The sequence below is a fragment of the Hippopotamus amphibius genome, chromosome 3 (genome assembly GCF_030028045.1).
Source record: "Hippopotamus amphibius kiboko isolate mHipAmp2 chromosome 3, mHipAmp2.hap2, whole genome shotgun sequence".
Taxonomy (NCBI): Eukaryota; Metazoa; Chordata; class Mammalia; order Artiodactyla; family Hippopotamidae; genus Hippopotamus; species Hippopotamus amphibius.
Genome location: NC_080188.1, coordinates 112,869,307 through 113,012,184, shown reverse-complemented (window position 1 = coordinate 113,012,184; position 142,878 = coordinate 112,869,307). Strand labels below are relative to the sequence as shown.

The window sequence follows — 142,878 nt, the reverse complement described above, 5'->3', positions numbered from 1 at the left end:
ATGGACTAGGAGGACATTATGCTAAGTGAAATAAGTAAGACAGAGAAAAACAAATATTGTATAATATCACTTATATGTGGACTCTAAAAATATAACAAATTAGTGAATATAACAAAAAAGTAGCAGACTCACGGATATAGAGGACAAGGTAGTGATTACCAGAGAGGATAGGGGAGCAAAGGGTAATATAGAGTGGAGGAGTGGGAGGTACAAACTATTAGGTATAAAATAGGCTCAAAGATGTATTGTACAACATGAAGAATTACAATATTTTGTAATAACTGTAAATGGAAAGTAACCTTTAAAACTGTATTAAAATTTTTATAAAAATTTTTAAACAGGCAAAATTAAACAATCATATTATTTAGAAATGCATTCATAAACAGTAAAGCTATTTAAAATTAAGCAAAGAGGGGCTTCCCTGGTGACACAGTGGTTAAGAATCCGCCTGCCAATGCAGGGGACATGGGTTCAAGCTCTGGTCCGGGAAGATTCCACATGCCACAGAGCAACTAAGCCCGTGTGCCACAACTGAGCCTGTGCTCTAGAGCCCACAAGCCACAACTATTGAGCCCACGTTCCACAACTACTGAAGGCTGCGCACCTAGAGCCCTTGCTCCACAACAAGAGAAGCCACCGTGCACTAGCCTCCACTCGCCGCAACTGGAGAAAAGCCTGCGCGCAGCAACAAAAATCCAACGCAGCTAAAAATAAATAAATAAATAAATAAATAAATAAATTTATAGAAAAATAATATAATATAAAATAAAATAAAATAAAATAAAATAAAATAAAATAAAATAAAGCAAGAAGTGACTGACACAAAAATTGGGATAGTGCTTATCTCTTGTTGGGGAGAAAAAGGGGGTGCAATTAGGGAGACATACATAGCAGTATTCTTAGGTCAGGCTACTCAAGATGTAATCTGTGGACCACCAACATCTGTGTCACTTGGGAGCTTGTTAAAAACACAGAATCTCAGGCTCTTCCCCAAACCTACTGAATCAGAATCTGCATTTTAACATGATCCCCAGGTGATTCATAAGCACATTAAAGATACGACTAAAGTTCTATCTTTAAGGTAGATAGTGCATACACAGGTGTTTATTTTAGCAATATTCTTTAAATGTGTAGATTTTAAACACTTTTGCATGTGTATTTTGCAATTAATAACATTTTTAAATATACAGTTTGAATGAAGTTTTTAACTATTTTTAAGTTTACATATAAAAAAGACAGAAAGGAAGAGCACAAAGATGGCAAAGAATTGAAACCAAACCCAGATATTTAGACGCAAATTCCAATGCTATTTCCACTCTTCCATGCCTTTGCCCCAAGGCAGTAAATGAAGGGACTCTCAGGAATTGATCCATTTCCAATTCATGTTGCAACTCCATGGGCCAAAGGCCACGATAAAAATAGAAAACACTTGGAAGCTTTGGTGACTTGATCATTTTTATTTAGTTATTCTGGGATGGGAAAGGAAAGTTATTTTTCTGTTCGGATAATCCCTGCCTCTCCTGGAAATACTTTCCTGAAAAATGTTTTGTAAAGTGGAATGCCTGAAATTTGAACTTTGTACTTATATGTTTTATGTGTTTGGAAGAAAAGGAGGGAGGGAAGGGGTAAAATTCAGAGAGTTAAAAAGAATTATAAAGTTACAAATAGGATATAAACTCTTAATTTGATTTTGTACCTGAATGTTATACACTGTATACATGAATATTTAAATTATTAACAATATATTATAGTTGAAATACTGACAATCACATTTAATATTTTTTCTTTCTCTTGCTTTTTTTTTTTTTTTGGCCAGCCCGATCAGCTTGCAGGATCTTAGTTCCCTAACCAGGGATCAAACCTAGGACCCCAGCAGTGAAAGCACCAGGTCGTAACCACTGGACCACCAGGAAGTCCCTCAAATTTAATTTTCTGCTATAACCTTGCAATTCAAAAATCCTTATTCATTTGGTTTATTTGAAATGATGTTTGAAAGAAGAATTAATTTTAATGTTGGATATGAAGACCTGCTAATAGTAATTATGTAAATGATGGAGTTGGAGATTGTGTGACTAGGAAAATGACTTTTCAATGTTCTTTTGAAATTTGTAGAGAAAATGTAGCACTGATCGTCTTTCTCCCTTCATAAAGGAGACTGCAACAAGCGAAATCACAGTCCGCAGCTTGGTGGACTGTGAAGTTTCCTTTGTGAAGCGTCAGCTGATGCTGATTCTCAGCTGCTTTAGAATAGGTGCTTATCCAATGCTCCAAACTCACCTGTACCAAAAGCATGACTTTATTTTTTCCTGGCAAGGTCTTTGAGTTCCTCTTCTGCCAGATGGCAAAAACATTCTCTCTGTCAATTCTGGGCAATCACAGTCAAGTTTAACAGGACCCTCCCCACCCCCCGACCCTTCCCCAACACCCACCCACACACACAAGCCTTCCCTTTCTCAAGTCTTGGAGAACCGAGGAATAAGGATGGAATAGATAAGGACATTGCCTAGTCCTCTGTCATGGTGATCTGTCCATGCTGGTGTTTACTGTGACATCCTATTCCCATCTGGTTTCCCATTGCCAGACCATGAAATCATGGTCATGACTCCAAATCCAAAAGGAAAGTCACTCTAGACTCTCCACTACTCCTTGTACCCTCTCAGAGGGGGTTGGACACATTCACCCTCTCCCACACCACTCCGGGTCTCTGCCCAGCCCTGCCACACACCCATTTCTTTCCATTGCTCCTACACCTCAAGAGGTACAGAAGCTCTGGAGATTGGCCCACTGGATTCCTTCCCAATTCACCAGCCTCTAAGTTCACTTCTGCTCTTTCTTCAGCTTACAAACCTAGGGAATTTTTATTTGGCCTCGGAGAAAAAGAAAGGCACTGGGAAAAGCTGGCTCTGACTGAGCACCTATTCTTGTATGCCTGTGGTTAAGGCATGATTTTATGCCCTGGGTTATTGATGACTCTAGCTTTTGAAGTTCAAAAGCTTCTTATCACAAAAGTTTTATCTCTGCCTGGAGTTTCCAAAACATATCTTAAACCTCAAAGGCCAAGGGTTGACATTTTTGGTATGTGCACTGTGCTGCACCAACCCTACCCCAAGGTGTGGCTGCCAAGAGGTCTAATTTGAAGGGGGAAGGATCACTGAGTTTTAAAAACTCAGTGCATCAAAATAAGATTCTATTACATATAATTGTAAAGATCCACACATTTGCTCCACCACTACACCTTACCTTTTAGCCACAAACTTTGGAAACGTATGTACAGCATTTTGTACATGTGTTTTAAATGTTGTTGTTCTCTGTTATAATTGAGCGCAGCTGTCAGACTCGCTTAAATTCAATAAGCATCCAATTTACTGGTTTTGGCATGCCAAATGATATCTTCCTTTGTCTCATTTGTAAAATCATTAACATCAGCACTTCATTTTTCCATTTTCCACTATACTTTTATAAATAAGGGCAAATATGCAATAAAATGTTCACGTAGTTATACAAACATTGCCATATTTAGATGGCAACAGCTAAAATGAAACTATTGGCTGACAGACAGCAGTACTCTGAAGTAACATAAAATGGTTGTCTACTGAAATAGAAAAGTCACATTTGATATAAGAAGGGAGTTTAGAGGTGTGGCTGTATAATACACAGAAGGGCCAGTTGTACAAAAGTTGATGAATTTTGATTCGTTAATGTTTTGTTCACCCTTACCTATCTTCACATCTCTACACGAAAACAATGAAAATAATTTGACTTGTAAGGGCTTCATCAAGATATAACTCCCATACCCTACAATTCATCTAAGTATGAAAAAACCCTTATATGTTGTTTGTTGCTTTTCTCTTGCTGCTTTTAATATTTTTTCTTTGTGTTTAATTGTGGTTAGTTTGATTAATATGTGTCTTGGTGTATTTCTCCTTGGGTTTATTCTGTATGGAACTCTCTGTGCTTCTTGGACTTGGTTAATTATTTCCTTTCCCATGTTGGGGAAGTTTTCCACTATAATCTCTTCAAATATTTTCTCAGACCCTTTCTTGTTTTCTTCTTCTTCTGGGATGCCTATAATTCGAATGTTGGTACGCTTAAAGTTATCACTGAGGTCTCTGAGACTGTCTTCTATTCTTTTTATTCTTTTTTTCTGTTTCCTGCTCTGTGGCGTTTATTTCCCCCATTCTGTCTTCCAACTCACTTATTTGTTCTCCTGCCTCAGTCATTCTGCTGGTTACAGCATCTAGAATATTTTTAATTTCAGTTATTTTGTTATCCATTGCTGTTTGTTTTTCTGAGTTCTTATGAACTGTTTCTTGTACTTTCTCTATTTTGTTATCGAGATTTTGTATCATTTTTACTATCGTTACTCTAAATTCTTTTTCAGGCATTTTTCCTATTTCCTCCTCATTTATTTGGTCTTGTGGGTTTTTTTCCTGCTCCTTTGCCTGCATGGTGTTTCTTTGTTTCCTCATGGTTGTCCAAACTTTTGGGGTTGCTTGTCCTGGTGATAGAGGTGTTTATAGAAGACTGTCCAAGCCTCAGACTAATGTCCAAGTATTGGATTAAATGAATATTAAGCCCTGAACCAGCTCTCTGGTTCCCACGCTCCCACTCCTGGACCCTCCGTTAAGCCGCGGATCCATGTCTCAGTCCAGGAACGCTGAGCTGCGCTGCGGACCCTCCATATGTTTCTCACTCCCTCCTGTCTCTGGTTTATATATCATAGCCTAGAAGTTCAGTTTGTGTGGATTTATCTACTCTCGAAGCAAAAGCCTTCTGTAAATGCTGGACTTTTTCCAGTTCTTCCTGAAGTTGGGAAATTAGTTCATCCTTCTCTTTCAGCTGCAGCTTCAACACTGAGCATTCATCTTTCATTATATCCTGACAAATCCTCTACCAGCTAAACGAGGAGCTCCAGTGCCAAGACTACTTGTGAGAGGAATCCCCTCTCACATATAAGGGAAAACCCATAACGATAACAGCTGACCTTTCTACAGAAACTCTGCAGGCCAGAAGGGAATGGCAGGATATACTGAAAGTCCTGAAAGAGAGAAATCTACAGCCAAGAATACTCTACCCAGCAAGAATCTCATTCAGATTTGAGGGAGAAATCAAAAGCTTTCCAGACAAGCAAAAGTTAAGAGAATTCAGCACCACCAAACCAGCCTTACAACAAGTGCTAAAGGAATTTCTCTAAGTAGGAAACACAAGAAAAGGAAAACACCTACAAATACAAACCCAAAACAATTAAGAAAATGGTAATTGGAACACACATGTCAATAATCACTTTAAATGTAAATGGATTAAATGCTCCAACCAAAAGACACAGACTGGCTGAATGGATACAAAAACAAGACCCTTCTATATGCTGCCTACAAGAAACCCACTTCAGACCAAGGGATACATATAGACTGAAAGGAAAGGGATGGAAAAAGAGATTCCATGCAAATGGAAGTCCAAAGAAAGCTGGAGTAGCAATACTCATATCAGACAAATTAGACTTGAAAGTAAAGACTATTAAAAGAGACAAGGAAGGACACCACATAATGATCAAGGGATCCATTCAAGAAGAACATATCACAATGGTAAATATCTATGCCCCCAATATAGGAGCACCTCAATACATAAGGCAAATGCTAACAGCTATAAAAGGGGACATCGACAGGAACACAATAATAGTGGGAGACTTGAACACCCCACTTACATCAATGGACAGATCATCCAAACAGAAAATCAATAAAGACACACAAGCTTTAAATCACACATTAGACCATCTCGACTTTATTGATATTTATAGGACATTCCATCCAAAAACGACAGAATACACTTTCTTCTCAAGTGCACACGGAACATCTTCCAGGATAGATCACATCTTGGGTCACAAATCAAACCTCAGCAAATTCAAGAAAATTGAAATCATATCAAGCATCTTCTCAGACCACAACGCCATGAGACTACATATCAATTACAGGAAAAAAACTGCAAAAAATACAAACATATGGAAGCTAAACAATTCACTCTTAAACAACCAAGGAACCACTAAAGAAATCAAAGAGGAAATCAAAAAATATCTAGAAATAAATGACAACAAAAACACAACAACCCAAAACCTATGGGATGCAGCAAAAGCAGTTCTAAGAGGGAAGTTTATAGCAATACAGTCCTACCTTAAGAAGCAAGAAAATGATTGAATAAACAACCTAACCTTACACCTCAAACAACTAGAGAAAGAAGAACAAAGAAACCCCAAAGAGAGCAGAAGGAAAGAAATCATAAAGATCAGAGCAGAAATAAATGAAAAAGAAAGGAAAGAAACCATAAGAAAAATAAATAAAACTAAAAGCTGGTTCTTTGAGAAGATTAACAAAATTGATAAACCATTAGCCAGACTCATCAAGAAAAAAAGGGAGAAGATGCAAATCAACACAATTAGAAATGAAAAAGAAGTAACAATGGACACCTCAGAAATACAAAACATCATGAGAGACTACTACAAGCAACTATATGCCAATCAATTGGATAACCTGGAAGAAATGGATACATTCTTAGAAAAATACAATCTTCCAAGACTGAACCAGGAAGAAATAGAAACCATGAACAGACCAATCACAAGTACGGAAATTGAGGCAGTGATTAAAAATCTCCCAACACACAAAAGCCCAGGACCAGATGGGTTCACGGGCGAATTCTATCAAACATTTCGAGAAGAGTTAACACCTATCCTTCTCAAACTCTTCCAAAATATTGCAGAAGGAGGAACACTCCCAAACTCATTCTACGAGGCTACCATCACCCTGATACCAAAACCAGGCAAAGATGTCACAAAAAAAGAAAACTACAGACCAATATCACTGATGAATATAGATGCAAAAATCCTCAACAAAATACTAGCTAACAGATTTCAACAGCACATTAAAAAAATCATACACCATGATCAAGTGGGGTTTATCCCTGGGATGCAAGGATTCTTCAATATATGCAAATCAATCAATGTGATACATCCTATCAACAAATTGAAGGATAAAAACCATATGATCATCTCAATAGATTCAGAAAAAGCTTTTGACAAAGTTCAACATCCATTTATGATAAAAGCTCTCCAGAAAATGGGCATAGAAGGAAATTTCCTCAATATAATAAAAGCCATATATGAAAAACCAAAAGCCAACATCGTTCTCAATGGGGAAAAACTGGAAGAATTCCCTCTAAGAACAGGAACAAGACAAGGGTGTCCACTCTCACCATTCTTATTCAACATAGTTTTGGAAGTTTTAGCCACAGCAATCAGAGAAGAAAAAGAAATAAAAGGAATCCAAATTGGAAAAGAAGAAGTAAAATTGTCACTCTTTGCAGATGACATGATATTATATATAGAAAACCCTAAAGACTCTACCAGAAAACTGCTAGCACTCATTGATGAGTTTAGTAACGTAGCAGGATACAAAATTAATGCACAGAAATCTCTTGCATTCCTATACACTAACAACGGAAGAGCAGAAAGAGAAATTAAGGAAACTCTCCCATTCACCATTGCAACCAAAAGAATAAAATACCTAGGAATAAACCTGCCTAAGGAGGCAAAAGAGCTGTATGCAGAAAACTTTAAGACATGGATGAAAGAAATCAAAGATGACACAAACAGATGGAGGGACATACCATGTTCCTGGATTGGAAGAATCAACATCGTGAAAATGACTGTACTACCCAAAGCAATTTACAGATTCGATGCAATCCCGATCAAATTACCAATGGCATTTTCCAGAGAACTAGAGTAAGAAATCTTACGATTTGTATGGAAACGCAAAAGGCCCCGAATAGCCAAAGCAATCTTGAGAAGGAAAAATGGAGTTGGTGGAATCAGGCTTCCTGACTTCAAACTATACTACAAGGCCATAGTGATCAAGACAGTATGGCACTGGCACAAAAATAGAAAGGAAGATCAATGGAATAGAATAGAGAACTCAGAAGTAAGCCCAAACACATATGGGCACCTTATCTTTGACAAAGGAGGCACGAGTATACAATGGAAAAAAGACAGCCTCTTCAGTAAGTGGTGCTGGGAAAAATTGGACAGCAACATGTCAAAGAATGAAATTAGAACACTTCCTAACACCATACACAAAAATAAACTCCAAATGGATTAAAGACCTACATGTAAGGCCAGACACTATCAAACTCCTAGAGGAAAACATAGGCAGAACACTCTATGACATCCATCAAAGCAAGATCCTTTTAGACCCACCTCCTAGAATCATGGAAATAAAATCAAGAATAAACAAATGGGACCTCATGAAACTTAAAAGCTTTTGCACAGCAAAAGAAACCATAAACAAGACTAAAAGGCAACCCTCAGAATGGGAAAAAATAATTGCCTATGAAACAACGGACAAAGGATTAACCTCCAAAATATACAAGCAGCTCATGCAGCTTAATACCAAAAAAGCAAATAACCCAATCCACAAATGGGCAGAAGACCTAAATAGACATTTCTCCAAAGAAGACCTACAGATGGCCAACAAACACATGAAAAGATGCTCAACATCACTCATCATCAGAGAAATGCAAGTCAAAGCCACAGTGAGGTATCACCTCACACCAGTCAGAATGGCCATCATCACAAAGTCTGGAAACCACAAATGTTGGAGAGAGTGTGGAGAAAAGGGAACTCTCCTGCACTGTTGGTGGGACTGTAAGTTGGTACAGCCACTATGGAAAACAATTTGGAGGTTCCTTAAAAAACTACAAATAGAACTACCATATGATCCAGTCATCCCACTCCTGGGCATATACCCAAAGAAAACCATAATCCCAAAAGAAACTTGTACCATAATGTTTATTGCAGCACTATGTACAATAGCCAGGACATGGAAGCAACCTAAATGCCCATCAACAAATGAGTGGATACAGAAGATGTGGCATATATATACAATGGAATATTACTCAGCTATAAAAAGGGATGAGATGGAGCTATATGTAATGAGGTGGATAGAACTACAATCTGTCATACAGAGTGAAGTAAGTCAGAAAGAGAAGGACAAATATTGTATGCTAACTCACATATACGGAATCAAAAAATGGTACTGATGAACTCAGTGACAAGAATAAGGATGCAGATACAGAGAATGGACTGGAGAACTCGAGGTATGGGAGGGGGCAGGGGGTGAAGGGGAAACTGAGACGAAGCGAGAGAGTAGCACAGACATATATATACTACCAACTGTAAAATAGATAGTCAGTGGGAAGTTGTTGTATAACAAAGGGAGTTCAACTCGAGGATGGAAGATGCCTTAGAGGACTGGGGCGGGGAGGGTGGGGGGGACTCGAGACAGGGGGAGTCAAGGAAGGGAGGGAATATGGGGATATATGTATAAAAACAGATGATTGAACTTGGTGTACCCCCCAAAAACATAATAATTAAAAAAAAAAAAAAAAAAGATGATCGAACCTGGTGTACCCCAAAAAAAATAAAAAAAAAAAAACATATGGGGATATATGTACACATGCAGCTGATTCACTTTGTTGTACAACATAAACTGGCACAAAAGTGTAAAGCAATTATACTCTAATAAAGATCCAAAAACAAAAAACAAAAAACAAAAAAATTAAAAAATTAAATAAATAAATAAATAAATCCTATCACATAAAATTCATGCTTAAATTTCCAAATATTAAACAATTTCTAAAATTCCAAAAAAAAAAAAAAGATATAAACCAAAGTTTTGAATTCCAACAGAAACTGTATTCAGATATTTATGTATGTTATTTTTTAATTAAAAAAATATTGAAAGCTATGCTTTTTTGGGGGGTTATTCTCTTACATTCATTTAATGTTTATTCTAGATACCTAAATATTCTGGGTATCAATATGCTGACTGCAGTACTTCTTGAATACCAGTGCTATATATTTAAATTATGTTAATGTTTCATAGTTTTAAAAATAAATGGTTTTTATTAAGTTAAAAAAAAAGAAAAAGAAAGAGAAAAAACCCACACCTCTCCTTTTCCTTTGTCTCTCCTTTACCCTCACACCACTATCACACTCACAAAACTTCTGGTACCAGGTCTTTGGGGTTTCCCACACACGCGCCAAGCAATTCTCTGTGATACCAGCTAGGTGTTCTACAATTCAGCTCAATCTGACACTAACCAAAGTTAGCACAGACCCCACAGGTAAGGACTCAGTCCCACAAGACTCCCCACTTCAGACCCCAAACCAAGCAGTACGTCACTAGGTTATCCACAACTTCAGTCTGACTTGGCTGCAAATGGAAGGTTCCCACGACCACCATCACCCCACCCTTGGATTCGACTATTTGCTAGAACAGCTCATAGAACTCAGGGAAACACCTACATTTATCAGTTTGTCATAAAATAAAAGGTATGATAAAGGATATAGATGAACAGTCAAAGGAAGAGCTACATTAGGCAAAATCCTGCAGGGTTCCAAGCACAGGATCTTCTGGCCCCGTAGAGTTGGGGTGCACCACCCTCCCAGAATGTAGATGTGTTTACCAACCCAGAAGCTGTCCAAACCCAATATCATTGAAATGTTTATGGAGGCTTCATCATGTAGGCATAATCAGTTATTCATTCCATTTCCAGCCCCTCTCCCCTCTCTGGAGTATGGGCAGTGGAGTACAGGCATGCCTTTTCATGGCTAAATAATGTTCCATTGGATCGAGGACATTTTATTTACCCATTAATCAGTTAATAGACATTTGGATTGTTTCCAACTTTTAACTATTATGAATAATACTGCTAGGAACATTCAGGTACAAGTTTTTGTTTGAACACATATTTGCAATTCTCTAGGAATAGAATTGCTGGGTCCTGTAGAATCTCCATGTTTAACCTCTTGAGGAACCAACAGACTGTTTTCCAAAGTGTCTGCATCATTTTACATCCCCACCAGCAATATGTGAGGATTCCCATTTCCTCTCATCCTTACTAATAGTTGCAAATATCCATCTTTTATCATTAAAAACATCCTAGTGAGTGTGAAGTGGTGTATCTCACTGTGGTTTTGATTTGCATTTTCCTGACGGCCAAAAATGTCCAACAGCTTTTCATGTACTTTTGACCATTTGTATATCTTTTTTGGAGAAAACATATATTCAGATTGAGTGCCATTACTAATTGGGTTATTTTTGTTTTTATAATTGAGTTTATCTGTTCTTTATATATTCTAGATACAAGTCCTTTAGTAGATGTCCTTTATCAATCTGAGGAAATTTCCTCTTCTATTCCTAATTTGTTGAGTGTTTTTATAAAGAAAGTGTGTTGGATTTTTCTCAACTGTGTCTCTTCTACTGTCTCTTTTCTTGACCACCCGAGCTCTTGGACTCCACATTGCCAGCTTACTATGATATTGTTTGTGGTAATGCCCTGGGATATAAATTGCTCTACAATCTAATCCAATTGAATTTGTACTCCTTTGCAGGGGCAGAATTTGAGGTGTGTTCTGTCCCCAGGGGGACTCTTCTTAGATGTCTCTTTCCCTGGTTCTCTCTGATAAACTAGTTTGTCCATGCTTAGTTTGTATCATTCATGAAGGTACCTGTCCCTTCTGAATTGCTTTCCAAAAAAAACCTCCATTGTTTTTTGAGAACACCCTTAGATTTGAACTTCCTTACATTGTTTCAAATAGTTGATTCCTTAAGGGAGAAGTTTAGAGCTTTCCATCTTAGAGCCAGCCTCTTCCCCTGAGCAAAATCTTGGAGCCAGGGTTCTGAGCTGGGGGTAGGGACAGTGGTGTACTTCTCTCTGAATGGCACCATTGCTTTAGGAGTAAGGTGCTGGGTGGGACAGTAGCCTCTAGCCTTCTCAGTTTGCTTCTCCCATCCTGTTATCTCTGCCCTACAAACAATCTGGGATCGGGGTCTGTGTCCTCAGCATGCAGGACCTGAAATAGAGCCTCTGCCCCCCAATGTCTCAGCTGCACTTGCCTGGAATTGAGCCTTTGCAACAAATAGCCAGTGTGGATGAGAAATGCCAGTGGTCTTTTCCTCCTGGGAAGATATCATTGCTCTGGACAGGGGACTGGGGGAAGAGGGAGGATTGTGTTCTTTGCTGCATCTGCCTGGGGTGGAGTTTCCTTCAGGCTGAACTGGGACACAAAAGGAAGGGAGCAGGTCATGGCTGAAAGGCCACAGACTCTTGGTATTCTTACCAAGTAGACGTTCTTGAATAAATTATTCTTAATTTGTTATACGCCCTAAGAGCCATTACAATACCTTAAATGGTTATTGTTGTTTATAATGTTGAGCAATTATGCTTGTTTCTCTGGGAAGCAGGTCCATGGAATTCTTGGCAAAGACTCTCCTTGACCAAATTCTACACAGGCTCTTCTGAACCCTCTTTGACTATGTCTTGTCCTTGGGCCCTGTCCTTGGGCTGCTGAAGACAGTCTTAGAAGAAAAGAATCCTGCCACGTCAATCCCCCCAGATTTGAGATCTGATCACCCTTGATATCTGATCAAGTTCTTCATCTCCAACCTTGATGTTTTATTACATTGGCCTCTTAAGTATTCTGTTAAGTCAGTTTACCAAGAATACCCCTACCGTCGATGTCTCCTCTTAGTAATATTCCATTCATTGACCTCCTCACTCTGCATCTTGGGTGTACATTCCCGCTTGTCCTTATTGTATTTGGAGTCAAACTCAGTTCTGTACTGAAGTCTCTTTCCTCTATAACAGTAGTACTGAATAAAATCTGTCTTTATCACCTTTAACTAGCGTCCAACTCTGCTTCTCTTTGACACGCCTTACACTGACATTCCAGAAATGAGTCCCTACATAACAATTTTTTAAACACAGCATGTTATATGTAGTTTCTAAGTCCACAAATCATGGAATAAAAGAGTTAGAAGTTGCCAAATGTGTTATTAGATTATTACGTGTATTACTAAACTATTACATAAACTATGACATATAATTTCATTTCCTTCCAAACCTCCATTCCTGATGCCCATCTCTCACAAAGGCCTGTGATTTTAAGGTCTCCAAAACTGCACATGCCTACTGCTCTTGTCTCTATAACTTCCCTACTAGTCTCTTACCACTGTTCTCAGCACGTTGTCTGTCAGCTGCCAGAGGCTTAGACATGCAGCTCAATCCTTGTTTGTGGTTGGGTCAGCAGCACAATGTGTCAAGTGAATAAAAATATAGCAAGTGTCTGAGAGTTACTAATACATATGGAACAATCCTGCTGCAAGGCTCCAGGTTATATCCCCAAGCTAGCTCTGCATCCTCCAATGCATGCTAATAATCCAAGTTAGCCATAGAGGATAAAAGCAGAAGCATGACTCCATAGAACTCTATCACAACTCCTTGCCATTTCATTGACAAGATGTAAGTAGGAAGCTTAAAAGAACAACTCAGAGTGGCATTCATTCTAAGAGGTTAATGGAGATGACCAAGTAGTAATACCTTCCTCTGGCTCCCTAATTCATGAAAGAACTCCTCTTTCTTCTCTGCCTTTGGAATAGGCCCAGGTTTGCCAGAATATAGCAGAATGAGGATGAAAGTTGGAGAGAATAAGCCTAGGGCTATTGTTAGACGTTTTCTGGTAAGAATCACAAATGTTAACCATGTTTCCTTCACATCACTGCCATGTAATCCAAGCAGGATCAAAATCCAACATGATATAACGTAAGGAGATGTGCTTGACCAAATTCCAAATTCCAATTTTGGAAATCTTTATTACAAAGCTTCCCCCACATATATACAAAGATAGGCAAAAAGATATTCAATGAAGCATTATTTGTCCACCAATAGGAAAAAAATGTATATCAACAGGAAAAAGATTAAATCAATTTATTGGGGCCATATAGCAAAATACTGTGCATAGGGATTGATATGGGCAGATATATTGTAAATTATATTGTTAGGTTTCAGAACAATACACGCAGAATCATCACAGTTTGTTTAAAGAAGAATGATGTGAAGGAAGGAAGGGAGGGAGCAAAGAAGAAAACTGTATATAGAGGTACATGTCTTCAGGCTGCATAAACACATAGGAAAGTTTCTGGATGAAATTATTTAACAGTGGATTTTTTATCCTGTGGGAAATGAAAATGGGACTGAGGGTGGAGAGGGAAAATGGAAGACTTTGATGTTTTATTAACTTCTGTGCTGTTTGAATTTTCTACACATTAAAAGTAACTAAATAGGAAAGAAAGAGCATTGGCATCAGACAGAACTGAGTTGGAAATTCACTCTGCCATTTACTGTGTGACCTTGGGTGAGTGTCCTTTACGGCTCAGTTTTATTATCTTTACAGTAAAGACAATGAATCAGCTTCCTGGGATGTTGTATCATTAAATGAGATAAGGTATGAAAAGGCTTCTACCACAGTTTCTGGCAAACAGTTGGCACTCAATAAATCTTAGTAAGAAAAGTTTTTTTCCCTTCTGGGTAAATGACTGTGTATTGGGGCTCTTAAGAGCACTGGGAAAATTTCATATCGATGACACTAAAACACAAATGTTGGGGACTTCCCTTTTGGTCCAGTGGTTAAGACTTTGCCTTCCAATGTAGGGGGTGCAGGTTCGATCCCTGGTGGAGGAGCTAAGATCCCACATGCCTGGTGGCCAGTAAAACCAAAACATAAAACAGAAGCAATATTTAACAAACTCAATAAAAACTTTAAAAAACACACACACACAAATGATACTACTACTAATAATGAAACCTAGTATTTATTGAGCTCCCACCATGTGTTACTCTTCCAAGTGCTTTACAAGTATCCTCTCATTTGGACCTCATAACTACCCTATGAGATAGAGAGCATTATTATTCCAATATTAAGGATAAGGGCAGAGGCAGAATTTATGACCAATTTTTTTTTCTTTTTCTTTTTTTGGCCGTGCTGCGCAGCTCGTGGGATCTTAGTTCCCCCACCAGGGACTGAACCCGCGCCTAGCAGCGGGAGCACAGAGTCCAAGCCACTGGACCGCCAGGGAATTCCCAATGACCAAGTTTTCATGACTCCAAAGTTTGCATTCTTAACAACTATGCTTCGTTCATTGACATTTTGAAACACTTTGATATATTAATGAATTGCTTGACCAATTTAGACATCTCTCAGCAATGTACGAACATCTTTCAATGCACTATTAGTTATTAGCGTTGGGAATTTTTGGCTACTTTGATAAGCCCCCAAAGTGGGAGTCCCTTATTATCATTTTCATTTGCATTTATTTTATTGCTGGCAAGAGTAAACAGTTTTCCATACATTTATTAATTCTATAACTTTTTTATGGTTAATTTTTTCAAGTCTTCTGACTGTATATTGTTTGAACTTTTTGTATAATAAACACATTAACCATTTGTCATCTTTGCTGCATTTTTGCCATTTTGTGTGCATCTCATTTTATCTTGGTTACTTATGTAGAGAACTTTTAAATGTCTGTCTAGTCTAGTACACCGTTTCCTTTTTTAATTTATTTTATCACTTAAAAGTTTGTAAGTTAAAAAAAAAATTAAGACAGGCCACAGACTGAAAGAAAATATTTGTAAGACACTTACCTAAAGAAAGATTATTATCCAAAATATATGAAGAAATCTTAAACCTCAACAGCAAGAAAACAAACAACACAATTTAAAAATGGGCAGAAGATCTGATTGGACACCTCACAAAAGAAGATATACAGGTGGCAAATAAGGATATGAAAAGATAAGCATTTAAGGAATTGCAACTTTAAAACAACAATGAGATACTATTACACAGCTATTAGAATGAGTAAAATCCAAAACAGTGATAACATCAAATGCTGGTGAGGATGAGGAGCAAAAGGAGCTCTCTCACTCATTGCTGATAGGAATGCAAAATGGTACAGACACTTTGGAAGGCAGTTTCACAGTTTTTTACAAAACTAAACACACTCTTACCATATGATTCAATAAACACACTCTTTGGAATTTACCCAAATGACTTGAAAACTTATGTCCATACAAAGCTTGTGTGAATGTTTACAGCAGCTTTATTTGCAATTGTTAAAACTTGGAAGCAGCTAAAACAAATAATTCTAAAATTTGTATGGAAACACAAAAGACCCCAAATAGCCAAAGCAATCTTGAGAAAGAACAAACCTGGAGGCATCATGATTTCTGGCTTCAACTATACAACAAAGCTACAGTAATCAAAACAGTATGGTACTGGCACAAAAGCAGACACATAGATCAATGGATCAGAATAGAGAACCCAGAAATAAACCATACATAAAAATAAACTCAAAATGCATTAAAGACTTAAATGCAAAACCTGAAACCATAAAACTCCTAGAAGAAAACATAGGCAGTACACTCTTTGACAATGGTCTTAGCAATTGGCGGGGGGAGGGAGGGCAGGATCTGTCTTCTCAGGAAGAGAAGCAAAAGTGAAAATAAATAAATGGAACTACATCAAACTAAAAAGCTTTTTCACAGCAAAGGAAACTATCAAAACGAAAAGGCAGGCTACTGAATGGGAGAAGAAATTTGCAAATGATATATCCAATAAGGGGTTAAAATCCAAAATATAAAAAGAATCCATAAAACTCAACATCAGGGAATTCCCTGGTGGTCCAGTGGTTAGGACTTGTGCTTTCACTGCTGAGGACCTGGGTTCGACTCCTGGTCAGGAAACTAAGATCCCACAAACTGCATGGCGTGGCCAGAAAAAAAAAAAAAGAAAGAAAGAAAGAAAGAAAAAAGAAAAAGAAACCTCAACATCATTAAAAAAATAAAATGAAACCCACAAACAAAAAACCTGATTTTAAAACGGGCAGAGGACCTGAATAGTCACTTTTCCAAAGAAGACATAGAGATGGCCAAAGACACATGAAAAGATGCTCAACATCACTAATCATCAGGGAAATGAAAATCAAAACTACAATGAGATACCATCTCACACCTGTCAGAATGGCTATCATCAAAAGGACAACAGCTAGCAAGTGTTGGGGAGGATGTAGAGAAAAGGGAAGCCTCATGCACTGTTGGTGGGATGGTAAATTGGTACAGCCACTATGGAAAACAATTTGGAGGTTCCTCAAAAAATTAAAAATAGAGCTGCCATTTGATCCAGCAATTTCACTTCTGGATATTTACCCAAGAAAAGCAAAAAACTAATTTGAAAAAATATATGCACACCAATATTCATTGCAGCATTATTTACAATAGCCAAGATATGGAAGCAACGTAAGCGTCCACAGATGGATGAATAGATAAAGAAGATGTGGTATATGTATACAGTGAAACATTACTCAGCCACCAAAAAAAAAAAAATCTTGCCATTTGCAACAACATGAATGGATCTAGAGGGCATTATGCTAAGTGAAATAAGTCAGAGAAAGAAAAATACTGCATGATATCACTTATATGTGGAATCTAGAAAACAAAATAAGCAAAAGGAAATAAAAACAGACTCACAGATACAAAGAAGAAATGGATAGTTGCCAGAGGGGAAGGGGATAGGGGTGGGGCAAAACAGGTGACGGGGACTAAGAGGTATGAACCTCTAGTTATAAAATAAGCCACAGGGATGTAATATACAGCATAAGACATACAGTCAGTAATATTTTAATAACTTTTTATGGGGACAGATGGCTTACCACACTGACCATTTCATTATGTATGCAAACATCAAATCACTATGAAGTCACCTGAAACTAACATATTGTGTGTCAACCATATTTCAATTTTTTAAAAAAGCTTATAGTCTATTTGTACTTTTAAAAATTAATTTATTAATTTATCTGTTGGCTGCATTGGGTCTTCATTGCAGTGTGCAGGCTTCTCATTGTGGTAGCTTCTCTTGTTGTGGAGCATGGGCTTTAGGTGGGGGCTCAGTAGTTGTGGTGGCGCACACGCTTAGTTGCTTCACGGCATGTGGGATCTTCCCGGACCAGGGATCAAACCCATGTCCCCTGCATTGGCAGGTAGATTCTTAACCACTGTACCACCAGGGAAGTCCCCATTTGTAATTTTTAAACATGTAAAATAATTAGAGACTAATATGAAAGTACAATTGACCCTTGAACAACATGGGTTTGAATTGTGCTGGTCCACTTCTCTGAGAATTTTTTCCAGTAAATAACATACCACAGTACAATACAATCCACGGTTGGTTGAATCTGCAGATGTGGAATTGCAGATACAGAGAGCCAACTGTAAAGTTATATAGGGATTTTTTTTTTTACTGTGTGGAGGGTCAGAGCACCTAACCCCCACCTTGTTCAAGGGTCAGCTGTACACAGGTAAATTGCTTGGTTGAAATAGATATTAGAGGAATTGAGGGCTGGGAATGCATTGACTGAATCTGACATTTCAGGGAAGGTTCCCGAGACATTAGGGTTGATTAAAAAAACAAACAGAAAAATGTCCTTTAGTAGGTGAATAGATAAACTGTAGTCTATCCATACAATGAAATCTTATTCAGTAATCAAAAAAAAAAAAAGAGCTATCAAGCCATTAAAAGACATGAAGGAACCTGAAATGCATATTGCTGTGACATAAGACAATCTGAAAAAGTTACATAATATATGATTCCAACTATAGACATTCTGAAATAGGTAAAACTATGGAGACAGTAAAACAACAACAACAACAAAAGCAAAGATAAAAGAACATAAGAAAAATAAATAAGTAAAAAGAAAACAAAAAAACAGCAGTCATTGCCAGGGATTAGGGAGGAAGGGATTAATCAGAGGAAGACAGAGGATATTTAAAGTAGTGAAACCATCCCTATGACTCTATAATGGTGGAAACATTATACATTTGTCAAAACCCACAGAAAGAGAAACTCACACAAAGAGTGATCCCTAATGTAAACTATGGACTTCAGTTAATAACAATGTATCAACCAATGTCCGCTCATGAACACATGATGTCAATAATACAGGCAACTGGTTGGGGGGGCGACGGCGGGGCGGGGGGGGGGGGGGGGGGTGCGAGGGGGGGTAGGGAGACACTAAGTGAGGGGATATATGGAAACTCTCTGTACTTTCCAGTTATTTTGAAACTGCTCCAAAAAACATATTATAACTTTTTTCAAAGAGTTTGCAAGCTCTTCTCCCCAAAATTTAATAGTCACTTGTCCCCCCCCCCTTTTTAAACATAACACTTAATATTTAAATAAACGTAGTACGTAGTATAGGAGGAAAAAAATCTTTTTAGGTTTTTTTCTTTCCTAATTGTTAACTCCATCATCCCAACACCATCTACTGACTTTTCTTCCCTCTTTGATTTGTGATGCTTTATCCTAGTCTTATGTATGGAAGGACCTATTTCTGTGCTAATCCATTTAACATTGTGAAGTACAAATGATCTACACATCACCCAATAATTTAATCTTTATTCTTGGCTTTCTATGCCCCTGATTTCTGCAGTGAACTTTAAAAACAACTCTATTTCCTTTCAGATCATAGACTATCAGAGTTGACAGGAACCTAAATATGACAATAACCAAATAACTCATTTTATAGATGAGGAAATTGGGGCCCAGAGAGTACATAGACTAAACTGTGGTCATGCAACTGGTTAAAGGAAGAAATAGGACTAGTACCCAAGTGTTTTTGCCCTATGTCAGAAGATAATCTAGGGATCTGCCCAGTGGTGCAGTGGTTAAGAATCCACCTGCCAATGCAGGAGACACGGGTTCAATCCCTGGTTCAGGAAGATCGAAACTAAGCCCCTGTGCCACAACTACTGAGCCCACGCACCGCAACTACTGAAGCCCACGTGCCTAGAGCCCGTCCTTCACAACAAGAGAAGGCACCACAACGAGAAGCCCGCACATCGCAACGAAGAGAAGCCCCTGTTCACCACAACTAGAGAAAGCCCGTGCGCAGCAACAAAGACGCAATGCAGCCAAAAAAAAAAAAAAGATAATCTAAATCTAATCTTCCAATTTTTCAAACAGTTTAACCTTAGAAAACTTCAGAGATGTGTTCATTTATTAATTGGGATGTAGCAGGTCCCTATGTGCACTGAATCTTAGGAAATCTAGAATAAGACAGAACACTGGAGCTCTATTTGTATGAGATGCTTCCCCAGCCCAGTCTCAGAGGAACATGTTTCAAGTTCTTGAATGGAGGGAAGTATAAGCAATTGAAAGAATGGGTAAAGCTATTCTTGCTCAGGGGTGGGAGGGTGGGGAGTGATCACTAGAGCTGAGGATCCAGAGTTGGCCAACAAGGACTTCTCCTGACCAAAGGAAGAAAGTTTTATTCCAATATCAAGGCAGGAAAATCACAGGAAAAAGATAGCAGGAGTCCTACCAGAGGCGCCAAATGGGAAGTAACAGCGGCCACAGCAGCAAGAACGAGAACAAAGGAGGCAAGTCCCCTGAGAGTTTAGAATACCAGTGGCAACCTGGGTTGTGGTTCATAGTCCAAAACTCTGTCAAAATGTTTACTCAGTCTTCACAGATGTAGAGAACAAACATATGGACACCAAGTGGGGAAAGTGGAGGGGGTTGGGGGGGGAGGATGAATGGGGAGATTGGGATTGCCATATATACATTACTAATAAGAAAAAAATATCAAATCGTACACTTTAAATATATGCAGTTTATTGTATGTCAATTGTATCTCAATAAAATTCTTAAAAAAATAAAAATAAAAAAATAATATTTACTCAGTCCTGAAGTCTCTGAGAGGATGTGGTGCAGGATTTTGTTCTAGTACTAACAAAATAGACCTCCTCCTCCTCAGGGGAGGAAAAGGGTTGCTTCCATCGACCCTCTCCTCTTGACCCTATTCACCCACACTTCATTGTAAATCTTGCTTGTGTACAAACACTTTGAAGTATTTTTGTTATGTAGTGCAACTTCTACGTGTGGTAAGATGTTCCCATTGAGCTAACCTTTCTCGAAAATACTTCGGTACGGTATATCAAGAGCCTCAAAAATGTTCTTAAATTTTTGACCCAGAAATTCCTCTTCTAAGGAAATAATCCAGATGACAAAGATTTATGCACAAAGATGTTTATTACAGCATATTTATAATACCATACATAAGTAGTATACCTAAGTATTCAACAACTGAGCAAAAGTTAAATAAATAATGGTATATCCATTTGATTAAACATCATGCAGCCATGAAAAGAAATTATGGTCATAAAGAATTAACTGGGAAATGTTATAAACCAATGTTAGACAAGAGAAGCAGGTAACTATGTTGTTTGTATTGTATAAGCTCTATTATGTTTTTCTTTTTTTAAATAGAAAATACTAGATGGAAGGATGCCAAAATGTTACTAGTGGTTGCCTCTGGATGACAGAACCCAGGATTATAACTAACTTATCTTCTGCTTTAAGAAAAAAAAAAGAAAGGGGAAAAAACCAAAAAACAACTTTCTGTACTTTCTAAATTGTTTTCAATTATTACATTAAAAAATGTTTATAGACAGTAAGAAGAATCAATTAAAAGGAAGTTACTCAATGACCTTCTCTACTCTGTCATCAGTTTTGAACCTCAAGGATGTACCTGGACCTGCTAGCATTTAGGTTTAACCCCACAAACCTGTTTACTGTATCCTCTACCTCCAATTACAAGGCCCTCTAACTCTGAACCACTGGCTATCCACAGGAATGATACACCTGAGATGAGACAAACATGCAGAAGCACAAGACATCTTGCTTGGGTGGGAATCCACATTTCCAGAACAGAGGAGTTTCCACTCTGGATTGGAGAAGGTGAATGGATGAAAGATTGATCAAAGGAAGGGAAAATGTGGTTCTCTTGGACATGACCTGGCTCTCTAAATATAGAACTATGCCTGGAAATGAAAGAGACCTAATCCCATTGTCAGACTCTAGAGTATCTCCAACAGAGGGCTTCACTATAGCCCTAGAGGACCAGGACTCCGGAGTTTGAACCCCTGTAGCCATGGTTAAGTGGCTGGGAGGGGAAGATGAGATAGACTGTGAAGATAAACTGAGTCTTTAGAGCACACTTTCAAATTTTAGTGTACTTAAGAATTAACCAGGGAGATTGTTTGCATTGCTGACTCCTAGACTCTATTGCCCAGAAATTCTAATTTAATAGGTCTGGGGTAGAGCCAAAGAACACCGCATTTTTACCAGGCAATCCCACTGCCACCACCAAAAGGTTTCCTGATGCACTGAGCACAGCGTCAAAAATCTAGAGACTTTGAAATTATAGGCAAAATACTGTGTGTGCACTTTTCTGGAGAAAGTCCATTACTATCATCAGATTCTCAAGAAGGCTAAGAACTGTCTTGATGAGCACAAAGAGAACTAGGGAAGCTTCACTCAAACATCAAGTCAGCCCTCTGAGGGCGAGCTTTTCAAAAAAGAACAAAAACCTACAAACTCTTAGAAACCAAGCAAAACCAAGTGAGAGTGAAGTAAAAGCCAATGAGGTGGGAAACCCTGAGGATGTACCTAAATCATTTTCACCTGTAAGTCTGGAATGTTAATAGCTTATTTTTATTAGCCGCAGGAACTTGATGGATGGATGTGTGGCTTAAAGGCACAGGGGTCAGGGAGACATGAGCTCCAGGGGAGAGTAATAGGAGGGAAGATCAGTGGGTTTTCCTAGGCAGACTCCAAGGTTGTGGAGATAAGGGAAGAAAAGGTGGTTAACTGTTGGGTTTTACAGTCTGGAGTTAGCTGCTGTAAGAAGCTAGAGTACTGTCAGGTTGATGTGGTGGGCATACCTGAGGCAGCTGTAGTTGAGATGGGGCAGCAATGATAAAAGTGGTCACCATTCCCTACCTCCCTACACGATCAGTCATGGTGCACAGGAGGACCACACTAGAGACCGTGACCAAAGATGCTGAGACTGCAGCAAAGAGGATGAGTTCTCCTGGTGCTCTCCTACAAATGGGATAGGAGAGGGAGCTGGGTTCCAGCCTGTACTCTCTGAGTACCGGTAGGTGCTCAGAGAGACTGACTTTGTTAGAAGAGTGAGCATATTTCCATGCCCTATTTTTTGTCCTTTGTGGACTGGGAAACAACTATTACAAATATTATCATAAAAGATTTACCTCCTGGACCAAAGCTTCATTAGCTAAATTCCCCTCAAAACAAACTTCTCATTCATTTGTGATATCAAAATAGTCTCTTAACTGATTTCCCTACCTCCAACCTTCTGCACTACAGCTCGAAGGATAGTCTTTAAAATATTCAATTGTTCCCCTAATAGTTAGAGAAAATTTTTAAAGCTTCATAATCCTGTTTTTAAATGAAATATCTTCAAGAAGGCCAATTTAATAAAAGTTAGAAGCAAAGTGTTCCTTAAAATGTGTAGGTGAGCTACACAGCAGCTGTCCCCTCTGTTCAGCACCACTCTCACATCCTTGTGGCTACTCTGGAGGCAATACCACAGAACCCTAGGTGTCCTCGGTGGTCTGAAACCCAAAGATTACAGCTGCTGCCACCACCTCCCCTTCCTAGTCCCATTTCCTGCTACTATCTCTGTGCCCCTGTGCCTCAATGACCTGGAACAATTAGTTCCCAAATTGTTTTTCACCATTTTTCAAAACTTTTGATTACAGGGAATTCCAAATATACATAAAAATCAAATGAAATATTATAATAAACCTCCATACACCCATAACCCAGCTTTAATGATTATTAAAAGGCAACCTTGTTTCATTTACCTCCTTAACCACACTTAATCCACACAATTTAGAAGCAAATTTCCTCTTAACATTCCATCCACTAGAATTTTATCACATTTCTCACTTTGACAAGGAATTAGTTATAACCAACAATACCAGTGTCAGATCTAAAAAACAATAATCCCTTAGTAAAATCAAGTATCTAGTGTTCAGGCTTCCAATTTCCTCATGTTATTTTATATCAGGATCCAAATAAGACTCATGCATTGTGATTGGCTGATGTCTTTTAATCTATAGAGATTGATAGATATCTTTCAGTCTACAGGTATCCTTCCATTTTTTTTTCTTCTTGCAATTAATTTATTTAAAAAATTGGGTCATTTGTTTTGTAATTCTTCCTCCTTTTTGCTAATTGTATCCCCATGGTGTAGTTTAACATTTCCTATAAAATAGTCATTGGATAACGAGGTTTGATCAGACTCAGGCTTGATTTATTTTTTTTTAAAAACCACTTTGCAGATGGTATCTGATTATCTCCCTTTGTGATATTATCAGCTGTTGATGCTCAATGCCTAAGATCTATTTATTAAGGATGGCAAAATGGTAATATTTAAATCACTCCATTTATTAGAGTAAATGTTTTTATTAAATAAACTTCCCCTCACCTATGAGGATACACACACCTCAATACTTTTGCACATTATTCTATCTGTCCTGAATGACACATCTCCAATTGATGAAATGCTAGCCATCCTTTCAAACCAACCTAAATATCATCTCTTAATGAAGCCTTGCCCTCCTTCCGAGCAAACTTCACCCTTCTTCTAATGGTAGAAATGTATCATTATAATAATGCTTATCTCATTGATTCATAAATTTAATGCCTCTAGCCCTGGGACTCAAAAACAGAAATGGCCTTTGGTCCTAGCATCTGTATAAAATATTTATGGAACAAATATGTGCAGGATTTCACTTTAGAAAAGTCAGTATCACTTAAGTGACATTATACAAAATACAAATCACAAAGCAACTTGCAATGAGATAACCATCACTAGGATAAGAGTTACCAGAAGACACTTCACAAGTAAAGATGGAGTAGAGCTGAGTTACCAAATGTCCACCATCAGACTTGAAGCAGACTGAGAAGAGAGCTTGGAGCCTTACTTTTTCAAAAATACAGAGAAGACATGGTGAGAATCAGGTTGAACCAGGGTCCTTCCTAGGAAATCCATCAGTAACAAGTCAGAAGCAGGCTAGATTTGAACACTGGTGGTATATCAATATTTAAGAAGGGAAAGGAGGTCCTGAAAAAGAGGACTAAAAGGACTAGAGAATTTGTTTCCTAGAATGCTGCTGATGTCACTTGGGGCATGAAACTAGAGAATGCTCTGGCTTGGGAGCAGTTTTTTTGTTTGTTTGCTTTTTGTTTTTTTTGTTTGTTTGTTTTAAGAAGCTGCATGGTTTCCTAGTGCAGAGAAGTAACTAGCAGCAAAGAGAGTAGGGTTTGCTTTCATGTTTCATTTTTGGATTTTTTTTTCTTATGTTCCTATAGTTTTTATTTGGATCTTGCTCTGGGCTCTGGGGTCTGGAAACATAGAGGGCATGGATTCAGTTTTCTCTTAACTCTTCTTCCTCTGATGTAAAACTAAGGTTCGATATCCTGAAGGACTCCAGGAGTCAGCAATTCAGTCAGCAAGATATGAAAATATTCTGGGGACTTCCCTGGTGGTCCAGTGGTTAAGAATCTACCTTCCAATGCAGGGGACATGGGTTTGATCTCTGGTCGGGGAATTAAGATCCCGCATGCCAAGAGGCTGCTAAACCCTTGCGCTGCAACTACTGAGCTCAAGCACTCTGAAGCCCGCGCTGCAACAAAAGATCTCACGCGCGGCAACTAAGACCCGACGCAGCCAAATAAATTTTTTTTTAAAAAGAAAATATTCTATCCTGACCTTCTATCTTTAAGTTAGGCTGACCAATTCACGCATAAGCCAGTAAATAATTTTTATTTAAATTTTAACTTTGCCTTAATGTAAATTATCTTGGACTTGTTCTCTTTGCCCTGTCTTACACTTCACTCGCTGTTCTTTTTCTGCACACACTATGTCCCAGTACTGTGATATACAGATAGGCTCCTCACCACTTCCTATAACTGGCACTCTACTGTTCTATCAGAGGTAGTACCAGATCTGACCCCCCCATCCTCCTCTTGCCTTCTTCCCTCTCTTACTTGTTTGAAGGTGATATGCTCTATTCTTCAGTGGTTATTCTAGCTAATATGTACAGATTCACAAAAGTCTTAAGTTGATCAATACCTTTGCTTTCCTCCTGAATATAAGAACATGAAAATTAGTGTTCTAGTCACCCCAAGTTACATGCTATTGTTGTCCAGTATTTTAATTCTAGCTCATATTTCCCTCCCACAAACTACAGTTAATGCTTACCTACTCTTACCAACGTGATTTACCAGTATCTTTTGTTCAGTGTTCCTTCTTGCATCTGATTTTCCATTTAAGATCATTTTCCTTCTGCCTCAGGAATCCTGTATTACCTGTAGCAAACTCTGCTTTTGTCTGAAAATGTTTTTAATTAGCCCTCTTCCTTAGTTTTAATACGCATCAATTTCCATGATAGCTTCTTTTGTTAACCGGATGCAGAATTCCACTGTTTTCTGGCTTTCACTGTTGATGCTGACAAGTCAGCCATCTGGCCTGTTTTCTAATATTTGCCTGCATTTTAACTCTAGCTGCTCAAGATAGAGAGCATCTTACCTCAATGTCTCTAGGTATGAGCTGCTTTTTATCTTGCTTGGAACTCACTGGGATTCCTAAATCTGAGGTTTAGTGCCTTTCATCAAATCTGAAAATTTTATCTATGATTACCTCCTCAGATAGTGCCTCTTCCTATTGTCTCCTCCTGGGACTCCAGATAACGGACATTAGATCTCATTCTCTTGTCCTCTGTTGTCTGCTTATCGACATCTTTGCTATTTTCCATTCTTTCTTTCCTTATGTTTGAGCTGCATTCTGTATAATTTCTTGAGATTTTCCAATTCACTAGAACCCCTTCAATTTCTCCACTCAATGTTTTTAATTTCAAATTTGTATTTTTTTTAATCTTTTTTTTATTATTTTTTTGGGGGGTACACCAAGTTCAATCATCTATTTAAATTTGTATTTTTCATTTCAATTCGAAGTCTTTTTTTCCCAAAAAAAATTTGCTGGGTTGTTTATCATCTCTTAGCTTCGAACTTGTATTAGTTCACTAATTAAAAAAAGTTATTAGTCTGTGTGACAATGCTATCATCTGAAGTAAGGATCAGCTTCTGTGTCTTTTTGGCCCCTTTTCCACTTGTGCTGTCTTATTTCTTTGTGCATCTTATAATTTTTAAGCAGGGCTGTTCATCTGCCTTGGGAGTTTATATATAGGAATTGAGGCCTTTGAGGGATTGCATTTGTTTCTGGAAATCACCTGAAGGCATGACCAACTGTAAGCAGATAGAGTAGGCGGCCCAGAAAAGAGGCAGATAGAGCTTTTTGATCTAAGAGAAGCCATTTTAGGCCTAAGCCGTTTTGCGATCTAAGCCTGGCTACAGTGCTTGCCCTTGAACAGGTCTCAGTAATGATGATCTTAAGGGAACAAAAGAACAAAAGTGTCATCAGGCAAGGGAAGTTACAATAGCAAAGATAATAAATCAGTTGTAGAGACTCCCAGTTGTTTTAATGGTAAAGATTTGTCTGAAGCACTTTCTTGAGCTGTTTTTCAGAATTTAAATCCCTCCTCGGGGCACTCAACCACCAGATCAACTGGAACCTAAGGAATGATGATGTTGACTGTTTCTGGCTTCAATCAACTAAAGCTTGGACTCTGTGACCTTAGCCCCAATTCTATGCTGAATTCTCCTCAGCCCAAGCCTCTTCATGAATATGCATATACCCTTAGCTTAAAACTTACCCAATTGGCGTCAAGGAAGGGAGGGAATATGGGGATATGTGTATAAAAACAGTTGATTGAACCTGGTGTACCCCCCCAAAAAAATAAAAAAAAAAAAAAAAAAAAAACTTACCCAATTTTTGAAATATCTATTTGGTTGCGCCAGGTCTGTTGGGGCTCACGGCTCCTTAGTTGCAGCAGGCATGTGGGATCTAGTTCCCTGACTAGGGATCAAACCAGGGCCCCCTGCATTGGGAACTTGGAGTTTTAACCACTGTGCAACCAGGGAAGTCCCAAAACTTCCCCAATTTTGCTGTTTGGAGAGACACTGCTTTCGGAAAGATCCCTGGTGTTCTCCTTACTTGCTACAATAAAACTTTCCTTCTCCTGATCTCTGGCTTGGTTGTGTCTTTTGGCTCGACACTCACCAACAGGAGAGCCTAGTTCTTGGATAATACAACCAGGGTTGAGAGAAACAGGCTCCTTGCTGCCCCCTTCTATAGAGTTTATTTTTTGTTCACCATAACACTGAAGATTATCCAGGCTTTACCTGGAGTCACCTTCTAGACTCTTCATTTCCTGTTTCCCATACGCTGCACAGTCACTAAAATAGATGCTGAAAGCCTGCTGAGTTTGGCAAAAGCTGAGTAAATGCTAGTCCTAGCAGTTGCTTACTTCCTACAATTCCAGTTTTCACTTCATTTTGAAGATCTGTGGGTTCCTTACTTTTGTGCTTCTTCAGCAATGTGTTTATAACTATTTTTTAAACACATTTTACCCAGCATCTTGTTTCTGCTAGAAGTACTTTTTAAGAGTATCCAACCCACAACAATGCCAAAAAAACAGAAGCCTGAATTAGTTCCAACTATATACACTACACTCCCCCCATCCTTGATTCTGACAATAAAGTGGACTGTAAAAAGGCCCAGAGCCCAAAGTTTGCAAGACCAATGCTAACTTTGCCTTAAAGATGAAGCAAAAAAGGACTGACGTGAAGACAAAAGCAGAGTAAGTGCCTGGCACGTTACCATGGATATCTCATATTTCTTTTTCTCAGGCACAAATGCCTTACAGCATTCAGACTATTTGTCCGTTAGTATTAGAAATACCTGGGGAAAGACAGCAAGATAGTAATCCCTTCTGTATCCTAAATAAAAGTGGAAGAAGCTGTCCTTTTCAACAATATAGAAATGTACATGGTGAGAAGCTTAGCAGTGTTTCCTCAGCTAGAAATAAAACAAAATAGCTAGCTGCCACATGCTTACAATATTTACCTACGGCTCCTACAGTTATAGTAACAGGTATAAAGCTCTTGACTCAATCTTAACTCAATCCGCTCGCTGGCCCTGATCATTTCACACTATGTAAAAAGGGAAAAGATATTAAGTCAGGATATAATAATACAGACATACCAAGATGACTTTTTTTCTTTTTGGCATGTGGGATCATCGTTCCCTGAGCAGAGACTGAACCCACACCCCTTGCAGTAGAAGTGGGATCCTAACCACTGAACACCTGGGAAGTCCCCGAAATGATTATTTTCATCGATGCCTTCCCTACCCCACTTCCTCCAGCTTCCTCTCCATCCATGTCTACTTCTAAATTCTGGGTGGATCAGCTGAAGAACTAATGCTTTAAGTAATAGAGACAACCAGGAAAATCAATGGGTCATAAGGTTATATGAAAAAGAAATTCAAGGGAGTTCCCTGGGGGCCTAGTGGTTAGGATTCTGAGCTTTCATTGCCATGGCCCGGGTTCAATCTCTGGGCGGGTAAATGAGATCTCACAAGCCATGCGGTGCCAACAAAAAAAAAATAAATCACTCCTACAACGTGCGTGCACACACAGTTTCTTGAGATAGACTCTCTCAGGAGTGATTTAAGTTTCCAGACACACCCTCTTGGTTTTGGCCAATGGGGCCACTTGCTCCCCAGTTGAGGTAACCTTCGTAGACAGAAATGACACTTTAAAAAGTTTCTCCTACCTGCATGCTACATATCAGCCTGTCATTTTTATCTCAAATTCTACAGTCATCAATTCACTTTTGAGATAAACACTGTTTCCTCCATGAACTCTCCTTTGCTGCGGTTATCACCACACCCACCATGAAACTAGTATTACTGCCAGTGGAGTTGAAGCCAGGTATCCTGGATTCTGGTTTGCGGCTGACATCTTACGCAAGTCTTTAGATCTGCGTCTCAAGTTCCAATTAACTCACCACAGGCATTTGAATAACCCGGGTTACTTAAGATTTCAGATTCCTGAGTCCTACCTATTGAAGCAATTTTTGGAAATCTGCATTTTTAAGAAGTTTCCCAGGTAATTTCTGTGTACTTGCTCAGATCTGTAAGGCTAGGTGTAGTTGGTCTATAATTCTATGTATGAAAATATCAAGATGAACCTTCACTATCCTGTATTTCAGATACAGAGATAGACAAAATGAAAAATAACAATCTAGAATGACTGGTCCTTAGTACTTCCTGGGTGAGATATTTCTAGTTTGTAACAAAGTGCGTTAGTTCAGCAAGAAAGAACAAGTGGCTAAGTGAGGTCATAGCTCTGAGCTCTGTCAGAAAGTATGTCACAGCAAGACTCACTGCAGCTATTTCACAAATATGTTCAAAAAAAAGCCTCACTGAAGCAGAAGAGTGGTTGAGCATAATATATAACCACCTCCAGGAAAAACAGAAAACTCAGGTTCTAAAAGATCAGGGAACAAACGGGCAAATCTTGACAAAATACACAGGATTCCTAAAGTTGGTGTTAAGAGGTATCAAGAGGTTTCAACAGCATTACTAAATCAGTGTCAAGAAACAAGAGCTATAGGGACTTGACAGATCATTCTTTTTAACACCTTGTTTTGGTTATGGGCAGAGAAATGTTTTTAAAAGGTCACAGATCTCAGTTGCATAGAATTCTTATGGGGTACAATCTACATGAGAAAGGGTCCATCTATTTCATTCTCTAATCTGAACCTGATGTACACAACAATGCCTGGCATATGGAAGATGCTGAGGAAGTATTTATTGAATGAGATAAACGGACCAATCCAGGGAGAGAATAAGGTTTGTATACAGCTCAATGCCAGCAGCTACAAAGAATATAACAGAAATAAAGGCTATTCACCAGTAGCCAGGATTTTCTACAGTAAAAAAAAAACACAAAAAACACTCAAGCAGGGCTACCACACCTCTTTGTAAAGCAAACTGTAACAGCTTTTTGGCTCTGTGCTCCAGCTTCTAAAACTACAACTGTCAGACACAAATCAAGCTTTAAAAGGTATCAGCTACAATGCTTAAATTTCCTGATCTTAATAGCCCAAGAGTTTTCATACCCAAGACCTAGTTCAACAAAACTGAGACATGAGCATCACCAGAAGCAGCTATATATTTTTAATCTAAAGACTGGGCATACAGAAAGCATTTTACATAAATTCTCGAGTCTTAAAAATGTAACAAGAAATATGCGCCCCAGAGAAATAAGCCCCTTTCCATAGGTCTTAATCCTTGGCCTCTATAGTAAAGACAACCCCTGGTAATCCAAGGAGTATTTGCTGCTCACCCACATATTACCTGGAAGGATAGAGGAAGCTATAGGCCTGCCCCTTATTATCTTACTAAAAGATTGCAGATAGCCTGAGAAGCAACATTATGGCCCAGTAAGCCTTTTAATTCTACATTTTCATACTTATTAGGATGACAGCTGGAGTTGGTAGCTTCTAATCTTCTACCCATAAATGATCAAGAGGGTCATGTATTGCAATGAGCTTTATTCAACGTTAATTTTGTCAAATGTCGCAAAAGAATTCCAGTGACTAAGAAAGTTATTAACTCTTTATACTTCAGTTTCCTATCTCTAAGTTAGCAATAAGCTTCCCGTGCTCTACTTAGCCACATTTAATTCTTAAGAATCTTTAGAGGAAAAATGTTTCATATATAACTAAAAAGAATGTTCGTTGTTAAGAGTTGGGATTGAGCTCAAAATAAATCCATCCTGGTACAATCCCCTTCTGGTTGCTCTGGAGAGAAAAAGGACACTGATATGTAAGGAATTAACCAAGATGAAAAGGAAAGAAGAGATACAGCTTAAAGTGAAGAAATGACACAGACCCCCCACATACACACTTTAAAAACTTTATTTATATAAAAAAACTCATTTGTTTTTAAAAGCATTAACAAGAGAGAAAGAAAAACAGAAAAGGTATGGAGCAGAAGACATACCCCTTAGTAGTGTTCGGTGGGAAGGTGGGATTTTTGGTTCTCTGAATGTTTAGTGTTTTTATAAATGAAAAGGAAAAAACAAAACAGTTAAAGGTCCCCCAAAGCCCATGGCTGTTCTATTACCCACAACCCACCGACAAAAAGAGCACCAGGAAAAGAGCAGAAGAAGACAAAAGAAACCAAGAGTGGAGACAGGTCCAGAAGGGGGTGATTTCCCCTGTGCAGTACGCTCTTAGGGTCACAGAGAGGAAAAGGCTCCTTTTTGCCAGAAAAGGAGTGGGAAGAAATGTGAGGGGGGGAAAGGGGTAAATAAGGAATTTTAATGCATAGGGCAAGGGGAAGGGGGGGGGGTGGGTTGTGCACTTTTCTCCTACCCCAAAGCCTCAATATATAAGGGAAGGGGAGAGAGGAGGATAAAGATTTCCAGTTGCGTTGAACAGAGCTTTTAGATTAAGGGGAGTAGTGACTGACAAATAAGGGAAAGGGTTTAAAAAAAAAAATTAAAAATCAACCGCATAGCAGCTGATTCCCCTAGCCCAACCTGATAATATACAATAAACAAAAAGGAGGAGGTATTTGGGGGGGGGGGAGACACAGACACATGACTTCCCTATAAACCCCTTCAGAGACGACAATAAGGAGTAAGAGTCACACCACTCACTCCTCCCACCAACCTCATTTGGAGATTCATCAGAACAGGATTTTTGCAAAATCCCAACATATAGAGTTGAGCAAAACCTTTTATGGCTAAAATTAGAGCCTATTCCAAATCCCAGTGGGGAGACTGAGGTTCTCTAGGTCACCTCTCCTCTTCTTTCTGCTATTTAGGGCCAACAGTAGGTAAGAAAGCAACAAAATATAATTTGCAAAATCATGAGAAATGAGACTGCAGAGGCAAAGAAAGGCACATGGAAGGGAAGGAGGAGATGCACCCCAGGCCAAAGGCACAAAGAAGAGGCAAAGCCAGGGGCAAACCCCACCTTTTAAGGGTAAAGGGGGCAGGAGTATGTACATCAAGTCCTTTAGTCAGCCAACCAATCCAGGGAGGAGGCAGGGGAGGATGGGGCTATAAGGGTGAGAAAAGGAGAAATAAGGGCGGGGGAAGCCGGCTTTGAAGCTTCCTGCCAGTTTCAGACTAAATGATTCATGTACATTCCTACTAGCTCCTCTTAGAGGCTCTTCTCCCCAGAAGACATCTTTCTGCTCCTTCTCACCCAAAAAGTCTTCCTTGACATATTCTCCTCTTTCTACAGCCTCTTGCAAATGGCCAGGCTGAGTCAGCAGACACTATCACAGGATGGGAAAGGAGGGCTAAGAACAGCCTCAGTAAGGGGCAGCAGCAGCAGCCCAGGGTTGGCATGAGGCTTGGAGAAGAGATGGAGTCTGTAGGTCCTTGGTGGTTCCTGCCCTGAAGATAAGGAGGGCCAGGTTTCTTAATCTCAGCTCTAGGAAACATTCACTTACTCAAGGGCCCTTGCCAAGTGGTACGTGCCAATGTTGCTGGCCTTCTTTGCTTCAAAAATAGTCATTAGGAGTAAAGGAAGAGCTCACACTTTCCATTCTCCAAAAAAAAAAATAAAAGGTCCTTCCCCACCAGGGGAAAAAAAAAATCTTGATTAAGAATCATCGGTTTCTCAGATTGCTGGACACTGCATATATAGCACGTGACTTCCAATTCTTCCCACGGTTTCCAGTGAAGATTCCCACTCTCTCCCTCCCTCCACACAAGGCCAAGAGTTCCAGGGAGAGCTGGCAAAAAGAGCTAATCTGCAGCAGTTTCTCAAGATATGCATATAACTGAGTCAGGCTTCTTGGGAGTAACTGGAGGGGATCTGGAGGGGGGAGGAGGGACAATTACGCTTCACTGGAAGAAGTTAGGGAGTTGATGGAAAGAAGTCAGCCACTTAGGGCTATAAGGGCAGGAGGCAGCCTGGCAGTTGGCACAACAGTCCAGCGAAGAAAGGGAAAAATCATCAGTCCATTTCACCACCAAAAAATAAAAGTACATATATTATAAGCCCAGATGTAGCGGAGAGAGTGGTGCTAAATCTTCTGCTGTAGGGAAAAAAGAGAGAGATGTTAATAGGGTTGGGAATAAGGAGAACGTTTAAAAGACAGTTGAGCAAATCTGAAGGGAAGAAAGCAGCACATAATGGAGAATCAGATCACCAGTGGCATGTCCCAGCCTCTTAAGAGATAAGAATCACACAAGCAGCACCCCCAAGCCCCATGTGGCTGAGACTGATCAGATCAGCATGATTGGCAAACTGCTGGCACACAGAGACCTCCTTCCTCAAGGATGATCTTGGGGGTGGCTAGAGGACATACCATGGGGGGGTAAGACATTTGGTCGCCCTTATCATCCAAAACCAACACATCCAACTCTTCCTCCAGAGATTCCTGCCCCTCGTCCTGCTGTGAACACATGCAATTTGTTAGTATGAGAGTAAGAAAATAGGAACCTCGTGAATGCATGCCAGATCTAGGGAAAAATCCCACAATTCATAAACTCAAACAAAAAGAGATAATAGTAAGTGAACGGCAAGGTATTTAATAAAAGGCAGGAACAGAAAGAGTACTGAGAGAATAGATCAGTTGGTGTTAGTCATATAAACAACACATTTATAGCCTTCCTTCTCCCATCTTGACCATCACAGAATAATGGCCCAAGAAATCCCAACATGAATCAAAACTCCTTCTTTTCCCCTGAAAATCCCTACAAGAAAAGGATGCTGTCTTTCACTAGGTACTCTTTTCCTATTTCACAGAACACACAGGCTTCAAAACAGAACTAGCCTCAGAAGGACAACAGTATATAAAGAGAATTTACCATGAGGGGCGTTCCCTTCAATGGCTCCATTTCACCTAGATCCCCGGATCGATCCAGTGCTCTATTGTGGTCCCCTCTCTCATTCAGTGTGGAATAGTTGTTATCTAGTTAAAAAAAAAAAAAAAAAAAAAGTACACAGAGACATGATATTCCCCTCTAGTGTAAAATATGTATTAAGAAGATAAATGTGAATTAGGCACCTCTGTTGGACACTGAGCTTTACCAAATGCTCCAGAAAGGCATTAAGGTCTGGTGGTCCTTGACATAAAAAAAACTTAAATCTAACTGGGAAGGCAATATATATCACATATGATAATAAAGCTAAACTGAAGAGATCTGTCTATGAAGGGTACTGGAATTAGAAGAGAGAGTGAGGTGAGCTGCAATAGTTAGGAAGGACTTAACTAAGTAGACAGGACCTTCAGCCAAGCCTTTGGGGATGAAGACAATTTAGAAAGCAATTGAGAAGGAGATTCCAACAGGAGGTATTACTAGAGCAAAATAAAAAAAGTGTAGAGTGAAGAGACAGGATAGCAAGTAGACTAGGTGGGCTGAAACAGAGTATATGGAGAGTAAGACAGCGTGAACCTGGCATCAGACTATGAAAGGCTGTGAGTAAGTTTAGGGACACAAACTCGGTTCTGTATTAATGGGGGAGGCATATGAAGATTCTTTTTTTTTTTACCGTTGAGCATTTGGTAATGTGGAAAAAAGGTAGATAGATCAGGTTTTACTAAATTTCCTCACATCCTTCCAAATGGAATGTCCAGCCAGTGCTCTTCCAGGATGGTAAATGGTGAGGGTGCTAAAAAGAACTGCAGAGCCAGACAGTTCTCCTCATCCCAATGAACTATTACTCCATATCTTTAGGCAGGAAATAATCACCTACCTAATGATTTTGTGTTTGATCCCATACTGCTCATCTGAATTTCTTCCCGATCAGCTTTCTTATCTATAGGGAGTCAGAAAATTTCCCAGGTCAAAAACCAACTCTTCAAAATCTACACTCATCATAAAAATTGCTCTCTAGTCTGTCCTCTCTTCCCCCTCCCTCCGATCAAAGTTTTACTGAGCACCCACCACAAGTGCCAGGCTCTAGATAAAGTCCTCATGAGACTTAAAGAGATACCTTTCCTATGGACACTAATATAAGAAACCATTCACTCTAAGCCACCAGGTTTCAAATTATTTGGTCTCAAGACCCCTTTATATTCTTAGAAATTATGAGGATCCAAAGAATGTTCATTGGTATAGGTTACAGGTATTAATAGCTATGGTACTGAGAAATTTTAAATATTTATTTCATTTAAAATTAACAATAAACTTATTCCATGTTAACGTAAATAATACTTTTTTTTAAAAAAAGCATTCTTTTACACTTTTGCACATCTTTTTTTTTTTTTTTTTTTTTAATATTTATTTATTCGGCTGCACTGGGTCATAGTTGCAACATGTGGGATCTAGTTCCCTGACCAGGGATTAAACCCAGGCCCCCTGCATCGGGAGCACGGAGTCTTAACCACTGGACCACCAGGGAAGTCCCACGTTTTTGCACATCCTAAGAGAAGTTTGGCTTAAGAGAAGATAGCTAGATTCCCATATCTGCCTCTGTATTCAACCTGTTGTGGTATTATTTTGGATGAATTCTATGAGAAAAACCCAGCCTCACACAGATAAGAAGCTGGAAAAGGGGGGAGAATTTTGATAGTCTTTTCAGATAACTGTGGATATTCTTTGATAGTATACTAATACTTGACAAGTAGAGTTTCTTTCAGCACAATGTGGAATCTGAATCCCAACTAACGCTCTCTTCGTATTTGGTTAAATTAAAACCCATTGGTCTGTCTTGCACTTTGAACGGATCAATTATACATGCATGATTTTCAAAATCATGCATTGGTCACTTGGAAAATACTGGTTCACAGAGTTATGCAGACCTTCTAAACGTTAACACATTTCATGACATAATATCAAAAAATAACATTCATTAATATCACCACTGATTTCACTTAAAAATATATTAAGTATTGGGATGTTACTAGGCTCACAGTGAGAAATATAAGTCTTCCAAAATTAAAATTTTCACTTGAAAATTCAGGCAGCAAGTACTGTCAGTTATTTTTCCTCAAACTGACAAGCTCACTGCATTCATTTTCAAGAAAATGTCTGTTAGTTTTTAAGTAAAAATGGTGTTTCAAAAAAAATAAGGTGGTAGGGCTTCCCTGGTGGGGCAATGGTACAAGAGTGTAATGCAATTATACTCCAATAAAAAAAAAATTACTCTTGTTTGTAAGCCAAAAATTAAAAATTAAAAAAAAAAAAGAATCCACCTCTCACTGCTCGGGACACAGCTTTGAGCCCTGATCCAGGAAGATCCCACATGCCTCGGAGCAACTAAGCCCATGCACCACAACTATTGAGCTTGCACTCTAGCACCCGCGAGCCACAACTATTGAGCCCACGTGCCGCAACTACTGAAGCCTGCACACCTAGAGACCGTGCTCTGCAACAAGAGAAGCCAGCACAATGAGAAGCCCGTGTACCACAATGAAGAGTAGCCCCTGCTCACCGCAACTAGAAAAAGCCCACATGCAGCAACAAAGACCCAATGCAGCCAATAAATAAATAAATTTATTAAAAAAAAAACAAACAGAAAAAGAAAAGTATCTTTTAATTAAAAAAAAAAAAAAGTGGTTAGTGCACCTAGTAACTCAAACAATAAACACAAGTGCTTTTCTGCAAGATAACCACCATGCTTTGCTGGTGTGCTGCAGGGTGCTTTATGAGTACTCCCTACATCATCAACACAGGATATTCAAAAGCTGTGTATTCAAGAGTAGAAACAATAAAAATTAATAATTGTCACAGCTCCATCAAGTACATTCTAAACTGGCTCTTCTGTTTTCCCCACCCTCCTGAAACTGGCTCTTCTTATAACTGTAAGTACATGGCAACCGAGATGACAGCAACTACTTTGGTTTGGTGTCGCTGCCCTGGTTTATGCTCATCACCCAGCAATAAAGCACCACTGCTGCTTTTGCACCATTAGCACAAATGCCAACAGACTTGGTGATCCTCAGACCACATTTCAAGAACCCCAACTGAGGCAAAACCCAAGTGTCACTAAGATAATAAGGGTTACAATAAACACTTAAGTGAAAATCATTTTACAAAACAAAATATATGATTCGTCTTTTGAAGAAAAATATGTTTGCTCACATGGCAGTGTTTAAAAGATACAATCCAAGAATAGCAGTGGTTAATTATCTCTGGATAACAGAAGTAAGTTGATTTTGTTGCTGTCATTTTTCTGGTTTGTCTGTATTTTCTAATTTTTCAACAGTAAACATATACTACTTGGTATTACATGAAATTTTAAAAGGAAAAAATAATCATTTTGCAATATACAGTTCTCCCTTGAACTTACAATGGGGTTATGTCCTGATAACCATCGTAAGTTGAAAATATAAGTTGAAAATGCATTTAATACACCTAACTCACCAAACATTCTAGCTTAGCCCAGCCTACCTTAAACGTGCTCATAATACTTATAACAGCCTACAGTTGGGAAAAAAATCAGCTAACACAAAGCCTACTTTAAAATCAAGTACCAAATATCTCACAATATAATTTATTGAATATTGTACTAAAGGTGAAAAACGGAATGGTTGTAAGTGTATCAGCTATTCACCCTCATGACTGTGTGGCAACTGTGAGCTGTGGCCGATTCCACTGCTGCCCACTGTGAGAGAGTGTCCACTGTGTATCGCTAGCCAGGGGAAAGATGAAAACTCAGAACCTGAAGCATAGTTTCTACCGAATGCGTATTACTTCTGCACCACCACAAAGTCAAAAAATCATAAGCCAAGCCATTGTTAAGTCAGGGACTATCTATATACATACGTCAAACCATTATGCTGTACATCTTAAATTTATACACTGTTACCTGTCAATTATACCTTAAATAGAGAAAACAGAGTAGGGTTCACTCTCCAGTCATTTTAAGTCTACAAGCAAAGATGAGGAATCACACCCAGGCTAACTGCCTGTCTTATTTTCTAATGTTCAGGTCTACCAGCTTCTGTGTTATAATCCCGAGGTGAAGTATTACTCTCCTCCACCAAAAGACTAGCTCATTCAGAAATAAATTTATATCCTATTTTGTTAGACAGCAAGCCCACTAAAGAATAGCAGAAGTGGAATAAAAGCAGAGGGGTATGTCCCCTGGATGCTGTACCTGATTTCTGGTTCCGGTCAATGAGAGGGAGAGTGCTGTCATCATATGAATGACTGCTCTGGTTTCGAGAAGCATTGTTTAGATTCACCTAGAGGCAAACATAAAACGCAATAATGTCACAGAGTACTGAATTCACCCATATCTTAATCCTTAATAGGCTCAGACTTTTAGGCCCTTATTTCCAAATACAATTCTTACCACAAGGGTTACAAACTAGGATATAGTGAAACAAACTAGGATATTATGGCTTCTATTTGTGTTTCTGAACATACTACCAAGGTACCAGACACTCACACTATCAAAAGGAGACAGTCTCAGAAAATGGCAAACTCCTTCAAAGGGCTAAGGCAGATTTGGAGAAAAGTCAAAAAGGCCATCATCTGTCATTGCCACTGGCATTTACACTATGCTACGACACAGAGGAAGACCAGAGCTATTTCAGCAGCAAATGAACTATTTAGGCACCATTTTGAGGGGAAAAGTAAATAATTTCTTTACACGCACAGAGACTTGGGTCAAAAGTAGACTCAGTGTGACAGTGAAATAGAAGAACCAAAGTCAGAAGCATTACTTGAGACCAAGGGAAAAAAGGATGAAAATCTCAGTCCCAAGAGTTATTCTACCTGAAAGTCCGATTTCTTCCATCCTTCTTTTTCCAGTGGCTTCCGCAGTTCCTTATATCCCCAGATTGTCTGTAATACAAGCGCTGCTGCTCGAACTTCTTTTTCTGAGCGGTTCCTTTTGAGGAAAGTAACACCAGATGGAATTTGTATGTAAGACCAGGGAAGAAGCTGAGCACTTGTACCCTCTAATATAATGTAACATAACAATATAAATCCCAAAAGGGGCAAGATCAAGTATTCACCAAGTCCCATATTTCAACTCAAACAGTGATACAAAAAAATGTTTGATGTGAGAGTCTTATCAATTTATGGATCAACATTAAAAGAGAAAAAAGAGCAATACCTCTTCATTCTTTACACGTAAGCAAGGGAAAATAACCTTCAAAAGCAAAAAGGGAAAGCCCCTTTCCGGCAACCTCTCTGTCATATTCAAATTTTTCCAATTGTAATTTTAAGTATTAATCTCACCCTGATTTGTTGATCAAAACCAGCTTCTCAATACCCTGCGTCTCTCGAAGCTTTTTGGCAGCCTCCAAGTTCTCAGCAATAACTTCATTGATGGTATTCAAAATAGAGACCACAGTGTCCTCAGAGAAATTCTGGGAAGAGCTCTGTTGCCCTCCTGGCAGATTCTTTACCAAGTTAGGAATGGCATGTTTACCTATAGCAGTAAGACAGGAGAAATGTGTGCAGGGATAACAAGCTGAGTCAGGTTCTGAGGAGCCTAACGCTAAACTTAATTGCACTGATCACATCAAGTATAGGTACTGTCCATATGAATCAACTCCATTCTCCTGTAGGATTATCATTTCAAAAGGGCAAAGGACCTGGAATAGCCATGAATGTATTGTCCTTCCTATTCTTTTATTTATTCTCTCCTTCAGTCACATTAAAACAATCTGAATACTTTATATCAAATATGCCACATAGTCCATTCAGATATTCTAATGAAAACAGTATACTGAATACGATAATAGCATAATCATTGTGAATTTAAAAAAACAAAAACTGGACTCTGTCACTTATGAGCTATATTAACTCTGGACAAATTACTTAACTTCCCTGACCCCCCGTTACCTTGTTCTATTTAAAAAAAAAAAAGACCCTTGTAAAGTGGTGACATTTAAGAACATACAGAACATGCTTAACAATCCTTAGTAACAAAGTACATGCTGAATAAATAATAGATATTGTTATTCTGTTTTTGAAGAGTCACTACCTCTTGTCTTTCCAAGAACCATTAAACTATAACCCTCTCCAACCCCCAGAATCACAAACTATGGAAAACTAGGATTCTTCCTCAGCCGTTTCAACAGTTACTTAGCACCTGCTGGATGAAAGGTGCTGTACTAGATGCTGAGGTAATGGTTAATATTCAACTCCTTACCAATTAATTCTTTGTTGCGAGCATCCACAGCCAGATTTCTCAGTGCTCCAGATGCAGCTTTCACAACCCGCTCCTGGTCGCTGGTCAGGAGGTCAGCAATGGCAGAAAGAGCCTTCTCTTGACGCAGAGCTGAGCGGATGTATCGACCATACTACAAGTAGCACATGGAAAGAAAGAGAACAGATTATAAATGGCAGCAAACTAGTTAGCTATGTCTTCCAATCTCCAAACCCATTTTGTAAAAGGTACTCACCGTCCAGCGCCCAGCACACAAGTTCTGGATGGCCCCGGCTGAAGCTTCTAGGATGGCAGGATTCTTGCTCTCCTTGAGGAGTGAGATGTATATCCGAACCACCTCTGGCTGAAATAAAAGTTCATAGCCTGCACAAGAGAGGGAAAGAAAGCAGAGGATGCTCATCAGTACCTGTCAGGCTCTGCCTGGGTGAAGTCCAGCGTTAGTATGCTGGACTGATGGGTTTATGGTCCTCTACCAGTAGACTCTAAATTTCCCACCCACCCAACAGCAAACCCAGAGATCCGACTACATGCCTTCTTAAGAATAATTCATCCACGGCAAGAGCAGAACAGGTATCAACTCATATGCAACTCCTCCTTCTCCTGCCTCCTAGCTGCTTCTCTCCCACAGTTTACTCTGGCCTTGCTTGGCACTCAAGGGATTCAACTCATCGACAGTATTCAGAGTTAAATAGTTCCCATCTCAAATGAATTAGTTCTAACTTAACTGACTCATTCTGCCCACCTTAACTATGATTAAGTAAAAGGGCCTCTCATAGATTTAACAACATCTAAATTTTTATATCCATGGAGAGCTATGAATTTTAGACTTACCATACTGATGAATATAAAGACCCAAACTGTGATAAAGAGACTTCTTATAACATGAAGGTAAAGTTTGAGTCCCAAGAGCTAGTGGCTACTTAGGCTACTTAAGTTCCTGGTCTAGACTACCATAAGGTTCTTATTGTCAAGTAATCTGAACAGTTGCCACAACAAGAAGTCCTTTGAAAGTTACTGTTACCATATTACAGTTTCCAAATACTCCCGTTGTCATCACTTCAAATCCTTAAGTCAGAGAAGACAGAACAGTGAACATACTGTGTAGCCTACTGTTAGGCTGCCAGATACTTATTTGTGGACTATGTTTGTGAGACCCATAGAGCCTGAGAAGAAAAAGATAACTTACCTCGAGCAGGACTAGTTCTTTTAGGGAAATCCACTGTATCATTTGTTAGATCCTCTGTGGGTTTTTTCCCTTTGGAAATTAAAAAAAAAGAGGGAGAAGGGGTAAAAAGTTTAAGAAAGGGAAGTGTCCACCCAGTAAATTTTTTTATTCTTCAGTCAAAATCTTTTGATCAGAGATGCATCAAGAAGGGCATAAAACAAGACAAAACAAACAACAACAACAACAACAAACACCAGGATCCCCAGCTTGTCCCAGAAACAAGAACAGAAAACAGGCAACAGATGGGTAAGATAAGGACAACCACTATTGTTGCTACTGTCCTGAGTTCTGATAACTGGGGCTGCTGCCCAGAAATAGCATGCCATGAGCCATTAGCTCAGAAGAGCTAAACTTGTTTCAGTGGCCTTCCTCAACTGAATTTTCCTACATGCATCCACAGGGAAGGGTTAGGCAAAGAAACACCAAGGAAGCTAAAACCAAACCATGCAAATTAGAAGTAGGTAAGCGCCTTAAAAGATTCCACTCACCTCTGGAGAACCACTCATCTTCCAGTGCATCACCCAAGGTGGAAAGCAGAGGGGAGAAATGAAGGAAGAAAATTGCAGGAGAGAGATGTCAAAAGGATCATGGGAAAATAAGCAGGAGAGCAGAGAGGAAAAGCAAAACACAGGAAACAAAGGAGGAATGGGGGAGAAGGCCCCAGATTAATTGAGTTCTCAGCCTTCACTGCCCAACTACCAATACCAATACCACCACCACCGCCACCACCACCATCATCACCACTGCCGCCACCACCGTCACTACCATGAAGCACATGACACAGGGAAAGCAGCAGCAGCAGAGCAAAAAGACATCCTTGAATAGGCAGATTCCTGTACTGCTCAGCAAGTTATTTTGGACCTAAAGCTAAAAGTATTCCTTCCTCTCCCCATCCTACATTAAAGAGCAAGGAAGAAGGAACCAAGTCTCACCTTTGCCCTTCTTGGCCCCAAAGCAACTGGCAGCATGTGGCCCAGTACTGTTGGCAACAGTGGGAGGTGCCTCTTGGTAACGTTCTGCTTGTGGGATTTCCCTGTGAACTTGATATGACAAATTCCGAAGGAGGCAAACACAGTTCTCCACAAGCTTGGGATCACAAAATAAAAGGTTCCATGAGAGAAGAGAATGACTATAGTGATTTTCTAGCAAGTACAGGTTTCCATGATTCAGGAATTAAAATATTGATCCTCAAAAGCCAAGACCAATTCATCATCTCTCACAATACCCCTCAAGTGCCCCAAGCTTCTCAAAATTCTTGAAGCTTCAGGCTAAGAGAAGGTTTCTGCTACCATTTGGTGTGTAACACAAAACTCAGGGTCACTCTTTTTCCTAATTAGAAAAAAATGGAAGTATGGCTAAACAGCTTTAAAATATGTAGGTGAAGGAAATTCTAAAGAAAACAGTTTTCTTCTAAGGTGACCATCCTTTTTAAGAAGTAGGAGCTGGTATAGGTATTTAATGTTATTTGAAAGCCTAAGATGATAGGTCTGTACCACGGGTACCTCAAGGTTGCTATGAATGGAATTCTCACCCATTAACCTACCTTGCTGTCTGAATCTTTCTGTCCAATCTCTGCCTGGACAATGAAAATGAGAGCATCCACCAAACCATCACATTCCCGAAGTTTCCGGCGAGCTTCACTCCTCTCTGAGCTGACGTTCCTGAGGGGAAAAGGAGAGACTTCAAGATGACTAAAATCCAGAAATCCTCTCAATATCCTTAATATCTACAAGCCTCCTTAATGCCTTTTCTTTTCACTGTAACGAATAATGAATACTTGTTATAAGGAAGGCACTGAAGTTGAGAGAAAGTTGAATAAAATAGTTTCTGCTTTTAGGACATTTACAACCAGGCCAGGGAGGGAGATATGTAAATAAAGTATACCAACAACAATAATTTAAGACAGACGTGATCCTTCTTGTATGGAAGTACTAATGAAGAATGGGGGCAGAGCACATAGAGAATATATTGCACATTTATAGGGTATAAGAAAAAGAAATCAGGAAAATTTTCATGAAATAAAAGCACTTGAGTTTAGCCTCAAAAGACAAAGAAGCAAAGAAAAAGCACTGCAGACAGAGGAAGAGCTCTTCCTCACTCTATCCTTCTAGTACTCTGTACTCCATTTGTTGCATTTATTGCAGCCTGACTTGAAATACAAGTAAGTGAAAGCAGGGACACAGACACACACATGCCTAGGACGAGACCACTGCCTTACACACAGTAGGTAGTGAACAAATGCTTACCAAATTAGAAGAACCAAGTCAAAGAGGCACAGAGGTGAGGAAGATGTGTGGGGAACGGCAAGTAAACCACATAAGGCATACATAGCATGCAAGAGAAAGTGACAAAAGTAGGAAAACAGGTTGGAGTCATAGCATGCAATACAAATAGGAATGGAGGCTGAATGACAGGCTAAGAAATTTAAATTTTCTTTTTTTTTTTTTTTAAGCAAGTTAAGTTAGTCTTCAAAAATTCAGTCTTCATACTCTCAAAACCCTTATGTTACCTAAGGCAGCCAGCTGTGTTGGTAAGCACAGACTCCCACTCAATGTGGCGTGGCTTACAATCTTCATTAGGTTCCCGCTCCCAACCAGAGCGCGGGATGATCACTTCATCTGTCAAGGCATGCAGCGCATGGTCCACGATCTCCATTTTGATTGAGTCATGGGATGAGAGATTCCACAGGGTTCCTGGCAGAGACAACTCATCAGCTAGCTCTCCAGCACCCAAGACAGTATGTTTGAAGAATGACCGAGAATCCCCTATGCCAGCATTTCTGTCCTCCCCAATGACCAAATACCTTGTAATGACATGCAAGCTTTAGTCTGTGACCCACAATAAGAAATACATTGTACACCGTGGCTCAATACAAACATACATATCATGAAGTAAGGGTTCATAAAACAATACTTATTATCAGCAATACTCTCTGGGCTATCTACACCCATGTCTCAATCTCAGCACCACTGGCATTTTGGGCCAGATAATTCTCTGTTGTGGAGAGCTGTCCTGTCCATCCATCATTCAATGTTTAGTGTATCACTGGCGTTTACTCATTTGATGCTAATAGCACTCCCTCCCAACCTCCCCAAGTTATGACAACCAGAAATACCTCCAGACACAGCAAATGTCCTCTGGGGGGCAAGATCACCCCCAATTGAGAACTAATGATCTATGCTATTTTTCTTTCTTTCTCTTGGAACACTGACTGTGATCCACAAAGTTGTGTTCAATACACACTAATGGAGCATAACCCACAATCTGAAAAACCACTCTTCTAAAGCAAGGACCACAAGCACAAATGTCTATACGTGCCAGGCAGGTGAGTCAGGACAAACAGATATTTAAGAGAAATTACAAGAATATGGGTTAAATGGCAATTGACACTCAGCTTCGACTTCTGTAAGACAACTTCCTAGATGGTGGCAGCTGTTCAGAGATAACGTGTTGGAAATTATTGCAAACTGGAGAGCACATGCCCCCATCAGCTCAGATCAACTACTGCCAGGTAGCAAAAGAGAGCCATTGTTACCAGTTCCTGCATGTTTAACACAGGCAAGAATCTGGAATTTTAAATGAAATCGCCTACATTTAAAATATTAGCAAACAATGCTTTAAAATTTGGAAAACCTTGCATGATCCAAATCTGTGAGATGGATTTGACCCAAAGGCCACCAGTTCACAACCTTTAATCAAACGTCAAAGGACTAGAAATCCTTCTAACTCTCAATATATCTAAGGGATAACAGCCACCCTAACCTAGCGGTTTCCCTTGGGCCTAGAACTCACCAGTAATAACTTCAGTGAGGTCCATATCACGAGCCTTTCGGAGTAATCGCACCAGAGCAGGAACACCATCACAGTTTTTTATAGCAATCTTGTTATCCTGGTCACGCCCAAAAGAGATATTCTTGAGAGCTCCACAGGCTCCAAGGTGCACTTCCTTTTTGGGGTGGTCTAACAATCCCACCAGTACAGGGATACCCTTGAGCTTCCGAACGTCAGTCTTCACCTTGTCATTGCGGTAGCACAAGTGTTGCAGGTATGCAGCTGCATTGGACTTGACAGCATCCAAACGGAATCCTAGCATGGCTATCACCTCTGGAAGCTCTGGCTGCCTCCAATTGGGGGGTGGAGGCCCTCCCTTGCGCAGGCTATCCAAGCTTGCTAAACTTCCCCGTTCATGCTGGGCCAAAGGAGCCCAATAGTACTGGTCTGATGGCACCTCCTCACCAATCATGTCCTCATAGCTCCTGCAATGTTGGAATAACCAAGAGGGAAAAAGGAATTCATTAAATTGTCAAGTCTGGTTTCTTGGAGGGCTACCATTACCCCCTCATCTTCAAGGAAGGAGTAACCTTAGCTCTAGTACACTAGATCTTATCTCTCCTTTGCATAAAGAATATACTGATCAATTTTTCTTAATGAGATAAGATAATAATTTTAAAGGAATCTGCAATTAGATTAAAACTACCAATTTTTTTTTCTGTGAAGTTTACTGGCTTGGAGGAGCAACAAGCATTCAAACAGTTAATTACAAAAAAGAACTAGGACTTCCTAAGTGGCGCAGTGGTAAAGAATCCGCCTGCCAATGCAGGGGACACGGGTTCGAGCCCTGCCCTGGAAAGATTCCACATGCCACGGAGAAACTAAGCCCATGCGCCACAACTATTGAGCCTGTGCTCTAGGGCCCATGCTCCACAAGAGAAGCCACTACAATGAGAAGCCTGAGCACCACAATGAAGAGTAGCCCCTGCTCTCAGCAACTAGAGAAAGCCCGTGTGTAGCAAGAAGACCCAACGCAGCCAATAAATTAATTAATTAATTTTAAAAAAAAAGAACCAAATCCTTACTGCTTAGCGTTTGAATGATACCTGACATCTATTAACTTCTCCAGATAGAGACTGAAATAAACCTTCAGACAGCAGAGTTAATGAAACCGACCGACTTGGCACCACAGAAATTACTGAACGATGTCTGAGAACAGCTCTCATAAGGCCTTAGCTAAAGGGAAAATAAGGCATTTACACACAGGAAACAGCTGGTGGGATCAACACCCTTAAGCACATTTCACTTTTAAGCCTCTCCTTACCTCCCTATTTTGGAAATTATAAAAAAAGAGATGATAGAGTAAAAGCAGTATAGGAAGTCTTAATACCTCATATGAGGACTTCACTTTGGTACTGATGCGGTATAAGCTTGAACATTAGTTTACACAATTCATCCCAAGGTCATCTCTGCTACTCAACAAATATGTTCTGGAGAAACTGGAGACTAGACATAATTTCTAGTCTCCAATTTCTAAAGACAATATTTACGATTCTGTCAAGATAGACACTACTGACCACCATCACATTTGGGATACCCAGTCACTAAGAAAAGGAATAGAGACAGAGCAACTGAAAGTAAAGACAAACATCTACCCGGAGATATTGCTTCCTATTTCACTACTACCAACAACCACTAGAGGGTGAGTCTGTCACACTATTATTTATTCATAACCACCAGGAAGGAAGAGACCCATTATCTGTGAGCTCATCTCACTCTGTGGCTCCCACAGGAGAGGAGAATCCATTGTGTGGAACTCTCCAAATAAGCCCGTTGTTTGTTCCAAAAAACCACTCCCACTGTCACCAAACCCTCAAGATTAGCCTGAGCAGACGGCCTGCCTCATAGCTGTCAACATCAACCATTCAAAAGTGATTCAAATGGACAAAGCAGTTAGTAAAAATCACTATTTTTTAATATCAGTGAAACAAAATAAACAGGTTATATAGCTAAGTTTTTTAAGTAGGCTACTAAACAGTATAGTAAGATTCCATTTCAGTAGGGAAAATAAAGTCAGAGTGTGTTTACATGTTTAAGAAAAAGAAGTCAAAAGAAAAGTATCAAAATGTTAACAGTATTTCTTTGTTAATGGATGGTGTGCTTTTCTAGTTTTGCAGTGATGATGTTTCTACTTTTATTATTATTTTAATATGACCAATTACAAAACAATTATCATAACGAAGAAGATTTTGGTCACTCAAGATATTTTTACAAGTGGATCATGACATTCTTTCCTTTGTCTTACAAATAACAAAGCTGTGCCCAGAAAGATTAAATGATTTGCTTAAGGCTACACAGCTAGCAGCAAAGGCACAACTAGAACCAAGGTCTTCTGGTTCAGGCTTTTTCTACTAATCATTCTGCTTTACTGTTTTCATTTGACCTTGTATTACTCTCCTAAGCCCAGAACAGGAAGCAGCAAATGTTCTTGCTAGTCAAGCAGGTTTCCAAGTCCAGTACCACCCTGGAACAAACCCAAGAACCAAGCCCAAACCCTCTTTCTTTATGTCAATTGCCACAGCAAGGGACAACAGAGAATGACCTGGCCACCAGCACCCATCTAGATCCAATCACTCTACTAATGAGGAAATCAGAAAAATCAGACTTGTCAACAAAGAGAAGAAGCCAACACCCTAGGCAGACTCCTTTGGTGATAGCTGTTATCTACCACTGCTCCAAGCTGCACCAACTGAGGCCTGGTGTGCCCCCTCACCCCCACCCCAGGAATAAAAGATGAGTCACATGGGAGTTGGATGTGCTGTCCAAAAGATACCTGAAAGGTGAGTGACTCAGGCTTAGATAATGGGGCCTCTACCCCTGGGCCCAGCCCTGTCTGCTGTTAACCAAAGCTACCTAATATGAGTAAAATAAGCACCAAGGCATTTGCTTTAGAAAGTCATGACCTCATACAGAAATTCACCAACAGCTGTTAGGATATCCTTACCATTAAGACATCCGTAAATCTTCTCCCTTAATTCTTATCATTTCTCTTTGCCTGGAAAACACCATCTCTGATTTATTCTAAAGCAGGGTTGGCAGCCCATGAGCCAAACCTGTTTTTTGTACAGCCCCAAAACTAAGAAGGGTTTTATATTTTTAAAAGGTTGTAAAAAGAACAACATACAACAAAAATGATATATTGTTTGCAAAGCCTAAGTTAGTTCACTTGGTCCTTTACAGAAAAGGTTTGCCAACTCCCATTCTAAAGTATTTTCTCAAGGCAAACCATCTACCAGTCCAAACGTCAACCACTACCATTTTCACATCACCAAAGAATCCCCAAGGATAAGCAGTAAAGTTAGAATTAGTGACCTTTCAGAGTGTCAATAATGTTCCTCCCTCTAAGGAAGCCCCCCCATCACACTTTACAATCAAATATAAGAACCTAAGCACAAAGTGTCAGGATTTTCATGAGATCAAGGTTTGTTTTTAACTTGAGATTAAAACCACCACAGGGAGCGTTCTTACATATACCCTTAACTGTCTATTCTGGCCCTGAAAGCCTAAAACCCTCAACCAAACCTGAAGCTGAAGGAAATTCACAGGAACAAATATTCCATAGCTTCAGACACCAGGCTCCCAAAGGGGATCAACTCTTAGGCAGAAAATACAGAAACTCTGGGCATAGAAATAAAAGCCCCCTTCAGGAGACTAACCAATTACCATGGCAAATTGTCTCCTATAATTAGAATATATGATTTTTATAATGAAAAGGAGACAAGAAAGCAAGTTATTACTTAGTAAAATCAGAAAAGGGAAGAAAAGGGTGGTCGTCCACAAAAACAGGCAGCAGGGGAGGGGGCCACAACTACCTCTGATCCCAAAAAGCACTTAGAAGGAGAAGGAAGAGCTACCCCTTTTTGCTTGCTTTGAAAGACCTTTCTCTTCGCCTTTTCTTGCCTACCTGAGGCGTCGCCGAGGGTCAGAGGGTGTCCCAGTCCGACGGCCGGTGCCATAATCAGACATCATGCCGTAATCCACGTCATCATAGCCTATGCTACGCTGGTCATCCTCGAGCCCATAAGGCTCTGGATGAAAACGATGCAGATCCACGCTGCTCCCACCTACCCGAACCTGGGGCTGGGGCCCATAGACATCCTGTCTACTAGGTGCCCGGTAACCCTCCATACTGGGCCTATACCGCTCCTCAATGCGGGTCACCCGGGACAGACTGCCATAGTTGTCACTGCTACTTGGATAACCATCTTCATAGTGGCGGCTATATCCATCAGGAGGATAGTGGAAGTTCCTGGGAAGGGTAGCAGTGCCTGCTTGCCCCACATAGGGACCAGGTCCCCCATTGCCATTCTTGCGGAAATCACGACCCAGAGTCTGGATATAGTTGTTGGAAACTGATGAGGCATCCACAGGCAGCCCATCTGGCCCCATAGGGACTGGCTGGACTGTCCGTGTTGTCACAGTCTTCACTACTTTCTTGACCTTCAAGTAAGGAAAAAGAAAAATTAATGAAGTGAACAAATTAAGCTTAAATTCTAAGACCACTCTAAGAAAAGAAACAAACCTCTACCCCCAGCTAGCTTTGCCTAGAAATGCCGTGCAACCTACCATCTACCCTTCTCTCCATCTTATAGGAAGTCTCCAGGCAGGAAAATTGTTCTTGGCAGTAACTATGCCTTTAAGGGAAGCTACTGCAGACTCTCTTCCTCATTCCATTAGATTTTCCCATATCTCATCTATCTTCTCTATCTAGCCAGAGATCACTTTCTTTATGCCTTCACCACAGATCAGTGGCCCCTCATCCATCCTAATTAAGTGCTTAGCCCCTCCCCTTAATAAAGACCACAGGAAGATCTCCTCCATCATCCCAGACCTTATACAAGTCTTAGCTTACTGTGGTCTCTGTGCGCCGAGTGGTTCCATCATCCGAGGTCTCCACAGAGACAACAGACATGGCTCCCTCAGGGTCCTCCTCCGTGTAGGTCTCCACAATCTGCCCTGGCTCCTGCATCCTGGGGATGGTGCTATACAGAAGGTGACTGTGATCCTATATGGAAAAAAGAAAATGGAAAGAGCTACTATTAAGCCATATATACTAACAACAATCCACCCCAATGAGGGGCATTGTCTCCCTGAAGACAATGCATCTTCTATGGGCCTCAGGATTTTTAGAGGGCTGCCTGTTCCCACTTTTGAACTTGTACAAAAGAGCAGAAGATATAATTTCCCAGTTCTAGTCATTTAACAAACAGGAACTGAGTTAACTATAGCTACATTAACACCCAAGTGACAGGGACAACAGATATAACTTCCCAGTTCTAGTTATCTAAGTGTATATGAACTGTGTTAACTGCAGCTACATCTACGTCTGAGTGATCCTTCAAAAAAAAAAGTTCACCCAATAAGAACTTTTAAGATGAACCAGAAAACCCCAATAAGAGCCATCTTCTGAAGAGCTCTATGCTATTCTTCAGACATGCCTAAGGCTCAAGACCAGCCAGATTTTAGGTAGGGTTTTCTGCAAAGCAGAACCATGCCCATTCTAGAAAGGGGATGCAGTAATTGGGGGATCAAATACTGGATCAATGGTCATTACAATTAATTCGAAAATAACACTACATATACTTTGAAGCTTCATTTTTTAATTTTCCTAAATGAAAGAAACTAATTAACAGGAGCTTACAATCTGCCAGGCACTTTAGAAGACACTAATTTGCTCTTAAGCTGGGGAAGTAAGAGAGATATGAATAAGCAACTCAGACCTTGAGCCAAAAGAATTACCTGGGGTCCGTTGAGTTTTAGATCTGAAAATTTCTGTCGCTCAAGGTCCGCATCGCCCACAAACCGGCCGTTCTGAAACATAGCCCACAAGAAGACAATTCACTTTGTGGCCTTCTCTTGCTCTATCAAACACTAATGATCTTTTTTCCAAACAGGAAAAGGCCTTTCAAGAAGACATGTGTGGCCTGGAGTTCTTCTGTCAGTACAGATAAAAGAACCACATCACTCCTTAGACTTAGCACCTCAAAATTGGAACCGGGCCTGGACCTCTGGCAGACTGGGTCTCTGGAATATAAGAACGTAAGCTCTGTGAGGGCAGAGGTTTATTGCGTGTCTGGGTCAGTTTGTTCAATGTCTCCCTAGTGCCTTGGACAGTGCCTGGCACATAAGAGGTACTCAAAAACTGTTTTCTGAATAAATAGCAGAGTCTCAGATAAGTTCGCCATGAAATCTTTTTGGAAAGCCATAAGAACATAAGGAAAGTTGGAAAGGTTAGGTTGGGGGGTTTCCAAAAGCCTTCTTTATTGTTTCCTGCGTCTTCATGCTACAACCACTGGAAACTCCCATACCAGGCAGCTTTTTAAAGTAAGAAGCAAGAGATATGAGTTTCCCTTTCCAAACAGGAAGAAAAAAACAAGTATCTAAACTCCCCTCAAGCAAACAGATGTCTCAATAGCTTCATCACCAATTATTAGAGCCACAGAACACATTCAAAAATGTCATTCTTAATTTGCTCTGTCTTAAACAGCAGGAAATAATCTAATGACATTATACTATGTAAAAATACATTTGACTACTCCCCTTCAAAAAGAATACAGTGAGATTCAGCCACCTTGGGAGACTCTTCCCCCACCCCACTCCCATTACACAGGGAGTGTAATGCTGTAGGGAAAGGAAGTTAAACATTACTCTCAGGAAGAAGGAAGGGTGTGGTTTCACTGCTGAGCAGAAGTTAAAAATAAAAGGAGAGAGAGAGAGAGAATCCATGCAGTAAATCTTGGAATTCCCCACCACCTCCAAGGCTGAGCAGTTCTGCTTCCCTTTTCAATACTCACCCCTCAACCCTAACTCTCTATTCTTGTTCCTATAAAAATCCTAGGAACAGTGCAAACGAACTGCTTCCAAATTCCTGATCATCCCCAATTGGAATTATATCCTCTCATTCAAAATGCTCCTTAGCATGGGCTTCCCTGGTGGTGCAGTCGTTAAGAATCTGCCTGCCAATGCAGGGGACACGGATTCGAGCCCTGGTCCAGGAAGATCCCACATGCCACAGAACAACTAAGCCCATGCGCCACAACTACTGAGCCCACGTGCCACAACTACTGAAGCCTGCAAGCCTAGAGCCCGTGCTCTAGAAGAGAAGCCACCACAATGAGAAGCCTGTGAACCGCAACAAAAAGCAGCCCCTTGCTCCGCAAAACTAGAGAAAGCCTGCACGCAGCAACAAAGACCCAACGCAGCCAAAAATAAAATAAAATAAATTTGCTTAAAAAAAAAAAAAATGCTCCTTGGCATGAGAGACCTTCTTCATCTCAAAAAATAAGTAATCAATGAAAGGACTACTGGAGCATGAGCACTATTCTTAGTTCCCATCAGAGGTCTCTTAAAATGAAGTCTATCAGGCAATGCCTACTACACATACACACACACACACACACACACACACACACAAAACCTCAGACAGATTACATCACAGCGAAGTCAGACTACAGAAACCATAGGAAACACAAGATACTTCTCATTTCTAACACCAACTCTCCCAAGTCACATAGGAGTCAGCCAACCCAGAGACCACTGGCTCCTGCGGTTATTTGGGTTAAACAGCAGCATGATGCTCCCTCTCCGACTCTAACCAGAAGCATTAACAAAGACCCCTTCCTCCAAGAAATGATGTGCACAGCCAACAAAAAGAGTATGGCGCAGGAAGACACAATTTATGGACACTGCCACACCTTCTGAGCAAACTGTTCTCTCAGGGAGACTGAGAATATAAGATGCCCAACTTCCCCAACCACTAAGCCGCATTTAATTTCCTGAATTTTTGACACTGGGGGTGGGAGTGGGGGTGGAAGGAACCAGAAAAAAACAGAAGTAACTTGAGTACAGCTTCAAATTATATGATCTGCCATTACTAGAACTGTATCCCGACCCAGAAACCCCACTCCAGCAAACAGGAAGTCAGATGGATGCTTCTAGAGATAAGTCCACCCAACGCAGCACAGCAGCCACATTCCCTATCACTTAATCAGTATTTATCACCCCTGTAAAGGTTATCATGAGGCATGGGCACTGGACAGCCCATCACCACGAGAGTAGTTTCCCAAGAAGGATCACAGTCTCTCTGTGACCATGCCAAAGTCCTACCTGCAGGTCTGATGGAGAGAGGGGTTACCTGATGCCGGCGGGTGAGGGTGCCGTTGGCCATGAGCGGGTTGGCATCTTGTGGTGAGACCCGGACGCGTTCCAGTTGCGCCGAGACGTGGCGCCGTTCCTCCTCCAGCGCCCGGGTCAGCTTCTCAAACTGGGCCTCTTGCTCCTTCACAGAGGCCAAGATGCTGGCGGTCGACTCCACCTCTGAGTCGTCCATGAAGGTAAGGGGCAGAGCCGCCGCAGGACAGGGTAAAAAGGAAGGTGGATCACGGGGGATGGGGGAGGAAGGAGGGAGAAGGTCCCCCTCACTTCACACTACCGGGAAAAGGTAAGAGAGAGGAGAGAAAAGGTCACAGGTCAGAGAAGACAGATGAATTATTAATCCCAGAGCCAAAGATGCCCTCTTGTGGTTTTACTGCAGCGCAGAAAGAGAGCCACCACCAAGCCTGGGCCCACCACCAGTGTCTGCTCAAGCAGGATCCTTGCCCACTACCCTCTTTAACACCCCACCAGAAATAACTATTGAAAGGAAAAGCACAACTAGATCCAAGAGAGGACGTGGCTAAGGGCTGTAGTCACGACATGAAATTAAAATTAGATTATTTTTCCCTGGAAAATTTTGCTGGCATCAACTCAATGAAAGTTGTAGCTCCACAGTGTAGACAAGCACTTACTGCCCTGCAGTGGCAAGCCACCTCTAGAGATAAGAGGGCAGTACAGATCTTACTTAACCTCTCCCAAATCTAAACACTGAAATTGCTGTGGTGGTGGCAAAACTATACTAAATGAATATGCTAAATTAAAATGCCAATAAGAAATGGAAGCAGTAAAAAAATTCCTACCATCAAAGGCAAGAGATAAAACTAAGGACCTCAAATTGCATACATTTATAAAGGGGCTTTTCTACTTTTCAAAACCGTACTACAATATTGAGGGCAGAATGTGTGCCTTGGCTAACAGAGACAAGAAAACAATAGAATAAAAAAGTCTATGTGTAAAAAGGCAACATCTTCAGTGACCTTCACACCTCTCTGTGGAGTAGGAAAAGGAGCATTATATTAAATTATAAAGTTATCCCTTGAAGTTGTTCATATTCTACCCTTCAAGCAATAGCTGGAACTTCCTACATCTCTGTTATCCTGCAGAAAGCTCTAAACAGATTACCCTATTACATAAACTGCAAGTTGGCTAGTAAGTGGAAGGGCACTGGAGTCATACTGTTGGACTTAGTAGGGTTTCTCTCTTATAAGTTGGCTATGGGAGACTTTCTGGGCAGTCCAAGATACACCATGTAGAAAGGCAGGTTTCAGAATAAACCCTCTCCCCTATTACCCACCCTTTCGTCAACCCCTCCAAAAAAAAAGGCACTTAAATTTTTTTTTATTCTTAACAAACATATTTACATACACACCTGTTAAGAGAAGGTCGTGATTGATTGGTTTAACAGAGAACAGCCCAGTCTAGATTCAAAATATCATGGGAGAAGCATCCCAGCCACCACAGCAAGGAGGAAGCAGGAAGAAGAGAGCTGTAGAAATATTTGAGGAAAAATAGGAGTGAGAGGAAAATAAAATATACCTAATACATTTAAAAAAAAAAAAAAAAGAGGAGCAAGGGCAGGTATTGGGGAAAAAACAATCTGGGAATGGAAGGGAGTAATTTAAAATATGACTTGGAATTGCTTAATGTGACAAATGCCCTTTGGACTTTGCTCTGTTTTCAAATACCTGGACCTTGGTTGTAGTTTTCATTAAAACCTAGATTCTACTGTCATGTCAGAGTTCCTCTACACTTGTACTTCTATAGAGAATCAGAGCAGGTTATAATATGGATATAAATCCACTTACCCCCTGTTCCCAGCAACCAAATTGGGAAGGAAAAAAAATTGCTGTTGGAATGTCCTTCCCCCTCCTTCCCACCCCTAAGGCAGAAACCTCAAAGCCCAGTCCCAGCATGCCCACAAAGACATTGAGAAACCAATGCAATACTCGTGGTGGGGAAGACATGCGGGGACTAGCCTAGGCTAAGCCTTTTGCTTCAGTTCCCTTTCCCACGCTCCCGAGAGCCCTACCAAGCACAAACACTTGGGCCTGTTTGCTTTAGAGTATATGCAGCATCCAGCAAGCAAGAGTACTCAGATGAACTGATAAATAGGTGCCCAATAAACTCCTTAATTAATTCTCCATCACTAAGACTCCTTCCAGTGGATCCAGGCCCTAAATCTAAGAAAGTGGTAGCCCTTTTCCAAAGTCGTCCTACCCAGACTCTGGGCTCCCGCAGTCATTAATCAACTCCTGTTCTTCTTTTAGGTCCAAAGCCCATTGTCACTTTCTCAATTTCCACCCTACATTCCAACAGGCCACTCAAAGGTCTTTAATAAGTAGCCTTATTTTTTTTTTAATGTTGCTCCCTTTTCATCTCTTATTACTTCATTTTAAGCACTTGCCCTTATCCGCTATGTACAATGACCTGTGAACCTTCCACACCAAGAAGACTCTGAGCTGGAGAGATTCTTCCAGTTCTGGGTTTCAACAGGGTCTGTCTGAACTGTAGTTACCACTCTGGCAGTCTCTGCCCTATAATCTTCTTTGCTAATAAAAGACCAAACTACCACTACTATCAGGCATACAATGACAACACTCCCTGCTGCACAGAGAAATTGTCAGCCTTCCATAAAATTGCCACTTTTTGCCCCCACAACTTTAACTAATAGAATATAGGAAGTTAGAAAGGATAGTAGGGACTCTACCTAGGGCTGTAGGTCAGTAAGCAATATTTGGAAAAAACATTAGCTTCTCCCATCTTCATGGCTTTAAAAGCTGACCACCTGGCTCTAATTTGGAGAAGGCAGAAAAGTTAAGAAAAAGATCAGATTCCTAGGCCTAAAAGCATGGGGGGAGATTTTCTGCCTGAAAGAGGGTAGAAGCAGAACTCTGTAGGATAGAATTGGACTCAGAAGACAGGTCCCAGTCCTGGCTCTGCCAGTAGCTAACAATGGCAGTAAGATGCCGATACCACCAGCCCTGTCTAACTCAGAGTTGCTGTGAGGACCAGCTGAGATAACGTATGTTATACAAATGTGAGGTATTAAGTTGTTTCAAGAGTTAGTTTCTAGCTTCCAATTACATTACTTAATGGTAATGCCTCAGCCCAAAACTATTTTGTGAACTACTAGATGAAATTAACTGGATCAAATGCATAACTGGGTTCTAAGGAGTGGATGAGCTGGTTTCCCTACTACAACAGTATTTACTAGGAGGTCCCACCTAGACCAGTGTTTCTGGGACACCGGGTGCTTCTCTAAGTGCACGGCAGTCATCACAGAATTACACATCTGCTATAATGAGCTCTCAATTCCCTATTTGAGGCCTCAGAAGTTTATTACCAAGGAGAAAGGGAAGGTGAAAAGAACTAACAATTACTGAATGTTTTACATTTATATTATCCTGGCAATCCTTACAGCGACTCTAAGGAATTTTTACTGCAAATGAGAAAACAGGCTACAGGTGAAGAAATTACCCAAGGTCTCAGTTAATAGCAAATTTTGAACTTAAGTCTAATATAAAATGGACAGTCCAGCAACTTTCTCCCTCAACTCTTAAGAGCTTTCTTCCCCAACATCACAGGAAAAAGGTTTCCATTTATCTTTAGGTTAAAGGATTATCCATAACATCTACTTGTAAGAAATAAGTGGGAGAAAAGAAATAAATGAGAGGAAAAAGCATATGTGGGGGAAGAGAATGAAGTAGTTAAGCAAGCTATACAGTACACCACCTCACAACGCAGAGACTTGAGAGTCTTCTCCATGTCAAACATTCATATCATAAAAACATACTATAAATCAGAATCTGCGAACCATTAACTGATATTGGCAGAGTCAGGAAAGCCTTAAGACTACATACAGGCCAACACCTTTACAGGTTTGCCACTTAATATTTTCAATGGATTACGTTTGTTCTCACTAAAAAAAATATCATCAGGAATTCCCTGGTGGTCCAATGGTTAGGACTTGTGGCTTTCACTGTCATGGTCCCAGGTTCAATCCCTAACTGGGGAACTAAGATCCTGCAAGCAGTGTAGCGAAGCCAAAAAATAAAGATCAAGGAATTCCCAAGGTGGGGGAGGGGAACAAAGTGCACAAGTGAACCTTGCAATTCCCCTAACACTAGATTTTCTGAAATTAACTGGTTTTACTCTTAACAAGCCATAGGTCCGGCTTCCCTGGTAGCACAGTGGTTAGGAATCCACCTGCCAATGCAGGGGACACAGGTTCGACCCCTGATCCAGGAAGATCCCACATGCCATGGAGCAACTTAAGCCCATGTGCCACAACTACTGAGCCTGCGCTCTAGAGCCCACGAGCCACAACTATTGAGTCCTTGTGCTACAACTACTGAAGCCTGCTCGCTTAGAGTCTGTGCTCCACAACAAGAGAAGCCACCACAATGAGAAGCCTGCACACCACAACAAAAAGTAGCCCCCGCTTGCCACAACTAGAGAAAGCCCACATGCTGCAACAAAGACCCAATGCAGCCAATAAAAAAAATTTTTTTAAAATTAAAAACAAAAAAAACAAGCCATAGGTCCTATAGACCTATGAGTCTCCAACAAGGCTCCCACATTCAAGCATAAACAACAGTAAATATTCAATCTCTTCTGTAAGAATTGTAAACTAAAAGAAGTTGATTAAATCAAACACCCTGAAAGACCAAACAGTTTGACAATGCCAACCAAGTAACAGGGGGAAAAAGTCACTTGCCCACTGCACAATCCCCACAGTGATTTGTTCTACTGTAAACTGGCTGTAGAAATATAATTTGGAATTATAATTCTTAGAGGTTAAGAATATAAACTTTGGAATCACACTGTGTTCAAATCCCAGCTCCATTGCTTCTTAGCTATATGACTGGGCAAATCTCTCTAATCCTCAGGTTTCTTTTCTATAAAATGGGAGAAATAAAATACATAGGGTGGGTGTGAGGATTAAACGAGGGAAGTACTTAGAAAATGTCTTGATGCACAGAAAGCTATTGCCACTAATACAATACTACTATAAATAGTTAACCAAGGGACCAGGGTTTTGGTGGTTGGTGGGGCTTTTGAATAAACCACAGGTCTCCACATGCTCCCCTCTTCCACCGACTGTAGCTCTGTAAACTACAGGAATTCTTCACACTCTTAAAGGGAAGAAAAAAAAAAAAAAAACTTTAAACTACAGGCCAGGGGTCAAAAGACCTGGAGTTCAAGTTCTGGCTCTGCCAAAAACGAACTGTGAGACCTTGGAGAAGTTATAAATAACCCCTAAGCTTTACTTTTTATTACTTTTCAGAGTTTAGCTTTAAACATATGTAAAACTACAGACTGGATTGACTCTGAATCTCTCTCCCACCTCCATGCAATTCAGGTAAGTATATCCAAAGAGATGACGAGAATTAGGCATGTAAGCTTCTGCAGAAAGAAGAAAAAGTATTTGCCTTCAGATGGAGAACTCTAAACCCCACAAAATAGTCTTTGGGTTCTTAGCAAAGAAATATCCTCTGTATCCAGGTCCAAAGGCAGCTCTCTTCCCTTCTTCCTATTTCTTCATTAGGAAATCAAAACTAGTGTCCTAAAGTTATGCCCTCCCTCTAAATTCAATAATAAGCAAAACTCCTCTTCTACATCATCCTAGGGATTTCAAACTGCTTTTTTAAAATGCACACTAAGCCTTCTACTGACAAATACCAATCAATAAAATATAGTACCTGTAATATTACGGAACAGTATTACATACTATTCAAACCAAAAAACGTAGGTCTTTCAGACACTTAAAAGGCATTTATTTGCCTTAACTGGAATTTGCCCCAAGTTCAAAGCAATTAGTCCTGTTCAAACACACACACACACACACACACACACACAGAAAATTGGCACCTTATTTTTAAATCAAAAGGAATATATTTTGTCAACAGTTTTCCTATGGCTTCTTATCACAAAGTACTTATACCAAAGTCCAAAGTCTAAGTACCCCACCCACCACTTGATATTCCACCTTCCGAAGCTTAGAACAATTCAAAGTTCAGTCAGAACAATTCCAATATTTCTCCCTGCTGGAAAGACAGACTCACTCCCACACTAACCCCAAGATCCTGGACATGATTTGCAATAAGATGGAAAAAGGACTCTGCTCACTTCACTATCTCATGTCAACTGGGCACTTCTCAGAATTACAAAACTGATATTCCAGAAATGGCCTTCTCTTAGGTGTTTAGCAGTTTGTGCTTCCCTGTGGATCTGCTTTATGATAGGCCCAGCTTTTTCACTTAAGAGCACCCAAAAGGCTGACTGGAGGAGTCTCACTTTTACAAGGAAGGACTACGTATCACTGTGTCCACTACAAATCTCTCTGATGAATTAAGGGAGTCTCTAGCAAATCACCCTTCTCACAGGAAAGAGTGATCATTCTATCTCATTGGCGTTTCAGAGAAAAAAGGGAAAATAAATATATGAAAGTTTTTTTTTTTTTTTGAAAAAAGAAATAATCCTTGTTAAAAGGCGGCTGAGCTAGCAATCTCTGTAAGTCACTAGGACACCTTAAACAGTCTAGTTACGTGTAAGGATTTAAAGGTTTTTTTACTGTGACTTTAAAAGGAAAAAAAAAAATCACCTCCACCATCTTGACCCTAAATTCAGAAACCAAATGGAACATTCTTCTTGCTCTCTTTTCCCCTCCCAAGTATCCTGGGAACCCCCCAAACTATAATATACTAAAATGGCTAAATGAAGCAAAGAAAGGGTGTGGCTCTCAGCTAGTGAGGGGGCCCAGGACTGAAAGGGTATGGAAAGAAACAAAACCTGCTTCTCTCTAGAGCGTGTATGACACACACACAGGACTGGTCTAACAAGTCCTTCTGATCTCTCAGGCCAGGCCGCCTCCTCCCCCACTACCCACATGTCTCTCCAAGGCCGTCCACTGGGACAGATAACTGAATTTTCTCTCAATCCTGAGAGTCTGAGACACATCAAGTTACTTACCTGTATCCCTGTGGCAACCCTGCCAAAGGCACCTTACCCAGCCTTATAAGGAGAAAGCAGAGCTTTAGGGAAAGGCTGATAAGGAAACAAAGATAAGAAGGAGGGGCAAAAAACAGAGGGAGGTGTCAGACTGGAGGAAGGGGAGAGGCCAAATGCCTTTCTCCATTCTACAAAAGAAGGGAAAAAAGAGAAGGAGGTCAGATATACAATGGGAAATTAGAAAAAGTCTAGTCAAAATGGAGCAGTATTGTTTAACTCCTGTGTCATAAAAGAGAAATCCTAAAATTAACCAGGACACCTTACACTCTTCCCTACCCTAGGCTAGAGGAAAAAAAAACGTCATGGAAAAAAAGCTTAACCTTAAGGTTTACTAGGGGTCACCCAACTGTTTGAACTCTCATTCCTTTTTTAAAGTGGCAGCTTCTCACCAAACCGCCTTTCTATCTCTGGCATTCCCACCATCTCTTTTCCCATCATTTGAAGATAACTTGGAAAAGCCGATAGGATGCGACTGAATCATATTTATAGTCCAGCTTCCTCAGAAAGCCCTGAGCCCTGAAAAGAGCAAGAAGACACCCCTTCCACTAGGTTTAGAGTATGCCTCCCTTTTGAGACAAGCAACAGAAAGAGAGGGTGTGAGTCTATGAAGAAATCATAGGAGGTATGAAGGTCCTATTTCAGCTACAGGGCAGATAGCTGAAAGAAAGTTTCCCCTAATCTAAAAGAAGAAAATCTGACCTTACAGGGGGAGAAAAGTTATGAATTATTCATTACTGAGCTCCTCCTCTAAAATATCACACATACCCTTCCCAACAACCTCTGAGGTAATGTTGGCACCTTTTATAAGTGCGTAAACCATATATCAGAAGTATTCAGTATCCTGCCATCACATAACTAGTAAGTGGTAGAAACACATCTCTTCTACTCCAACTCCATATTCCTTCTCCTTGATAGAGTGAAATGACTATGAACTTTCCATGCATCTTGTGGTTAAAAGCCATTCTAACTCAAAAAGAGAAGGTGACCAAAAGTAAACTTTGGGGGGCGGGGGGAAGGGGAAGGTGGTGAGAAAGGACGAGGTGGAAGCACCTACACCTTTGAGTATTGCCTTCATTTTAAAAAGCAAGACCTTACTCAATTCTGGAGAAGAATACCCAGAATTGAGAAACACCTTAGATTTCCCATTTTAAAAGGAACAAGAACTCAGGAGAAAAGGTGAGAGGAACAAAAGTGATAGTATTACTTTGTACAAAATCATCTACTTTTCCACTGAAAGGCCCTCTATAGAAATCTGGCTACTTGCCACATTCTTTAATCACAGCTCAAGAAAGAAATCTAATCACAAATATCCCTACTCTCATTTTTAATGTGACATCTCACTAAACCAAAAGCAGAGATCAGAGGTAGGGTGGGAAACAGAAGGAACTAGAAGCAGGGAAGACTGTGCTAGCCAGCATCAGAACAGAGGGGAGGGATTGTTCTAGTGGTATGTTAGCAATCTGCCTCTAGGGCAGCTGTCCTCCTGGGTAATCAAAGGCCGGTTTGTGTGTGTGCTCAGGGACTAGCCAGCTTGGCAAGAAGTTGAGGATTCAGCCACCCAATCCACAAAGTGAGAAGAGATGCCTGTTTCACAGCTGGAATGGAGGGCAGGGAAAACACAAAACAAGGGGGAAAGGAGGGGGGGAGGGGAACAGAGAGTGCTACAGGTGCAATTTCAGTCTAGACAGTGGGGGAAAAAAAAAATCCTAGGAAACTACCAACCATTCCCTAGTTAAGCAGAGAATTGCCAGTACCTCTCAATACTAAAAAAATGGGTAGGTTTGTCCAGCTCTGTACGTAGTAAGATTTCAATCAGAAGGATGAGACCTAAAATGTACAGCCCCAGCATTGCCTGTTTCTCTCTATCCCTTTCAGACTCAACAAGGTATCTGCAATATATACAGTGAATAAACATTATACAAACATCTATCTCCTTCCAAAATTCCTTTTTTAATTAAATCCCAGAGATTTATAAATAGTAGCACACATGAAAGTCAGTGAGATTCCCCAATACTAAGAGATTGAAGCCATTTATATAACTCAAGTGCTAACACCCAAAAGACCACAGTCAGAATTCATACTCCCTAATCCCTCAGAGTAGCTAGATGCTCTGAGACCCATTAGACACACAAAGGCTGCTCTCTTCTCAGTAGAGCCCTGTGGCAGAGCTGCTCTCCAGGGACAAAGAGATTTCACAGGAGAACCACAAAGACATCACCCCTCTCCGTTCCCCCACTCCCAGCTTTCTCACTTCCTGTCACAGTAGCACCAGACCACAGTCTCCCAGAAACAAACAAATACAAAGTGCTGGATTCTGGGCTGCAAGCCAACTGCATTCCAGGGCATCCTGTCTACCAATCACCAGCCAGAGCTCTCACTTTGCCCTGCTCAGTTCCTTATCATGTTCAGGGAAAACAACCCTCCTCCCTGCCCCAAGCCAACACTACGTAGGACAATGCTCAGGCCCTTAAGAATCAGCAGAAGGATACTTTGTGAGGACATAAGGGTTCAGAGGGGCTGAGGGGATTTTCAAGATTCCTCCTTGGCTAGTTTCTTCACTTTGGAGGTTAGGGATTTTAAAGCTACTGCTAATATTATATTCAGCTCAGCTGCATGTGATACATCTCATAGAAAGCTTCATCGTGGCAATCTGATCACCAACCTGAATTCAGTTAATGGAATATTCCCACCTGGAAAAACTACTTGAGGACACATCCTCTGTCACTTTCTCTATCACCCATTTCTACTGTTTCCAAAGTCTTTCAAACTCTTTTCCCCACAAGCATAAAGCTGATTTCTAAGAGGCCACACAGAAAACAAACAAAGGCAGCAGACTCCACCCTACAAAGAGGGAGAACAGGCACCAGCAGACGTTAGGAGCAAAGTTCTCTACTTCCCTAGGGAATTAAAGGAGGCCCACTAGGAACCACACAGTAGTTCTTGAAGCAAAAAAGGTCAACACAACAGCTTTTCCTGCTCACTACTCCCCCTGGAGTAGATCAGGGGCTGTAGATTTGGAACCTCATCAGAAAAGTAAGCCTCCCTTCCTAATAAGGTTCCTCAGCTGATACTAAGAATGAGATAAATGATACACTTTTCTATTAACTTATACAAGCCCATTGGATGTTAGCTCTAAACTCCAGAAGCAAAGATGCAGACAGAAGTCAAACACTATTAGCTAGAGATTCTTGAAATCCAAAATAACACCCTTTGCCCCCAGGGCTCAATTCTCCTTGCATAAAGCACAGCACAAGTCTCAGAACAGAGTTCTCAAACCAGAGGGACATTCCAGGCAACTAACTAGTAATACACTATCATTTCTCATCTTTTCTCCTCCCTTTCTCCTAGACGCCTTTCCCCTTCTTCTCGGATCTGCTAGAAGTACTCTGGCGGAAGCCTGATTTGGATAGTACATGTTGATGCAAAAGAAAATAAGTCTAAAACAGCACTATTAGGGGACTTCCCTGGTGGTCCAGTGGATAAAACTCAGTGCTCCCAATGCAGGGGGCCCAGGTTTGATCCCTGGTCAGGGAACTAGATCCCACATGCTACAACTAAGAGTTCACATGCCATAACTAAGGATCCCACATGCTGCAACTAAAAGATCCTGCACGCAGCAACGAAGATCCGGCTTGCCACAATGAAGATCCTGCATGCCACAACAAAGACCCGACGCAGCCAAATAAATTTAAAAAAATTTTTTAGAAAAGCACAATTAAAAGGAATTAGTCCATCTGGCTATGATAATAACCAGATGGAAGGACGTGGGGCAGGTATATACACAATAGTCAATTCTAGGACTAGATAGAAAAAAGAATATTTAGCAATGCTACATTTTAGAACAGAACTTAACAGGAGGCCCTGGCCACTGCAAACTCTATCACTTAAGTACACACACACAAGTCTGCGATCTCTTACCTAGCATGAAATCGGACTAACCTCCTTTTCACTCAAGAATAACTTTAAAAATTAGTTACAATTGTTAGTACTCTTATCCAATTCTCCCTCATTCATAGCCCAGGCCAAATAAATCAGTCAATTAAGTACTATTGTGTTAGGTGGTTATACCAAAAGCAGATAAAATAGAGCAGGAGAGTTTTCTGGAATACTTAAAAGAGGGTTATAAAAGACACACCCTCGGGCTTCCCTGGTAGCACAGTGGTTAATAATTCGCCTGCCAATGTAGGGGACACGGGTTCGAGCCCTGGTCTGGGAAGATCCCACATGCCGCAGAGCAACTAGGCTCACGTGCCACAACTACTGAAGCCCACGCACCTAGAGCCTATGCTCTACAACAAGAGAAACCACCACACTGACAAGCCCACGCACTGCAATAAAGAGTAGCCCCCGCTCTCCACAACTAGAGAAAGCCCGAGCATAGCAACGAAGACCCAACACAGCCAATAAATAAAAATAAATTAATTTTTTTAAAAAGACACACCTTAGACAGAGAACTGGACATACCCATTATCAGTGCTGCTACTGCTACTCCAAAAGGATGATTAGCAGGTTCTCGTCCTCAAATTGAGGTGAGACAGAAAATACATGGTGACTCAGAAATAGTCACCCCATGGTGTGAGGGAGGGAATGAGACCAGTATAGCCAATTGATCACAATTTAGCACAACTTCACCAAAGGTCCTGGTTCTACTCTTATCTCTGGCTGTTTGCAGACATTTGGAAAATCCAACCAAAGGAATAATAAATGGGTAAAGAGAAAGTCAATGGAAGGGCCCAAGACTTAAGCTGAATACTCAATGGTCGGAAAAGTATGAATCTGTTTTGCTATATAACTTCCCACATACCCCTTTCTCTCCAAGTCAGGCCCAAAGCTGAAAGAATTGGAGGGAGGGAAGGCAGAGAAAAGAATGTGATTGGGAAAAGGTTTTGCTACATTCCAACTAGCCAACATCCCACATAGTGTTAAGAATGCCCCAAAATCCAATCCCACTACTGAGAGTTGCTAGGGCTCTGCTAACACACATTCAATTCCTCTAACCACCCTCCCTCTAAACACCCTGAAAAGAAGCATAATTGAGATAGCTTAATGAAGGCACCAGCTGTTTCCACCACTCTCCCTCCCCTCAACCCCAGAGACCACAGTTCAAACTCACATCAAACACTTAATACAATTGACTGGCCAGTAGGAAGGAGAAGCCAGAACTAAAATAGCAGGAAGAGTGCCAACTGGCCCCACTTAGAAAGAATGCTTTCTTGGCTCAATTTAAAAATAAGAAACTTTTGTCATTTACTCCCCCTGCCCATTTATGTTCTCCCTTCCACAACCTACCCCTCAGTGTCAAATTGATTTCAGTTTCTTCCCTACAACTCCTTGATCTATTTTCAAATGTCAGGAAATACAGGGGAGGTATAAGGTTGAATGTAAAATAATGCCTAGGAGATTGGAAGGCTTCCTGGACTACAACAGTCAAACCTAGCACAGAGCTAACACATAAGGACAAGTAGACAGGAGCCCACACAGCATCCATCCCCGTGTTTTAAGTAAGGAAAGAAGGGAGCAAATGCTTCTGCTCTTGAACGCTGATAATTACCCGACTTCCCAAGGCACTGATAGCCAGTTAAAGTTTTAGCAGGATCAGCCCTTCCCCCACCCACATTCTAAGTTGGCCAGCATTAGCCAAGGAGCAAGGGAAGGAAGCCAGCACTTCCTTTTCAGACAGGAAGTAACATTGGCCCTTCCTGTCGAGTTTTAAACAAATTGTCCAGCTGAGTTTCAATGTTAACATCCTCTCCTGAATTTGTTCCACAATTTCAAAATGGTGAGGGGAGATGGAGATATGGTCTAAAAGTTTCCCTTCCCCCTAAGAAGCAAGTCCTCCATTCCATACTGAGTCCTGGAATCCCCAAATCAGGCAGTGACATCTATAATTACAAAACAATACGGGATACAGAGGTAGAAAACTTCAAACTAGCCACCTTCTTACCATATCTACTACCAAGAACTATTCTTCTCTACTTCTCATAACCACCCTTCTGAGAAATCATACAGATATATAGCTTAATTCAAATGTTCAGATTTTGCGGTCCTCAAACGTAAGTGATCAGAGACACCTAGGAAGCTTTTTTAAAAAATACAATCAAAAATCTACCTTTCCATCCCTCATACCTCAATTTCTGGAGGGAGAGGCTCAGAATTCATCTTTGTAAAAAGGCCTCAAAGTGATTCTGACAGTCAGCTGTTGGGAACCATACTGGCCTATCCCTGACAACCCTCTGACCACCACATTCCTCTCTTGAAAAGGGCACTGGTTATAAAATACATTTGGACCTGCTTTACTATTCACCAGACAGCTCATTATTCAGTTTGGATTTGAAAGCATGGATTTAAATATATAGATGGCCAGAATGACACAATCCTAAATGCTATATTCTAGACTCAGAACCTAAAAGGAAGAACTATCTCACTTCTTTGGAATCCTGAGTTGGGGCAGTGGAGGATATCCCTATTTACACTGCAGATTGGACAACCCAATCATTTTTTAAATGACTCAGTTTAACTTTCCTCTAAGGAACAAAGAGCTGTGCCACATTTTCAAAGATTGGTTCCCACATTTCATCCCAAAAGAAGTCCGAAGTCCTAAATCTAGCACTCAAGACCCTAGATAATTTTAGCCCAGTTGACAACATAACCAGAAACCACAGAAATAACCAGAAACTCTGGATTCAAGTATTACCTCTTATACTCATCCAAGTCAGTCACTTTAACTTCTGGTTTGAGTAAGAGCAAGTGAGTAGCAAAATGTTTTTAGAAGAAGCATAAAGAGAAATATTTCTACAAAGAAGCATGTCACTGAAGACTCAGGAAAGAAGAATGGCATTGAAAGACATACTTGCAAGACAACTACAAACATCTATAAATGTTGAATACACATCAAGCAGTTATTTAAAGCAACTTCAAAATTTGGGGAAACCTGATTACCTAGAGTGTTTCCTCCAAGATGATATACGTGACTACAGGAGAAGGGGATAGAAGGGGGGGAAAAATGTTTCCTGATTGAGGTCATCACCCAACAGTAATATTAAGTAACAGAATGACAACTAGATAGGTATAATTAAAGGGGCGAATAGAGGGTAACCAGGTCAAGTTCTAGGGCTAAACTCCAGCAGAGAGAAGATAGAGACAGAGAAACTCTCACTGAAGGACAGACTAGCTAAACCAGAAATCTTGAGAGGGAAAGTAAGAATGGGTTATTCAAGACACAACTACTCTGGTAATCAAATACCCTTTTACTTTCCATTATGCGGTTGCCACAGACCATCAATCACTAAACAGTTGGTGCTTCTTCTTCAATCCCACCAAAGCCAATCAGGCCAAGTGGTTTGGTATATGCTTTAACAACCATTACTGCTTAAACATACATATAGAAAAAGAAAATAGACACACAGTTAGTTATCAGGATTGATTATCTCCCCTGATGTGCAAGATAGAAATATGGATAATGGTGACCTATAAAATGGTCCCTGAAGCCATTTAATTCCAATGATTAGGGCTGTGGGGAAGCTGGAGCTTTTTGGTCTAATGAGCAAAATGAAAAGCAACAGATAAGTGGTGTAGGCATAATATTTGGTCATAAACCAAATCAGCAAACGTACTTAAAAAGAAACTCAATGTACTCAAATGTACTCGAAAAGAAGGCTGTCGGACTTCCCTGGTGGCGCAGTGGTTAAGAATCCTCCTGCTAATGCAGGGGACACAGGTTCGAGTCCTGGTCCAGGAAGATCCCACATGCCGCGGAACAACTAAACCTGTACGCCACAACTACTGAGCCTTCGCTCTAGAGCCCACGAGCCACAACTACTGAGCCCACATGCCACAACTACTGAAGCCCGAGCACCTAGAGCCTGTACTCCACAAAAAGAGAAGCCACCTCAATGAAAAGCCCTGCACCACAATGAAGAGTAGACCCTGCTCACCACAACTAGAGAAAGCCTGCATGTGCAGCAACGAAGACCCAACAAAGCCAATAAATTAATTAAAAGAAAAGAAAAGAAGGCTGTCACTTCTACTATTTACAGAAATTTGACTCTGTAGATAAGAAGGTGGAGAAACAGACTTCTCTACGGAAGAAAATTTTGACCTCACTTCCTAAACACATACAAGCTTACTCTAAGCAGTTGCCTTACTTTTATCATCCTCCAAGACAAGGGTCATCAACCTACGCAAATTCTGCTACTTTGCAAATTATGTGTGACTATACTCACATGGAACTTCTGCAATGGGACAAAGATGGAGGCTGGGCAAGGTGTTGCCTCAACTCCTTACAAAGCATACACAAAAAATTGTTAAAAGCTGGTGTCTCTGGGGTCTGAAGTGAGGAGGAAACTTTATACTGCATAGTGCTGGAGGAGGTCCTATACTGACCCTACCTTATCTCCAAAACACAGCCATTGGACGTCTCTGAACAGGTCTACTTGCCCCCATCTCTCTTGCTTGCTGGTAACAACCAGCCTCAGGACCTCTGCACTTTGTACCCAAATCTATGTGACTTCACTCTAATTTCCCTTAAGTCTCTTTCAAACATACCTCGTAAGTGAGGCCTTCCCTGACCCTGTATATTAAACAACCTCATTCCCACCTTTGCACTTCTTATTCACCACCCTGCATACTCTGGTTTATTTTTTTCTCAATGGTGTTATCACACTCTGACTTACTATATATTTACTTGCTTACTTAATATTTATCTCTTCCGACTAGAATGTAAGCTCTGTGAGGTCTATATGGGGTACAGCAGGCTGTCAAATTTCTTTTGAATGAATGAATGAAGATGTTTTACTTTTTCAATGAAAACAAAAAGTTAAATTTTAGAAAAATAAATCAACATTATTTCATTTTTCTTTCTGCACATTGTTTTCTAACTGTGACCTTAGGCCCATCAACTGGGGTCTCCAGGAGCCTTACCTGCAAATCTGGCTGACCTTCAGCAGGGTAGACATTCAAATGACCAATTCTGCCCTGGTTTACAAAACACTCAACAGTGAGCAGGACAGCAGAGAGGTTACAGAACCTCCCCCATTCCAACAAAGAAACAGTGGAAAGAAATCAGATTGGCACCAACTTCTCCTTTAAAATAGACCACTCTATTTTAAAAGTGTACTGAATATACCAGATACTTTATTTCAATGAGATTTACTTCACTTGCAATGAAATGGGAACTGTAGGTACTTTGATAAAAGTGCTGAAAAGTTGACCTAGTTTCTATAACAATGTCTTATATCCTTAACCACCAGAATATATTTTGGTTTTTCAAATACAAGTTTCCTAAAACAAAAATCTTTTCACTCCACCAAAAGACCGCTCAATATGTGACCACATTCCAATATAGAACAACACAGGAAGCACACACAAAGTTGATAATTTACTCTGGGAAAAGTATCTTTTGCTCTACTGTCAACTAAACCAAAATGAGTAATTAATTAGTAAATGTGGATGAAATTTGAAAATCAAAAAACTAAAATCTAATCTGAATTACTAGAAGAAATCAATCTTCTTGAATCATAACAATTAATCCTAATCTAGACCTAATTTTAATAAACCAAAAGCAGCATCCTAATACTTGTACCTTCACCACTAGTACAATTTATTCTATTTTAGGAATTATAAATTTCTTCCATATTAAATGTTAGTGAGGCAAAGTGATTGATGCCCATGAAGACCACCAACCTAAGGGGAAAAAAAGGTAGGGGAGACAAAAAGACAAAGGGAGACACCAAATAAAAAGGGGAAAGCAAACAAAAAGGAGAAAATGTAGGAGAATCAGTAGAGGGAAATGTAGATTAAAAAAAAATATAGCAAGCTGGGTGGAGTTATGATAGGAAGCTATGGAGTGCCAATAGAAACTTAAATACTATTCAGAACACCAGTTTCATGGGTTATTTAGTATGAGGGAAGGGAAAAAGAAGGAAAATCTTAGCCTGGAAGAAACCAAAAGTTTCCAGGCAAGGCTGCATCTAACACACATGTATTTCCCACAGGCCACAGTTTAGCTTTTCCACATATAAGAGCAGACCTCTTTCTTAGAAGCATACTTCTCACAGGAAGTGATGAACGCAAAATTTCTACATGTCTCAGTTTTGCAAATGTCCATAAATAAGGGTTGAAAATAGAAAATGATGTTTCCTGAACATAAAAAAGGGAGGTTTATTTCAAGAAAAGTCAAAGTAAAAAACTACCTTCATTGCTATGTAATTGTTTCCTGTACATTCACAACTAATGTTATCCTACAAAATCCTGGTTGGACAAGTAATTTGTTAAGGAAAAGAATCTGGTTCAAAGTCAAGAATAATAAACCCAAATAAAGCTTTTTCAATCCACTCTCTGCCAAAATTAAAGGAAGTTTACCCTTGGGTGCTGGAGTTGTCTCCTGTAGATATGAAAAGGTGGGAGAAACTTATATTTTTTCCCTTAAATTATTCACATCTCCTAAAAAAATTACTGCAAGATATTCAAGCTTTGCCACCAGCTTCTCCTCCCTCACTCACACCTCACTTTATTAAGAGTTATCCATTCCCATAGCACCCATATTTTGATCAACCCTGCCCATACAAATCTCCAAACCTGCCTCCTGCTAAAGGCACTTTTTTTCTTATTAAAAAAAAAAAAAAATTAGCCTATCCATTTAGGATGCCCATTTATTTTGTAATATAAGCATCTAATTCCACCATAGAGTCTCAGGTTTTAAGACACCTTAAAGGGAACTTAGTCCAACAGACAAATGATGTTTGAATTCATTTAAAGTATCCATTCTAATAGCAAACACAAGGTATTCCCATGAGCTGGGCAACTTCCTATGAATTTTGCATGTATTAAGCCACTTTATCGTCACAATCCTATGAGATGGTTAATATCATTGTCTTTATTTTACAGACAAGGAGACCAAGGCATAGAGCAATTACACAATTTTCCCAAGGTTACTTGGCTAGTTAAGTGGTAGAAGATTTGGACCCAGGCAGTCTGGCTCTAGCATCCATGCTCTTAACCATGCAAAGCTGCCTTGCCTCTCTACACTGTGGAACATTCAGATTGGAAATTCCCTGTTTGGTCAGCATATTGATCAAAAAATACAGAATAATAATGCATTTGTGGCAAAAGCATTTTAACAATTGGTGTCAAGGTGAATGAAGGGTATATAGGAGTTGTGCTACTTTTCCAACTTTTCTGTAAGTCTGAAATGTTTTCAAAATAAAAAGTTGAAGTTTCTTTTATCATCACATAATGGGACATGTTTTGTGAAAGTGATCACCAAATTACCTTTTGGCCATCAAAGAAGGCTTTAATTAAGAAAAGGAAACTCTGGATCTTTATAATGTCCCCACTACATGCCTGATCTAAACTGCCCACACCACTCCAAAATCAGGCTTAGGGACTCACTGGAGAGGAAATGGCCTTAAAAATGGAGAACACAGAACTTTCCTGGTGGCACTGTGGGTAAGACTCCATGTTCCCAATGCAGCGGGCCTGGGTTCAATCCCTGGCCAGGGAACTAGATCCCACATGCATGCCACAACTAAGAGTTCACATGGCAAAACTAAGGAGCCCGCAAGCGGCAACCAGGAACACTGCCTAGTGCAGCTAAGACCCAGCACAACCAAATATAGGTAAATAATTTTTTCTTTAAAATGGGAACACTGTCCCTGAACCAGAATAGTAAATGTGGGCCCCGCTCTCAATACTAAATATTTAATAATCAATAACATGCAATTCAAAGTAGAACTAGGGGGAAAAATTACTTCCAAAAACACATTATACAATATAACTAAATACAAATCAATCCATACCCTTATATCCCGCTTGTTAGTTCTAACCAGAACAGTTTTTCTTCCCGGCCTTTACAATCTCCCTGCCAGGCTATATCAACGCCCTCTATTGCAAACCTTGGAGGCAGCTGCATTTAGGCAGAGCGATCCCTATTCCAGCTTCTCATAGCATTTAACCCCTTTTGCAAGGGAAGAGAACATGAAATCACATACTGATAATCTATGGCTCGTTCCTTTAAGCAAATTTCTTGTTACTATTATTCCAAATTTCCCATGAAAATTAACTTGGGTTTTTAAACTCATAAACTTCCCAAAACACTTGTGAACTAAATCTCCTGAAGTTTCATGGCGAAAGCAATGACAAAATGTACAATAATATCCAAATGTTCAAAACTATCTTCCCAAGCTTTTTATGTTTTTATTAACAAGTATAAAAACCATTCACTTCCAACATGGCTGAAAGCAATACTTCTCTGCTGCTGCCCTAATATGTTCTGGGTAACCAGTTCCTCTCCCCTAGAAAATGGCTACACTTAAGGTTTCAGTGGCTGAAGTTAACAGTTGCCTATAATATGAAATGAAATGACAAGGACCCTTACTTTTTACACTATTATTTGTATTGTTTGCCCAGAAAGGAAACAGGATTAAAGAAAAATTAAAATTTTAAATCTTCAATTATTTCTAGAAACTTTATTTAAAAATGGAAAGTAGGAGATGTGTATAAGATTGAAACCACAGACAACAGTTTCAAAATTACATTGCAATTTTATTAATCTTTGTTGAATTGCTTCCTATCTCAACTTCCTTTCAGCCTTCCCCACAAAAGTCCCTCACTGATTCCCATAGTGCCTTATTTAACCAAGGCTTACTAAGCACCTCAATATATCCCAGACCCTAAGATAGGTGCTAAGAGGATACGGAGATAAGATAGTACCTACACTCAAGCAGGTCAGTACAGAGGGAAAAACAAAAATAAATAGACAATTTTAATACAGTGTGATAAACATTATTTGAACTACCTGCTACAAACTTCTCCCTGCAAATTGGCAATATCATTCCAAACCACATGCCAGAACATTCTCTGGAAGAAGAAATTTCACTGACAATCAAATGAGGTTTGAGGCATTTCCAGTAAGTTTAAGAAATTAGAGGAAAGCAATGGTGTACATATGGAAAGATCCCTGTTCTAAAGACTGAGATAATATCCATTCTAACATATCCAGCTCCCCAAGGTCTTTATGGAAAATGGCCTTTCTACATACATTACTCTAACATGGAGGGGGTTGGAAATCTAAATGAGCACTGACCTTCAGCAAGATGAAATACTCCTGCCTCTAGCAAGGGCTCATTTCAGTTCTGGCTCTTGTTTCTATTCTCTCTGAAGAATGCCAGTGTTGTAGTGGTTAAGTCCATTAACTTTGTAGTTAGACCAGGGTTTAATCCTGGCCTGGTCACTTACAAGCACTAAAATGTTCAGCAAACCTCAGCTTCTCTGAGGCTCAAATTCTTTTAAAAAACAAAAAATAAACCAACCAAACAAAAAGTTGTTGTAGGAAATTAAGTAAATAGTTTATGCAAAATGCTTAGCACTCAGTAAAAAAAAAAAAAAACAACCAGGAGGGGGTGGGGGAGGGAGGGCTGGCAGTTAGTAACAGGACCACCAGGTACCAAAATAGAAAGCAATAAATTATACAGAGCTAACCATTTTGTTATTCCAATTGAATAGTGACCTATGCTTAATTTATTTGCATCCATATCCTCTCTCATTCATCCCTAGAGCGCAACTAGCTCATAAACCCAAGGCTGAATTGCAATTACTCATAGCTTTATTTATTTTTTTTCAGATTTCCAATAGTCCCCATTTTTATCCTAGCTGAAAGAACATGTTCTAACTCCTCTGACTCTCCATAATTGGAACCCTAAGAAAGGCACTAGGATCCTAAGCACCCAAAGGAGGCCCCCACCTGAAACATACCATACCTTAGTCATATAACAAAGAAACCAATAGCATATAGGAATCAAACAAGAAAAAATAATCACAACTCACACTTACTCGTCATTTTTTTACCCCAAACCAAAATGAGGAGCAAAACAAAAAATAAAAGATTCACTTATTCACACCCCTTATTATATTTCCTGGAAGAACTAGTAGGGGTGAGGTAAAAGACAAATCTTCCATCTTTATATCCAAAAGGCTCTAACAGTACACACCAGTCAAAACAATGCCTCAGTTCATGGAAATAGTCCTGGATGCTAGTTAACTACAATGTTCACTGCAGCTACACAAAGCCCAGTATTTAAAGCTGGACCCAAACCACGACCACTCAGTCATCCAGAACCTATTTTCAAACTGCCTTTGTACTCTTTCTTCGGATTCCCTCATCCCTCCCCCTAAAGGTTGAGTGGGAAACTGACATTGTGGCAGCAACAAGACCAATCCTCCAAAGATCTACCAAGAAACCCCCCTAGGCTGGAGTCAAGGTAGAGAGAGCAGTTAAAAATTTGTAAATGAAATAAGAACTACAGCCCAACAAAATATACACTGTCCTTTTTCTTTCTTTTTAACTGCACATGCTATAATTAGGAGATTCAGACATTAAAATCTTACTGTAGCCCTTGCATAAATTATATTTTAAAAAGGAATAAAGTTCTGTTTCCTCTGAAACCACAACCTTACGAGAATGAAATCATCTTTCAAGAAATACTCTTGTTCTGGAAAAGAAATTCAAGTAAGTGCTCTAGTCTAAAAAGAATTAAGAGGTGGGGGGCACAAAAATCAGAGGATTATTATAGATACATACCAGTTTAAAGCTAATAAGCAGCTTACATATTAAGGTCCTTCTTGTTACAATTAGGGCACTATCTATTGCAGTTATAATTTTCAGATGATTAGAATTTTCAAAGGGAGAAGGAAGAGAACATTCAGTTTTCAGCTACTGATGAGTTGGCTATATGGTCATCTAGCATCAGTATTTTTACAAGAATGTATTTGCAAAACAAAACAAAACAAATCTTAAGATTAAATACAAAACATGAAAGCACAGCCATGGGCCTTCAGATCGTAAAGATTTCTGATTTCATGGCAAATTAACCAAACAAACTCACCTCCAAAAAACAACTTTCAGTTTGGTTTAAAAATAAAGAATTCCCCTTGTGCTTTCTCAAATGCATCCTAAACACTAAAGTTTGTATAAGTGTTTTACTCTTAGCCTAACCTTATTTTAACCCAAGCCTCTTTCTGAGAGCACAAAACTGAAAATACTTTCACATGTGCCACTTTACTCAGGTGAACTAAAAAGCATGATTAGAATTTCCTTATCCCTTAAGCACATAAACAGAACGTTAACGTATATGCAGAATGAACATACAATACTTCCACAAATCTTTGCCATCAAACGTAGTTTTAGAAGGAAAGGGATAGTAATTCAGTTACCATGGATCCATTTGTTTTCTTTTATAAGGCAAGGCTGGGAGGCTAAGTCTAGAAAGAGAATGAGGCTCCCACCCACCACACCTGGAAAAGTAAAAGAGGGATCCACCCAGGAACAGTAGGGCTGAAACCAATCTGGGCCGTTCAAACTCTCTAGGGGAAAAAAATATCACCATTTAAGCTGCAAAGCTCCCTGCAACTTTCCACTTCCACAAATCTAATGATAAAAGGGAGAAAAAAAAAGTTTTGAAACATATGAAGAACCATCTGTATAACCAGCTTCCGACCCGGACAAATTCCTTTCCCAACCCACACGCAACATGCCAAAAAAACCCAACTTTTGGTCAGAGCTCAGAAAATAGAAGTTTGTTACCCTAACCTAAAAATATATACATATAAAATCAAAGAACACACCAAAATGGAAATTTACGGAATTGCTCTCACCCCTCTGAACCTATTCATCTCCCTATATTTGACCTAGAAGTTTGTTTCTGGGTCTTGAATATTTTACTTTGCTTTAAATATGATAAAACACCAAAATTCCCCCAAATAAGTTTAAAGAAAAATTAATAATTGCTTAAAAGTTACCCGTCAGCATAACAGCCTGTCTCGTTTTTAAATTCCCTCGGTTACTGTAAGACAAAAATTTGACTTGGCTTATCCTCCTTTACTCGTCTATATACATATTTTTTTAAAAAGGCACACACCTCAAATGTGGACTTCCGAAAGCCAGTCCTTTAAGAAAGAAAACCACGGCTTCGTCAATGAGCTGAGAAAGACAAATCCAGCAAGGCAGTTGATTTTTCGCCACCTCTTCCTCCTTTCAGGATCTTTCCTGCTCTTCTTTCTCTCTCTCTCCCTGTTTTTTTTTCTCTCAGATCCAACACCTAAAATGGAAGTTGCACCCAGCCAAAGACTAGGGAGCCTGGGTGGTGACAAACTGATCTGGCAGCCCTACCCCCTCGCTTTCCTAAGTGATGTCAGCCCCTGAGAACTTCCAATAGGAGCCAGGCATAAATCAGGGAGCTGATATTATCCAATAGGAAACTTTATTATAGGAAATGAAAAAAAAGAGAGAGAGCAAGAGGTGGAGAAAAAGAGAGGGGGGAAGCTTTATATATATATTTATATTTAAAGTGGAGGCTATATAATCTCTGAGGAATTACTGCAGAGCTGGGAGGGGTCGGGGAAGGGGACTGAAGGAACAAGGGCTTTTTAGAATGGCATGGCCTAAGAACCTCGGTTCTCTTTGATGGTGGGTTTCTGGCTCCCTCCTTCCTTTCTGGGTGGGGAAGCAAAAAAGAGCTGATTTTATTTGCCTGCTGCTATTTGGTTTGTTGTTTTTTACCCCAAAGCATTTTCCCAAAGAAAGACAGGAAGGGAGGGAGCGAGAAATCCTAGAAACAGGACTACAATGTGTTGATTGGGATGGTAGGAGATATCTGAGGTAAACTCTCAATTTTATTGTTTTGGTTTAAGTGCATTAGAGTTAATTAGAAAAACAAATGCTTGGACTTAAACAGTTTTTAGAGGCTATACTTTCAACTAGAAGGAAGCTGAATCCACTAAGCTGTTGAGGAAAATCAGTCTTCCCATTTGTCTCCAAATCAAAATAACGTGGGTTTGAGGGAGAGCGTGAATGATATGCAATAAACAAGCAATATATTTGGAGGCGGTAACAGCATGTGTAAGGAAAAGAAATTCTCACATGTAGAAAATTCAACTTATTTATGAACTTCGAGCTTAAGACAGTCTAGTTCATATATTCTTTTTATGCTTGACCTAAATAAAGGATTATAACAGGTATTCTTTTTCTGAGTTAAGAGTTACCTTTAATATGTTCTTAGACTATTAGACCACGAAGGACAGAGATTGAAAAAAAAATTTTTTACGTGCTTGACAAAGACTAGTATTTGACGGTCATTCAGTGATTTAACTATATTAAAATGATGATGAACTGAAAATTTCTTTTTCTTACTGAAAAATCTAAAATCTAGCCTGTAGACTGCTGCTACCAAATGAATCTCCATAAAGTTTTCATCATCTAAAAGAGTGGTTAAGAGCATTGGTTCTGCAGCCAAACTGACTGGCTTCAAACCTTTCTCCTCTGTAAGTATACTCAATCAAGTAAATGTACTATATACTTTGTAACCTTGGAAAAGTTATATAATCTCTCTGTGACTCAGTTTTTTAGCTATAAAATGGAGATTATAACCATCTCTCTCTCACAGGACTGTTGTGAGAATTAAAATACACATAAGGTTCTTAAAATCATACATGGCATATAGTGTAAATGCAGTAAGATTGAGTTATTATATCTGCCCTACCAAAAAAATTTCACTGGCTCACCAATGCCCAATAATAGCATCCAATGATGAAGCACCTATCATACAAGGGCACTTTACACTCATTATCCCTAACTTCTAAAACACCACCATGTTGGGAGATTGGGATACCAAGTTGTACACTCTAAATATATGCGGTTTATTGTATGTTAACTGTATTTCAATAAAAGTTCTTAAAAAATAAATAATAAAAAAAAATAAAACACCACCATGGAGACAGCATTACCATCGACCATTTTACTGATGAGAAAATCAAGGCTCAGCAAAGTTAAGAAACTGGCCTGAGCTCATCTGGCTAAGGAATAAACCTCTCATCAGTCTGACTCCAAAATCATGCTCTTTCTATTACCTTACACTGTGATCAGGATAAAGGCCAAGTTCCTCATCTATTTTCAAGATGTCATATTTATTTATCCAATACATTAAAGTAACACTTATTAGCCATAATCTGACCTTTCCTTATCTATCTAAACTGGAATTCCACGCCTCCTCAGCATGAAAGTGCCCTTCTAATCAGGTTTATCTGATCATTATCCACCTGCCCGTATTTCGTCTACAGTCTCATAGACCCTCATATTTGGTCTAATGTGGACAAAAAGGACTTCTCTCAGAACTTCTGGAAGACCCAACAGACATCACAGCACTTGCCAGATGGGCTTTAAACAAACTAGAATGGGAAATGAATATATCTGACAGAAAAACAAACAGCCTTTAACTCTCACTAAGAATCTTTTCCAATTTCCTTATCACATCTACCTCTACTTACCATCTATTCCTAGTCCTACACAGCAAGTTTAAAAGCAAAAGATGATTGTCAAAGGAAAACAATCAACACAAGAAATGTTTGATTCACTGGTTCCTAGATCAGAGCCATTATCTAGAATATGCTATGATTTTCTAGAGATGGATTAGTCTTGTTTCCTTCATATCACCACTAACAACTTGCAAGTATTTTGCCTCCGTGTGTGTGTGTGTGTGTGTGTGTGTGTGCGCGCGCTTGCGCGCTTTCCTGTCTCCCCCACCAGAAGATAAACTCCATGAAGACATAAAAAATGTCTTTCTAGTTTATGGTGTATCCCCAAAGCTCAGCCTTGTATCTCATATTTAGCAACAGATGAATAAATGAAGGAACTCTGTTGGCTTACTATGTAATCCTGGACAAGTCATTTAACATTAATGAATTTGTAGATAACATTCAAAATAAAATTATATATAAATCAAAAAGGTTAACTCAGTAGTGAAAAAGGTGTTAAATTTTAAATTAATCTGAAACAGCCATCTCCAAACAATCACAAGGATTAATGAGGGGAAACTGAGGGGAAAAGTTTATACTCAGTGAATAGAAAATAAAAAGACTAGTTCCTTTTGGGTTATTTTGAGCACCTACTGTGAGAAATGTACTCTTCTTGATGTCAAGAATAATGAGATAGACAAGTTTCCTACTCTCAAGAAGTGTACATTCTGATTGGGGCAGGGTTGCAGAAGATTAGCAAATAAGCTGTCAGAAGGAGTGCTATGCAGAGATCAAAACAGACTGATGAGAATGCCTTGTGGCATGTTCTAGACTCGATTTGTCAGGGACAAACTCTCTGGACAGGAGACATTTAAGTTGAAATCTGAATGGTAAGAAGAAGCCAACCACGAGAAAATATGAGCAATGGTAACTACTAATGCCAAAGCCCTAAAGTGTGGAACTGAAACATACTGGATCCAGCAGAACATGCTGGAAATGAGGAGGGAAGGATAGGTGGAAATCAGAATATGAAGGGTTCTATAGGTTAGAGAAAGGAGTTTTGATTTTATTCTTAGGTGGAGGAAAGCCTGTGGGGATTGACATAATCCAATCTACATTTTGAAAAGATCTGGCTGCTTATATGACAAATGGATTAAAGTGGGGGCAAGAGTGAAAGTAAGGAAATTAGTTTGAAGGTCAAGTTGCAGTGATATGGAGTTGACTACAGTGGTAGCAGTAAAAATGGAGAAAAGTCAATGGCTTGAGGATGTGTTCACAGATACAGAGTTATTTTTGTTTGGGGCTTTTTTTTCCTTCCCTTTTTTCTTTTTTTTTTTATGGTTTTGTTTTGTTTTGCTCTGTTTTTAATGCATGGAAGACTACATTCAGTGCTCACTTTTACAACTCTCAAAGTTTAACTTCACCCACAACCATCACCACATACGCACAAAGAAAAGATACCATAAAATGGTGAAAGATTAGGGAAGAGCTGCGAAATAAAACTGTACTTAAAAAAGAAATGTTAAAATTATTATATAGGGCAGAGCGCTGTGCTGTGATGACTCTACTTCTAAAACATAAATGCCAAGGAGAAGAAATTTTTAAAAACCCAACTCCAAAAAAAGCACTGGCTATCCATACAAAGGAAAACAAAACATTTTTACTCCTTTCTACCCTCTGGTGGCAATACATTACTATCCAAAGTTTGTCATTTTTGAAGCCCTAGACAGGATGTCCATTTATCATTCCCTTTAGAAAAGCTACTAACACTAAACTAATTTAACTAAAGATTTAACTAAAAGTGGATTAAAAACAACGAAAAAAAACAAAAACCAAGTGAGTCCTCTCTACCTCTTGAAAATTAATCTAATCCTAATAACAATATATTCATGAGGGGATGTAATATTTATATTTTCTTTACAAACTCACAGAATCACCTATTACAAAATCACAGAATCACACAGGTGGTATTGCACCTGCCTAATCTAGTCTCGATTCCACAGTAACAGATGCCGTGAACAAGTATTGTTCTGCATTTTTTCCCCTTGCTTGCTTGCTTTCTTTTGTGTGTGTGTGTGTGTGTGTGTGCGCGCGTGCTGACATTTAAAATCTGTCCTTCTGCTAAGTTTTATGTCCTTTCACAAATTGCTACCTCTCCAAAATATGACGCAGCCACAAGCGTCTTCTGTCCCTTGTTCCTTTCTCCATCTTAAGAGCAGGGCCCTCAGGGGCTTCCCTGGCGGTGCAGTGGTTAAGAATCCCCCTGCCAATGCAGGGGACACGAGTTCACCCCGATCCCACCCCGATCCGGGAAGATCCCACATTTTACTGAGCAACTAAGCAGGTGCGCCACAACTACTGAGCCCACACGCCACAACTACTGAAGCCTGTGTGTCTAGAGCCTGTGCTCCCAACAAGAGAAGCCACCGCAAGGAGAAGCCTGGTCACCACAACGAAGAGTAGCTTGCCACAACTAGAGAAAGCCCACGCAGCAAGGAAGGCCCAACGCAACCAAAAACAAATGAAGGAGCATACATTAAAAAAAAAAAAAAAAAAAGACCAGGGGCCTCAAACTAGGGAAAATATTACCTGACTTGGAAATCTAGCACCGCCGCCCCCCCCCCCCGCCCCCCGCATATTTCAATCAACCACCTCAAGTTCTTTTTGAAAAGGTATAAGATATCAATAAAGATACCCTTGAACGCCCTGTTCTACTCACCCTGGTACTTTGTGTCCCTGGGCAGGTTTCCCTTCTCTTAGGCATCGTCCTTCCAGCCTCCAGTTGGCCCCAGCCGGGGCTGTTCCGTGTGAAGTCATCACACTTAGTCCCCAGTGGCACCAGATTCAGCCGGCTCCGTCCAGCGACGGACATCACCTGGCAGCACGGTTCCCCGCCCCCACCCCCACCCCCCACACACACACAGGGGAGAGAACTGCGGTCCAGATATCTAACGTGGCTTGGCAATTCTCTCTACATGTTTCATCTCAAGCTCTTTTAATTTTTGAAAATTATCCCTGAAAACACAGCTGTTTCCAGGCAGGAAGTGCCCTAAAGACATGAACATTGGAGACCCTTCCAGACAGAAAGTTCTGTCACTCCCTGGGTCATCAGGTCTCCGAGATGTGGGGCTGGAAGGGAATCTGTGACACACTTGACTTCAGAAACTAGCCCCAGGAACTTGTTCCAGAACATTCCTGGCCTTAGGAGACATCTAGTGAGAGACTTGGGGGACAAGGTGCGAGTGGAACCATCCTGAGGCCTTCTCCTCCATTGTGAGTGGGGCGCTCTCAGCGCGGCCGAGGCCATTCGCACCCTCCTCAAAGGGAGGGAAGCCGGAGGTGTCCTTCCACCACCTTGGAGGCTGCCCTGTTGGCAGTACTGAGCCTCTGTTCCGTGTATTTTCACCGAGCCAGGGAGGATGAGGCCGGCTTCTAGAAGAATTCCTCCCCAGCGGGCCCTTCCCCCTTCCCGTCGCAGCCCACGGCCTTCCCTAAGCCCAAGTCCCTTGAGACTTTGCCTCCCGCCCAAAGCGCTCATCGTCCTGTGATTGGCTCTCTGAGGAGCCTCAGCCAATGAGGAGGACGCATTCGGGCAGATGACGTAAGCCGGCGGGCTGGGGGAGGAGGAAGGACGTCGGGTTCGCGACGCGAGGCCGGTGGCGCGAGGCGTGTGGTGCCGGCCGCGTGGCCTCAGGCCCTCGCCGTCACCGCCTCCCGGTGCATAAGGGTCCCGGGGCCTGCGGCAGGACGAGGGCACCGCGGAGTGGCTGCAAAGCCTGTGCGGCCGGAGGTGACGGTGAGGGTGAGCCCTGAATTCGGGCCTCCGGGATCCCCACGCTCCATTCCCAGAAACCTTCGCGCCGAGAGGTCTCTCTTCAGAGGAGTTGGGCGGGGCCCCCCGAGCAGCGTGCGGGGCGCCCAGCTTTGCAGGGCCTTCTCTAAAGCCTTGCTTTTCCCCCCTGCCAACCCCGATTCCCTTGGTTCTGGACGGGGAGAGGAACCCTCAGGACGTTGTGCAGCTTTGCTAAGCCTCCCCGCGCGAGGCTGGACTTTGGGAGGAAGCAAGGCAGGCTGGACCGAGGACCCAAGCACGGCGAGGACAGCAGGAGCATCTCCTCCCGGAGAGCGATTGCAGGTTGGGTCTGGGGGCAAGGCCCAGTGCTGGTGGGTTGGGAAGGCTCCCAGGGCCTACGTTTGGGCCCTAGCAACAACTGCCATCTTCCAGCCCCATCTCTCTGACTGAGATGGAATTGAGCCTACAGTGTCATAATTTACCTTTCCACGCTTTTCTTTCCTGATAGTTTGACGTGAATATTTGGAGGCTCAGTGCCACCTGACAGAAAACTGCATGCCAGGAAAGGAACACCAGCTGTGCAGTGAGTGTGGGGATCTCAGTGCAAAAGCTGAAAACGTAGTAAGCCCAAAGTCATAATCCGCAGCTTGTGTTAGGAGGGGTAGGATGCTTAATTATCCTTGCTTTAGTGTTAGCCAGGTAATTGACCAGATTAGGAACCCTGAAGGCCAAATTCTTTGCCAATTTCCGGGCGGAATCATGCTCACTTTGGTCAAGAACATCTGAACCCACGGTGGCACTATTCTTATTTCTGTGAGAGACCGTCCCACCAAGTTCAACAGCTTCTTTTCTTTACTGTGCACCCTCTGCTGGTTAGTGTGGTAGAGTGAGCTTGGAGAAAAGAAGGTGTGTGACTTCTTAGAGATCGCGTAAGACTCGATAGTGTTTTGTTAAAATGTGTTAAATTGGGGAAGTATACCTATGAAGCTCAGAACTGTGGTGTTCAGGAAGAATATGAGTAGTCAGCACCATAGGAGTTGAGTCTCTGGTAATGTGAATGAGGAAGGTTGAAGGATAACAGCTCCATTTTTGGAGTGCTAGTTTTGTGCCAGGTACTCACACTGCTAAGCAGTTTGGTAAAATTGACTCATTAAATCTCTAAAACGGCCTTATGAGGTAAATACAGTACTGTTATAATTCCCATTTCCTAGATGAGAAAAGTAAGACTTAGAGAAGTTAGGTTATTTGCCTGAAATTATACAGCTAAGCTAATAAATAATAGAGCTGAGATTCAAATCTAGGTTATCTCTGAGCTGCCACCTGTAACCACTAGGATAGTCTTTCTTAAGATACCCTTGGCACAATTCCTGGGCTTATGGTCCCGCAACTCATGCTTTTGTCTCCCACTTTCAAATTTCCCTGTCATTTCAAAGACAGAAAAAAAAAAGAAAGAAATTAGGTATAACCATGCTTCTGAAAGGTATTATTTCACCCACAGGAATCTGATCCATGAAAACGTAGGTTTGTTAAGAGACCAACATGTGCTCTCCTGCAAGTCCCAAAATCCTATACAGGAATCCCCGGTTCCTCCGGTTAGCTTTTCTGCAGCTTCATCACCAGCAACAGAGTGGTGTATTCTGTGATGTCCTTCTGCAAGCAGAAGGTAAGAGACGAGTAGGGATTCAATGGAAAACTCACCATAGACTAAGTAAAATGATTTTAGGGCCAAGCAGTGAAGGACAAAACCAAGAAAGTGTGTAATTATCGCCTTTGCGTACTGTAAGCTGTTTGGTAAAGAGCTCTTTCTAGGACAGGTACATTTTTCAAGAATGAGAGATTATGCTCCTCTTAAAAATTGAAACTAATTATAAAGTTTTGTAAGCATAGAAATTCTGTAAAACGTGGATAATACCACAGTGGGATGGTTGTGAAAACTGAGTTAACATACATAAAGCACTTAGAACAGTACTTTTAATGTACTAAGCACAATGTCAGTATTAGATGATACTATTACATATTTTCCTATTTTCTTGCTAAGCTGTTTAAGGTTTTTTCTTGTCTTCAAATTGATGGCTTTTGTTGTTTTGTTGTAAAACCTAAAAACAGATAGCTTATTTCCACCCCTTCCCTTTACACTTGAAATGTTAAATCAGCTTGGGATAGAGCCTGGTATAGTGTAAAGGGCCTAAGACTAGGAGTTTGAGTTTAGGTCCTAGTTTTGTTAGTAACAAATGAACAAGTAACTTCATCTCTCTCCAGTTCACTTTCTTCATTTATCAAACAGGGTTAGGACAACCAACATTGTGTAACAGTCTACAGTTTGCAGAGTACATATAGTATAGTTTAGTGTCTCATTTGATTCTTCTAACAGCCTTATGAGATAAGGAATGTTACATGGTTCCAGTTCTACAGATGAGCACATTGAAGCCTAGAGAGTTAAGTGACTTGTCTGTTGATTCTTTTAGTAAGTGCAGAATTAGCATTCATTCCTTAATTCAAAATAAAGAAAAAAAGTATCAGTGGGCTTATGTATGCTAGCATACTGTACTAGCATGGGCATGTAGTATATATGAAGGTAAAGTCTGTCCTCGTAAGGAAACCATGTAAGGGGGAGACATTCAAATAACCAGTGCATTCAGATAACTGAGCAGTATAATAAATGACATTGGGGTAAGTAGGGGCTGATACAGGAGCACAAAAGAAGAGCATCCTTCACAGACTTTTTTTTTCTTCCTTCACAGACTGTATTTATTTATTTATTTTATTTTTGGGTGCATTGGGTCTTTGTTGTTGCACTCAGGCTTTCTCTAGTTGAGGCGAGTGGGAGCTACTCTTTGTTGCGGTGCGTGGGCTTCTCATTAATTATGGCGGCTTCTGTTGTTGCCGAGCATGGGCTCCAGGTGCGCAGGCTTCCGTAGTTGTGGCTCGTGGGCTCTAGAGTGCAGGCTTAGTAGGTGTGGTACACAGGCTCAGTTGCTCCACAGCATGTGGACCAGGGCTTGAACCCATGTACCCTGCATTGACAGGCAGATTCTTAACCACTGTGCCACCAGGGAAGTCCCTTCATTCACAGGCTTGAGGAGGTTGGGGGTTAGCGAGAATTTCTTGGAAGAAATAACCCCATAGGTGAGGTGTGAAGGACAAAAAGAAGGAGGAGGAAATGGGGAAAGATTTTGCTAAGCAGAGAAAACAGCATATACAGAGATCTAGAGATGTGACCAGGGATTTGCAAGTGGTTCATTATGGCTAGAGCACAGACTATCAGAAGTGTATTGATCAGAGGTGTGGCTAGAGAAATTAGCAGGTCTGCAGTGTTATACCAAGGAAGTTGGCCTTGTCCTCAAAACACTGTGAAGTTGTTTTCTTTTTCTTAATATTTATTTATTTGGCTGCATTGGGTCTTTGTTGCTGCGTGGGGGTTTTCTCCAGTGATGGAGACCGGGGGCTACTCTTTGTTGTGGTGCACAGGCTTCTCATTGCAGTGGCTTCTCTTGTTGCAGAGCACAGGCTCTAGGTGCACAGGCTTCAGGAGTTGTGGCTCATGGGCTTAGTTGCTCCATGACATGTGGGATCTTCCTGGACCAGGGATCGAACCCGTGTCTCCTGCATTGGCAGGCGGATTCTTAACCACTGCACCACCAGGGAAGTCTCAGGAAATGTATTTAAAGGTTTTAAGAAGAAGGTCATAACTGCTTTAGAAACTGCACTTGGGCTGCAATGAGAATTATTAGATTGTTACTGAGCCCAGATAGGAGGCTGTTTTGTAATCCAGGAGAGAGGGAATGGTGGCCTGAACTAAAGCATTGAGAATAGAAAGAAATGTATGGTTTATGAGCTATTCAAGAGAATTTACAAAACTTGCTGCAGTTAAGAGCATAGACTGTAGTCCTGGGTTCAAATCTTGTCCTTGCTCCTTAACTAACTGTAATTGTGGGCATGTTACTTCACTATGCCACAGTTTATCATCTGTAATAACAACTACCCTGCAGGGTTGCAGTGAAGATTAAATGAATACTGCTGAAATCCTTAGATGCCTGGCACATAATAAGGACTCAAGAAGTATTAGCTTTTTAAAAAAAACTCAATGTTTTGATTTTAATATTTATTTATTTATTGGCTGTGTTGGGTCTTCAGTGCTACGCGAGGGCTTTCTCTAGTTGTGGCGAGCAGGGGCTACTCTTCGTTGTGGTACATAGGCTTCTCTTCATTGCAGTGGCTTCTCTTGTTGCAGAGCACAGGTTCTAGGCACGCACAGGCTTCTGTAGCTGTGGCACAAGGGCTCAGTAGTTGTGGCACATGGGCTTAGTCGCTCTGTGGCATGTGGAATCTTCCCGGACCAGGAATCGAACCCATGTCCCCTGTGTTGGCAGGCAGATTCTTAACCACTGCACCACTAGGGAAGTCCCAAAAAACTTAATGTTTGATTAGATGCAGTGGGTAAGAGAGAAGGAAGAATCAAATATGCCTTCAAGTTTTCAGGCCTGGGCAGTTGGGTGATTGTGATATCTTATTTTGAAGTAAAAATCAGGAAGTTCTGGAGTGTGGGGAATGATGAGTTCACTTTCTAGAAAGGTTGCACTGGAGGTACTTGTGGGACGTCCATGTAATCATACATGCTTACTATCTCAGAAAAGATACCTGGGCAGATGTAGGATCTGGGAATCGTCAGCAAGCCTTTGGTAACTGAAGCCATGGGAGAGGCTGAAATTGCCCAGGAAGTGCCCATCAAATGAGAAGAAGGTGGTTCAGGACAGTGGATGCCAGGCAGTGGAGAGAGCTCAGGAGAGAATTGAGCCCTGATTATCCATATCCAAAGCTCACAATCTTTGTTAGAACACAGGTAGCTTCTATACAAAATTTTAAACTCGTGTGTGAGTCAAAAACATTTATTCAGCAAGTATTTGATCCCCTACTTTGTGTCAAGCACTGGTTATATTTCAGTAGCAGGACAGACACGGCCTGTCCTCACAGAGCTTGCAAATTCAGTGAAGGAGATGGACAATTCCAGTGCAGATAGCTGAATGCTATAATTGCTACAGAGCACCTAACTCAGACCGGGGGTGGGTGGGGAAAGACTTTCTGAAAGCCTAAAATAGGTTTTGAAGGATAAAAAAATGAGTTAGCTAGGTAATGGCAGAATGTTCCAGGCAGTCTACGGCCATACCACCCTGAACGCACCCCAATCTCGTCTGATCTCAGAAGCTAAGCAGGGTCGGGCCTGGTTAGTACTTGGATGGGATAATGTTCCAGGCAGGCAGAAGAAACAATTTCTCCTTCTACTTGAACTTCCATGGAGAAAAACTGAGAAAAGAGGCAGCACATTTAGGTAGTAATGTCTGTGCTTAACTGATGAACATGCCAGTGGGCATGAGATAGATAACAAAGTGTTTGGGTTTCCCTCCAGGTGAGGCAGTCCCAGCCCATTGCTGCATCCTGTCGGCCTGCAGCCCCTTCTTCACAGAGCGCCTGGAGCGGGAGAGGCCAGCTCAGGGTCGGAAAGTGGTGCTTGAGCTGGGGGGCCTGAAGATCAGGACACTTAGGAAGCTGGTAGACTTTCTGTATACCTCGGAGATGGAAGTATCTCGAGAAGAAGCCCAGGATGTGCTTTCTGCTGCCCGTCAGCTCCGTGTATCTGAGCTAGAATCCCTTCAGCTAGAGGGTGGGAAGTTGGTGAAGGCCCCTCAGGGTCGAAGACTGAACAGGGAGTGCCTACAGCCTCCAAGTGCTACACCAATCTCTGCCAGGGTGGTGGCATCCAGCCGCCGCCCTCGAACTCCACTGCCTGTTACCCAGACTCCCTGTCCTCTTGGGGCAGTGAGATTGAAGTCCTCGGGGAAAGAGGAGGGGCCCCACGAGAAGAACAACCGACAGAACACAGAGAACTTGTCTGGCACTCTTCTGCTCAGGAGGAAGGCCAGAGCCTGCCCAACTCCACAAGAAAAAAGCTCTTCACCATCAAGTCACAGTCAAGGACTGAAAGAAAACAAAAATGACCCTGCCCTTGGTCCTACAGCACTTTCCCCACCCAGCTTGTACCCCTCTGTGGATGAGCGACTGTTGCCCAGAAAGATCAGGCTGAGTCGCTCAAAGCCGTCTCCTGATGTCTGTACATCCAAGCCTGCCAGCATGTTAAGCAGACCCAGCTCAGTACCCACAGCCCCTGGCCGGCGTCTTTGGCGGCAGAAGGGTATAAATAAAGAAGTGCCAGAGGATAAGCAGAAAACAGGACGAGCTAGTCCTCTACAGAGCACCCTAAGCCCACCTGGTCTTGGAAAGACAGGTGGAAACAAGAAGCGGAGCCCTGAATTCAGGACACCTAATTCAGACTCTGCAGAGGAGGGGCAGGTTGGCAGAGTGAAACTTCGCAAGATTGTCAACGGGACCTGCTGGGAGGTAGTTCAAGAGGCTCCCCTAAAAAACTGTCAAGACAGCCCTCAGATCCCAGAACCTGAAGACTTGGAAGAGCCTCCAGGGACTCAGCCATCCTCAGGTAACGAGCAGGAAATGTCATCTGCTAGAACAGACCTGTGTGAGGACTCCCCCATATGCCCTAGGCTACAAGATGTTCTGCTGTCTGCTAGCCGCTCCCCAAACCACCCAGTGGTGAAGTCTGAGATTGGGTCCAGTCCAGAGGTGGTAGGGAAGGAACCTGGATTGGATATTGACTGCAGAGAGCCTTACGCATTTGACACAGCCCTGCTGGGGCAGCCCTGTGAAGCTGAGGAGTACCGAATCACGAGTGCTGCTGCCACCAGTGAGCTGGAAGAGATCCTGGACTTCATGCTCTGTGACTCAGACATGGAGCCACCCATAGGGTCTCTGGAGAGTCCCCGGGCAGAGGGCTGCAGGACCCCTAGTTATCACCTGACAGAAACAGGAAAAAACTGGAATGAAGGGGAAGAATGGTGTTTGCCAGACATGGAGCTCTGGCCCAGGGAAATCACAGGATTGGAAAAGGAACCTGTTGGTGAGAACAAAGGGCCAATTGAGCCTTTTAGCCCCCTTGTCATGCCCTCTGACAACAAAGAGACAATTGAACCCCTTAGTCCCCTAGTTATGCCCTCTGAGGTGAGTGAAGGGGAGGTGCTTTCAGTGGGAGGTTCTTGGACTCCAGACCTAGAAATTACCAGCCCCCAGCCACTGGATGGTCAGAGAGAGAGACTTCATATCAATTCCCTCGACCCTCCCCAAAGGTTCTATGGGGACCTCTTGCCTCCCTGTTCAAACTGGGTGGAGACTGGGCTGGAAGTGTCCCTAACTATGGATGAAGTATTACACCCAGCTGCAGAGGCAGGCAAGGAGGGATCTGGCAACTCTGAGTTGTTGGATCCACTTCCTGCCAGCCCTGAAGAGGAAGAGATTGATGTGGAGGACTCAACGTCAGAGGGGGTTGTGCCCATGAGTATTTCCTCTGTATGGCCCGACCCTTCTTCAGAGTCAGAAACAGAGGTAGACATACTAACGTAGTGGAGCGGGGAGCGCAGGATAGAGGGACTGGGAGGGTGGGTAGTGTTGGCTAATAGAAGGGACACTGACAGGCTAGCACATGCCCTGTCCTTTTAGCACAAGCTGCAGGTATACCCCTTTCTTTCCCTCCCCAAGCTTTCGGAGGCAGGCAAAAATTGTTCCATAGAAAATTATGAACTTGAACCACCTTACCTCTTTATAATCTATTGTCCAGATAGTGACAGACAGAACAATAAACTTTGTGGCCACAACTCTAGTGGGTTGTAGGTAACAGCAAAAGCTAGGTCTCCCAGGTCAGGAAGCATCTAATAACTAATTCAGGAAAAGTTGAGGTAGACCAGCCACTGTGGTGGGGGTTCTGTGTGAGAGAAAATGTTCCAGAAGGTGTGAAGCAATCCTGGGATGGAACACTAAGCAGGTAGGAGTCACAGGACATTGTCAAGTACCTAAAGTGTGTGGCTTAGTCACTGCCAGTATGGGAAGTCTAGCCAGGACCTCCACGGGGGCCAGGAAAATGTACTTCCATCATCACTTCTGAGAAGTGAGTTGAAAAAGATACAGTTGCTTATTAAAAAATAAATTATTTTCTTTTCCCCCATAGTTTTTACAAGTATTTCATCTGCTCTAACAGGGACCATAGGAGTTACAGGTTAATGGGTGAGCTTAGGCTATGGAAAACACAAGGGGGACCAATCCCATAAGGCTGGCTTGGGGCATCCCTTACCATAAGGTTAAGTTTTACTTCATTACTCACAGTTTATATCAAACTCAAATACTTTATTTTAATTTTTATTAAACCAAATCCAAGAACTTTTCAATGCCTTACTAGAGAATTGCCTCACAACTGAACCACCATTTCTGGAGGGAAGAAACCACAGCTTCAGGCACATGACTGCAGTTTGGCCATGTCCCGTCATATATGCTCCAACATCACCAGAGACAGAGGCTGTGAAAATGAGGGAGGAAGAAGTTAGAGAAGGGATCCAGGCAATCATATAGCGAGCCCTCCACCCTTGAACCTACAAACCCAGGAGAGCTCAAGGACTGCAGCCTCCCCCCACACCTCACTCAACATATCAAGTGGCTGACAGCATGCTTAAAGCAATGTATGAAGCACTAGGGATAAAGACCAGGTCAAACCCTGTGAGCAGGAGTGAGAGCACTACAATCAATGCAAGGTTAGCACGTGGGGCTGTAGCAGAATATACCAGTCACAAAAACACATTAATTACACAAAGATTTCATGAGGAAAGGGGACAATCACAACATATACAAATAAATGAGGAAGCCGGTGGGATTTACAGGAAAATGAGTTGTTTTTTAAACAAATATATAAAACTGGTCTATATCCCAAGGGCAACAATTAACTGTATTCTCTAAGGACACACTTTGCAATTCTATAGTCATTTACGTTGAAATGAAACATGGAGTTATTAGCAAAGGGCACACTGGATAGGAATCATTATTTGCTGACTTCAGTTTTCCCACCGGTAAAAAGGGGAGGGGGTATTCCCACTACAGGAAATCCTGAGAGCAGAAAAGAGAGATGAAAATGTAGGTCCTGTGTGAAATGAGGGCTTTAACATTAAGGGCTGCTTCGCCAACAGCCACACCAAGATCAGTCCACTCTCCCCCATTCCCCATTTCAAACCTCAGCGTGAGGCCTTGGGCCTACACCTTCCTACGAAAGGTACTTCTTCAGCTCCTTCACCACCTCTTGAGGCTCGGGGAACTTGAGTTTGCGTGGGGGCCCCTTCTTAATCCCAGTCCAGAGCTCCGCACCTTGGAAGAATCCACGTAAAGCTGAATTACTCTGGAATCCACCCGGAATTGCCCGAAGTCATCAGGCGGCGGCGGTTGGAGGCCCGCGCTGCCCCGCGTCGGACCCCTGCCCCTCCCCACTCCCCGCCCCGGGCCCTCACTCACGGCTGCCGTCTGGGCGCAGCAGCGTCACCTCGAAGCTGCCCCTCCGGGGCTTGCTGGGGTTCACCTTCACTGGAAGCTCCGGGGCCTCCAGGCGCAGTGCCTGGCTCAGGGCCGCGGCGTTGCGCCCGTAGACGCGTCAGCTCGTGCTAGCGAGAAATGGGCACGGTCAGAGACGGGGACCCTTGCTCTGCGGCGCCCCTGCCCGCCCCCCATCCCTCCCCCCAGGCCTTCTCACCAATGCTCAATAACGACGCTCGCCTCCTCCACTCCCTTCTGGCCGCTGGCCGGCTTCTCCCGCTTCTCGGCCGCTGCGGCCAGCGCCGCCTCGGCCTTCCGCTTCCTCCCGCGGGAAGCCATGGCGCCTGGCGCACGGCTGGGAACCGAGCCGACCTGGGGCGGGAATAGGGTGGAGACGCGGTCACGGGGCAGAGGCCAGCCAAGCTCCGAGCTCCAAACCGCAGCCCAGAAACTCGGCTCAGAACAAAACCCTTCTTACGCGGCAGAAAACGTGGCGCTGGGCGCACACGTGGTCTGAAGGCGGGGCCTTCGGGCAGAGCCACTGTGCACGCAGAGGCGGGGGAGGGACGGGGCGCTCCAGACCGAACCACCAGTGCTTAGGGGGGCGGGCACAGCAGGGGCGGCTTCCTGAAAACAAGCCAGGCTTCACACAGGCTTTTCTGTAACCCAGCGACCAGCTAAACGGTGTGCATCATGACCTCTGCCCAAAACCTCCTTCCTTGGACCCGCGGACCAAACCCAAACCAAGTCTACAACTTAGCTCTGGGGTTAGGGAAACTAAACCTTCTCCAGCTCTCCACAGTCCTGGGGACCTATGTGCAGCATTTGGTGAAACAAATCAGGATGGCCTTTGAAATTAAGAAGATGGACAATTCCTCTGCAGCTGCTTTTCTAATACAAGAATACCACACAAAGGCGCAATCAAAAGTAAATCCCAGTCTCTTTATTATGGAAAACCATCAACCGGTGTGGGGAAGGATGTAGGAGGGTAAGTGAACTCCAACCCTGTCCAGGGGCTTTCTCCTCCAGGGCCCACCATACAAAGGAAGTCTCAAACTTCTATGCCCCTTCCTCCCAATCTCCATAAAATATGCAGATTATTCACTACTAGCTTCAATGAGAAAACTCTGTGGTTAAAGGTTTCTCCTTGAGACCTGGGACAGGCTTATTATACTTTTTTTAATATAGGCCGCAGACCAAGCCAAAAGGGCCTAAAGAAGCACAAGTCCTTGAGGGAAAAATCTTAGCACTAACTCTGCATCTTGGCCTGTTATGTTAGGGTTTAATCTAATCTAAGTAGGCTGATGGAGATGTGTAGGTAGCACACAAGCAGTTGACAAACTGGCCCAAGCTTGGAGGAAAAGCATTCCCCCCACCATATAAGATCTTTCCCTCCCTCCAGTGAAACAGCAGGCCACAGCAGTAGAGGACTTCCTGGAGGATACCTGTCACTTCCTTGTATGCCTCTTAAAAATCAGAAGCAATACCCTGCCCCACCTAGGCCAAATAGGGAAAACATAAATAGAAGGCCAAGGCTTCAGGCAAGGCTTGTGGTTACAGAAAGGGCAGGGCCTCAGAGGTGCCTAGGATTGACAGGAGAGGAAGCACTGAAGGCAGGGATCCTATTTGTCCTTCTTGCTTTCCTCATCTGGCCCTGCAGTGGGCACTGGGGCCACAGGCTGCTCCTCGGGGATATTATCTCCAGCCTTTGATAGCTTCTTGGCCCGCTGATATAGCTCATTCAGGTTGAATTCTCGGATCACATTCTCCTGTGCAAAAGAGATGCACACATCAGGGTTCAGGCTGGAAGGGAGAGTTGTCTGGGAAGTAAGTACAGCTGACGCTTGAACAACGGTGTGGTTAGGACGCCAGCCCTCCTCTCAGTCAAAAATCCACCTGTAACTTGTAGTCAGCCTTCTGTATCCACAGTTCCTCCAAATCCGTGGTTCCACATGTGTGGATCCAACCGACAACATGGATTGTGTGCTACTGTAGTTTTTACTACTGAAAAATACCCACATAAGCGGACCAACACAGTTCTAATCCATTTGTTCAAGGGTCAATTGTACTTAGACACAACCTAGGAAAGGAGGAAGCAAAGGACAGGAATCTACTCTAACCCAGCTCTCCTTTTTTGGGTACCTAGAAAAGTCAACTAATACATACCTATTATGTGCCACTCACTGTGCCAAGAATTATAGCTACATTATTTAATGTAATCTGCAAAACAAAACCTGTGAGCCAAGTTGTTACCGTCTCTAATTTACTGCCAAGGAAACATTATAGGTGCAAGAGCCAGTGAGACTGAATCTTAAATAATAATTGTTCCTCAGTACTAACATGTCTGGCACATGGTAGAAACAATATAAATTTGCTGAGTGAATTCATGAATGAGGTCTAATAACTGGTCCACACTCAAAGCTTGTGGGCAAGTAGCAGAACTAGGAATCAAACCCAGGTTGGACTCTAAAACTCATCTACTGTTCCACACCTTCCCCCAAACCACATGCCCACTCTTTCATATACCTCAGAGAAAGTCCAAGAGACAGCTCGTCCTTTCTTATCAATCTGTGGCCGCCGCATGACCTCCTTTCCACCTTGGAACAGGATCAGGGTAGGGAGCTGCTTGGTGAGGGGTGACGTGCTCACTTTGTACCTACAGGGCCCAGAAGGTACTCTGTAAATGCATCTGTGTACATCACTCCAAGTGATCCCCTGCCCAGGCCCATACATACCGTGTACTAACATCAGTGTAGCGTCCAACATCCACTTTGCCAAAATTTAGCCCCGTACAATTGTACCTGAGAAGAATATATTATTTAACATAGTGAAAGAAGAGAGAATAACTCAATGAAATAGAAGTACAGATATCTGGAGGTGAGGGCGGGAGTGCCCTTGGTTGCAACGTGCAAAAATCAAAGCCAAAAACAATGAGAGGGAAGGTACAATGTCTATCATCCCTCCCTTTGTCCTACTCACTTGAGGGAAAGATCAGCGTAGATAGGTGCAAATGATTGGCAGTCATTAGACCAATTGGCAAAGAACTCCACAATCCAAGTGACCCTCTTGTCCCGCTCCAGCTCTTCCTGCCACACACAGAGAAGAAACAGTGAACCAGAATTACACAGACTCCTGCAAAGATTCAGACCTTCACACCAAATTCCTCATCCCAGCTTCCCCATACCTCTCCTCTAGATCCCATAAGGAACCAGTGCCCTTGTCTTCCATTCTGAAGCACTGTTGTTCCTCCTAGTGAGTAGAGAGCACAACTACAGAATCACCCACAAGGGACCCAAGAAACGGAGGAAGAATACTCACATCAATGGTTTTATCACTGAAGTACTTGATGTACTCAGGGCCCATATACAGGGGGGGTTTGCATGTCATCAGGAACACTAAACACAGAAAAAAAGATGTCACAGGAAACATATAAGGCCCTAGGCAGGGGATTTACTTTCAAACTAAAAGATTTCAAGCACCAAAGAGTGCACTTTCTGGACGTATATAGACACGTTCCCTTCCTCTTAAAATAAAATCTCTGTAGATTCTTATCATCTGAGCCTCACACATAATTACTTAGGTATAAGATATGGAAGAAGGGTATGGAGAACCTGGTTTGGGGCTGGAATCTGTTTCCCACAACCAAGTCTTACCATCTCCTTACCTATGCAGAGTGTGATGTAAAGCAGGCCCATGCGAATATCCAGGCGGAAGAAAAGAATTGCATTGGCCACTTTACTAAACATGAAGATGTTGCCTATATGTTGCTCCACGGTGACTGCAACACAAAGATGTCACAGGTCAGGCTGGGCTGCATGCTTTTACGTCCTACTATTTGCCCCTCTTCCCGGAGTACTTTGAAATGGGAGGGGGGGAGGGGATAAAAGTCCAAGATCAAATTCAGCCTTGGCACAGAATGAGCGACAAGTTCACCAAATAAGGCCCCTCTCATAACATGAATGAGCCAGGCGCCTCGGAGGTCATCAGTCCTAACCTTGAGAGGCTGAGAAGTAGGCGACACTTACTGGATCTGCGGTTCTTCATCATCACAATGGCACTGAGAAACATCAGGATCTCTACTTCTCTCTGGAACAGAATCAAAGCGACAGGAATGCCATGAACAGAAATGATTTAGGTGAGCAAGGGAGCCAAATATGTAATAAAAACCAACAGAGATCCAAACTGGGGATGGCAACTAGAGAGAAATAACTGGAGTCAGCTAAGGTGTAGTGGGGAAAACACCAGTCGGAAGATATAGGTTCCGGTTCTACCCCCTTTGCTTTCAGCAAAGCACTTAACCTCTTGAACTTTGGTTTCCTTGACTGAGCAATATTTCAAAATGCTATTGTGAGGATTAAATAAGATGAGTATCAAAGAGTTATATAAAGTATACAGTGTAGAACTGTAAGATGTTACAATCAACTCAATGTGACCCTGGTAATATAAAACTTTTCCAGGTAAACTTTCTTAGTAATAGTCCATTAATACAACATATGGTTATTCCATTTGTTTGGTTTTGTTTAAGTTAAATCATTCCTCTCTACCTAATACTCATAGCGACAACCCATGCACCTTTAATATAATTTGAGAGCTGAAGGAGGCCTTTCAAAGCTCTCACAGGTCCTTTTCAACACGTTGGCTTACAGTTCTTTCTCACCTTCTAGAATGCAAGCTCCATGTGAAGGAGTGAGACAGATGATACACATGACAAAGAAACAAACAAGATAATTTCAAAGAATTAAAGACTGCAATGAGAAATAGTAAGGACTCTGTGAGAGGAAGCATAGGGGGAGGGCTGACTGTAGATTGGATGGGCTAAGGCTTTCCATATGTTTCTGCTTATAATGCAGGGATCCAAATCATTATTTCAGACAGAACCAATTAGCTGCAATTTAGAGCTAGCAATCAGGGACCTAGGTTTTTAGCCTCAATCTCCAACAAAAAGCAACTGACTGGATTTAGAAATGGATATGTAAAGTGGGGGGTAGGGGATATGTCAGACCTTACTAAATATAATATCCGAGCAGAACTTAGGAAGAGTTTTCAAGAATGAAACTGGGTTAGAATTGGCACTTATAATGATGGAAAGATGAATTTAAAACGGGACCTATGGCCAATCAGGAGACCTAAGATAGGACTAAAAGGAATATACTCTAGATAGAGAATGGGTCTGTGGTAAAGACTGGCCAAGTATACTCCAAACCTTATTTCTTTTTTCTCCTGGGCATGCTGCAGGCAGACTCCCTCCTTGCATCTAGAGAGAACTGTGTGACTAGTACTCGTAAATGGAATGTGAATGGAAGTGATGTGCCACCTTGTGCCCAGGCGTTCAGAAAGGGTATGGATGCCCTTGCAGTTCAGCTTTCTTTCTTGGCTTGATGATGCTGAGATGATCTTAAGGCCATCAGTTGAAGACAGAATGAGACTGGGTTCCAGAATAACTGTATAAACCAGAGCCCCTTGGTTGTTTGCTTGTTTATTCATTGTTTCCAAACTTTTTATTAAGGACATTTTCAAACATACACAAAAGCATGGAGGATACTGAAGGGGAGCAGAATGTGCCACCTCAAAATATGCCACTTTGGCCTAAGGATTATTTTGAGTCTAAAGGCAACTGAGAAGAAGTAGAATAAAGAAAAGCTCCATGCCCTCCCTCTGTTTGTCTAAAAGTAGGACATAAATTTTCAAAGGTGCCCTTCCAACCTTCTCTACCAAGGACAAAACTAATCAGGGGAGATAACTGTAGACCCTATCAGCCTGGAGATAGCATCAGAGGAATCTACATAACAAACTAGCCTTTATCTACCATTAGTTTAACTTTTCACAGTTTTCTGCTCTTGCAAGCCTAAAACTCCTTCCTTCGTCCTGTCAATTCTCCACAAATATATGGTTTTTGTTGAAGATGCCACGTAAGCTGGAGTTCTAAGCCACTTTTGAGTTGCTGATTTTTGCCTGGGTATCTCCTGTGTATACAAGTTATACATGTTAATAAACTTCTGTTTGTATTTTAACTGTCTTGAATCTGTCTTTTATTACAGGGGTCTCAGGCAAGACTTCGGAAGGATAAAGGGAAAATTATTTTCTGCCCCCTACAATACCTTAATAAACCCCTATTACTGAGCTTCAATAGTAATATTTTGCCAATATGGTTCAATCTCATCTATGCTACCCATTTCTTTTGCTGGAGAAACAAAGCAAATTCCAACTATATCATTTCACCTGTAAATACTTCAGTATCTATGTTTACAGATGAGAACTTTTTAAAACAAACCAAAATACTGTTATCATACCTAACAAAATTAACAATAATTCCTTACTGTTATCTAATACCCGGCCCGTATTCAAATTCAAAGGCTAAGAATAAAGTATTAGATTTTGTACAGTTTTGTACAGTTGTTTGTTAAAATAAGAAGCAAGCAAGCAAGATCCATAAATTGCATTTAGCCAAAGTGTTTCTTTGGTCTTCTTTAATCTCTAAAGGATATCTGCTCTTCCTTTTTATCCCAGGCTATTTATCTGTTGGAGACCTTGGGTCATTTGTACCACCAACTCTCTTGGATTTGGCTGCTTACATAGGTATGGTATGTGTTCTGACAATGATGATCCTCTATTTCCCATATTTCTTGTAAAGTGGTAATGAAATCTAGAGATTTTAATACAATGAAATCCAAATCTTTTGCCAAAAATACATCATAGGGGGTGCTACGTACTCGCCACTGAATCACTTCAGAGGACATATCAACCTTTCATCTAATGGCTTTAGATGATCATTGTCTAGATTTATTATTTCATTAGAGAATGTTACATAATTTTTAAATACTATCACTCCTTCTGTATTAGCTCAAATTCTTCTATATCAATTATTTGGTTACTCTGACAGTATGTAGAGGAAAAGCAAAATGCTTGATTCTTTCCCTTTAGTTAATACAATAGAAACAAACTTTTATTCTGTTAAACCACTGAAATTTTGAAGTTTATCTGTTATTGCTAACATTATTTACCTTAATATTCTAACTTCCAAATCACCAAGATAAATCAGTAAAACACAGATTTTTCCAGGAAAACAAACACTGGCTATAAATACTACATAATTAAAAAAAAAATCCTAACCGAGTATTAAGAAAATATAAAGTCTTACAGTATTTTGCATATTATTAGACAAGAGTATACACAGAAATTAACTGTATAAAAGGCCCCTCCTTTTATTAAAATCCTTATTACTATCCACTTATACGTCTCAATCTCATTTTGTTTAAAGTAGTATAAATAAAAATAGGATCTTTTGAAGTAGCATGGCTACATTTGAGCTAATTAATAACACTGTCTGGGAAAGGACAGAGAAAATATGCAAAAGTAAACAAGGGATGGAGAATAAAAGTAAGGAAGTGGGTTCTGTTAAAGGTCAAGACTCACTTTGGGGTCTTGAAAAAAGACAAAAACTCTGGTGACCCTCATTCCTCAGAACACAGATGCAGCTATACAGCAGAGAGCTTCAACTTATTTTTCTGAGTGGTCCCTGCACTCCAGCTCAGGGAGTACTGCAAAAAGCCTGAGATAGCTTTCTTTGCAATGTATTTTTCACAATTCATTTCAACAGGCCTAACAATTCTATTCATTTTTACATCCCCAGGAGGCAGCACATACCTAGCATACAATCCTCACTCTGCAACTGTTAACTGAATTAAGAAATGGCTGACAGAGCGTGCTGGTACCATGGCCAGAAGAGCGGTTTCAAGTCCTAGTTCCTTACTAGTTGTGTGACCTTCGACAAGTCGCCTAACCACGCCTTGATCAATTTCTTCATCAATAAAACGAGAATACTACTTGCCCTGTTCCTCAAGAAGCTTTACATAATGAGCAGCACTGGAAAACAGTGTACTTGCCTAGTTTGGGTAGGGCTGTTATCGAGTATGAATTGTGAGACGGAAAGGAGCTTGGACTCAGAAGACTTAGGCTGTTGTGCAGGCTAACCGGCTGTTTTCCCATCCTAAACAACACGTTGAGGCTCGATGGCGATTCACACCCTATTCTTTAATAGTCTGTTAAATCTGCTAGAGGTTCGGAACCTCAGGTGTTCTCACAAAGGTAAACCTCGGGGCTCCCGGATGCAATCACAGGGGGAGGGACAGTCAAGGTCGCGGGGTCCTAAAGCGGGGGTCGCTCACCCAGTCAAAGTCACACGGGTTCCCGTCCTCGCGTTGCGTGGGGAGACTGTGACAGACAGGGGGCAGCTTCCTCACGAGTAGAAAGGCAGCTGAGAGCACGGCTGACAGAAGGTAATAAGGTCGGGCCAGCCATCGTGAAAGTCGCGGCACCGAATACACAAAAGCAATTAAAGGTGCCAGGACTGCCATCTTTCCGGCCCCAGCGGCTCCTGCCGCTCATCGGCGTCCGTAGGTCTGGCCCCGCCCCTCCCATCATCGAGGCTTCCATTGGGCCTAGTGTCGGATGCACCGCCCCTGAACCCGGAAGTGGATCCCTGATTGGCCTCCTCGGCCGGTAAAAAAGACTGAGACAGGGATTTAAGATTTTATTGGCTAATCTAGCTGTCGCTTTTCTTACGTAAGTCATTTGATTGATTATGCGACTGTGGCGAGTGGAGGTATTGGAGGAGTATTTAATAACGTTAGATAGTACTTCCGGAACGTTCTCGGAAGGCGACGGAAGTAGTTTCCGGAAGAAGGTGGGCAGGGCTCGAGGTGATCCAATAGTAAGCGGCTCCTGGAGGAAGAGGGTGGTACGCTGTGTAAAGGTTGACCAGTGAAAATCATTAACGCCAGACACTGGGACAGCGCCGGGGCGGAGGGGACGATGGAGAATTTCACGGCGCTGTTTGGGGCTCAGGCTGACCCACCGCCGCCCCCAACCGCACTCGGCTTTGGACCTGGAAAGCCTCCACCCCCACCTCCTCCTCCTCCGGGCGGGGGACCCGGCCCCGCTCCGCCCCCAACCGCGGCCTCGGCCCCTCCCGGCGCCGACAAGTCAGCGGCAGGTTGTGGCCCCTTCTACCTAATGCGGGAACTGCCAGGTGAGTACGAGGCCTGGCCGAAGCCAGCCAATCCGATCATAGCGAGAAGCTGACGGGCGTGGCTCTCAGCCTGCTGTCGGAGGTGAGGGGTGACCTAGGCAACGCATGCGGAGATTTCAGAGCTATATATTGGTAAGGGCTCTGAGGATTCACAACCAAAGGGATGACATGAATTCTTGGGATGGATTGGGAATGAGAAGAGTGGGTCTCCGTGACCACCTTTCACGGTCTATCCTGCCGCTGTCCCTGACAGTAGTTTGTGGCTCTCTAAAAATTATCCAGGGTTTGAATTTGGAACTTGAGAGTCCTAATTTAACATCCTTGCAGACCTAGTTCCAAATCTGCCTCGAACTTTCCGTTGGTTTGGGGCATGTTGCCTGTCTTCCTTCTCTGGGCCCCCGCGTTTCTTCGTCTGTTCAAAGTGATTAGAATTGAACCAGATTCTTTCGTTCAAAAAGTTATTGTGTTGAGCATGTACGCTATGTACCAAGCCCTGTTCTACATGCTGAAGGTACAGCTGTGAACAGGACTGACAAGATCCTTGCCTTTTTGGGAGTTTACATGCCCGTGGAGGAGGCAGAGTAACAGGATGATATCATATCAGATAGTGGTTATGGCTGTAAGGAGAAAATGTGGTAAAGAATTGAGGGGGCAGAACCACTCTAGCTAGAGTGATCCGAGATGTCCTCTCTGAGTAGGTAACATTAGAGCTAAAATGTAAGCACAGCGACAGGGCTAGCCATTGATGAGTGGGTGGAGGGATAACTCTGGATACAAAAAGTGAAATCAAAAGCCCTGATATGAGAAAAATCTTGTAATATTTGAGGGATAGAAGACCAATTGGACTCTAGTGAAGTGAACAGGGAAAGAGGAGATGAAGGTGGGAGAGTTAGGCAGAGGCATCTAAATATTTTAGATGTTTAGATTTTAAGTTCGGGGGAAGCCGTTTTGATACAAGAGAGTGACATGATCTAACTTATTTACCTTTCTTTAATCATTCAAGCAGTTAAGGAAGGAAAGTGGGAAAATCAGCCAGAAGTTACTGCTTAGTAGTTCAGGAAAAGATGACTGGACTAGGCGATAGCAGTGGAGGAGAGAAGTAAGTGGATGCAGGATAAATGGTAGAGGTAGAGCTGACGGGAATGAAAAATTGATTATAGAAGTGAAGGAGAGAGACTTCCCTGGTGGTCCAGTGGTTAAGAATCCGCCTTCCAATGCAGGGGACGCAGGTTTGATCTGTGGTCGGGGAACTAAGATCCCACATGCCATGGGTCAGCTAAGCCCTCAAGCTGTGACTAAGACCCAACGCAGCCAAATAAATAATTTAATTACTTTTTTTTAAAAAAAAAAAAAGTGAAGGAGAGAGGAATTGAGGATTTCGAAGTTTTTGGCTTGAATAATGGGTGGATGGTAGTGCTGAGATCAGGAAAGAACAAGTTTAAGGAAGTGGAAATCAAGTCATTTTGGACGTGTTAAGTCTGCAGGATGCCTTTCAGTTCATCCCAAGTCCTACTACTACATCAAGAGCTGAGGTAAGTAATAATGAATATCGTTACAGACTTTGAAGTTCACAGTGCAGTTACATATATTATAGTATTTAATACTTAAGACTAGTCCCTTGAGATAAGCATTGTTATCTGCATTTTATAGTTGAAAAAACTGAAGCACAGCGAGGTTGACTTGACTTCAGTTAATTAGTGGTTGATGTCTGCCAGCAATTTAACCTTAACCTGTTTTGATTGTACCCATTTACATCACTTGATAGATATGGAATATCTGTTCTGGGCAAATGCTGGGTATATAGAAGAGGGGGCATGTGATGAGAAGGGGAGAGAGATAATAATCCTGGTCCTTGCTTTTAAGCAGCTAATTTTGCTTAAGAATGCAGAGTGTGTGGTTTAAGGGTAAAGTAGTGCCTATTATTTCTTGTCAGGATTAATGTTATTATTTTCTGGTCATGTCGCACATACAACTACTAAAAACTACGTGATAATTTTCAAAGTGTGTTCCTTGTTATTTAAAATGACAGCAAGAATAAGTTGTCACTTTAGTTGGACTTGAAAGAATTCATATTGGTGAAGAAAATTAGGAAGAATTTTCCTATATTAGGTCAGTTTTTCTAAACGAAATTTTCTGAAAGGAAACAATATGAGGGGTGGTTTTTTTTTCAGGAGATGGTGAATACCCATTTGGATGGATCAGAAATTTTACACAGGGGAATATCAGTTGGTTAGGCCCCAAAGCTAAGTTGCAGTAAGATATGTTTAACCGTGAGTGCCAGTCAAAGGAATTTGAGCTTTTTCCTTAGAGAATAGGAAACCATTGAGATGTTTGAATTGAGTACTGCTTCTAAAGATATCTGGAGAGTGTACTAGAATAAAGGAACCATGTACTAGAATAAAGGAACCATGAGTGAGGTGGGGAAGATTTGGAGTTTAAAAAAAAAATTAAGTCTGAATTAATTAAGAGGATGTTGGAAATGTAAGATTAGTTTTCAGGAGAGGAAGCTGAAGGAGAGAGATTTATAAATCATCTTCATGGAACTGATGGGCAAAACAGAAAGTGGGATGTACTCTTAAAGAATTTAGAAAAAGCACAGAGTGCCTTTTCACCTGAGCCTTGAGTATAATCATCTGGAAGGAGAGCTGACAGAGGGGAAAAAAATCAGGATACTCTAATGGCAGGAGGCAGTGCTGAGTTATGAGAAGTACCAGGGCACTGAATCTCCTGCCATTACAGTGGACCACTCTTCTGAGACATTTGGCATGGAAAAACAAATGTAAGGCCTGTCGGTAGGCAGGAAAAATACCTTGTTCATTTAATGTGTATTGAGCATCAGTGGTACCTGAATGAGCAAGGCATTTTCTCTGCCCTCAACGGGCCCATAGCTCAGAACCTGAGTTTTCTCAAGTGAATGATTATAAACAGGTCACTTTCATCATTTGTACCAAGTGTTCATCATAACTATACATGAAATTGCAGGCTAGATATTTCTGTCCTCACCACTGGACCCTAGTTAAATTACTAATAAATTTGTATTCTCTGAAAAGGTCATCCGTGAAATATTTATACTAATAATGCCTTCCAGTTATATACTACTTTATACTTTTCAATGTTTTCATTTGAACCTTAAAAAAGAGTAAGTGTAATTAAGGTAGCTTTTACCCCATCCCATAGATAAGTGGAAACTGAGGCATAGACGACAGCTAGGATTAGAATTCTAGTTGCCCAACTTCCTATCAGACATTTCTTTCTTCCAGGCAAAGGTATCATATTTGGTATTATTAGGAAGAATAAAGATGGTTGTAACGAAAGTTATGCAGCAATAGCTAAGAAAAATCTGTTTTTCTCTGTAAAGGTGATTAGTGTTTATTGCTAGTGTTAAAAAAAAAAAAAAGGAAGCAAGACACTCAAGCCACTGGGTCATATTTGGCCCTAAGCTTGCTTGTAGCTGAGCTGTGAAGTTATATTATTTCTGGTCGTGGTCAAAAGTATAATTTCACATTAGTACACTTATGAAATGCAGAACAGTGTTTAGCACAGAGTATGAGCATCATATATTACTCTGGTTGGTCCAAGTGTCTCCTTCATTGGGTTAAAGCAGTTTCCATTGCTGCCCTATTTGGATTTTTGCCTATTTTTTTGTTTTTCTCCTTCTCATTCCAACCTACCATTCTATAGTATTATATTTTTAGTGTTTATTGTATATTATCTACCTTTGCTGTTTCTTACTTTAAAAATAACTTTTTTTTTTTTTTTGTAATTCTCGCTTAAAAGTTTATTTAGGTTAAAATAGAGTCCTTTACTTTCCCTTCTGGGTGAATGACTTAAAAAATTCTCTACTCTTGGGACTAACTTTTTCCATTATTATTCTCCCTGTATCCTCTAGGCAGCACAGAGCTGACAGGCAGCACTAATCTGATCACACACTACAATCTGGAACATGCCTATAATAAATTCTGTGGGAAGAAAGTGAAGGAGAAGCTAAGTAACTTCCTGCCTGACCTGCCAGGGATGATTGATCTGCCTGGTTCCCATGACAACAGCAGCCTCCGCTCCCTCATTGAAAAGCCCCCTATTCTTGGTGGCTCTTTTAATCCTATCACAGGGACCATGCTGGCTGGCTTCCGCCTCCACGCAGGCCCGGTGAGTCCCCTCTTGAGGAGGAAGGCAAATGGGGAGGCCTGAAAGGCATGGAGGTGGTTTCTCTCTCCACGTCTGTTCCTTCATAACTTACTGAGCAGAACAGATGATGGGAGCAGGGGATTTCCTCCCTCTACTCACCTGGACCTTCCTTTGGTTCCTTCAGTTGCCCGAGCAGTGTCGTCTGATGCATATTCAGCCTCCCAAGAAGAAGAATAAGCAGAAGCACAAACAGAGCCGTACCCAGGATCCTGTCCCCCCAGGTAAGAAGCAGTTCTCTTCAAAGCCCGAAAGTCGGACATTCTGAATCTGGTTTGACCTTCCTCAGTTAATAACCTAGTTAAGTTCCTTCCGAGCCCTGGACTCCCAAATTCTCCTTGAAGAAATTGACATAATGTGGTCTCCTGGGCAATTAGGAACTTGGGACAGGGGCTCAAGCAGTGCCTCCGAATCCTTTCTGGTCATTTGAAGAAAAGCAGTTGCCCTCGACTAGGGGTTTTCCTCGTTTTCAGAGTTCTCGCAGTGGAGAATTTTGAGCTCAACAGGTGATAGGCACCTCATATCTCCTACAGAAACACCATCTGATTCAGATCACAAGAAGAAGAAAAAGAAAAAAGAAGAGGATCCTGAACGGAAAAGGAAGAAGAAAGAGAAGAAGAAAAAGAAGGTATGGTATCTGCCTGTGACTGCAGCCCAGTGTTTCCCCATCTCACCCGTCCCAGGTAGAGCCTTGTTCTCTTACCCTTCCTTCCTTTTCTTCTCCAGAACCGACACAGTCCAGACCACCCAGGTATGGGCAGCTCTCAGGCCAGCAGCAGCAGCAGCCTCCGCTAACAGGACCCATGGGCTCTGCCAGAATGGCTTTCCTACTGTACTGAACCTGCTGACAAAAGCTGCCTTCTGGGCTCTTGGTCACTGCCTTGGGAGCATCCCCTGCAGCTGGGACAGCAGCCAGCTCCTGCTGTGCTCAGTTAAGATGAACACATTGTAAGAGAGAAGGGCCATGCTTTTGTAAGCCTCAGCCCAGTTTGCTTTCTCATGGACATCTCTTCCTCTCCCAGGAAGCTTTCTTTTCCTCTCTTCTGTGCGGTTTGTCTGATGTAGGACTTTATCTGATTTGTTAGGATTTTTATTTTCTTAAAACTGCATTTATCAAACTGGCTGAAATGTGGCTGCCTGTTAAGAGGTAAGTGCCTTTCTATGAGAGTCAGGGTTTAAGCCAAGGCATGCTAAGATCTGAGGGGATTTGGGTCTTCTATTACATTATCTCATCAGCAGGCAGGGAAACAACCAAAATGAGATTGGGGAACGTGGTCCAGAAGCAAGGCAGAGCTTGCTAATACCTTTCTACAGCAGACTTGTAACACTGCCTACCACTCTGCCTATAACGTTGAGAACCAAGTACCTGGCCAGGTCTTCAGGCTCCGTCTGAAGCAGCTGATCCACTCAGGGCTCAGCTGTGTTCTAGGTCAATTTTGTGTTGAAACAGAGTAGCCAACGGAAGAAGCACCCACAATCACCAATGTCAGCAAGGTTGCTTCTTGGTCAAGCCTATGATTTTTTGAAATAAACCTCTGGCAAGCAAAGGTAAATGCTTCTCTTTATAATAAGAACTTTTGACCTGCCTCGTTCCTTAAGACAATGAAATCATTTGGCTGATGTGAAAACATTTCTCATTTTCTGAGACAGCAAAAAAAAAAAAAAGGGCAGCCTAAACTAGCAAAATGTAAAATAAATCCCTTCACTCTATACAGCAGGCCAGGTAACCAGAAACATCCATGAGAAAACCCAAACTAATGTAACCTGACTTTAAACTCAGTTTGACACAGTTAAAATCTGTTGCAACAAGCCAAGGTTGTTCCTAGATCAGCAGGTAGAAAACCACTCATTCAGCTCATTTTAAGCTAGCATTTCAGAGCAAGGCTTTACACACTTAAGTTATGGACAGTGGAAAATAAAGGGTTCTGGCCAATTTTCTGAGATTTAGTGTCTGAGGCTGCCTATTTAAAATTAGGGCACAGCCTTTTGCTTTAGACAAACAGAAGAGACAATATGAGATGTCAGACTACCACCCATATATCCCTCTAGTCTATCTGCCTTTAACAGGCTATCATGCTGTGATCACCTACCAGCTCACCTCTGGCTACATCCAAAATGAGCTTTATTTTCTAGAGAAAATTCTGTATTAAGGAAACAACTGTGGCAAAAGTCAAGAGCTAAGCTTTGAAATGACAAGTTTTGGTGGTTACAAAAGACTTTTTTCTTAAATCACTAAAATAAAAACAGGACCTTTTGTTTTAAGTGGTTATTTTCACTATAGTCCTACTTAAAAGATGGGCCAGGACCAGAGATGTTTGTGAGGTTTTCTTTGTAACTTCCTATCAGAGATCATTCACCCTGCCTTAACCACACAAAATAACACAAGTCAGGGGGAGCTGGTTAGATCAGGATTTCTTTTTATTCCTTGTTGGTTTAAAATGGCTAATCAGAATAAAAAATAAAAGGACCTCTGTTTAGAGGCTAGGGTCTCCCCTATTTAAAGGTTAGAACCCAGGTATCCCCTCTACCCAGCACCATACTGAGGTGGGCTGAGGGGTAACCCCCCAAGAGACAACTGGAGGGGCCTAGGCCTGCCACTCCTTCGCTCTATCCCATTTTTGGCATGTGATGAGAAATATTGCTTTTTGGATTCTTCTCTCCCGGCCTTGGATTTAAATATAATGTCAACCGTTTTAAGTTGGGGGAAGGCGTTGAGGGGCCAGTTGAAGAAGCCCACCCTAATCCCTCTCCCCCAAGAAGGGGGGATTATCCAATTGTTTCTGGAGCTCAGCCAAGCTCTTTTCCTGATCTCCCCACCACCACCACCAAAGTCATGGGGCTGTGACCCCTTTTCTGGGGAAACTAAGTGCCAGTGAGCCTAAAAAACTAACTCTCCTCTCCAAGTCCATCCCTCCTGTGACCAAGACCCCACCCAGACTCGCCTCTCCCTGGGTTTCTTTCCTGATCACTTAGCACCAGCAACAGGGGGTGCTATTTCCTTAGATGGTAACTGGTACAAAGAGAGGGAACGACGGGGAAAAGGAAGATTTCAATGTATGTCTCCCCTCTTTTCCTGCTGGTCTGAGGAATAGGAAGAGTAAAATCCCCCTCCTTATATGTATCCCTCCCTCATTTTCCCATCCCAGGATAGATATATAATTTCTTCGATATTTATAATATATATATATATATATATATATATATATATATGTACACACACACCTGGTAACGCAGAAGAGGAAAAAAATAGAATCCGTAACAATAATAAAAAAAATTATTTCTGGTTTAAAAATGATCTGGTTCCCTCCAGGGCGAGCAATTGCACAAATGTCCACTGAGTCTGGTCCAGGGGTTAAGGAAGGGAAGGTCTTAAATGGTGAAGGGGGTTGCTACCCCAGTCTCAGGGCCCCAACTCTCCAACTCCCCAACCCCACTGCATTTTATAAAACACTCCTCATCCTCTTGGAATCGGTGGTTTAAAAAATGTCCATGCGGGGTAGGGGACCCCCTTGAGGAAAGGAAGGTGGCCACCTGGGGCCCTTTGGTGTAGGCGCAGAGGCATGGGGGAGGGGAGGTGCCCAAGGCTCAAACCGAAATCTCATAGGTGGTGCCACCCACCCCTGACACCTTCTTGACTCCTCCCCTAGTGGGGCTACTGAGAGGTGGCTGGCCTGGGCCAGGGGAAGCTGAGCCTATACTCTTAGGCTGTCCGTTGGATTTGCTGTAGGCGGTCTTGAGCTGTACTTCATCTCTGGGAAGAAGAAAAGAGAGAGGTTTCAGAAGTGGGACACACAACACAAAAAGCAGGTAGTTTAAAAAGTTAAGGGAAAAGTACTTTCTGCATATATACTCTTACACAAACATTCCCTTTTATTTTTATTGCCCTGCTTACAAGCAGCCTGATGCCCTCTCTCCCCTATTTATTCCTTCTCTCTAATAGCAGCTATCCTGCATGCTTACTCTCAGGCAATTAAATTACTTTTTAGGAAGACAGGACTAAGAAAAAAGTATCAATCCTCAGTCTCTTAACAGGAATGGCCCGTGAAGGCAGCTGGAGTAAGAGTGAAAATGAAGGGCTGTCTTACAAGCAGGATAACCCTGGGTCCACTCACACTAAAAGGTACAAATGAAGCCCTGATACCTTCTGCAGGGCAATATGCTAATTTGAAGTCTGTTGGGGACCAGGATGGACTATTACTTACTTGGGTGTCAGTAATGGCTGCAAGGCTACTTCCTCCGTCTCAGAGACACCAGGTGGGGCTTTTTGGCTGCTGTAAGACATAGATCGGCCCAGGTAGGGAGCAGTTGGGCCTGGTTCAGGGGACCCTAGTCCCCGGCCCCTTAGCCCATCTGGCTTGCCAAAACGGGGGGCAGCTGGGCGTCCCAGTGGAGTCTTGCCCAAGGGTGATCTCTTCGAATCATCTGAGGAGGAACTAGTACGAGGGGCATGGCCTGAGCCTGGTGTTGACTGGATGCCTGAGTCCCCCAAGGCTGGTTCTTCCTCGTGGCCTGGTAGTGGGGGTGACTGGCGTAGCAGCTTCTCTCGTTCCTGGAGGGAGGCCACAATATGGCGCGACAGATTGTCGTACCGGACTGGTGAGGGCTCTCGGTGCGTTGGGCCGGTTGGCACCAAACGTGGGTGCCTCTCGGCTTCCCGTTGCTGGGCCAGCCGGGCTGACAGGAAGGGAGAGGTGTAGCCTAAAGGTGGGTCTGGCTCAGGCCCTGCCTGCACGGACTCAAAATCAGGGCTGTCTGAAGGAGTGAGCAGGCTGTCATAAGATAGGCTTCCATTACGTGTCTGGTTGGCCAAGCTCTTATAAGAGGTGGAGGTTGTGCCCTCTGAACGAATGGACTGCAACTGGCCCAGCTCAAAGCCTGTGCCCTGGGCTGACTTGAGGCTGGAGGAGCGTGAGCCACTGGACAGTGGATCAAAGTGAAAGCTTTTGCCAAAGGTGGGAGAACGGAAGCTCTCTGGCTCCAAGCTTGGCTCTGAGCGGTAGCTGGGATGACGGCTGCTCTCTGCAATGGAGGTTGGCTCCTTCAAGCTGTCTCCACGACTCAACTGAGGGAGAAAAGTAAAACAGGTTCTTAATGCCCCCCTCTTATGACAGATGCTAGGCCCCAGAGCCCAAGGAGTCAATCAAAAATAGTATTTGGGGCTTCCCTGGTAGCACAGTGGTTAAGAATCTGCCTGCCAATGAAGGGGACACAGGTTTGAGCCCTGGTCTGGGAAGATCCCACATGCCGCAGAGCAGCTAAGCCTGTGTGCCACAACTATTGAGCCTGCGCTCTAGAGCCCGCAAACCACAACTAATGATGAGCGCACGCTCTGCAACTACTGAAGCCCACGTGCGCATGCCTACAGCCCATGCACCGCAACGAGAAGCCACTGCAATGAGAAGCCCACACACCACAACAAAAAGTAGCCCCTGCTCTCCACAACTACAGAAAGCCTGTGCAAAGCAAAGAAGACCCAACACAGCCAATAAATTAAAAAATTAAAAACAACAACAACAAACAGTATTTGTTATGTGCCAGCAATATGCTTAGAATTTTCACATGTATTATCTTATTTAACCACTAAAGCAAATCTATCAATAGGAACAAATAATATCTCATTTTAAGATGCAGGAAATGAGGCTTAGAGAGGTTAAGGAACTTCTCTGTGTTGGCAGAACTGGATTTTGAACTCAGATTTGACACTATAATCAGTGCTTTTATCTATTATGCTACAGTGACCCCTCTTGGATGAAGGACACAGACACTATCAAGGAGATTCAGTACCACTAATGCCAACTATCAGTAAAATGCCTTTGATTTTCTTCTCTTCCCTCTGCTTCTTCCTTCCCTTCTCCCAATCTTCTTTTCCCCAGAACAGCTGGCACACATTACAATCCTAATTCTCAGAGAGTACTCTACCTTGGCGCTGGAGGAATGAGGCATGGCGGCTGATGTACTGCTGCTACTGTAGCCCGGCCGGTACTTGTACATGGTCGGTGTCGGGGGACTGTCCTTGCCCAAGAGGCTGCTGTCTGCAGGAAAAAAGGCCCAGGGGGCACCACTTTACAAGGTGTTCTCTTAACCTTGCTAGAGTCCCTTAAAGTACAGGGGGAGAACAAGGTAGGAACAGATATACCCAGCAAAAGAGAAGTCCCAGGAACATACATGATTTTGCTGAAATCAAGACTACAGACTCATACCAGCCCAGAACTCAGAGTGAGTGAATGTACCAAACAGATCCTAAGATGTTCTGTCCAGATGCTGACAGTACACACAGATGTCCAATTCAAGGCCAATAGCTAAGTGGCATACCCTTTCTCCCCGCTGTCCAAAGACGTGGTTCAAGTACCACTTGCTGGGTTGTCTCAGTCACAACACAAGCATTATCGCCCAGCTCTTGCCTGTGTCATCTCTACAGCTAACAAGTAACGTTCTCACTCTTGCTTCTGTACTCACCCTCATTAGTAGCCAGGCTGAGGTGTGTTCGTAGCCCTGTGTAACGGCTCAGGTCTGGCTTAGGAGGAGGTGGAGGTTCAGCATCTGCAGACTGGCTTTCTGTTATCTCCAAGCTTCCTTTAGACTGGATAAAGGAGGGGAAAATCAGATTTGGAGAACTGAGCGTTAGGGCAACTCAAAGTGTTAAACTGGTGTAAGAGGGGCACTGGGGAGTCATCATACACTTCTGACCTGGAACTGGAAGACAAGAAACAATCAGTTTGGGGATGGTACTGGATAAAGAGAAGTTTTCAACAAGGGTTTCATTCCGTCATTTATTTCCACCACCAACTACTTGTTGAGCTCCTACCATCTCTAAGCTGCTATGTTAAGTCCTATGTTAAGACATGCAAATGAAAGCACTCAATTTCTACTGTCAATGAACTTACAATCTAATGGGGAAAAGAAGATATGTGTTTAAGTAACTTTAACATGAATCAGAAAGTGATATATACTAGACGAGAGATGTAAACAAAGCAAGTTTCCGTCTCTTTGCCATGGGTAAGAGATCCCTAACCTAGCTTTACTTCCCTAAGTTCCTCACCTTAGTTCTCCTCAGCTCTCCCTGGATGCCATTGTCCATGATCTTCACAGTTATCTGCCCATCTGACACTTCTGGCCGAAGGAAGGGTGGTCTGATTACAATTGTCTTCTCTTTCTTTGGTCTCCCCAAATACCTGAGTGTCAAGAGTGAGAGGGCTTACATTCAATTCATTCAAAAATATCTATTGGTTGCCTACCTTGTGTAAAGCAGTTTTACAGTTACAAGAAACAGTCCTACCAGGCCAAGGAAAAGATCAGCATTGAACTGATTTCTCTGACTCTATGAAGAACGAGAACAGCAAGACCAGGCCTATGGGCAGATACACCTAACTCAAGGCACTCTGGAGTAAATCTCATCCTCAGCTCTCCAAAGAGAGTAACATAATATCTAAAGAATACAACTACACTCATAGGGTCCACTAAAGGATGGCATGCCTCTCCCTTGTAGGCACTTCCCATTCTAAGAGAACCATTCCTAAAAGGCAGCCAGAACAAACCCAAAGACAAAAGTTTTGACCAAGGGTGAACACTATTGCAAAGCGGGTAGGTGTACCTGGGTGCTGGGGAACTGCAGAGTACACGGCTGACGTTGTTACAGCAGCCATTGGTGAAGGGGTTTACACCTCCCCGGAATTTACCCGTAACCTAGAGGGAGGGAAAAAGGACCAAATCAGTCAGAAAATGGGACCTTGACCTCCAAAAGCCAAAACACAAATCAATGACAAATTACTGTGCACCCACTATCTGGGAGATATGAGTAAAATACAATCCTACCATAAAGAAGTTTATACTTGTGATGACTAAGAATGGGAACTCTAGAGTCAGGGTCCTCAGTTCAAATTCTAGGTCCACTTCATGGTAGCTATCTGACCCTAAACATCAGTTTCCTTATGTAACAGGGGGATAAATAGTTCTCTAAACACTGAAAACTAACAACATATGTAAGGATAAGCAAGTCAGGTTAGCTATTATTATGTGCATGAAAATAACTGTTTTCCTTTAAGCAGGACTCTAAGCTTCTTGAGGTCTTTTATTGTTTCTATTAACTCAGAGCCTAAATCGTCCCATATACAGTAGACATTCTATAAATGTTTGCTAACTAAGAAATGGCCCGTCCTCATGCTTACATGAGGAACTTGGGACACCTCATCATAAAAAGTATATGCTAATTAGAGGGCCAAGAGTCACATGCCCTGCTCTTCAGGGGTCTCCCGTCACTTCTCCCCATACCTGTTCGTTGGTTGTGCGTCCCCTAGCCACCAGCACCACGTGAAATCCTGTGAGGCCAGCTACCGGGATGAAGAATAAGCCAGCCACACACATCACTGCCATTCTGAAGCCAGTCAGTCAAGGAGAGCAGATCACGTGTTTTGTAGCCATCTTCCCTGTAACCCTCACTGACACAGGACTCAACTTTCTACATTCTTCCCCCTCCCAGTCCCGCAACCCACAGGCCTTGAAGGATACGTGACAGCCGTGCGGACCCCTGAGAGTTCCTCCATGTGGTAGAGGACATAAAGGAGGCCAAAGCCAAACACACCCATAATGTGGGCTGTCAGGGAAAGGAGGAAGAGGAAGAAATAACGGTAGTTCCGGCGACCAATACAGTTGTTCACCCAGGGGCAGTGATGATCAAATTCCTAGGAGCAAAGCGAGATAGACTGAGAGGCATCCTTGGACCACAGCACTAGATCATTTCTGTCAAGCAGAACAAACAGCAGAACTTAAATGTTGCTTTTAAGAACGTGTCATCATGTCTACCATTTGGTTACAACATTTAAAAACAGGTCCATGCAGTTTATCCTGCTCTATCAATCTGTAAGGAAGACCTTCCAGAGGTTGATCAAAGGCCAAGGCCACCTCTCAAAGTTCATCCTATGTGACCAAGGGACTCTGAGAGGGATGACTGTCAGAGGCTTTGCAAAAACAAAGATTCATGAAAAAAGAAGCTTGGAAGGAAAATCTGGCAGGCAGCTGCTTACAGCTAAGTAAAAATGCACTGGAAAAAAGGGCTAAAAATAAAAGACAAGGAACGCAGAAGGTAAGAAAGAGAAATATAATTGTAAAATCTGAATGCAACAGCATGATGAGGTGGAAGAAAGAGAGAATATTAAGCCAGGACAAACAGCCAAAAAGATAAGCCCAGGGCTGGAAGGCTGGAGCTACGACCCCTGGCATTGGGAAAGCCTATGCCTGCCCACTTAGGGTCCCTCCTGCGATAGAATATTTATGCTCTACCTCGCAGGTGTACATCGTTGCTAACAGTTTCTGACAGAGCTAGAACACAGCCCAGGTAGTCAGCCAGGACTATATTTCATCCAAGGCCAAGAATCCACAGGATTCAGTTCTTATTCTGTGGGTAGGAAGAAGATAACTGAGGTCAAGCCTATCCCACCCACAGTGCTTACCTCCACACAGTTGTCACAGACGCTGCAGTGGGAACATCGAGGAGGACGGTAGAAGCGGCAGGTGGCACACCATTTCATGCGCACCTGGATGCCCTTGATCTCCACTGTTTTGTAAAGGGGAGCTCGGAAGTCATCTTCCTTGTCCTCATCCTCTTCAGCTGTAGAGAGTAGAAGTTAATGAAAAATATGACTATGCCAGAACTGTACTAGGCACTAGGGATGCAGTGATATTTAAAATATGGCCTCTGCCTTCAAGGAATTCATAGTGTAATGGTGAGAGAGATGAGGAACTAGTAACTAATACTGTGAGATCCGCTCTATATACGTTATGGAAATGCAGATGAGGAAGCAATTTATTCTACACTAGGAAATGAGGTTTAAGACTATGACTCAGAGGTGGCTCTGATATGGATATGCTGATATTCTTGGTTTACACATTATGAATATCTTTCAAAAGAAACAGACAATTTACTTATCAAAGTACATATATAATGAGTTTGCATAATAATAGTTCAATATCTACAAGTACATGACTGAACTACAGCAATCCAAAAGAGGAAGTAACGAACTAACATGAACCTTTTTCCCACATACAAACACCCTGGCCCCAGTGATCTTCCCCTAGATCCCTATATACATTTCAGTACTGTTTCTTGGTTTCAGGCATTCTCTTTACCTGAATACCCTTTCAATTTTCAGCTATCAGAAATTCACCACCCCACTTCAAAACTTAAAGGAAATTATTTGCCTTCTTATCTATAGTGTGGAACTTTCATTTTTTATTATTCATCTAAAAAAATACCTGTGGGAAGGGAAGACTAAATAAGTGATGGTGTAGGGACTGAAAGTTTTCAAATTTATTGACTTAGAGAAATGCTAACAATGTAGCTAAGTGAAAAAGTATGAGGTAAAAGAACTATACAAACAAAAAGATCCCATTTTGAAAACAGAAATAAAAATACACACATATATATGCTACAGATGTACGGTATATATAAATACTGTATGTATAAATCTTCAAAATATTGACTGGAAGGAAATATACCACTATATAACAGTAGTTATCTCTGGGTTGTGAAATTATAAGTGATATTTATCTTTTTTATACTTTCTACATAATAAATATTCACTACTTATTAAAATCTACTTTTTTAAAAAAACATGTTTTTTAAAGGAAAAAAATTCAAATGCTACTTATATTGAAATATCTGATTCTTTCACACAATTATCTATCAGAAGTGAGTTCTTTCTCTTCTTAAAGAATTACAGCTCTTTGATTACTCTTACAAGTTACCACAGTATACTTATTTATGTAAATGTCTTCTCTATCTTCCCTTCTAGACCAAACTATTTGAAAGCAAGGACCTAAAAATAAAAAAAAAGGCCCCAAATGACCATCATAATAATCAATAAATATTTGATAAATGAATATTAAATGCTCATTAAAATAGCCTTCCTTAGCTTTAGGAACTCAAAGCGCCTTTTGTTCGTCTAATCTTTGAAACAAAAGTCACGATGCACAGTGACACAAGCTTTGTAAGCACAACAAATTTCAGAAAAACCTCATCTCTCTGATGTTGCTATCCCAATCCCACCTGTCTCACTCTTACATGGTAACTTCACATTTGAGAGGAAAATTAGACGTCATCAGTAACAACCATCATCAATTCTCTTTCTACCTCTCATTCCACTAATGCTGGTCCTCACTCACCTCCAATTTCAGAAACAGCCTACTTCTGCAAGCATAACCCTTCCAACATGCAGAGGAAAGTATATCCTTCCTCCAGAAGGTCACTCTTCAATTAGCCTCTTTCTTCACCTTCAGCTTCTCTCTTTTCTCTCTTCTGGTTCCATCGCCTCATGCTACCAACATGCTGAAGTCTTCTGTATCATTAAACAAACAAAACAAACCCCCCTCTCTCCCCTTAGATACTCCATCTTCTGCCGTCTCTGCTTAACTTCTTGAAAGAATAATCTTAATACTCATTGACTCTGCTTCCTCAGTTCCCATTCACTGCCTTCCAAACCATTACAGTTTTGGTAATTTAACTGTATCTCTCCCACACACATAGATAAACACACTATTAAAACTATTCTTGTTAGGAATTCCCTGGTGGTCCACTCAGTGTTTTCACTGCTGGGGCTTGGTTGGGGAACTAAAATCCTGCAGGCGGCATGGCACAGCCAAAAAAACCACCCCAGAACAAAAAAACTATTCTTGTGTGTGTGTTGTTTTTTGTTTGTTTGTTTGTTTTTGGCTGCACCACGCAGCGTGCAGGATCTTAGTTCTCCAACCAGGGATGAATCTGTGCCCCCTGCAGTGGAAGTGCAGCCTTAGCCACTGGACCGCCAGGGGAAGTCTCAGACTATTCTTGTTAAGACCACTAATTTCTTAGTTACTAAAACCATGGGCAACTTTGAGTTTCCAAACTACCTAATTTCCGATACTGCCAACCATCAGCTACTTCGTGAACTTTCCTTAGTTCCCACTTTGTCCAGTTTCTCCTCCTACTAACTTTTCTTGCTCAATCCCTTTTCAATGGCTCCTCCCTCTCCTCTGCTCATTAAAATGTCAACGCTGGTCAGGCTGACCTTCGTTCTTTCCTAATCTCATTCTACTTTCTCCAATCTTACTCCCGTTGCTTCAAATACCACATGGCTGAGGACTCTGCCATAAGTCTGCCTACTCAGTTGCCCACTGGGTAACTCCACCTGAATGATCCATTAAAGTATCTCAAATTTAACATGTCTAAGATGCTCTGTCTTCCCTCCAAATCTGCTCAACATTCCTGTAACTTGGGTCTTGGTTTATGAAAACCAGCATCCAACCTATCTTTCAAGTTAGGAACCTTGAAACTACCCTAGACAATTCCTTCACCCTCTCACTCTCCCCTAATAAGCAATTTGTCATGAAAAATTCTGCTGGGTCTACTTCGGAAAAAATCTGTAAATCCAGCTTTGAATTCAAGTTCTCATCCGGTTTGCAAATTGCAATGGCCTCCCAAAAGAATTCTAATTAGAATTCTAATAAGAATTATTTTTGTAAAAGGAAATCTGATCCCGTGATTCCTCCAATTAAAGACCTCTTGCTGGGACTTCCCTGGTGGCGCAGTGGTTAAGAATCCACCTGCCAAAGCAGGGGACATGGGTTCAAGCTCTGGTCCGGGAAGATCCCACATGCCGTGGAACAACTAAGCCTGTGTGCCACAACTGCTGAGCGTGCAAGCCACAACTTCTGAAGCCCTCGCACCTAGAGCCCATGCTCTGCAACAAGAGAAGTGACCGCAATGAGAAGCCAATGCACTGCAACGAAGAGTAGCCCCTGCTTGCCGCAACCAGAGAAAGCCTGTGAGCAGCAATGAAGACCCAATGCAGCCAAAAAAAAAAAACAAAACCTCTTGCTATCTAAAGGAAGAATTATAATCTATTTAATTTAGCATATAAATTCTTTTACACTTGACTCTGGTTTATCTCTTGCCCTTCTGGCCCCACCATGCACTCTATCTTCCAACCCCCTGAATTCTGTATTTCATGGCTACAATTCTGTATATGTTGCTTCCTCTGCCTAGCATGCCCTTCCCTTCCATCCTCTACTCGGTAACGTCTTTCCTACATACCTTCAGCAGCATCTCCCTAATTTATCTGGACAGATATAAGTATACCCTTTTCTAAGGTCTCACAGAACCTTGTTCATGCTTACATGGCAGTTCATATCACACTGTTACTCTCTAATTCATCTTAGTATCAAAACTAGCAACAATGCCCAACCCATATGCTTGAAATAAATTTCTGCTGAATGAGTAACTGAAAATCAGAGTTGACCTAAAGTGGATCAGATGCTTAGAAGTTATGACATATATTCCTAAGACCCTGACCTGCTTTTTATCATTAGACTATAAAAGTATCCCCAAACCCAAGATCCCGAAGGCCCCAGACCAAATGTATAAATGTCCAAAAATCATTCTTTTTCAAAGGCAGTAAGGCGTTTCCAAGAGAGAAGTGGGAGATCTTACCTCGAGGGAAAATCCCTGGGTCCATGAAGGTGGCCATGCTGAAGTTGGCCAGCACAAAGAGAAACACAATCGCATTGTAGATGGGCACTGCAGGTGACACGGAGAGGCTTAGTCCTGGACAGCTGCACAGATAATAAAGAAAATGAGGGGCTGCCTCTAACACTTTGGACACCAACCATATAGGCCCCCACACCTATATATAAATCTTGTGTGGTTCACCTTCACAGTCTCAAATTATCTTTAACCATCCCAACAAGTAGGTCTTGTTTCCCACAGAAATGCTCATTTTAGATGAAGGTACAAGACTGATACCCCCTTGCACTAAAGTCTGTGTTCTTCAAACTCACTCTTACCCTGTGGATCTTTCCACAGGTTTTGGACTCTGTCCTCACCTCCTTTTAACCAGGGACAAGAGCTAGGGACTAAGTATGTAACTGACACCAGCTGCATTCCCTTCTCTGGAACAGCCTGAGGCTTCTGGCCCCCAGCCATGCCCCACTGACCTGCACACTGGCCCAAAGCATAGGACACCACCTGCCTCTCTGGCTCCTCTTCCCAGCTGGCTCTGAACCACTCTCAACTGCCTAAAGTTTCTCCAGATACATTATACATCAGATATTCCTGAGAATTTTCTTCAACTAGAGGCTAGTTCTCAAGGTGAAGAAAAGGAAACCACTCAGATAAGTAAGGACACCAAGACACAGGACTAGACCCCGAGATCAATAAATGAGAAGAGTGGAGGAGAAAATCAAGGGAAGATATCAGACCAAAACAGCCCTAAATCCTGCAGGAAAAAGAAACTGGCCACACATATCCAATATTCCACAGGATTCAGATCAAGAGATATGCTTTAGGTAACTTTTCCTTGACAAAAAGAGGGACCTAGTCCAGGATTAAGTTCTGTTTCTGTCAGGATATAAGTCTCAGGAATGCTGCAAGAGCTCTCCCTCTCTGAGGATGGTTCCTCGGAGCTGGAAGTGTCAGAAGAACATCTGATGTACTGCTTGCTTGGTCAGTAGTATCAAATACCCTCTTCTCCTGTCTCAGCTCAGGAAGAACTTCCCATTACAAGACAGTGGCTAAATACCCTAATCTGCTTTGTGGCTGAGAACTTAATCTCCAGAATTAGGCCAGCATCTGTCCTTGTCCCCTTTATCTAGACCAGCCGGAAGGAAAGGAAGAGTTTACTGAGGGAAAGGAAGAAGGCGCCAGGAGAACAAGACAGCAAATGACTTCGGAGAATTAATCCACAGCAGTCCTGGATTCTGGTGAGAGGTGATCTGTCGCCATCAAAACAAGCACAGCCTTGAACAGTGATTCAAGACAATTCAAAAGAAACAAGCCCCTTAATTAGAAATAAACTAATGATAAGAGGTAAAACTGATTGTCACAAAGCATCTCACAAGTCTTCACCACCACCATCTATTTATTCAAATTCCATTTAGCCATTCATCAAAAAAAAATTAAGCAAATATTTGTGACGTGCCAGGCTTTTTAGATAGTGAGTATCAATAAACTCTGCTTCTCTTGATGGCTCAGTACATAACTAGGAGACAAAATATGAAGCCAGAGCAAAGGCACTGATTTCAAGGAAAAAACAGACCTTGAGTCATAGCTCTAGTTTTATTCTATCAAAGTCTCCTATGGAAGCCTCCTCCTCTGGGGGTTCTTTGATTCAAAAAAGATGTCCCCTTCGCTTGGCAGAGTTTGGGGTGGAACACAAGCAAGAAGACAGAGTCTTTACACAGCCCCACCCAGAGTCTGACCTTCCTAGGCTCCTTAGGAGGGAGGGAGAGAAACTGAAAACCAGTCATCCAGATCAGAGCCCCTCCCTAGTACTTAGCTGTCACTTCAATTTCCGCCCAGGGAAGAGGAGAAAGGGTGACTCACTTGACTCCTACAGCCTGGGAAGATAATTAGAAGGGAAAAAAGAAATGAAATCCTTAGAACACTGAGGTGTCCGTGATTTAAACGTCTCATTCCTAGAACTGGCTACTGTGGCCTCTGAGCTTCTGAAAAAAATAAGGGTACCTCTATCTCTGAGGGAAACTAAGGTGAATGAGACAGCAGCCCCCTCGCAGGCCCAGATGTCAGTCTGTCTGACCCCATTCTTTCTTCAGTTTCTGCATTTCCAAACAAAGCCAATCACTCAATTTCTTGGATATCCTGCCAATGACCTGTCCCTGGATAATAAACTTTACCCCTATAACTGTCCTGATAGCAACCCATCCCAGCTAAAGTGTGTAACTCTAGAATCAAGTTTCAATATCTGTTGCCAAAATAAAACCTACCCCCATAATGACAGTATCTGGAAATGATGCAAATAACTCAACTTCACAGGCAACAGTTGTTCCGAGATTCAAGTCAAAGACCATTGCTTCCAACCTGAGCACTCTGAGAGAACGTCCCACCAAGGAGAGGCGTGTGTGAGCAGAGCCTGCTCCCTCCGTATCCCACATTCTGCTTGGCTCCAGAAGAGGCTTGCCATTGCTACAGTACTTTGCCAGATTCCTAGGTGACCACCCCAAGTGGCCTGTCTGAATCTGTTGCCTTTGATGGAAGGAGATGAGGCCTGAGCTGAGGAGCTGTCAGGGCTCGTCCTCAGCCTACGGCAATAATCACAGAGCTCCAAAGCACAGGGAGTGGTCACAGCCCAGAAGGCTAGCTGACTCACTGATGAGACTCCCAGACCTACACCATCCCAGGGAGAACAGGTTCTTCTGCCCACCCCTTTAACACTCCTATTTTCAAGGCCAAATAAAATTGGGAGAGTGGGTTTCAGTACCCACACTCCTGAAAATCTGTTTCCTAACCCTCTCTGACTCTTCCTACTATAAAAAATGGTTACGTTCCTGGTAAGAAAAATAAAGTAGGAGTCAAGAAGCTCTGGATTTTAATCCTGTCTTGATCTATGTTTTGCTATTGATGCCTTAGGTAATTCACAGGAAACTCTCCAAGCTTGTAGCTTGTCAGCTACATAATACAAATATGAGAATGGAGACAACGTCTGAAAAGAACCTAGAATTCTTTTTAAACCAGCTGGCTTAATACTGAGCATTCATGGGATACAAGAAACAGACAAAATTATTAACCATCTCCATCATCCTCAATTATCATTCCAGCTCCACCTGCATCCTTAACTCTACTTCCTTTGTCTGAAGTACTAGACTCAAGATCGCTTAACAACAGAGGCCCTTTGCTCCTAAAGAACAGGTCTATGCATTCCTCCCATGCCTAGCACATACTTTGAATGTATGACTAGTGTTCTTTAGTGATGAGGCAAGGCTAGAACGAATATCCCACTTCTTACCCCTGGGGATCCTCAAGAGTCCACGGGAAAACAATCTCTCCCCCTCTAGTGGACAAATTTCTCCAAAAACACTTGATTTGTCCTGTCTTACCCAGACTTTCAAGCAGCTGAGTACAAGATGTAGGACTTGGGTACTTATTCCTGGATGAGAAAACAACGTGGGAAGGAAAAGAACAACCACTGCTCAATTAATGCCCTAAATCACGAGGCTGCTCCCACTCAAATCAGGTGCTAGCACCTCTGCAGTCATGAAAAAAAAAGGGCCAGAGGGAGAGTCACTGAGGTTGCCCAACTCTGTGGATAAAATGCTTGAGAGGGGCTAGAGACAGAAACTGAAAAGGAGAGAGCTCTTTCATGGATGGGACACCGGAAAGCCCATTATGGATTTCTGAACAACTGAGACTTATCCTTCCCATAGAGGATTGCTTGCAGCAGAGATTTTACCCCCATATCCTCCCCATCAATTTTAGAAACAGACAAATGGGCCACTAGCCGACTTAACTCAAAGGCTCAAGGAGACTTTAGGGGATACAATCCAGTGATTTATTTCAAATGGTATTGCCAGGAGCCCTAAGAAGGTCTCAGGGGTCTCCAGGAAGGAAAAGAGGAGATACCCAGTGTCTGGGCCTCTATGCAGCAGCTTCACTTGAACCAGAGCAACTCTGCTCTTACATTTTAAATACTGGGGTTCCACAAAAGATCTCATTTGAAAAAAAGAAAAAAAAGGTCATATTGCTTAAACAAACTGCTCTAGGTCAACTTCCTCATTATACCAAGAATAAACAGGTCCACAAAGGTTAACAGACTTTACCAAAATCAGCTTCCCCCAGTGTTTCTTCCTCTCACCTGGCACTGCCCCCTTGCCAATCACAAAAAGAAACTAAACTAAGCCAGTGAGGGTCCAGGCCTGCATCTTAAACGCAGTGTCTATTACCTAATGGGGACCAGGAGGGTTACTTTAGCAGACGCTCTCCTTCCCAAATAGTGAAAAGAGAAAAGAATTAAGACAGGATCCCCAATAACTCCTGCTTAGTTTGAGTACTGGACAAATTCTGTAAATGAGAGGGATTGGGGTCAAAGGGGGAGACCTCAACTGTCCTATTCAAGCTTCTCTGGGGCAGAAGAGGATCATCTTTTTTTGTTTATGTATGTATGTATGTAGGCATGTATGTATGCAGGTACTTTATTTATGGCTGCACTGGGTCTCTGTTGCTGCCTGCAAGCTTTCTCTAGTTGTGGTGAGTGGGGGCTACTCTCTGTTGCAGTGCGTGGGCTCCTCACTGCAGTGGCTTCTCTTGTTGTAGAGCACAGGCTCTAGGCTTGTGGGCTTCAGTAGTTGTGGCTCAATGGCTTAGCTGCTCAGAGGCACATGGGACCTCCCCGCCCAGGGATGCAACCTGTGTCCCGTGCGTTGGCAGGCAGATTCTTATAACCACTGCACCACTAGGGAAGTCCAGGGATCACCATTTTTGGGTGACCAAACCCAACTGATAATTTCTGCTCATAGCTTTCCCTACTTGATAATGAAACATGGAGGGTAAATTGTTCCTAATTAGTGGAAGCCTATGTGCCTCCACTAATTATGTCTGCCTCCTACTCTCAGTCCTGTAGGTCCCAAAGTAATTCTCACCTGGGGCTTATACTGATGTTAAGAACAGACAGTTGTAGCCTAGTGAAGAGAACAGAAAGATAACAGAGTACGTACAGATTTAAGGCCCCAAATAGCAGCTGGTTCAAAAAGAGCCTTCCTCCAGTCTCTATTTGAAACCAGTAATTCTTTTTTAGGTTGTATATGGTTTTAAACATAAACTGAACCTCAAAAGGGACAGAACAGTTTTGGAGAACAGTGGTACCTCAGCCCAGGTATATACTTGCAGAGGAACTGCTATGGTCAGATGGAGAGGAAAAGATGAGAATTTCAGAGGTACCAAGAACTAGGTAAGATAAACATGTCTCCCCAAAGTGGGCAGGGGAGAGCCCAGGGAGGAAAAAGCCCAGAAATATGTCTTGAGGAACCTGCCAGGGGGAACTCTAGCTAAGACTCATGGCTCTTCTAATTTTTGGTTAGAGGCAATAATTCCAAATAAGAATCAATACCATCCTCCAAAATTCCTGTTCCTAGGGCTGAGAGACCATGAAGACGGCCCCCTGCTTTTCTGGGACCAGGCAACGGGAAAGTAGGTTAAACAGCTTCAACTATCAGTTGAGAAAATGCCTATGTCAGAACAACTCTTTGTGGCAAAACTGGTATAACCAGCCAAACACTTCAGTGGTTCCAGGTTAGCACACTAAGAACAAGGATTCTGCTTGCCCAAACGCAAGAACGGATGGGCTGAAAGAGAAACCACTTAGCCAGTCCCCTGAATTTCTTAACTTCCCAAAAGCTTTGCCTCTTAAAGGAAAATAGACCCTCCCCAATTAAGCAGCTCTAAGGGTGTCAAATTGGTCTCTCCCTCCTGACACAGCACCACAACTGTTACGAAGATATTAAGATCCCACGTAAATGTCCCTTGGTTAAAACGCTGCTTCTACTTAGTGGTCATAACAGCAGAAACCAAAACAAGTCTGACACTGAAGACTCACTCTTCCTTATCAGTAGGAGGAGTTGAATCCTTGAGGGAGTCAACAGGTATGCTCAGGCTGAAGAGCTGGGGGCCAAAGAGTCTATGACTTCTACTCTTTAGAGGAAGAGGGGGGAAGTAGGATGATGCTCATACCTTAAATAACAGTCACTCTTTCCTTGTTTAAAAACTAAATAGAAAAATATCGTATTTACTTTGCTTTTGCATTGTTACTCTTTTGGCCACAGTTTTTAGAATTCCTTTTGGCATCAGAAGCGCTACTGGGGCTGGGGGGGGGGGGGGGGGGTGGTGGGCGGAGGGGACGGACATTCTTTCCCTCCTATCTCAGATTTAATTTCTGTTCTATTTTCTCCCCATCACAGTAACTGCCCATACTCCAGCAACTCCTGTTTCACTCATCCTTCAATGATTCCAAATTGCTTTTATTCTCTACCACTTCATTTTCTTCCTCTTGTCAGCAACCTCACATTGGCTCTAAACAGCAGCCCACAATTAGGTTTGAGCCTGAATCACAGCAAAGTGAACTCCCCAGAAAATCTAGCATCCTCTGATTGTTCCAAGAGTTACAACTAGAACACTAACTCAATGACTCAACAGTTTAAGGCTCAGAAGCCTGGTACATGTTAATTTATAAACAGGTAACAGCAAAGATGCTTGCCAGGTAGTTGACAGCTGAAGTACCAGGGAGAAGGAAAAAGATAAATCACTCAAGTCTCCTCCAGCAACAAGCAGACGAGCAAAGGCTGAACACCCTAAGTGGGAAAACTTTCAACGCCAACTGTTTTCCCTAATAGGACTAGGGAATGGGAGAAATTACTGCCATTCCCTTCAGCAGGAACTAATGTAAAGGAAGCCTTCGAGGCCTCTCTTCCTAAATAAAACTTGCTTTTTCCCAGTGGCCTTCACTTCTCCAGGTTTTGGCTCTTAAGAATACAGAGAAAACCATCTGAGCAGCACTAAAAGCCAAAACCATCTCATTTGTATACCTTCTAAATCAATCCTGAAATTCTCTAGTCCTCTCAGTTGCCGCAATCTCAAATCTAAGCTTCAGATATCCTGGGGAAAAGCCGCTACTACTTGAACAACCTTTCGTCTAATCCAGTTCTCCATAGAACTGACAGCTTAGGCTGCTTCAAGCCTCTGGTGATTCCCTCCCATTTCCTTCCTAGTTCAAAATCATCTAATGATGAAACTGGGTAAGAAAATATGAAGACGTCTGTGATTTCAAAGGAAGGTGGAGGATTCAGCAGAGCAAAATTTATAATAAGCCCGGGAGGGTAGGCCTATTCTTACTCTTCTTACCACATCTCTGGGATTTGGATTTACCTATATCAGACCTCAAACTCTCCCAGTCACTTGCTTTTGCCAGTGAGTAGCCAAACTCAAGAGGAAAAATACCCCCTCACCTCCCATGGAGAACCCCCCACCCCCACCAATACCACCACGGGGAGAAAACTCACGTAAAGGCAAAGAATAGGGTCGTAGCTCCCACTAAGAAGATGGCGGCTGCTGAGACTGGAACATACTTGCTGGGTTTGAATCTCTTTCCAGACTCTGCGGGCATGTTGGAGCTCTGATGGGAGATCTGCCCTGCCGCATAGCCCAGGCCCACACAGCGGCAGAACAGACAAGAAAATGGGATGAGGGAGACAGTGGAGAAAAGAGTACAGAAGGAAACCAAGGAAACAGAAAATTCACAACTATCACCCTTCCCCCTCCCAAATAAAACCAAAGGTCAAAAGATCTCAAATGAAGGAAAGCACATGGGAGGGGGAAAGGTGACTCCAAATGATGAATAACCAACTCCCCAGAACAAGGCAGAAGGAGAGATTAAGAAACACAACTTGCACAGTTTAAAAATTGGAGACAAACAGTAGGCTGTACACATGCAAATGGCTGCAGGTAGAGAACATGGGCAGTCAGACAGATCAAGGAACAGCACATGGAGGGAGGCAAGTCTTCAAAAAGGAAAGGAGGGGAGGGTATCAGGGCAGGACAGAACACTTTGAGCAAGGAAAAATTCTTCAGAGGAGATACTATGGTACTTCCACAACTACCACACTTCCATGAAATGTGAGTGGCACCTAAAAGAGGGGTGCCCTGTGTTTCTATTTCAATCCAAGAAGGAACCCGGGACCCCTTCCAACTTTAGAGAGAAGCTGTTTTTACTGCAGTCCTTGTCCCTTTCAGGCAGTTTTCTCAATGCCACCACTCCCACACCTTGACTTCAGGGCTTGTCGTCTGGCAATGGTGGTTTAATTTTATTTACTTGCTCTTGATGGCTAAAGCTGGGCAGCAGCTGTTACAAGGTTGAGTTGTAAATCCTTTTCTTTGAAGGGGGAGGGAAAACAGAGAGAGAGATGGCGAGCAAGCTTGTCTGTCTTCAGTCTCTTCTTGTTACTCCCAAACCCTTTAAGGGCTTCTTTTCTTATGAAGTTCATGCAAAACTAAAGGGAAACATAAAATCCCCGCAGCCATGTTCTTCCCAATAAGCAAAATAAGATGAAGAAATCAATTCCACTTGATGATGCTTTTAAAAGCTACTGTGGGATGAAAGCAAAGTTCCAAAGAGGTCCCTGTCTCCAGGTTAGTCAACGTCTCTGATCTTCCTTCTTCAATCCTGGGCTTTCTGGATGCAGAGTTCAACTGGGTCATACAGTGCCTTACCTGGAGAAAAACAAACATCTTTATCAGAGACATTTTTGCGCGGCATTTCTAAAGAGCATGAAGGCTAAAACCCCACAAGCTACTCTGTTAAAAAGTGCCTTTTGAAAGAAAGATGATTTTCTACTATGTGCACGTGGAAAAGGACTGTGAATTGGCAGGACAACGGGTTCAGAATTCTTCACTCTTCTAAGTGTTCTTCATATTGAAAAAAGAAAAACATGGCTTCACCGGGTCTAAGGTCATCAAAGAACTAGCTCTTAACACAGATGGGGTCCCTCTCACCTGACACATATGGGCAGTAACAAATACCAAGAATGTCAAAATCTAAAAACGAACAAAGGCACAGCAGTGAAGGGCAGTCCTAGAAAAGAGACTTGTCTTTCAACAAAGAGAATATTTATTGCTACAATGAAAAAAGAAAAAAGTAGGACAAAATCAGGACATTCTCATTTCCTTTCTGTGTATGTCTCTCGCTCTTACCCTTCTATGCTTTTTAGTTATAACCTTAAAGAGGTAAAAGCTGAATTTTTGGTCTTCTGAAATAACTCATGAAAGGACCTGGATGAGAAATGTCTCTGCACTGAAAGGTGAGGTGCCCTCTATGAGAAACTAAGTCAACCAGGGGGCTAGTCTTTTTCTTCCCAATTCAACAGTTTTTTATTCCTACCTTGGCCTATTAGGAAGACAAGTGAGCCCCACCTTCCCCGATATGATTAAGAATAGCAATTAATTCTGTTGGTGGTAGTAGCAAAATAACACTAGCACTTTGGATTTTACAGAATGCTTTTCATCTAGTGATCTCAAAGCATTTAACTCACATTATCTGGTGACACAGTTCCTTATCCCGCTCTGTAAAATTGAAGGCTAGAGAGTGCCTGAGGCCATTCCACTGATGGACTTTAGCAGTCAGATTCAGAACCCATGAGTTCACAGGCCCCTTTGCCAACACAAACCCTTTCTACCTCTTTCTCATCCATTACACTACCTGCCCAATGACGACAACTTGGACTCTGCAGACCAAAAATTTTACTTAAGGTTTTTTCCACACAAGAGGTTTAGTATCTCCCTTGATACAAAAGGCAAAGATTAAAATATCAGAAGTTTTTAATAGTGAAATATGAATGTACCCTGGAATTTATCAGTTCCTCTCTCTTCTATAGCATGAAAGGCAAAGGCACCTTCCTTCAAGATGTATCATTCATTCTCTCTCAGAAAAAAAAAAGAAAAAAAACAGGAGTTTTAGAAAGGTCAAACAGCATTATTAGAATAGGTTGATTCCTACAGGAATCAAAGCCCAACTTTCTGAATTTAGGCCTAAGTAACTCTGTTAACAATGAGAAGCACATTCTGGCTCTGCAGACAGTACTATTAAAGTAAACTTTCCCCTCAAAACGCCAAAGATTAGAGAAGATGGAAAATCGCACTGCTTATATTTTATCTAAGGTAGGATATCATTTAGACACCATATATTATTTCAGATTATATTTTCTGACAGGAAAAAAGTCACATGGGCTAATACTGCCAAAGTAGTTCAGAGTCATAAAAGGCCATGCCATTTGGGGAGTACAATACTGGGAAACAAAAGATATCAGCATCTGAGATGTTTCGAGCATACACATTAGAAGTGACAAGACAAAACCTAAGAATGTACTGGGTCTAACAAAGATGCACCAAGGCTTAGCAGAAGGATGTTCTGTGGGTAGTAGGGATGAGACTGCAGGGTGAGTGTGGTTCATCAGAGCCAGAAGTCTGGGTCCATACCAGTATGAGAAAGGTGTACGGGAATGTGTATGACACATTCAGGCATAATCTACGGAATGGGAATAGGTATATATAAAACACGCTACAGAATATGTGGTTTCAAGGCTCTAACAAAGGTTTAACACAAGCACCTCCTTAAAGGCTAAATGGATATATGGCAGCATGGCTGATAGCACAAATGTTGTGTGTTGACACGAAGTGGTATAATAGCATAATACAGTAAATCGGAATACAAAGTTAGCATATCATGGAATAATCTGCATGTCAAGATACTGGCTGAAGAGTCAAACAGAAGTTTAATATGGGTGTTATCATTACATACCGAGGTAGCACAGTACATGGCAATATAAATCTTGTACGCATTAGGTGGGTTTTGAAGAATGGGTGAAAATGAATATTCTAAAGAGATTTAATACAGTACAAAAGGATACTGGGATAAAAGGATAGGGATGCTTATATAAAGTCAACCTAGATAAGATGGCATTAACCAGGAAGTGAAAAATCCAAGGCACAAAAATGGTCTAAAGCACAACACATATCTGATCCTACGCCTCCTTTCATAACTTTGTCACTTTCTTACTTCCCATTTCAATGTTTTCATTCGGCCAAGTGGGTAAATCGCTTTCTACCTCCCTGTCCCACAAGAGATTCCTATAGGTAAAATAATGGCAAACACATTCGAGTTCCCACTTGGAAAAAGTACAAAGTACTAAAAGCATGGAGCTCCCGGCTGGTGGGGGTAGGGGAGGAAGCGGACGGATGCGAAAGAACAGGTAACAGGATGAGGCTGGAGCCAAAATAAGTATCAGAAAAGTGGGGCGAGGGACCTGAAACGCAGGGAGGGAACAGCACCCAGTCCCCACCCCGGAGCCGGGGCACTGAGAACCACCGTATGGGGCAGGACTGCCGGAGACAGAGAAGACGGAATTCGCGGCGGCAGGGCCCACTGGGGCTGCGGGAGTGGGTTTCGGGAGACGGCCGGGCCCCGGGGTGCAGGGCCGGGGGCGGAAGGGGCGGCGGCTGGGCGCCAGGCGCGGAGGGACCGGGGTCCCGAGCTAGGACCCGGCGGCCCGACACTAACCAGTTCTGAGCCCCGGCAGCCGAGGATCCCCGGCCTCTACTCGTCGTCCGTTTCCGGGGCCCAAGGGTCCTGCCGCAGTTGGATGACCCGGCCCGCAGGAGGAATGGGGCCTCAAACCACCTCCCCCTCCTCGGTCCCCCTTCCCTAGAGGTCACTCTCCCCTCCCACCTTCCAGGCCCGGCACTTCCGGTTCCGCAGGGGCCGGTGTTCCCGCTACTCACCCCCAGCGCGGTCCCCGTCACCGCCGCCGTCGTAGTCGCCGCCGCCTCTCAGCAGCGCCGTCCAGCCTCTGAGAGGCAGCGCGCGGCCCCCGCACGCTCCACGCCCGCCCTGCTCCGCGCGCTCCCGCCCGGCGACGCTCGTCTTCGAGCCGGCGCGCGGCCGTTGCCCTCAGTGCCGGGTCTCGAGCCCTCCCAGCGTTCCCATTGGCTCCCCGTCCCGGGCGCGCGCCACGTCTCGCGCCGGGCACGTTTCTCTCATTCATGCGGCTCGCGCCGCCGCGCCCGCCCCCGCTCACTCTCCCATTCACCCATAACCCCCACCCCCACTCCGCTCTGGGGCGTGCGCGCGCACCCCAGCGACCGCGGCGACCTCGCGGCCTGATTGGCTGCAGGAGCACAGCGCCGTACCACGCGAGAAGACGAGAACGCGCGCGCAGGGCCGTCCGGCTCCGCTGGCGAGCGGGTGGGCGTACTGCGCAAGACTTGGAAATGCGGAAATGCCCGGGTAAATATTCCCTTTTCCTGCGGCCTCCTTTCTGCTCCCCTGTATCGGAGCAGAAAACCTCAGAAGTAAAAAATAATTATATGTGCTTACTGAAAATACTCAAAAACAAGCAGCTACCCTCCTTAATTCTCCAAACCCCCTCCAATAAGTATGGTACAGTCCAGACAGGCTTCTGGCGTAACCAATCACCTACAGGCCCCGGCGCTTTCCTGCTTCAGCCCCTTCATGCATTGGCCACCGTTTGGCCACTAACTAGCCCTCCTTCAACCCCTCCCCCCCTTTTTGGATGGCGAAAACTTTATTTAAAACAATCTTTATGGAGCATTCCTCGGTCCGACGAGCTCTCTGGTACTAGCAGAATCACAGGATGATGGAAAGGTCTGGGCTGTGGCTTCTGCGTGCAGGGGCCGCCGGGACTAGAAGAGTCAGTGAGGGCCTAAGCTCCTGCCAAAGGCCCGGGAGGAAGAGGAAGGAGAGCGGGAGAAGCCTTGGAGCCGTAGTGCCAACCTGGAAGGACGCGCAGGGGATGCGCGCTGAGGCGCTGGCAGCCCCCTGGAGTGAGAGCCGGCTCTTGGCTCCGCTTAATTCCCTTAGTGTTTCACTGCATTACAAAGGCTGGACGCGCCCAAGCCTAATCTCGCCCAATCCGAGAATACAGGCAGGAAGGAAAGGGTCTCTGGAAGCTCCTATCCCTGGCGAGCTGCTGGCCAGCTCTACGTAGATCACAGCGCCACATTTTGCCCTAATTACCCCTACACAGCTGTGAACCCAAGAGCAAGGCCCGATGTTCTCTCCTCATTTAGCTCAAGGCCATTTCTCTTTTGAAAGCTGCTCTGGCTATTACATAATAGTCTTTCAAAAAAGTGTTCCAGCAACCACTTCTCTGAAGCCAAGATTTCTCACCTGTAAAATGTGATTCTAAATCTTGTGGTCTGTCCTCGGTGTCAAATGTTGTTGATTTAACTGTGCTCTGATACTTTAGCACTAAGCAGCAACGGAAAGGAGAAGCTCTACCTTCTGTTTTCTGAGGTCTAGTCTAGTTCCTTCTGTGACATGGCATATGTAACAGGTTCTAGTTCATTCTTGCTAAGGGCATCAGTCTACCATTTATTGCAGCACACTGGAGAGTCACTTTTAATGACAGTATGAATTATAAAAATGAAAATTTTAAAACTTTAAACCTTATAGAAGGTAAATATAAGGTATGTTGGAGATACATTTGTTTTTGTTTTTTTTTTATACAGGCTTTTCTGTTTGTAAATCAGTTTAATTTGTTTCCTTAGGAAGAAATCAAATGTCATTTTTCTATTGTATATTTTCCTTGGATTTTAAGACCACTTCCCCAACTTCACAAATTAGGCATCTTTCTTTTCCCACTTTCAACAGTCTAAGAAACTATAAATTGTTTTGTCTCTTGGCTAGACAGTGCTAAATGGGAATGAGCATTCGACATTCCACCAACCAGCCACATACACTAAACGCCCCTAGGACACGATTACTGAATGCCAAGCTCTTAGCTGGATAAGCACTAACGGTGGCATAATCACTATCCCAAGGTTTATAAAGAGATTCCATTTTCTTGTCCAGTTTTCGTTAGGATCGCGCAAGGTATTTCCTGGAAAGGGTGTTTAATAGAACATAAGGTTTAAACTGACAGCCACTTCTGAAAAGTATTGCACAGTAAAATCTAGACTAAAACAATGAGATATCCAGCCCACCAAACTTCAAATAAATTACTATGCCGTGTCTGTCAAGAAATACCTTATGGTTTTTTCTGGTGTAGTTTATCTATACTTTTTCAAATCCTCTCCACTTGCATTTCCTCATGTCTATAGGTAACAAGCTACAGGGTCTTTTTTTCTTTTTCTTTTTTTTTAGTTCAACTCACTGGTAAATAAACAGGCATACCTTGCTACCCTTGGATTTAGGCGCAGAGAAGAATGCCCTTTCAGCACCAAAACCACCAACAAATGTTTTATGGTTAAATAGTGCTGCCTCCCCTCCTGTCCTTGTGAAATGTCTTGTGTTAAAGCAGTTTCTCCTCTTGTGCTCTGGATCTCACACCCTTCACTGCTTGCTGCATTTTCTCCTGAATTTTTTCTTTGACATTTTATTTGAAAAATGGAAAACACAGAAAAAGTGTCAAGAACACACCCATACCCATTATTAAACTCTCTCCCTCTACAATCTGTTGATATGCTGAGGCATCCTATCTAACAAACTCTCCCTTGACCCCCATACCCCTCCCCCCACTTACTTTCTTAGTAAAGTTACCTAAGAGCTCTCTATAGTTGTATATAGCTCATCTCTACTTCCGTTTATCTCAATATGTTTCAAACACAAGATTTTATCCCTTCTGTTTCAAGATGACACTCTTCAAGGTCAATACTGACATCCATGCTTCAAAATCCATAGTCAAGTCTCCTTGGCTAGCTCCCATTATAATTTACCTCTTTTGTTTGGAGTGCCCTGAAAGTCCATACTCTGCCTCCTTCTGATTTCCATTTATACAGTCCCTAAGTGACTTCATCCAATGCCATTGTTTTAAATGCCTTCTGTAGTCTCCAGACTCACATTTCCAACTGTCTCTGTGGCATCCCCCTATGGATGACTGATAGACAGCTCACACATAACACTGCCAAAGTAGAACTCCTGCTGTTCCCTTATCCTCTCTCCCAGAGTTTCCACAATCTCAGATCCAATCTAGTTGCTCAAGTAAAAAATGTAGGAATCACCTTTGATTCCACTTGCTTTTCCTCACCAGCAACTCCTATCAATTTTACCTCCAAACCCCAAGGCAGTCTACTTACCAACTCTACTGCTGCCCTCTTCTAATACATTAATTCTCACACTGAAGCCACCACAAGTCTCCTAATTTGTGTCTTTGCTTCTTGCCTTGCTTCTATAATCTATTTTCTGCACAGTAGCAATCTTTTCAATGTGAATTAATATTTTTTAATTAATTTATTGGCTGCCTTGGGCCTTCATTGCTGCATGCGGGTTTTCTGTAGTTGCAGAGAGCAGGGGCTACTCTTCATTGCAGTGCACGGGCTTATTGCAGTGGCTTCTCTTATTGCGGAGCACAGGCTCTAGGCGTGGGCTCAGTTGTTGTGGCACTCGGGCTTAGTTGCTCCGCAGCATGTGGGATCTTCCCAAACCAGGGCTTGAACTCATGTCCCCTGCATTGGCAGGCAGAATCCTAACCACTGTGCCACCAGGGAAGCGCCTGCAATGTAAATGATTTATTAATCATGTCATTCTTCTGTTTAACCACCTGCTATGTGCTACATGGAATTTTTGTGCCCCCACCCCAATTCTTATGCTGAAATCCCCAAAGATTATGGTATTAGGGGATGGAACCTTTGACAGATGCTTAGGTCATAAATGTAGAGCCTTCATGAATGGGTTTAGTGCCTTTATAAAAGAAGCTCCAGAGAGCTTCCTGCCCCTTTCAATATGTGAGGACACAGTTGAGACAGGCAATCTGCAACTTGGAAGAGAGCCCTTAGCAGAACATGACCATGCTTGATGCCTTGATTTTGGCCTTTATAGCCTCGAGAAATGCAAAAAAATTCTGACATTTATAAGCTACCTGGTCTGTGTATTTTTTTACAGCAGCCCACAGTGACTAAGACATTACCCCTCACCAATCATCTCCCACTGCTCTTGGATTACAAAAGTCCTATATTATCTGGTCTTTGCTACCCCACCCCTACCCCCAGCCTCAACTTTTATCATTCTCCCCTTGATTCACTACACTCCAACCACACTGGCCTTTCCCTTCAACCAGTGCATTAAGCTTTTTTTCTTTGGGTTTTGCACTGTTTCCTCCATCAGGAAGATTCTGCCCCAACTTCACACAGCCATTCAGGCCTTAACTCGAAATGTGTGCTCAGAAGAGGCCTTTCCTGACCACCCAATCTAAAAAGCCTCCCAGCTATTCTGTCTCCTATCACCCAATCTTAAGTCTCTCTGCACAGCACTTACCTTTTTATATTTAGTGTAAGCTCTGTAAGACTTTATCTTGTTCCCCCCATTTGAAATGGCCCCTGTCACATAATAGGTACAAGATAAAAATTTGTGGAAAGAATGAATGGATGAAGGGTACCGTGATACTTATTCAATAAGTCCAAACTAGGAATGCCAATCATTTGCAAGAGATCAAAAAGAACTGGCTCTTCCAGCTTATCACCTGAAAGCTCAACTTACATTCTGACTTAGGGTCTGGTTCCAATTAAATAGACAATAGGAAAGAAAGCTGTAGCTGAGAGAAAATGAGCTCTCTCTGGAAAATACTAGATCTGAAATCTCATCCCAAGTTTATTACCTTTTTAGTTCCTCACAGTAAATCCATCACTGACAACAGATTTAGCATCTCTTTACCTAAGTGCAAAGGAAAGGGGAACCATCATAAAAATTCACCTGCTTAGCTCTCAAGTGGACTCTTGGCTTTCCTCTCCTCTAGGCATTCAGCTATAAATCATTCCAATAATGTTTCTATAATGCTTAGGGGAAAAATGAAAATTTTAAAAAATTATACCAACTTCTGTATGGCAAAAATATTTTATTAAAATAGTTTTTTTCTTCCAAGTATGAACTCTATCAGAAGAAGTCCTTCGAATTCACTCTTTCATTCTGGACAAATGAGATAACAAGTACCCTATACAAAATACAAAGCAGTAATAAATTAGTCCACGTGGTAGCACAGTGAAAGAAATGGGATTCCTCCACTTAATTCAAGGTGGCACCTCAGGTGATCTAGGAAACCAACTATATTCTCATGGTTTTCCTTTTGGTTCAAGATTAGCAGAGTTAAGTTTCCACCACCTGTTTTAAGAGGTAGAATATATGCTTTCTCGTAGTCCACCATTTATTGGTCAGCCTGGCCTCAAGAGATTCTCATACCTCAGCCCATCTGCCTTTGGTGATGCCAGAAGATCTCTATGCCCAGGCAGCAAGGCTTCCTGCTGATCTCTACTTAAGGTCCATGAACCGGATATCCATGATGAGAAGGAAGTTCTTAGGCAGTGGGCGGGGTGCGGGAGAGAGAACAGTAAACACCTGATGCTCCAGGTCCACACTGGTCACCACGATGAAGCCAGCCACACTTGTCTCAGAAAGGTTCTCCTCTGTGCCCTCAGCAGTGCTGACACTTAGGAGGTGGTGCACCATATCTCGGCCAGGGGTGACAGGTACTAGCTTGAGCTGATTGTCCTCCTGAGACATGCCCAAAGGCAGACAGGAATCTGGGATGGTGGGTGCCCCAACTTTGTAGATTTTCACATCTGAAAATTTGACATTGAAGGCATGGGGATAGAAACAGCCCCGGAATCCATAGAAATACTCACGGATACGCTCATCCCTGCATTCCCGCCGGAAGTCCTTGGAGCGTTCAACCACACCCCCAGATTTAGGGAGCAGCACAGTGCGTACAAAGTGAGGCAGGTCCCGTTTCAGTTCATTGTACAGTCGTTCTTGATCCAGAACCACAACTACATCCACCTCAAAGGCTGAGGCTGCATGCACCAGGGCCTGGTAACCAGAGCCCTTGACCCAGCCACAAGTGTTAATGACACAGCCACTCACAGAGGCCCTTCGGTTCACTTCACACCTTTGGTTGAACACATCTGCTAAACGAGATGTAATCTGCAGAAGAAAGGATCAAGGTAAGTGAAAAAAAAAAACACAAAAAACACACCCACAGCTATTTTATCGTTCTTTAGAATAAGTGGTATTAGGTATAAGAAAAATGACATTCTTAATGGCTGTGGTTTTGACCCCATAACATGGATTTTTTACTTTTTGTTGCTTCTTCTGTCTCCTGTGTTTCAAGTCCTAAGTGGAAGTTTAATAAATTACTTAAGAATAAGTCCATAGAAACGTTTAACAATCCGAGGTTGACTTATTTTTGAGACTGTCTTTTCCAAAATCCTATGGCAATGATACCAGGTGAGAGGGAGCAGAGAGTTTTAACTAGCAAACTTCTGTATAGCTTCCAACCTTGATAGCAGCCCTTCCCTCCACCCCACCTTGCCCCTGGCTCTGACCTTATTATACAGCTTGATATTGGTGCCAGGAGTGGTGGAGCCAAAATGATACACCAGAGGGGCCTGGATAGAGAATCCTTCTTCAACATCTGCTGGCCGCTCAATGTAGAGGGCCCCCATGGTACCAGGGATGGACACAGAGCCCTGGCCCACATCCAACTCCACATAAGTGGGACGGCGGCCCAAACGCACTGCGTAGTTGAGCAGTAGACGGCACACTGTGGACTTGCCCACATCAGTGGGGCCCACTACCATCACCCGGGGGCCTCGCTCTTCTTCCTTCTCCGCCTGCCTCCGCATCTGTTCCAAGGCTGTATGAGTGTTGAGATAAAGCAACATTGGGGTGTCCTTGGAGACATAAGCCACCTCAGTGCGGCCACTGAGCTGTAGAGAACAGCCATGCCAAGTGAAAACAGCCACCTTGGCACCAGCATCAAAGGTGAATTTCTTGTTTCGGGTCAGCTCTGTGCCAAAGATTTCTGCCATGCCAGCCAGCAGCTCCAACTGAACTGACTGAGATGCCTCCACCTCAAAGCGAAGTTCTGTTTCTCGCTCGAGTTCAAATTTAGTTGTTGGTTTCTTGTCATCGTTGGCCTCCTCTCCCATCTTTCCTGTGTGGCTGCTGTAACTAGAACACAAACATCAGCTCTAAATAGAAGTGAGGACTCAGTTCAAAATCCTCCAGTGGATGTTTCCCCTCACCTTGCTTTATTTTTCTCCTTATCTCTGATCATCACCTGTCTCACGATGTATTTATTGTCTGTCTACCCTCACTAGAATGTAAGGGTTGGGCGTTTTTTGTTTGCTGCTGTAACTCTAGTGCCTAGAATACAGCTTGACAACCCAAAAGCACCTTTACTGTTTTTTGTTTTGTTTTCCTTAAGATCTTTTATGGAGATACAATTGATATACAATAAACTGCATATATTTAAAGTGTACAAGTTGATTTTTTTTCTTATTAGTAATGTATATATGGCAATCCCAATCTCCTGATTCATTCTCCCCACCCCACTCCACCCCCTGCCACTTTCCCCACTTGGTGTCCATATGTTTATTCTCTACATCTGGGTCTCTATTTCTGCTTTGGAAACCGGTTGATTTGTACCATTTTTCTATATTCTGCATATATGCCAAAGGCACCTTTATAAAAACACCCAATGACACAGATGTAGAGAACAAATGTACGGACACCAAGGGGGTAAAGCCGGGGTGGGAGGAATGGGATGAATTGGGAGATTGCGGTTGACATATATATGCTAATGTGTATAAAATAGATAATAAAAAAAACTTATTTTCAGAAGAAAAAAAAAGAAATACAACTAGTAAGCAAAAGTTATGGGAAAAGTGCACCCTAATTAGTAATTAAAGGCATGCAAGTCAAAGCAAAAAAAGTTAGCTAAATCAAGTTATGCAAACATATGCATTTCAATGTTGTTCAAAAATTTGAGATCGTCAGAGCTACCACTTTCCTCTCTCACGATAAGAATAAAATTTTTACGACTTCCTAGGTGGCTCAGTGGTTAAGAATCCGCCTGCCAATGCTGGGGGGCTGGGTTCAAGCCCTGCTCCAGGAAGATTCCATATGCCATGGAGCTACTAAGCCTGTGCGCCACAACTATTGAGCCTGCGCTCTAGGGCCCGCAAGCCACAACTATTGAGCCCATGTGCCACAACTACTGAAGCCCTCGCGCCTAGAGCCCGTGCTCCGCAACAAGAGAAGCCACAGCAATGAGGCACCCCTGCTCCTCGCAACTAGAGGAAAGCCCGCGAGCAGCAACGAAGACGGAACACAGACAATAAATAAATAAATAAATTTTTACCTGAAGCCCCCCACCAAAACAAAACACCCAGTGAATAAACGACTCAGACATTAAGAAGAAAACGGTATCTACAGATTGACATGACTTGATTGCATCACCTTCATCGCTCTATTGCGATAATCCGGACTTAAAAAGGCCACAGAAGCCCACTTCCAATAACCCTCTTAATCAACAAGAAAGGGCGCCAGCAATCCGATGCAAAGCAGAGAATACCGGGTCCGGACTCAAAACAGTATTAAGAAAACGGCTCAGCAACCACTAGCAATGTCGTTTGACATGTTTATGTCACTCAACATCACTATACCTTTTCCTCAATCTTACACTTCCTCACCCAAAGCGGTGTTCTGGGGATTAACAAGGATTATTGGAGAGAGAGAAAAAAATTACTTCACAAACTAGAAAACGCCGAGGAACAGAGACGAATTATCTCCGATCCCAGATCGCAGCTCTAGGTCCAGCATTTGTCCCAGCCTCCCCAGACACCGAAATCTGCCCAGGCTCCAAGGAAGCGACGCTTGCGTTCCTGAGCTTATTACCTTACCTGTACAGCCACGAGCCCGAACTTGTAATCCAAAAAGCCCTCCTAGACAGGACCTAAACGCAACTGCTAGCTACGCTCGCCTAGGCCCACGCCGGAAACTTAGGGGTTCCCACATTTACGCAGTGGAGGAGATGCGGCCGCGCGGTGCCCCCTGGGATATGTAGTTGTGCTTCAACAGCCGAGAGCGGTCGAGCTCGCGCAGCCGCTCAGCTTTCTGGGACTTGTAGTTAAAGGAGTGTTTTGATCGTGACGTCAAAGGTGGGCGGGGCGGCGGTCGTCATTGTTCGCGAAGGTGGGGGGAGGGAAGTAGGAGGAGTGGCGGTTACGCCCCCTCGCAGGGCGGGGACTGGCACGCGGGCCAACGGCCGGTGAGGCGCGGCGGTTGCGAACTCTCGCCCCAGTGGTCCCCTCATCTGCCGTCCGGGAAGGGGAAGGGCGGTGGGAAGGGAAGGGAACTCACTATCTAGGTCCCACGATTGCCTGGGAGCGGGGAAATTAGCAGAACGCCATTTGGATACCAGGAAACCTAGGGGTAGGGAAAGTGAAGGAAAACAGCTAACCTAGACTGTCATCCCCAACCTGACACAGTGTTTGACCCCTAAAGAGCATTAAAAAAAAAATTTTTTTTTAATGAAAAACAACAGTCCCAAGAATTTCTTCCAGTTACTTTGCAAGTCAGTCATTACACAACAACCTCTCTCCTATTGAGCGGGAAGTTTTGTTGGGGACTCTGTGTCCCTCCCTAAATCCCTGACAGTTATACAAGGTCAATCATTTACCCCACAAGCAACAGACTGGGCCACGTCTATACGCTTGTGATGCGCTTGGACTTTGGAATCTTGCGATGCCACTTGCTTGCTGTGTGACTTTGGGCAAATCACAGGCTTAAACTCTCTGAAACGCAGTTTTTTTTGTTTTGTTTTTTTTACTGTAAAATAGGGATAACAGTACCCAACCTCTTCAAGCTGTTTTGAAGATTGAATAGGATGATGCATGTAAAGCCCAATGCCTGTAACATAGAAAGCATCTGATGGTAGCTCTTACGTTGTTATTATAGGTTGAGGATGGGGAGTTATAATGATGCCATCTAATTGTAGTTTACATTTTTCATAGCCCTTTCAGGTATCCTCTTTCACAGCCACCTGTAAAGTCAGCTTTATTATCTTCAATTTCAGGTGAGGGAGGAAACCAAGATAGGTGGAGGGACTTGCCCAAGCTACTACTCAAACGCAAGATTTTGGAGTTTGAGTCCAATTATAATAATAGCAAATGGATAGTGCCAGATGCCACATAATGTTCTATGGGTTTTACAGGTATAAATCCATTTAGTCCTCACAAGAATCCTGCAAAGTACACATTGTAATTGTCATCCCTGCTTTAGAGATGAGTACTTTTTTCAGTCCAGCTTACATGGTTAATCTGCGTAGAAAAGCCTCAGAAGATTTTCTGGGTTGCCTTTTTCTGGCTGGCCTCACCTTAGCATTTAGTTTCTAAGAGTGCCATCCTCACTTCTCACAGTACTTTCTTTGGTGGTTTGCTTTAATTATCTAATTCGTTCACCATGCATGTATTAGTTCTCCAGTGAACCAGGTATCCCCTAATCTTTCACCATTCTTCAAAAATTCAGTTCTAGTCTTCCATTTGCAAAATTCTCTCCCTGAGTGAGCACATCCTCTCCTGTTTCCGTGCAGTCTAGCTCCCAGATCTGTTTCTTTGCCTCCACATTCTCTCCCTTGAGGCAATTTCTCCCAGTTATCTGAAGGTCATCTCAAGCTGAATTTAGGGAGAAGAAACCCCTCCGCCTCCTTTGGCCTGCTCTCCATTTTGCTTCTTAAACACAGAAAGAGTCAGGGCACAGCATTTCAAGCATCTGTGCTTGTCTATACTCTCTTTCCTCACTTTCAATCTCTCACCAAGCACTCCTGTCATCCCCACCCCCAAATAATACTGTCCTCACATGTCTTTTCCATTCTCCTCTCCAGCTAAATCCTTGACCATTTTCTTCTTGAGTTCATTTAAATTAACTGGTATCCTTTTTTGCTTCTACACTTTCAAACCTTGCCCTAAAAAACTACTTGCCTTCCTCTTCCGCACTTCCCACTGTTTTCCTCAACAAATTCCTCCTCCATTTACATTTCCTTTCTCATCTGCTGCCCAGACAAGAACACTGCCCTCTTCTTTCTTCACTCAATTCTACCTCTCAATTCCAAACCTCTGGTAATGTCACTCAAGATACCCACATTGTGTTTTCAGAATTTACCTTAAACTCCAGAATCTTCCCTGATTAAATATTCAGAATTCCTTTTACTTTTTCATACCGAGCCAGCACTGCCTCCCATTAACCTTACTTCCCTACCTTAACTTTCCCCCCTCCTTACATGTGAAAAGTACTTCATTTTCTGAATGTCAGCCTTGATTAGAAATCAGAGGTTTTATCTTAGAGGGTACGTTCCATGTCCACATACTTTTTTTTTTTTTCCAAGTCTGCATACTTTAGCAACTTGCACAGGGCAATATTCCATGAGGATTATTCTGGATCAGATGAAGTATTACTGGAAACTGATAGAAAAATAGCAAGAGAGCTGTTAAATTCTTCATAAGACACAAATTTGGCATGTGTCTCTTGAGCTATTAGAATTTAATAGTAAATCTGCTCTGAGTTTAGGGGTATTAACTTGAGAACACTGTTTTGAAATGACATTAACTGCTGTTTACTAAGTGCCTATCACGTGCCAGGCATTTTTTAGGCGTTTACGTGTTATCTCACTTTACTTCACATCTCCATGAGGTAAACATTATTAAAGCTTCATTTAGCAGAAGAGGAAAACAGGGGCAGAAAGTTTATCAGTAACTCTCACCCAGTAGCTTCTGGTAAGTGTTTTGGCAGAGCTGGGATTCCAACTTAGGTCTCTCTGAGACCAAAGCCAGACACTTGGACAACGTCCGAAGATGCAACTCAACGGCTGTTTTGTGAGCATCTTCTGTATGCAAAGCTCTGTGCTAGGCATTGCAGTCCTGGGATGCGGAGAGGAGTTTCCCAGAGGACCTGTCTTAGAAAGTTTATGGCCCAGCAGAGAATCTTATGTAATGTGGGTGTCTCTGTTCATGAAGCACAAGTAATTTGGAGGTAATTGATAAGAGGTTCCTGCATGTG

The 142,878-nt window shown here is 42.1% G+C and overlaps 6 protein-coding genes across 21 annotated transcripts in view; 2 read left to right on the top strand and 4 right to left on the bottom strand.

Moving 5' to 3' along the window:
* Positions 1–31,617: 31,617 nt before the first annotated feature.
* CTNND1 (catenin delta 1) lies at positions 31,618–77,194 on the bottom strand. 7 transcript variants are annotated; one of them, XM_057728751.1, is made up of 20 exons: positions 76,946–77,194; positions 55,393–55,509; positions 54,004–54,296; positions 51,609–51,680; positions 50,722–50,874; positions 49,774–50,309; positions 45,831–46,294; positions 44,548–44,731; positions 43,582–43,699; positions 42,971–43,124; positions 42,000–42,068; positions 41,049–41,176; positions 40,796–40,946; positions 39,877–40,069; positions 39,409–39,523; positions 38,786–38,873; positions 35,438–35,500; positions 34,549–34,652; positions 34,047–34,133; positions 31,618–33,773 (listed from the first exon to the last, which is right to left on the bottom strand). In XM_057728751.1, the coding sequence occupies exons 3-20, from the start codon at positions 54,196–54,198 to the stop codon at positions 33,762–33,764; spliced, it is 2,886 nt and encodes a 961-aa protein (XP_057584734.1). In that variant the 5' UTR covers positions 54,199–54,296; positions 55,393–55,509; positions 76,946–77,194; the 3' UTR covers positions 31,618–33,761. The 7 variants fall into 7 exon arrangements, with proteins under 7 accessions (XP_057584734.1, XP_057584738.1, XP_057584736.1 ...); XM_057728755.1 differs by having other exon boundaries at positions 54,004–54,185; positions 76,946–77,167; XM_057728753.1 differs by lacking the exon at positions 34,047–34,133 and having other exon boundaries at positions 76,946–77,167.
* A 7,454-nt stretch (positions 77,195–84,648) lies between these two features.
* Positions 84,649–90,576, top strand: BTBD18 (BTB domain containing 18). Its single transcript, XM_057725486.1, has 2 exons — positions 84,649–84,772; positions 88,514–90,576. The coding sequence occupies exons 1-2, from the start codon at positions 84,649–84,651 to the stop codon at positions 90,574–90,576; spliced, it is 2,187 nt and encodes a 728-aa protein (XP_057581469.1).
* Positions 90,577–91,384: 808 nt separating this feature from the next.
* On the bottom strand, positions 91,385–100,908 carry TMX2 (thioredoxin related transmembrane protein 2). Of its 3 annotated transcripts, XM_057729110.1 has the most exons (11): positions 100,686–100,908; positions 96,546–96,606; positions 96,185–96,298; positions 95,839–95,915; positions 95,500–95,606; positions 95,256–95,321; positions 95,047–95,176; positions 92,738–92,892; positions 92,503–92,648; positions 92,228–92,358; positions 91,385–91,522 (listed from the first exon to the last, which is right to left on the bottom strand). In XM_057729110.1, exons 1-10 carry the CDS (start codon positions 100,872–100,874, stop codon positions 92,258–92,260), a joined length of 1,146 nt encoding a protein of 381 aa, XP_057585093.1. In that variant the 5' UTR covers positions 100,875–100,908; the 3' UTR covers positions 91,385–91,522; positions 92,228–92,257. The 3 variants fall into 3 exon arrangements, with proteins under 3 accessions (XP_057585093.1, XP_057585094.1, XP_057585095.1); XM_057729111.1 differs by lacking the exons at positions 91,385–91,522; positions 92,228–92,358; positions 92,503–92,648; positions 92,738–92,892 and adding an exon at positions 93,442–94,289; XM_057729112.1 differs by lacking the exons at positions 91,385–91,522; positions 92,228–92,358; positions 92,503–92,648; positions 92,738–92,892 and having other exon boundaries at positions 95,084–95,176; positions 95,267–95,321.
* Positions 100,909–101,283: 375 nt separating this feature from the next.
* On the top strand, positions 101,284–106,848 carry MED19 (mediator complex subunit 19). Its single transcript, XM_057726237.1, has 5 exons — positions 101,284–101,548; positions 105,438–105,694; positions 105,858–105,954; positions 106,264–106,358; positions 106,457–106,848. Exons 1-5 carry the CDS (start codon positions 101,332–101,334, stop codon positions 106,523–106,525), a joined length of 735 nt encoding a protein of 244 aa, XP_057582220.1. The 5' UTR covers positions 101,284–101,331; the 3' UTR covers positions 106,526–106,848.
* Positions 106,849–108,124: 1,276 nt separating this feature from the next.
* On the bottom strand, positions 108,125–131,052 carry ZDHHC5 (zinc finger DHHC-type palmitoyltransferase 5). Of its 7 annotated transcripts, none has more exons than XM_057726234.1 (12): positions 130,812–131,052; positions 127,351–127,748; positions 119,190–119,311; positions 115,177–115,334; positions 114,236–114,408; positions 113,999–114,101; positions 113,322–113,413; positions 112,770–112,902; positions 112,187–112,310; positions 111,650–111,762; positions 109,933–110,792; positions 108,125–109,481 (listed from the first exon to the last, which is right to left on the bottom strand). In XM_057726234.1, exons 3-12 carry the CDS (start codon positions 119,224–119,226, stop codon positions 109,316–109,318), a joined length of 1,959 nt encoding a protein of 652 aa, XP_057582217.1. In that variant the 5' UTR covers positions 119,227–119,311; positions 127,351–127,748; positions 130,812–131,052; the 3' UTR covers positions 108,125–109,315. The 7 variants fall into 7 exon arrangements, with proteins under 7 accessions (XP_057582217.1, XP_057582212.1, XP_057582213.1 ...); XM_057726229.1 differs by having other exon boundaries at positions 126,542–127,748; positions 130,812–131,051; XM_057726230.1 differs by lacking the exon at positions 130,812–131,052 and adding an exon at positions 130,591–130,773 and having other exon boundaries at positions 126,542–127,748.
* A 4,813-nt stretch (positions 131,053–135,865) lies between these two features.
* CLP1 (cleavage factor polyribonucleotide kinase subunit 1) overlaps positions 135,866–142,878 on the bottom strand; it is a 17,580-nt gene continuing 10,567 nt past the window's right edge. The window contains exons 1-3 of one of the 2 annotated variants that reach the window (XM_057727961.1): positions 139,725–139,830; positions 137,364–137,991; positions 135,866–136,962 (exon numbers count right to left, since the gene is read on the bottom strand). In XM_057727961.1, coding sequence (XP_057583944.1) covers positions 136,291–136,962; positions 137,364–137,969 — 1,278 coding nt within the window. In that variant the 5' untranslated portion in view covers positions 137,970–137,991; positions 139,725–139,830 and the 3' untranslated portion in view covers positions 135,866–136,290. Of the gene's footprint in view, positions 136,963–137,363; positions 137,992–139,724; positions 139,831–142,878 lie in introns of those variants that run through there. The other variant, XM_057727962.1, reaches the window with a different exon arrangement.

Excerpts from the sequence above, each read along its gene's own strand:
- CTNND1 (XM_057728751.1), bottom strand. The coding sequence starts at position 54,198 with ATGGACGACTCAGAGGTGGAGTCGACCGCCAGCATCTTGGCCTCTGTG. Across the intron at positions 50,875-51,608 it reads TAAAACTCAACGGACCCCAG|GATCACAGTCACCTTCTGTA; the intron begins GTAATTCTTTTG and ends TTTTCCATATAG. Across the intron at positions 43,700-44,547 it reads AACACAGCTGGCTGCCTTAG|GAACGTCAGCTCAGAGAGGA; the intron begins GTAACATAAGGG and ends TTTTCCCCTCAG.
- BTBD18 (XM_057725486.1), top strand. The coding sequence starts at position 84,649 with ATGTGCTCTCCTGCAAGTCCCAAAATCCTATACAGGAATCCCCGGTTC. Across the intron at positions 84,773-88,513 it reads TGTCCTTCTGCAAGCAGAAG|GTGAGGCAGTCCCAGCCCAT; the intron begins GTAAGAGACGAG and ends GTTTCCCTCCAG.
- TMX2 (XM_057729111.1), bottom strand. The coding sequence starts at position 100,874 with ATGGCAGTCCTGGCACCTTTAATTGCTTTTGTGTATTCGGTGCCGCGA. Across the intron at positions 95,322-95,499 it reads TACGCTGATCTTTCCCTCAA|GTACAATTGTACGGGGCTAA; the intron begins GTGAGTAGGACA and ends TATTCTTCTCAG. Across the intron at positions 95,177-95,255 it reads TACACTGATGTTAGTACACG|GTACAAAGTGAGCACGTCAC; the intron begins GTATGTATGGGC and ends TGGGCCCTGTAG.
- MED19 (XM_057726237.1), top strand. The coding sequence starts at position 101,332 with ATGGAGAATTTCACGGCGCTGTTTGGGGCTCAGGCTGACCCACCGCCG. Across the intron at positions 101,549-105,437 it reads CCTAATGCGGGAACTGCCAG|GCAGCACAGAGCTGACAGGC; the intron begins GTGAGTACGAGG and ends TGTATCCTCTAG. Across the intron at positions 105,695-105,857 it reads TCCGCCTCCACGCAGGCCCG|TTGCCCGAGCAGTGTCGTCT; the intron begins GTGAGTCCCCTC and ends TGGTTCCTTCAG.
- ZDHHC5 (XM_057726229.1), bottom strand. The coding sequence starts at position 126,645 with ATGCCCGCAGAGTCTGGAAAGAGATTCAAACCCAGCAAGTATGTTCCA. Across the intron at positions 114,102-114,235 it reads GGGGTCCGCACGGCTGTCAC|AATGGCAGTGATGTGTGTGG; the intron begins GTATCCTTCAAG and ends GACTGGCTTCAG. Across the intron at positions 110,793-111,649 it reads CTCATTCCTCCAGCGCCAAG|TTGAGTCGTGGAGACAGCTT; the intron begins GTAGAGTACTCT and ends TTTCTCCCTCAG.